The 128,017-nt window shown below is 34.4% G+C and overlaps 1 protein-coding gene across 3 annotated transcripts; it reads right to left on the minus strand.

Annotated features, from left to right (window-relative positions):
* Positions 1-25,148: 25,148 nt before the first annotated feature.
* On the minus strand, positions 25,149-117,026 carry TFEC (transcription factor EC). 3 transcript variants are annotated; one of them, XM_072401543.1, is made up of 8 exons: positions 116,868-117,023; positions 52,576-52,827; positions 49,588-49,683; positions 39,369-39,489; positions 36,721-36,777; positions 34,942-35,017; positions 31,298-31,445; positions 25,149-29,461 (listed from the first exon to the last, which is right to left on the minus strand). In XM_072401543.1, the coding sequence occupies exons 1-8, from the start codon at positions 116,991-116,993 to the stop codon at positions 29,105-29,107; spliced, it is 1,233 nt and encodes a 410-aa protein (XP_072257644.1). In that variant the 5' UTR covers positions 116,994-117,023; the 3' UTR covers positions 25,149-29,104. The 3 variants fall into 3 exon arrangements, with proteins under 3 accessions (XP_072257644.1, XP_072257645.1, XP_072257646.1); XM_072401544.1 differs by lacking the exon at positions 116,868-117,023 and adding an exon at positions 73,233-73,315; XM_072401545.1 differs by lacking the exon at positions 49,588-49,683 and having other exon boundaries at positions 116,868-117,026.
* Between the last annotated feature and the right edge of the window lie 10,991 nt (positions 117,027-128,017).

Raw genomic sequence — 128,017 nt, forward strand, 5'->3', positions numbered from 1 at the left:
ATGCGAACTACAGACAGATTCCAGAAGATGCAAAAAACTGAAAACAAATTGAAAAACTTATTTGTTACACACAATTAAAAAATGATGGAGTCATTCAGTATATACTAGTGTTATTCAAAGTAATGTAGAGGCAATCAGTATTTTATATATATATATACATAAACAATCACAGTCCAGTTAGTGAGAAAAAGGTAACATCAGTAACAAGCACCAACTAATGGGAACTTTGTCTTCTATTTACATTAGAAACTGACTCCCAGGTGGTTACTAACTACACAACTGGCAGCGTTCCCATTGGCTGGTGGCCATCAAGAGCAGATGAAACAAAGGTTTTAGTGACCTTTAAATAAATGGTAAGGTACATTTAAACAAACAGAAATAGATTGTTCAATTCTCCCTATGTTTAAATTCCAATAGTCAATGTTTCCGAAAACAAGAGTAATAATAATAAGTAATAGTGAGTAATAAGAAGTAGGCAGCTTTGAACAAGTAAACCACTGTAATTAATACATAAGCATTTGTTACAACACATTTGGGAACAGAATGTGTTGGGACAAGAGAACAATGACATTAAAAATGTCCACTTTTAGACGCTACAAATATATAAAACAGATTGCTATGTGGTGTGGAGTTGGTCTAATTTGTTTATATAAATGTACCTTTAAATTAGTCTCCTTCTTTGAACAGTTCAATTGTATTTAAACCCTTACAATGTGGTTTACAAAACCTACTGATTATACTGTTGTTCACCCTACATTTCTTGAAGAATGCTCACCCTATGTATTAGGACAAATTAATAGAAATTTACCCAAGAATAACCTAGTGGAAATGACATCCCCCGATATTTGGCAACGTTTGTTCTTTAACTGTTCTTCATTATAACTACCTACTCGAAAGTGAATGTTAATTTCTTGCGCATTTGTGTCATTTACCCCACTGGTTGAGCTGTCAAGCCATTGAATTCTAAAACCTATGTCATTGTAGAGCAAGTGGCAGAAAATTGCACTCGAGTTTTATGCTTTGCTGATACCAGGCAGAATGGTTCGAATTGGGTGTCCTTTTTGGATCTTTTCCCAAAGCTCCATTGGTGAGAATGGGTGCTGAAAAGAAGGGGGGGGATTTAAGTACCAACTATTTGGCAGTGGATGGGGGCACATGGGTAGTCACTCCCAATCTGGAAAATTTGTATTTGGGGTCCCACAGACCCCCTAACTAGTACACGCAAGTTACCACTATTGAAGGCAAAACGAAATAATAACATAGGAAAGATTCCATTATTAAATCATTTTAGCGATTTCCCTAAAATGTATCTTTCTGGCTCAGGCAATGACCAAAACTTACCTGCAGCATCCAAATAGAAGAGGGCATAGATGGTACATTAGCCCCACTCACTGGTTCCCAAAGAGCCTGTAAAAAAGCATTAGTTCTTTTGAAGAGGAATTTCTGTTTTTTGAGGGTAGATCTTCTCGAAACATAAGTTCAGTTGTAAAGTTGCACATAAATAATAAGTCACATCAGGCATAATCCAGCCCATGGGAAGTCATGAGGCTAACCCCCACTGGAGGAACTGAGTACATCTAACAGCTAACCAAAATCAAAGCATACAGAAGGAAACATATAATACGCTAAGTATGGCTTTTTATATCAAAACAGTGGTGCCTTTAAAAGTGACAACGATCTATAAACCTGCTGCCAAGTCCCTGCTGCCACTTCTCTGGTTACTGGGGAACATCTGTAAAGGATTCACTGGGTGAATTTCTCGGTAAACCCTTTAGATATAAAATGCATGGTGTTGATTTATTTTATACAACATAATCATGTTTCTGTGTATGCTGAGAAACTGGCTTTATTACTATTTGCTGTAGGTTTGGGGTGCATGAACTAAATATTCATGGTGGTAATGTATCTGGCAGTTATCTTTTTATTACAAGTAATTGACTAAAAAACCCATGGTATGATAGCAGTACAAAGAACAACCCACAACACATCTAACCCCACCTAGATGGCTGGTTATCTGTGATGGTGGAGTTTTTTCCTGTGTTTCTGTAGGAGAATCTCCACCAAACTCGATAGGGCCAAACTAAAGAATTAGAGGTACAAAGAATATAGCACTATTTTAAACAGAAGGAAAAGAAAGTATTCTTTAAACACAAGATGTGTGTTCTTACCTAAATCTTCCTCTCTCCAGTGTCACTGTCTGTTTTCCTCTGTCATTTGCAACCCCTATTTAATGTACAACGCTGCGTAATATGTTTGTGCTATATAAATCCGGTTTATTATTATTATTATTATTATTATTAATAATAATAATAATAATAATAAAAATATTAATGGGGTGATTAATGTTTCTTTTGCAAATCTGCAGTAACCCAACAAAAAACTCTCCTCTGTGCAGGCTTGCCTTTCGGCATGTAGTGCAAGGTGACTAGAGTCATATCTACCCCTTCTTATATTTTTCTGCAGATAACTTGCAATAGGTGGGGCTGCTTATTTGAGCATGCTACTTGCAGCAAACCAATGGTGAAATTGGTTTGAAAGGGGATGCAAAGTGACAAATTCTTAATTCTGAATTCTCATGAATCTTGCATTATTGAGAACAATTGTTTCACCGTATACATCACTTGAAATATCACATGGGTTATCATTCATAGTCATGTCAGTATGGGATGATCTGTGAAGGTACAAGAAGAACGATACTGTCATAGACAAAAATAGATAGTGATCCATTGTGCTATAGGCAAAAAGACATTAACCCTGAAAAGTCCAAGATGCTGATTTTAAATACACAAAGCATATCACCTTGGAGGTAGGGTGGTCTTTACACAAAGGTGTACCAGTTTGAGCTCAGATGGAAGCTGACCAGGAGTTAAAAGACATCAGGGCTGGGATGTTCTGTTTTATTTTTTAGTAAATACACTAGTACAAGTAGGTAGTATGAATCTCATCCACAGTTGTTCTTACAATAATTTGCTATGCATCAGGATGCTTTTTATTACCTATTACCTATTGAAGTAGTGTTTCATTGGTGTCTACTTCTTGCTTGCTTGTCAGTTAGATTGTCAGCTGTCAGGTCAATGGTTGTACAATTGTTCTCTTGTCTTCTGGGTAGTTGTTTGTAAGTTAGCCACATCTTCTAATCTTAGTTATCCCAAGCTACTTCTGGAATGTTTGATGTTCCTCTAAAAATCACAGTCACATAAATCATAAAAAACACCCAATACATAAAAAACATTATCACATTATAACACATTAGTCCAATATGTGCAACTATTCTTCTGTAACTACACATAACTTTCGCAGAGATTTAGTAGATCAGACAAATGTTTGACAAGAAATGTCCTTACTGTATACTAATTTACAGAATATACTAGAAATAATAATGTTTACAGGATCAGTATATGTGTATAAATGGTAAGCTTTAGCCTAACACAGTTGAAGATACTGTAAAGTACAGCACTGTACTCGAATGCCATTCCTTTCTACAGAATAAATTACTACTACTTTAATGCGGATGAAATTTCATTGAAATCCATAAACTGTGAAAAATCAATTTTGAAAGTAGTTTGTGAGGAGAAGGGATTACAATGTAGCTAAATGTATCACAGATTGTCCAGGAATCCAATCCCACTTATCTTATTAGTGTGACTACATTTTTGTAAGTTATTCATGCTTGCACCAAACCAACACTTTTTTCTATATGCAGCAAAGCAAAAATAAAATCTAAATATCATCAGAATTCATATTCATGTACATTTATCACACAGACAGGAACGGTACTCATTTTTTTTCTTTCCTTGTGTATCTTGGAGAGTGCTACACACCATGACTAACTGTATAGCCACATGATTTTAAGAATTTAACAACATCGATCTGAGAATAAATAAACAGCAACATTTGTCCTACACATTAAACAAGCAAGCCAAAGCAACAATCCCATGAATCAATTTGTCAGATCATAGCAGGGGTAACTTTGATAGAAATACCTAGCCGAATATCTATAAAGCTCAGTGAATGCCAATAAAATATGCATGATTCGGCTGACTTGCTCTGTTATCATTGTGTAGCGTAGGGGAATGCACTTTATAAATCTTATTTTAACTATAAAGTGTATTTATCAGACATTATTTAAACAAATGTTTAGAAAAGCCATTTTTAAACCAAGGCTATATTTTCAGTGTGTTTTATATTACCAATGAAAACTGCATTACAGCAGAACTAAAGACTTCCTAAACCTCTCTATTGGTATAATCATATTATTATTATTATAATTAATAAACATGATTTATATAGCACCAACATGTTACACAGCACTGTACATTAAATAGGGGTTGCAAATGACCGACAGTGACAGGACCCTGCCCTGAAGAGCTTACAATCTATGCTCCTATCTTTGTACTGAGCAAAAAAAAAACTCAAAGCTGAACTCCAGCCTTACCTTACAGACTTACAGCCTCTGTATGTGTACTGAAATCACTTTATTTTATTTTACAGTGTGCATTAGAATCTGCAGCAACTCCATTACAGCCCACCTTATTTCCAAGCTGATGGAATGTTAGCATCATCTCGCCCTTTTCTTCTCAGCTGAACTGTCCCTGGCCTTCCTCTTATGTGCTCTGAATTTTAGTTCTTTCAATCATTTCCAAATCACATTTGGGTGTTACTATAGCAAGGTAACAACCATCAGAGTGGTGTTTTTTCCACTTTGTTTCTAATTTTATGCCTGCAAAGCATAAAAAACACAAGCATTTTAAAGTCACACTACTTCAGGGCGAAAGAGTCAACAAACTGCCCCAGAGGCTTCATGTAGCTTCTATAAAAACGTGTGGAAATTGCTGCCACCACCTACCACCCATCCAATTGTTATAATGGAGTATTTATGGAGGACAAAGCAATATCTATATTACCGTGTGCCCTGAAAAACAACACACTTCACAACTGTCAAGTCACATGCTAGCATGTATTTAATGGGCAGTAAGTAAAAGAATACAAAAACATGTGAAGCGCATATTAATTGCATGGCTGGTGGGAAGCTAATAAATATTTTATTAATGGGGGGTGTCTTAAAGGAAAAGGAATACCAATATACTGTATACCCAAGGACACACCCTTAGTAATAACTTCCAATATAATAAGGCTACAAAACACACCGCTTTAGAAAGGTGGGGGACTTTATATGCAACTTTATATGCAACTCAAAAAGTAAAAGCCAAAACACAAAATGTTAAATTTACTACATAATCAAACATAAAGAAAAAACAATAATACAGAACACAATAAAACATGTACACCAGAATGAAAAATTAACATGATCTTTTACCAGATCTCCTGATTTATTATTCTATACTGTCTATTTTGTCACATGCAATATAGACAATGGGCCTGATTTATTAAAGCTCTCCAAGACTGAAGATGATAGGCTATTATAGGGGAAGCTCCAGTGATCCAACAAACCTGGAACAGATTTCCCTAAAAGCATTTGCTATTAGTAGCCAAATGCTTTTATTCCTGGACCAGATCCTTTCCAGGTTTGCTGAATCACCCAGGTTCTCCCATGATAATATATCTTCTCCAGTTATGGAGAGCTTTAATAAATCAGGTCCATAGTTTTGCTTTATTGATCGTATACGGTAGGTACAGTTGTATCAGTCCATATGGATGCCCATATAGAAAAGGCTAATATTGAATGCTTGTACCTACACTGGGTTCTTCCTATTTGGGAAGCATTGCATTTCTGTACACAATTAATGTGAATATGACCAGTAGTAAATAGACACATTAGTAAATGAAAGAGCCCAAGAGCAAATATTATAGTCAACCTAAAGACCATTATAGGTTAGTAGAGCAGGAAATTATTTTCTTTTATGTGTTCTAGTGATTTCAAACACCCATCCGGAAACTATTGCAACTAAATATACAGTTATTATTTTAATATTTATCTAAAAATGATTCACTTGAATAATTTTACAAGTGGAAGTATAAGCTCTGCTTGGCGTATATATTTCAATGTTTATTCAAGCAATTTCAAGATGATTTTCACCTGTGATGTAGACTTCTAAATGAACCAACCTATGTGTTTTGTTATCAGTCAGTCAGCCATGGATGGTGGATTGGTACTAGAAGACAAAGAGATACAGTATAGTACACTCAATGTGCAGAATTAGGAAGAGGAACACTGCCTGTAAATGCAATTAATAATTAAGATGGAGTATTGATGTATACTGACAGCTACGCACAGATTTATTTTTAAGACTCAATAATTTTATTAACATTTAATTCATTCTGTCATTAAAAATAATAATGACAAACAGACATACCAAAAAATAAAGGAATACGTATCATCCTGGCCGGCATAGTCATCCTAACACCAAACCAAACAGAAATCTTCTACTGAAACTACTAGGAAACAGACGCTTTTAGAACTGTTGATCTCTATGCCTTATAGTCTGCGATGGACATGATTTATTAAAGCATTCCAAGACTGAAGAAGATAAACTATTATGAGAGAACCTCTGTAATCCAGGAAACCTGGAATGGTTTCCTAAAAATATTTTGTTATCTAATTATTTAAATTATGTGTTTTTAATAATGAATCAAATCCAGGTTCTCCCATGAAAGCCTATCTTCTCCAGTCATGGAGAGCTTGGAGAACTAGACAGAGTAATAAAGATGAGGCAGTATGAGGAGTTGTAAGATAAGAAGTAAGATTTCTTTTTGCATGTATGCTTGTCTGTCATTGTTAGTTGTCAATCATTTTACCTACTTTTTAAGTCCTTTATAAACATAACATATATTATATTTTTATTGAAATCTTTATAGAATAATTGAAAAAAAAAATAAAAAATTAAGTTTTATTGTATATTTTATATTTAAATGATTTTACAGAGGAGTCACAGAACATTGAATCATATGTAAAAGTGTTGTGAATCTTATGTGCAAATATTTAAAAATAGACCCCTAATATCCAAAATAAATAATCATATTTTGTAGAAAACATTACATTTATCTTAAATGTTTGAGGTAGCAAAATTAAATTGACAGATATACCTTCAACCCCATTGTGTTTGATCCTTCTAGTAGGTGATCTAGAGCAGACTTTCATCACCTTTTTGGGCAACCCCTTGAAAAAAAGTTGTCATCCTCAGGGAATCCGTACTATAATTATATCCACATCGATATATGCATAGCTCACAGTATATTAGTGTACTAGTCAACAGAAAGAATGCCTCTTACATTGCTGGACAACAGGAAGAAGGTCACCCTTACAGCCAAAAAGATCATTGGTGTCACTGAAACTAACCTGAGAGGCACAAATTGCTCATTGCTCAAGGAAACTCTAGCAACCTCTGAAAGAACCCTAAACTACCATGGAACCCTGGTTGTGAAACACTGATCTGCAGTATCACATCAGGAGGTATATACCTAGATTGGATGTTTTTAGAAGAGTTGAATGTGATAGGTATACTGGTCTTGTAGCAGTTAACTTCAGTGTAAGAGATGTCTAGTTTTTATGCATTGTAACATCCTTCTAAAGGCTATTTGCAAAACAATGGGGCTCAAAGAGGACCTGTCGCCAGACCATTAATTTTTTTAAACGTTACATAAGTTTATATGAGCATCTAAAACAATTTATGCAAGTTATTTATCTGTAAAAGTCTCTTTTGTATAGATGCCACAAACCCTGAATTAGTATTATTTATACAAATAACATTTTTTGTTGAACAGTCTGTTTGCCCCTTTATAAAAGTTAAGTCACTTTATAGCGAGATTATAAAAAATGTCCATCAGCCAACTTCCTTTAATCTTTAAAACTTTATTACAAGTCTTGAATTATTTTAAAGAATCCGAGAAACTTCTTTCTGAAAATTAGTAGATCTAGCAAACCTGGAATGGATTTCTTCAAAGTCATATGCTATTTGTTAGCAAATGTTTTTAATCCTAGACCAGATCTATTACAGGTTTGTTGGATCTCCCAGTTTTACTGATGAAAAGTGTATCCTCCCCAGCCTTGGAGAGCTTTCATAAATAAAGGCTAATATCTCAACATTACACTGCTGAAAAAACAAACAGCCAAATATCCGCACTGTCACTGAAAGTCGTACTGTTCTGTAATACTGCACACAGATTTAAGGCATCCCAAGCATGTTAATTCATTTTACTGGTATTATGAATGGTATTTCTTTTAGGAAAACATTTGCAATGGTACATGTTTCACATTTTTTTCTGTATTAGCCATATTTTTTTCTTGTAATTTGTCTATTAGCCATGAAAAGTCCACACCCAGAGCATTGGTGGGAAGAAGAGTTGGCCTCCTGCCTGGATGAGCGAGGGATAAGATAAGTGAACTGCTTTTAATGCTCCCCTAGACAAAAGTGAGCATTTAATTCTTCCAATGTATTGGAAACTCCACTGCAAGGGTCACTTTGGATTTTTCCTGGAGTTCAGTTTTAAATATGGGCAACCATTATTCATTAATGACAAGATTCTCTGTATATTGCATAAATCAGCATGCATGATTTCACACTGATTTACTCATGGTCAATTGCAATTTTTTTAGCAGGTTTTAATTATGTACTTCAATTGTGCATATAAAGGGTATGTGTGCTTTAAGTGCACTTTCTCTAAGTGGGCTCCAATGCCCTCCCCTGCACCCCTGACAAGTGTTATACTCACCTATCCCTGCTCTGCTTTGATCTTTGTTGTGTGGCCTTTTTGGCATCACACATCTCTTTTTTCTCACTGTTCATAGGGGAACCCCAATATAGGCGCTTAGAAGCGGATACAGGGGCCAAATATTTGTATTTGAACTGTAAGTCAACTTACTCTTTAACAGTTTGGATGGCATCTGCTCTAAGTCAGAAGGCTGTCACATTATTTCCAGAGCTTGCAATTATGTCTCTCAGTGTCACAGTGTCACAGACTTTCCTCCTGAAGCATACTTGAGCCCTGCCAGAAATCTGTGTGGCTGCCATAGCACATCACTAGCACCTGAAATGTAAAACTATCCTAACTGCTATATGAGAAACAAAACTGAACATATAGTACTGTGTAAAAGTTTTAGGCACTTGTAAAAGAAGGCTGTAAAGGACGGATGTATTTATAAGTTTTAATACTCAACATCCGTCTACTTCTTAACAACATAAACAGAAACAAACACTAATCGTATCAAATATTTGCAGCGTGACCCAGGTTGTTTCAGACAGCTCATCTGGATTTAGATTCTCTTTAGTTTTGTTTTTTTCAGGTAAACTTAGATAGGCATAATGATGCTAGGATCAGGAATTTGGGAAAATATCATCTAGCCCAGGGCCCCTTAATACCCCTTATTAGTTTTTAATTACTTTAGCTGCATGTTTAGGTTATTGTTATTTTTCTCCTGCAGGTGAATAAAATTGGGCCTGGTTGTAATGCCTCCTAGATTTCCATTAGGAATAGAATTTTTCCTAAACCAGTACCTATCTCCATGTGCAGAAATGCAACCTCAAACCTGCAAGGAACCTTCACCATGCTTTACTGATGCAGACCAGGTACCACTCGCAGACCTCCAGTGAACACAACTTTACAGCAATATATTTCAATTACAGACAAATTAGTCCTCTTGCTATTTGTCTGTACACCACTTGTTTATCCACAGGTGAGCTGATTGACTTTGATTCGGTATCAGAGATGTGGATTTATAGTCAAAAGTCTTCTATCTATGGCCAGAATATAGATAGGTGTACCATGGTCTTACTGGTGTCTGCGGAGTCTACTCAAAAAGTTCTATTGAACATCTTCAGATTGCAAAGGAAACTCAGGAGGATTGAGATTTTCCAGGAAGAGCTTGAATAGTACACATTAAAGAGTTTGTCTTCTCTAATATCTTAAAGAGATGCAGTAAAACCACTCCTGGTATTGTTGTACTGTCTTGTATTAGTATAAAAAAATGTATTTCCCTTTTTATTTTTCCTTTCCTAACTTGTTAGTAGAACATAGATTTTCCTCACCCATATTCATTCTTCTTACACAGTTGGTTTTGTACCATTTCACAATTGTTTCTTGTTACACTCTTAATGGCTGTTTGGTATAAATATTTAATCATGTGCTAACCTGTATGCCTAGAGAGTGGGTTGCAGTGGATACACTAAATATAGATTTGAATTTTTACCATTTTTTGTTCATGCAATTTGTAGATAAAATACCAATTGTAATATGTTTGTGTCTAAGGCCCTGATTTATTAAAACTCTCCAAGGATAGAGAGGATACATTTTTATGAGTGAAGCTGAGTGATCCAGCAAACCTGGAATGGATCTGGTCCAGGATTCAAAACAATTGCTAGCAAATAGCTATAGCAGGTTTGCTGGATCACCCAGCTTTAGTGATGAAAGTGTCTGCTCCCCAGCCTTGGAGAGCTTTAATAAATCAGGCTCTAAGTGTCTAAAACTGCACAGTATTGTATATATACATATGTTTTAATCAGTGCTCCTGCTCACCTGTTTTCCAGCTGTCTGGGTTCTGTTTGCCAGTCCTGTGAATAACTTCAAATGGGGTGCTCCCATTCCCATCATGGCGTACTGTCAGCTGATCATAAAAATAGTGAAAGGCAAATGTGTGCTGCATAGCTGGAGCCACCGGAATATACTGGGATGTATTATTATAATGTGTAACTAGAATAATGACAGAAAAGGTATTTTCCTGGAAAAATGATGTCATGTGGTGGAAAGTAGAGAAAAGTGTGAGATTTCTCCAAGGTAATTGTGGATGTGGTGTAAAAAAGAGAAGAACTGGCATTGACACGGAAGACATCTAATTCCACAGAAGTGAGGAAAATATAAAATAACAGATGCACAGAAATAAAGGAAGCACACACTGTAAGCCATGCTAATGCCCATCATATATACACCTGTAGGAGGAAAGTTTATTTATAGCCAGCATTTCATGGACAATCAGCAAGTCGGTAACAGTCATTTTTTTCAAATGACTTTTGGCTATTTATCATGATTCTAATTTTATAATTAAAAACATAGTGCAAAAATGTAATCATGTTAATTAACAAATAATTGCATCTCATTTTCAGTGAATAGATGATAGTATTTGCACCTTTTGTGTTCATTTGGGTTAATTTTGAATTGTTTCAGTTTAAACGTTGATCCTAGGTGATCACAGACATACAGATAATAAGTAAAATCATAGAACTGTCTGTAAAAGGTTCTGTCTACATTTAATAAATATGTTTCTTTTAAATAGATGTGAGCAGGATAAATAATCATAAATGTATTTGTTTGAGGGACTAGTATAATGAGAAGACCGCAGTTTAGTCCATAATTCACTAATTGTGGTAGAGATCTTACTTTCGTTCTCATTTGTTACTTAACTAAAATGCATCTAGAGAACTGAAACTTCTAGGAGGGTTAGCAGTAGTAAAACTCCATGAAAATGAGTGGAAGAGCCAGATATTGTAACAGTATATTTCTCACCATTCTCTCATAAGCAAAACATTAAATTTGTGTGGGTTTACCCTTTTTGGATTCCTGCATATAATTAAAATTCTTTTTTTTGTCTATAATTGGAGCATTATATCAAATTTATTGTATAAGTAACGGATGGCCTTCCTTGATGCACCAAATTATTTATATGTATCTTGCACATGGATATTGTGAATTATGCCAAGGTGAATTTTTTTTTTAATACTGTGTGTAATTCTTAGTTTAAATGTATTACTATTAATTAATATGTAAAACTATTAATGTCTTACTATTATTATTAATATTATTATTAAATAATAAAAAAAATATGATGTATTACAAAATTAACATGTATTTTATATATCCAAATTATTTACAAAGAGGTGATGTTTTACAGCAGATCCAAAGATTTGTTCTTAATGCTACTAGTGAAACTTTTATTATTATTAATATTATTTTATAATCATTATAAATAATACTACTATTAATAATAATAAAAATAATAATAAGGATCACATGGGGCTGCCCAGTTTGCAGTTAAACATTTAAATATTGAGTCCACATTTAGTATATATAACTACTACAAAAAGGCCTTGCTTGCAAAGCAATCTACATTTAACTTTTCCTGAAATATATATATATATATATATATATATATATATATATATATATATATTTATTTATTTATTTTGATCTTACATTTATAAAAACATCCACTGTGTTTGTTTGTGCCTATTTATATTCATGCATAAACACAAATGTCACTGTGAACCAATATATTATCTTTATACGATTGTGAATAAAGTACTTGTTTATACTGCTTTTAAATATAATTTTTTTTCTTTTTTTTTTTTTATAATGGTCAATATGTAGGTCAGCATTTCAGAAATCCCCTTCGAGTTTTGTTGTCGTTTAGTATAACAAGCCTAAGTTCAAAGCACAGTTGCATTCCATGATACTTTATATCAATCAGGATTTGATGTTCACTTGTAGCATGTAGCTTTTGTATTATGTTATGTTCTTTAAATAAAGGGAACGCAATGCTTCTTTGTCTTGAAATATGTCATTATAAACAGAATTTCTGCCTAATGTTAGATGTTCCTTTAAAGTTGTAACACAGGAGTAACAACAAAATGACACATTTTACTTTCAAAAGACTAATGGAACATCACTAAAGAATACAACTGGTTATTCCCAAAAATGAATATAAAAGCTTTCTGGCTTGCAATGATAGGATCTAAGTACATATATTAGATCCAAGGTGTCCTTATTCTTCAATTTTAAGTATCATGCTGTTTTGTCTCTATCAAAAGTCACTTTTTACTAAAGCATATTGTTCTATCTGGTCAGATTCCTAACCTTTTGGAGACAAGGTGAAAGCTCAAACTTTTTGTAAAGTATACCTATTCTTTATTAAAATATCTAAGATGATTTATTCAGTCAGACCATCATCTACTCATCAGCAGGAGAACAAGGTAAGGAGGAATTATATCTTTTCTAGCATAACACTTAACGTGCAGCATTTTGATCTAAAAGGCAGAATTGTCCCTTTGAGTAAAATAAAAAAATAAAATAAAAAGGAAGATTCCCTGACTCTAACCCTGTGACAAGAGAGACCTCTAGTGGCCAAAGTTAGTATGTTTATAAACATTCTCCCTCTTGGCATTCTTTTTCCGCAAAGAAAATGAATGGAGATGTGCTTAAAGGGACTTCCAGCAAGAACAGAAAATGGGAATGGTGTAAGGACATAATGGTCTTAAATTAATAGATTTTATAAAAATTTGCCAGAACTCCAAATTCTTCCTATTGCTATCAGAGGAGACAAGAAAAAAGATAAAAATTGTGAGTAGCAGGTTTAACATCTAGTTGTGTTAATGATATAAAGTATTTCCCTTATACATGAGATATGAGAACTTAAAATATTAATTTAGCAACTTACCTGTGTATATTATTTTTTTCCTAAATAAACATTCATTTTTTAAAAACTGACACTTAAATGTATTTTAAGAAACTTAAAGTATAACACTGTTATGGCCTTCATTTATGTCAGTCTAGTTTTACTATGGCCTGCATGCATGTATTGACCTTTTATTTGTGCCTTCCAATGTTGCATTTATATAACATTTTTTTTAAAAGGCCTTTTTTCCTAATGGGTAACACAAATGTGCTTAGCTATTTAATAACATCTATGTGTACATGGGATTTAAATTGTTTTTTCATGCTAAATTGTATCTAAATTGTTAAAAAACACTCATGTTTTTTAAACGTTTATCTCATCACTTGAATATTTTGCAGTTGACATGTTTTTTCTAAAATTCACCTTTCTGCACGTGTTATTTATTGCTGCAACAGGAGTATTAATTCTGTTGTTAAAAAATGTTTATTGTGTGTGTTTCCAGTTTTCAGTTCTCTGTGTTCTGTCTCATTTTTTAAAATATAATATAGCAACAAATAATTAGCTGAATGTATTTATTTGTTTAGGTAATTAAAAACGTGTTTCAGAATTTTTGTTATATAAATTATCATTTTACTAGACCTGGAAAAATATAAATTTCATTCAAATGTATGAATTTCTAAATACATTCATTTAAGTCATAGAAACATATTTTTTTCATATGCATATTTTAGATTAAGTAAATAACAAACACAGGTGACCCAAAGCATTTAGGATTTGTTTATATGAATATGATGTTTGCAGATTCCAATCAATTTAATTTTAAATATACATTAGAATATCCTTAGTAGAATAATACTTTATAAGTGTAATATGTAGTTATTCAATGTCAGACTAGGACAGAAATCCATGTTTTGACACAGCACACTGGTTGTCACTTTATATTTTCTCCTGTTACTATTTTTACTCTTGATAGTAAAATCAGCACTCAAATTTCAACATAATTGAAGAAAAATTAAATGCCATTCACTCTCCATTTATATCACCGCAGTGCAATATCTGTCATTGCCACCAACATCTTTAAGAAGCACTGATGATTTTTAGAAAATGCAATTATAAATGTATTTAGGTATGTGCACTGCATGCTCATCTTGATATATTACTACACATGTATTTTTCTGATGAGTGCAGTCACCGTATAATCATAGAAAATATTTACAGAAATATGGTCTATTACTGAAAAGCAAAGAATTATTGACAACAACCAAATCCTGAACATTTAAACAAAGTTCATATTGTAGTGTTTTTTGTCTCTTTATTTCAAATCACAAAGATGGAAAATTCAGAGGAAGCATTAGATAAAAAAATCACAAGCTGAGGTTACCATTAGTGAAAAGACATGTCAGAATGATCAGTGGATCCACAGACATGGAGTGATGATGTTATATGCAGATTCCACTTTTCCTGTAAGTGGCCATACTTGCATTATCATTACCTGTATTGTTCATACCGATACTGTAAAGCCAAGAAGAATTTGAAGATCAACGTGTCCTTGAAAATATAATTGGTGAAATTGGAGTGAACCTGTCATCATTTTTTTTTTACAATATAACAAAGTTAAAGTCCTATTTTAGGGCTGATATCTCTAGACGCCATTTTTTTTCACTGGTGCACAGAACACGCTTCCCTGTATCTACATATAGAATTAGTTTACATTAACAAATGCAAACTGACTTCCAGTGAAAGTACATGGCCAGTGAGTGGACTTAGCTTAGAAGTCATGAAGGCCAACCTTGAATTTGATTTTGAGTTGAGTTTCTAGGAGTGGTTCTTGCATGAGAAAATGGAAGAAGCCATAAGGTGCCCACTGCTGGGCAGAATTTTTTCATGAAACAACTTTTTTTAAACTTAAAAACTATACAATATAGCTGAAAGTATATTTTCCAGATTGTAGATGGGCAATGGGTTTTCTTGTTACAAGGGTGGTGAGCCAGTATTTGTCGGTCACTGCCTTTTTCATTACTTTCTCTACTAAATAAAGCAGCATTTTTATAAAGCCAACCAACTGTCTGGTATAATCGATGGCCATATATTTCTACTGGTCAGTGACCTATCAAATAATAAAATGAGGATGAAGTTGATGGTCTTAGAACCTACACCTTCAAAACAAGTCAGCCATGACAGTTGGTTTATTCCATTTACAGAAAACCTTCAATCAAAACAAAATTAGAAAGAAATTTTACAATATCAGCATTTAGCAATAACCATTTGGTATTTCTACGTTTGTGACATTCAGTCCCTAAAATGAACTGTAAAAATCCAGGACATACTAAATCTTTAGTTTATTCTTAGATGCTTCCTCTTTTCTCTCTTCATTAACATGCTAATCATATTTTAAATAAAATATTAATTTCTTACATTCTTATTTTAGAACTAGTGACATGATCACCTTGTTGTTTTGCGATGCAGGAAGATCTTGGCTGGGGGTGGCAATTTATATGGTTTTGTATATAGCTTTCTGAAAACATCATAGCACCTTGTCCCATGTAGACCACTCTATATAATGGCCAATTGTGTTGCTAATTGAAAAATCCTGTTTGACAGCTCTGAATCACATATACATATTATCTACATATATCCTAATGTCAAAATTTCCTTCCTAATTGCATAATAATTCATGGGTATGCATTGGCTCCTGGGCAGCTGACAGCCTTCCAGTGCTACTTCCATGCTTATTCAAATTAAATGGGGGTTGCTGTGGTTTTATAGGGTGGTCTACCAGGTGGGATGCTGCTTCAAGCCATGCTGAGCAATTGGTAACTGCGCAGCCTACTATCCATATTTACAAGTATTGAAAGGATAGCATTTGATGCTTTTTATCCTTGGCTGAATAAGACATTTTGTCAGGAATAACTAAAAGTACAAATCTGTCTCCCTGCACTCCAAACTATCATATACAAACACGTTAACAATTCTTTTCAATTTAAAAAAAATGTGCATATTATTTGACTGCACAAATTTTTAGAACAGAACATTTGTATTGCTGCTGCCAATTACTTACTTTCCTCCCAGTGTATAGGAAATATTACAAGGTACCAATATTGTCTTCCCACCATTAGATGGCACCATTAATAACTGCTTATATTACTTATGTGTAGAAGCGGGCTTGGTGTGAACCAGTCAATTACTGCCACTTGATTAAAGTTATTGAATAGAAAATACATAAATGTCTAATTTGTATTGTTTTATTATCTATATAATAGGAGTGAATTATTCCATCCACATGATTTTGGTACTTGCTGGCACAATGGAGGTGACTGTGTCAAAACATTTTCCCAGACTCTATGCTTTTTTTTATAGATAGTTTTACTTCATTAATTGTTGGTATAGTTATTCATTAATTAAAGAATTTTTAAAACTTGATTAATACAAATTCTAAAATTGGTTAAAAATCTAGAAGTTATGTAGTATTTTTAGAAAAAAAGAAACCTCAGAATACCTGTCATAGTAAAATTACAATTTTCCTTTCAGCTGGAATGCATTGTGACTCACTTGCTTAGGATATTAAGGTTTAATAATGCATCTTAAACTTTTGTTCTAGTTTAAAGTCTTTAAATATGTCACTCTTATTTTATATTACAATTCATTTATAACTTGCATCTGTCATTTCCAAGGACATACGGAACAGATAGATTTATGAAAAGTTAGCCGGCATTCTATGAAGGAAAGAATTAGCATAACTTTGTGAAGCTTTCTGTATATTAAGAAGCTTCGATCACTAGTAAAAATCCGTTTCATGCACTAGTCAACCGTCATAGCTTAAATATTAAGCAAGCGAAATGACCTGTGGCCTAAAAGATCACTACCATATAACAAGTGTAATATCTATTAGCTGTCAGGGAGTGCCACGACCACAGCTCTCTCAAGGCACCCTTTTGTGGACATTATTAACATAACCCTTCCATTAAGCATCCTCACAGCAAATAACCTTGGGCTTATCAGGGTCAGACTAGAATTCCTTTGAGGAACATTAGGTGAATTTCTGCTTTTTGTCACCGTGAGATCGTCTATGAGAAACTGTCATAGTTTCTAAACTAAAACTGCTGCTGTAAATGAATTGCCATCAAATACATTTATTCTATGAATAGGGAATGTTCGAAACATATGTCTGTCTATAGCAAGGAAAATAATTGGTGATCTCTAAGGGAAGATGTCTAGAAGATAAGCCCTTCAATATTAATGCCGTTTGATTTTGAGGATGGAGAGAAGTAATATTTGTGTTGTAAAGAAAGCGTACAATAGACGGTATAGTATAAGCATTGCTACCCTTTATGTAATCAGCTGTAGAATAATAAAACACAGAGGAAACAATATTAGCACTGATTTCTATAAGACTGAAGTCTGTTGGCTGCAGCAATAAATTAAATTTAGCTGTCAGATAAAGAAAAGACATCCTTTGTAATTATAGATAACATACGTTTAGTTTCTGCACTTGAAGTTAAAAAAGGAATTACTGCTTCAATAATGGTGCTTTATCTAATAATTAACCATTTTATTAAAACAATGTGTTCATACTAGTCATTGGAAACGCAGCATCATGGCAAATTCATATACCACAGCACAGAGCGCAGCTTCAGTTTCTTCTGCAAGTATCATACTGTAAGAACTCAAGCACATAGGATATAATTTACTAAAGCATATGATGACTTATTGATTGCTTGCAGACAGCCAAATCATATTTACTGTGTCAGCTCATCCTCTGTATTTGTCTGGCATTTGCAACCCCTTTTTAATGTACAGCGCCGCATATTATGTTGGCGTTATATAAATCCTGTTAATAAATAATAATTTTAATAATACAGTAGTGGTTATTGACCTTTTAACATGGGGGAACCCCTTGAAAGTACTTTCAGGTCTTCAGGGAACCCCTACTAAAATTAATATATCCACAGTACATTGGTGTGGTGGCCAGTGAGAAGAATGTCTCCTACATGGCTGGCCAGTGGGAAGGCTGTCATCCTTACAGATAGCCAGAAATATCATTGATATCTGTTATACTGACTTGAGAGTCACAGATTTCTCATTGCTCAAGGAACCAATAGCAAACCTCTGGAAGAACCCTAGTGGGCAAGCCATGGACTACAGTGTACCTTTACTCATAAGGTTGTTTTTCTACATTTTTATGTATTTTTAATATGCTACTTGCTTGGTGGCATTGATTTAGTTCAACTATCTAATCATTATTTTTTGGTAACTTTTAGATGTTCCATTCGATTGGCCCTACTGGACAGTCACAGAAAAGGTTATATCTACAAATTGTGGATGTAATCCTTCACCTCTACCATGGCACCTAGAAAACAACTTTATTGGCTTTATTTAAAAATTAATAAATATGTTTTTGACTATTTGAGTGTTTCTATTTTATTCTGATCGGATGCATAGTATGTGAATGTAGTAAGGTATGTGTTTGTTTTAGGGAACATTATCAGAAGAGAAGGCACAAAATCTGGATTTTCAGCATCCATGACAAATTAGTGCGCTATATGCATTGAACATCACTGCTTGTTTGCTAGATACTGTATGTTCAGAGTTCATCATTTGCCTTCATATCTGCTGTATGTGCTAATGCAAGCCCACATTTCCTGAGCATCCTGTATTTTCTATGGCACAAAAGTGAACCTGTAACACTGCTGTGTGAGCACAGAAGGAGGAAAAGAATGTGTATGGCAGGCAAATACCATTTTTTAGGATTTATTCCTCCTATTGCTTTTCAGTACTAACTAATAACCTACCTACCTACGAACCTACCTGTGAAATGAAATGCTTTTTTCCTGCAGCTTTTATCTTTAATCTCTGCCTTTTTATAGACTACATAGTCTCGTCCCCCCTTCCACCTGTCTTAAATCAATGCTAATGATGCATTTCCAGAGGATGGATCTATTTCGGTATAGGACAACTAAAGGTACATATTCCTCTAAAGAAACCTTGAATGGGCCTTTACAATGCATACAGACAGACCAAAAGAAAGTTACTGTAGTTCCCCAACTATATATATAAAGGTTCCCCAAATATATATATAAAGGTAAAAAGGTCTATTCCAAAAATATATTGATAGGGAAGAGATAGGACTTCCCAGGAAAGGTGGGGGACTTTTCAATAGAATCCAGCATTATCTTATGTCACCCACCAGATGTGTTCAGCATAGATTAAACAAATGTAAGATTTGCAGAGACAGTTGCGTTTATTAAGGGCCTTACATACCAATATATAGAAAGCCATCTGCACTGAAAGTTTAGTTTTTCATATATGAAGTCTAAGACTTAGTATGCATGGCTGTTAACAATAGATGCAAAGCTTAAGTGAGCAGAGGTAATGTGCCTCAAATATAGGCATCATTTATCCTCCCCCCAAAGTTTTTATCTACAGGATTTGTGGAAGGTTATAGCATTTCAATTGTGCGAAACATAAAGAAGCTCAGTAATACTGCCGTCCCTTATGTATAATTTTCAGTAACAAATGGTGGCTAGGCCATTAAATGAATAAAATGCTGTTTAAAAGACAGTCACTGAAATATTAGGCTGCTGGATGGCATGCAAATATAACTTTAGCTGTAAGTGGATTTATGGTATTGCAGCCATGATTATAGAGAAAAGTAAGTATCCTATTTGGAGTCTAATACACTCATACAATTCAGTCGCCATAACTGATTTTCTAAATTCTGGATGAAGGCAAGGTAAATCAAAGAAGCGCACCTGTACAATTTGCACATCGATAGATTCCAAGCTGTTTTGGGCAGGGTCCCTCTCTTTCCCTTATGTCATTGTTTGTATCTATTTCTCCTATATCTATATCTATTTATTGCAACCCCTATTTATTCTTCAGCACTACGTAATATGTTGGCACTAAATAAATATAGTTTAAAAATATTAATCATATATGTTCAAGGATATAGAAATAAAAAATGAGCATTATATCCATGTTACTAAAAATTTGAACACAGATTCATTACACCTCACTTTACAACGTTACTGTGTATGTATGAACTCCAAAGTTCATAACTTTCATAACTAACTTTGATACTCAAAATATATTTTCTTGGTGAGTAATACAGAGTTGCATCAAACATTATACGTTCTGTTTATAATACAGCTCATGTTGATATTTTTTAGCTGCAGCTAAAAAAAGAAGAGAATGTCTGTTAGTTAAACTCAGTTTTTTGTATCTTTTTCAAACCAAAAAAATAATGTAACAATTTCATCTTGCTGTACAATGAACATGTTCTGTAGTAATGGCCCCACTATAGGTCGGACCTATTGTCAGTCATTTTCTCACAAGTTAATTGATTATTTAAAGCAAACACAGAGCTGATACATTACTAAATGTTTTGTAAGGGGAATATATAGTGAAAATTGAATGTGACATTGTTGTGACATTATAATGACTCTCATGTATTCTTGTGATGAAGTTTTGTATTGATCCTGGAATGTATTTATTTTGATTGATTTAAATTGGATCTGGGACACAGACTGCCTGCTTTGTGTTAGCCCTTTGCTTTCTAATCACAAATAGCTTTAAATAGGGTCTCCTACTATGACCAGTCAAGGTTTTAGTTTTTTCATTTATTTTTATGGGTAGGGGAAAGTGAAATAGTTCCTTTTAATGTGTTTTGGAGGGTGCAAGAAAAATCACTTTAAGTCTACGGGCATGAAAACAAAAGGTGTGCAGAGACCCAGGTCAACCAGGATTTAAAAAAAACTTGCAGTTTTCCCACTGCAAGGATTAAATGCACTTAAATATCTGTTGAGAAAATTCTTCTCTTTAGTAATATATCTTGCACTCCCAGTACCATGCATGCCCCTTTCTATCTGAGACTTTGAGTTGTGGGAAGGCCCTTGGTGTCTTCACTTACAATGAAGGGCTCCTGGTCCTATATTATTGGGAGGACATTAGTGCTGTAGGGGACCGGTCCACAGAGAAGGAGGTCCTTCAGGAGTGAATATAGTCCTTTGTACTATACAAATGATTTTGGCCTTTCAATGAGGGGGTATCCCCACTGTAGTATTTTTTCTGGAGTTAAGCTTCAACAAAAAAATAGCTGGGCTTTAACTACTCCAAATTTTACTTTTTCAGTGAACACTTGTATTTCATATATATGCTGAACTCCTTCATTACAAAAAATATATAGCAATTCATATAAAGTACAGATAAAATATTTATTCATACTGGGTCCTTGAATGATGAAATGTGAATATTTTAGCTCAATTTGTTTGGTTTTGTTTTTTATAATCATACACCAAATGTGATTAGAGTCCCTTTCTAGGATATAATTAATAATTTACTCTAGTATAAAAATATTGGATTAGACAATCAGAATATGTAATAAATTACAATGTTCTACATCCTTGGCTAATATAAAAAATATTGCACATCAATTCTAAGTTCACCCAAAATGCTCATAGTGTGCACTTAGATTTACCACACATTTACCATATTGGACATTCACCAATATCACTTCCTAAGCAATGTGGTAAATGTTGTAATTTTTCAAATAATAAAAGAGTTGAGATTATTTACACAATATGCAATCTGCATCCTCAGTAGGTAGATTCTGCATTTGGATTTGTCCTGGTAACCATTGTCACCAACAGCAAAAATATGATGATATAATATACAGGCATGAACAACAAAATATACAAAGACAATGGGCACTACAATTTATGTTTAAAGTCATTATGCACTGTTTATAAAAATATTAATAAAAAGCAATAATAACACATCATATACCCCTATTTAATGGGAACTTCGGGAACTTCGGGAAAGAAGATCTCATTACTAAAGCTCCAATAAGTAAATCAAACCCAATACCCAATTCAACCTACCACCATTTATCCATAGCCAAAATATCAGTGAATTTATTCTATAAACCAATGCATCCACCAGCATACACACCAAAGCTCTGTAAGCAATACGAAATAATGAAGAGTCATGTTCACATAAAAGTGGATGTCCTTGAAAGCTAGAATGTCTGTGTGATTGAATTGGATTTACCATATTAACTGTTTTTAAAGTACGCTATTATCCACTGCAATGTCTAGTAACATTTAACCTTGGCCTTCAAAAAAAAAAAATACTTTTTTTTGTCTGACAATGGATTATACATTCAGTGTTTAATGTTCATGTTACAGTCACATTTTGTTTCATAGGACAATACACTGCACACTGTGTAATATTAGAGGTAATTTAAGGGATCTATTGGCACCATAAATCAGGAAAGGTCTGCTGGAGCACTTTATGAATAGTAGTAAAACTCTGAACCTGAACTGCATCATTAGAATCAGGTGCCATGTATTGTTATTTATAATTGTGTCTGCAGAATGTCTATTAAATGTAACTGCTTACAGAGTATTTTATTTTCATGATAAAAGATCATCAGTTTACTCCTTGTAATATTATCAGATAGGTAGTATTTCAGATAACACAAATATGAAATCAGTTTTTTTGCAATGTGTTTATTAATGATCTGGGGGTTAGAAGGGTAGAAATGTTATTGGCATGTTTGGTAACAGTGTAACATTTTATAACATAAAGAAAAGTGGCAACTAGCAACAAAGGCAAAATAAATATAATATGGAAAAATGTGATATTATACCTCTAAGTAAGGCACACATTACCACTGTATCAAAAATAAAACACAGCTATGTGTATAAGACATTGAAAAAGAATACTTGTTAACAATACATTAACATCACTCAATGTCAAGCAGAAAATTCAGAATGTTTAGAAATAGAAATGTGTGATTAAAATACAAAAACGTCTCTATACAAACCATTTATGAGATCACAACTTGAAAATTAGATCCAGGCTTAGGCACCAAACTGAAGGCATTTTAAAGATAGGAAAGTGAATGAATAACAAAGTATCAGTACATATTTAGCATGGGAAATGGAAAAAGAGGCTACCTAATAATATGTTCAAAATATACCATGGCCATTATGGTGATATAGCAAATTAACATTTTATTTTAAAGACTTTAAATGTGACTAGGAATATCAATTGTGTATGAAAGTAAGGCTTAATCTTCTGTTACCCATGCTATCAAACACTGTTGCAATGCAGCTATCTGCTAAATCTGACACTTTTAGCTAGCACTGGCAATTCCCTGGGTTCCCACATTGAGGGATTCCTTCTGCCAACCTCCATGTCACTATTACAGCCGCCATAATGTCAACAGGAATAGTGGGTGTTTGTTTATAATATATATATATATATATATATATATATATATATATATATATATATATATTGTATACATAGCCATAGTAAAATTATATGCATATTTTGCAAGAATTAAATATTTTATGAAATCCATGCTCCTCTAACAAGTTTTAAGCCATATGACTTCAACAGTGTAAAAGCAGAATAATTTAGCGTGTTTAAACAGTTTGTAACAGCAATATTTGCCATTTGTTTCCTTTTCAATAAGTTTCTATTAGGAAAAAGCCATCATGAAAACATAAGATGGCAACATGACCTATTGTCCCAGGTAGACAACCATATTCGGATGTCACAGATTATCAGAAAAGGAGAATATGAATATGAGCATATGATAAACTTCAGAGTATTTAGTGACAGGTTCAATTTCAGAACCCCCAAAGAAGTCATGCTTTTATTTGTTGATGAATAAGGCAATGCTGAGGGTCAGAGGTAATAATTCCAAGCATGGGTTTTTCTGCTATTGGCCCACTTTCACACTATCTATAGCATCACCTCTGGACCAGGTACTATAAAATGTACTATCAAAGTAAAGAAACAGAGAAAAAAGGGGAAAGACATAATACAATTAAAGCAAATAATGTATGAAGTCCAAGTCAAAGTCAGCAAGTGTCTAGGCTGCTTCATTTTATGGGCCTGATTTATTAAAGCTCTCCAAAGCTGGATAAGATACACTTTTATCAGTGAAGCTGGGGGACCCAGCAAACCTGGAATCTATCTAATCCAGGATTCATACCATGTGCTAGCAAACAGCAAATGACTTTGAAGAGATCCATTCCAGATTTGCTGGATCACCCAGCTTCACTGATAAATGTGTATCTTATCCAGCCTTGGAGAGCTTTAAAAAATCAGGCCCTATATCTGAAATCCCCAGAGGGTCCCTAGAGCTATCCCGGTATTCGTCTAGGACGTCAGGCTAGACAGGTAGCTGACACTCTGCAGAGTCAGGTGACAAAAGGTTTGACTAAAAGCTGACACAAAGTCAGACTGGACAGGAAACTGATACTTTTTAGAGTGAAACGCCCATAAAGCATGACATCAGGCTAGATAGCTACAGCGGCTCTGAAGACAGGCTGAACCTCTACAGCAGACCCAGAGTTTAAGTCCATACAGCCTGCCAGCCAATCCTTGAGGCAGTGTGAAAGAAAGCATCTATTATAGGTATATAATATATATATGTACATAAAGTATAAAATAACCTGGTATATCATTCTCTTTCAGTGCATCTATAGGGTTATTAATGTGGTCCATTCATTCTTAGAGAGTATGTCTGTGTACTGGAAAAGAATACATAAAGAGATATTGCTCCCTTTACAATGACACATGAGGAGGAGAGGATCCTGCTCAGAAGAGCTTACAATCTAATAGGTGGGGGAAGCAGCACACATTAGGAAGGGGAATTTGTGATAGTGGGTAAGTAGTGAGGGTCTAGGAGACAGAAGAACACAAGTAGGTAAGTTTGAAAAGATGGGTTTTGAGTGCTCTTTTAAATGAGCAGAAGGTAGCTAATGCTCTAACAAAACAAAGCGCTAAAACAAAATGTTTCTTTACAATTTATTTTAATACAAGTGCCATGTCATCAGTTTGCAAAGATGGTATAAAGTACTATGTTTAAGATTTATAAAACTGTATAGATTAACATACAATATAAACTTGTAGAGTAAAAAGACTGTACAAATATCACATCAAATAACATTGCAATTTTTGCAATAAAGGTCCATGGTAAAAGTCCTCAATCTAAATTTCACAAAAGTTTCCACAATATGAGTGTTTACATGTCTTTTCTTTTTTTACAAAAGTTATTAATAATACTGTACAAAAATATAAAGAACTCCTTACGAACAAAGCACAAGGTCGTAATAAAAACAATACAACAATAAGGTGTATATGAAACTAAAAAATCTTGAAAATCAAAGAAATGTAAAATTACATTGCATAATAATTTATTTTACTGTAATAATACAATATTTATATTTATGGCATTGTTACTGTAATAATATTTTTAAGTCTATTTTTAAGTGAATTAGTTATTGTTTATTTTTTAAAGAATCCAAAATCTAGAACTACTTTTATATGACATTTAAAGTAGAAATAGGAAAAGAAAAATCTATATGCATGATTCATTATTTTGTGGGTAAGTACCACCTTGTACATTCTATAGGTTTAAAAAAAAGTCAAAGTATCCAGTCAATAAAAGTTAAACATGGCCAATTGGCACCAATGGCACCATAAGTAATATTACTGCTGAATTCACTCATGATACCCCCACTATTTTTCTATATAAATCAGTACCTTTTTTTTTTAGTCTATGTACTATATTGAAATCAGATGTAAACTAATTTTATGGTATGTAAATACATCAAAACACTTTTGTTCAGCATATAGTATTTATAATTAAAGTATTGCCCCATGCAAGTAAATAAATACTAAAACATATTTATTGCAGTGCTTAAAAGAAGAAACACTTATTTCCTGAAAACAGTCCAACACCATCGTTAAAAAACTGCAGACATGGAGTCTTATGACTACTAATTAAAATTATTGCTTAAATATATTTACTTCCTAAAAAGCGTTTTACTTACTAAATAGTTCTTGTATAAGATGCCTTGTAGCTCATCCACACAAATTAGGACACATAAAAGGAAACGTCTGCAAGGCTATTTTTTCCCTTGCGGCAAATAGCTATAAACTGCATAATAAATATGAACCAAATTCAAGGTTATGTTTGCAAAATTTCTATGTTAGCAAGCTCAAATAACACTTCCACCATGAAAGATTTTACCTAAAAAACTTATTACAAAATCTTTGATTAAATGTATTCTGCTCCAATGGATTTTTAGTTTCTTTGGATGCTGATGCTCATAAATACTACATAACATCAAGTTCAATGAGATTGCAAAGTCTGGCATCATATTCATTTCACAAGGTATTTCTAGTCTTTGGAGATTTATGTTAGGACTATGAAAGAGCCTTCTTGCTTCTCTAATAGGTATACCTAACTTGTTGAACTTCTGTATACTGTTTTTAGGAAAACATAATCAAAGCTTCAGCACTAACAAGGCCAACCTAATAAAAGCACTGACAAGCAGCCACCTTTTAATACTTATTAAGGTTTTTGTTTGTCAGTTTAGTTTAGTAACAGTATTTTGATTGGCTGCTGCATTTTACTTTTCATTTTAGGAAAGCTCCATTGTGTTAAAGTACACATTATTGTTTTCAATACTGGAAAACATGAAATAAGTTTGATATTTCCTAATTGGAAATAATGAGATAAGTGAAGTATGACTACAAACATGGACAATTCTTTTTTATGTTCTAAGTTTAGTGTTGAATGCAAATTTTATGATTATTAAACTGATGTCTTTGTTCTCTATGTTCTCCATATAATGCCATACTTTCTTCTTTTAATTTTACATGCTGACCTTGTGAAAAGGACTGATAAATTAGGCCTTCTCTGAATTCGATCATCTCAGAAAAGAATTGTAATTTAATTAATGATGAAACATTCAAATGAGCACTCATGATAACCTATGACAAAGTATTATAACTATACGAGTGTAGGTTGTTACTTAAACTTACAAGGCTGTAGCATATCCTTGCTTCTGGACAAAATTCTAACCTGTGGATACCTATTTATATTAATACTTTCGATGTGATAGATGACTGAATATAACTAATTGAACTTGACAAATTATTACTGAAGATTACATATTATGCAGTAATACTTCTGCTTCATTTAATTCTCTGAGCAGAAAAAAAGCAATCACTGAAAATGTGGGTTTATTGGCATGCATGTATTTCACTTATTATTTAATAGAGATTAAATTATTATCCACCTAATACTTAAACAGACCCCTGAAAATATTAGGCCTCAAGTCAAAATTTTAGGCCAACTGTCTTACCCTTACTTCTATCCCCTGCCCAAAAACATATTCATAAATATGATTTGCTGATTGTGTGTTGGTACACCTAGAACTAACAAGAAATGTAGAATAAACAGTTACCCACTTTGATTCTAAGCTTACAGACTTAAAGCATTTTTTTATACACAGAAATGTGTCCCTGAGAATCAGCAACAATATTTGTAGTTAGGCCCCCGGAGGTCACAGTCACAACCCAATTATTAATAAAATAGCACTTAGAGTGGTTGATTTACTAAATAATTATTTTACAATCCTTCAGAAGAAAATGTCCGTGTCAAACATTCAGTCATGCACATGGAAATTTTATTTTTTGAAATAGGAACTTCCCAATTTGTTAATTAAAGCAGATCTAAAGTTTGGCTTTGAAAAACAGGAATTAAGCAGGTTTTATTGCAGAAAGAGATAGGCTATGTCCTGTCTGCAATAAAACATACTTACCTGCCTGATTGCTGTCTTCATCTGTCAAATCATCTCAGCTGCCCCTGTGGCAGGACTAAATTACATCCTTCTGGCCCGGGCAAACAAAATGACCGAAATCCCGAATTTAGGAAAAGAAGAAGGCAGCACCCTTGCAGAAGAGAGGACAGGTTAGTGCAATTCTAAAATGTGATCAGGCAGGTAAGGGTATTTTATTTGCGGGGGGGGACGGAGCGGCAATGGGAATGGTAAAGTTTTATCTCTGTCTCTTTGCCACATTTGTATAGTATAACTAGAACATTGTCCAGAGGGGACAACGGTTTGGAGTAACTCTAATCTCTTCATTTTTTCCGCAATGTGGGATGCTGTTATATCTCTTTACTCTTTAATATGAGGTAAGGGAGCTGCAAGAGTAATACATATGTGGCTAGTATTTATCTTATTATTCACAAATTCATATCTCATATATCATATATCATTTGGTTTAAAAGCTATATTAAATCTATAAAATGTATATTTAAACCAATTCAAAAAAGGATACCCACTTAACTTGATTACTGTACCACACATATGATGTATTTAAATTCTCTTTTTCTGAACCAAACAATTACATGGCTGCTTAAGAAATCATGTGACTGCACAGAACATTTCAGCAGAAAACATTGTTCCTAAAAATCCATGTTAAATTCTTTTTACATTTTAAATGCCACAATAATTGCATTGCAATCTCTATGTAAAGGCAGAAAGTGTCTACTGTTTGCATGCTTGATCAGAGAAACTAATTTAATTTAGTAACAGGAAGACACATTTACCAGAGGAGCGAAAAAGGCGACATAATTACAAATGTAAAATTAAAAACTTCATTAAAATATACAAAGGGTAATTGAGATTTTATTCTACCACCGAGTGGTTTTAGACACAGGTAAACAGTGTGACCACTATTTACTAATTAGTGAAAATCACTGAGCTCCCCTCTAACTGAATGGGTATATAATATATTCTTCTAAACTTGCTAATACAAAGAAGTAGCTTTACAAACTGGAATGGTTTAGCATGTACGTAGAAAAGCACTGGTCATCATTGTCCATAGTCTTTATGTGAAGAAACAAATAACAGTCACGGCAGATTAATGTCTCTTAGGAACTATTTGTTCTACTCATAGCTCATCTCCATCATCTGTGCTGAAACTGCTCCTCCTGCTGCTTCCTTTAGAAAGGTCAGGTGATGTTGCAGACAGGAAGGGGTCTGTTCCAAATGGAGACATCTCTTCTAGCATCTGTTCCTTTAAAGCAGCACTAAACGATAAATCTGTAAAATGTGAGAGTGGATCTGAAAATCCCGTTGATCCATCACACAGGTCATTTGTTTTTCCAACAGACAAAGAAAGCTGGTGAGCATAATCTTCTGGCATATTTTCTCCATATGCTTGCTGCTTAATAACTTGTGAGGCTAATTCCACGGTGCACATCGTTGGCATTGGCAGACCATGCGCCCGGGCCTGTATTTCAAGTTCCTACAATGAAATAATGCAAATACAATAAATACATAATCCCTTTATTATAAATACTCAGAATAAGCTCCACTGCACTCAATTGTTTCTTGAATAGACATCCAACGACAATGGAAAGAAGCATTCAGTTACTGCATTGGCTTCAGTAGGATTTGGCCCAACCAGCAGAGCTGTGCTGCATCTGATCCTATGTATTGGGGTTCACTAAGGAAAATGAGTCTGTTCACTTACCAAAATGAATTCTCTTTTTGTAAAATGCTAGATTAGTGTATATGGGGACACAGAATTCACTTTAAATATGTTGGGCCTGTTTTATAAAAATTCTCCAAGACTGCAAAAGATAGACTATCAAGGGTGAACCTGAGTGATCCATCAAACCTAGAACAAAATTCCTAAAAAGTATTTCCTATTAGGTGGCAAATGCTTTAAATCCTGGACCAGATCCATTCAAGGTTTGTTGGATCACCTAGGCGCTCCCATGATAGTCTTGAAGAGCTTTAATGAGTTAGGCCCATTGTGACTTGAAGTAAAAAACGTATTTACAAAGTAAAGTGAGCAATAAGTATACAGTCTATGGTAAATCAATCACCGGTAGTTAATTTAACCTTGCTAGAAAGATCAAAATTTTTATTATGAACTGTGTGTCAGGGCCAAACATAAAATGCCGCTTATGGGTTCATTTGCATTGACTTGCATTAAGTATAAAAAAAGAAAAAGAAAAGAACATTTTTAGAACTTAAGAACTACTTTCAACAAAAATCAGTGGGAAAAAAGTATTCTAGTGGACCTGAGTAGTGTGACTTTTCCTTCTGTCATGGCCATGAGATACACTTTTTGGTTTTACACCAAGCATGCAGGAAACACCAAATAGGCGGGTTTGTAAAATATTGAATTCTTTTTGTTTCCCTTTTTCATTAACAGAAGAGACAGGTAACATCAATTCTTGGGGAAAAAAAACAGTGAGAGGTGTGCTCCCTAGAAGAATCTCTCACTTATAATCCCAGGATCTTCTGCATTTGCCATTGGTCATTGGAACTGAGTATGGGTATGGTGGCTAACAGCAGCATGCAGTTTCCATCCAAAGCACTTGGATGAATTTAGAGTTACTACTGTAAAATTATAGCAACATAACACTTGCATATATACTGATCTGGCTTAGGTATTCTGTAGATCTGATTTTCTGCTGCTTTCTAAATGCAGCCCAGCACATGTCAACAGATCATCCGGATACCAGCCCTAACATAATGAGGCAAAGACCTATTTTTCTTCTTACTTTGACACATAGACATAATTCATGGCATATTAACTCATGGGGGAAAAGCAGCTACAAAGAAACCACAGCCAATATTTGTGACTAGTCCTGTGTCCACTGCCTACTTTTTGGCACACCCTCCAAAACTCCTCTGTAAAGTATCCAACACAAATGTTTTAAAGTAACCGGCTGATCTGAGTTACCTTATCTCAAGAGCCCTGAGACCTCCTCCTCCATTATGTATAAGATTTATATTTGCTAAAACCCCACATGTTATTTGAAGTTATATAATATTTTAGTATTTAGGCTTACACATATTCCAAGCTGCATTGGGGCTTTAACCTCAGAACTATGTCACCAAGGTAAGTAAGAAAATACTAAGTACGGCAAGTTTTCATACCATAATCCTCCATACGTTAAATCATTTGAGAATATATTCATCTAAGTGAACTTTATAAAAGGTTAAGCACATTTTTGCAGCTACAAAATGGCTCCTGTGTGTGATGAGCATAATAAATAAATTATCGTCTGATAAAATTGATGGGGATGATTTCTAGAACTTTTTTTTTTTTTAATATTTAACCAACCTGAATACGAAGCAGCAGTCTCCTGTTGGCCTGTTCTAATTTTTTGTGTCTGTGTTCTAATTCTCTTCCTCTTTGTTGTTCTTTTTGTAGCCATTTGATGTATTCCACTGAAGCCTTTAAAATAGTTCCTTTGTTCCAGCGCATATCACTGCAAAATGGAGAAATAACCTTTTCAGAACTCTGCACATCAGCAGAATTCCTAAGAACTTACAAAATCTTTTACATTAACCTGAAATAATGATTTACATGACTATTATTCACTGTTAGATATTATTGCTTCTGAATGGAAATTTTAATAGAATAGTTAAGAAGTCCTTATATAGTAAAATTGATCCTAGAATGAAAATATGTGTCAAAAGAAACTAATAGAGAGACTTTTTTGTGAGAGAGCTAAATGTATTATCATGATTCCACCATTACAGTTTTTAAATTTTAAGTGAAAATTGCTTTTATTATTAACTCTCAGATTAAAATCTATGTTCAGTACTTATACATTAATGGAGAAGAAAATGTACATTGCCAAGGACTTCAGATTACATTTTAAAGATCATTTCAAGCATAATATTCTTTATATGTGGCTCTTTTCAGGAAGAGGAGAAGGTTCCTTTGTTCAGACTAAAATAAACTAAGTTATGAATAGCAATTGTTATTTAAATTGTTACAATATATGAAATTATAATCTTAAAATAGCATAAAAACTGTCTATTTTATTTTTCACCTGGGATTACCAAACCTATTTAGTTGCATTGAATTGTATCTGTAAAATTCAAGAAACATCTACAGCAGATAATTTTAACTCATATCTGTTTCAATAAAAGGAATGTAAAATCTGGTGCTTGGTGTGCAATTCTATTTCTGCTATTCTGTGGTATATACCTTATTTTCTTATTAGACAGAAAGCTTAATTATACAATAATTATATCTTTGCAGGATTTCTATGGTCAGACACATGATATTGGGGACTGAAACTGGATTTTGAATTCCGTTGAGTTTATTCCAATTTGCATATAACTGGTTAGCTGCAGCAGATGTTAGGGTCACTGGTCTTTCAGTCTGTCGCCCCTTCTCTTTTTTTCAAGATTTTACCTGAATTTTTATTTTTTAAAGATTCTACAAAAAAAATATTATTGCCAAAAATGTAATCTATTCCCCATTAACGTTACAATGGCACATTAGGGTTTTTTTTTTTATAAAGCAGTGAATCTGAAAATCACTGAAACATTCTCTGATGGAGAAATATTAAAAAAAATTGAAATACATGGCCCTGGAAAATTCTCCACCAGAGAATGTTTCAGTGAATATCAGATTCACTGCCTTATAAATGGAACCCTAGGTGTACATGTTGGTATATATCTCAACATAGCTATGAATGATTAGGTCGGCTCCATGTTAAATTGCTGGGCTGTATGCCCTTTGAAGGTCTTTGAATGGTCTCCAGTAGGGATAAGCTAGAATGCCTCTGACAATTTTCTTGATGTTCTGATGGGTTCGCGAAATTTCGGCGAATTATTAATCACTACTAGTATATTCTGAGATCAGTGTTTTCGGGGAAAAGGGACTTATTTGCCCCCTAGGAATTCTAAGATTACATATCTTTAACAGGTAAAATGAATGTATAAAGGTATGCATTTCTTGATTTAAAATAGGAAGTAAAAAATATTAAAAGAAAAATATTAAATGTTTAAAATTTTTATTTTAGTCAGATAAATACATTTTTTTTGGATAAAGTTAACATGCAATATGCCCTTTTTTCTCACTAGATGCAACAGTCAGAGGTTTCAGTGAGAGAAAGTTGTTTCTAGAAAGTTGCTGCTATTTCATGTAACAATATTTGGAAACTTGAGAAAATGGAACTGTTTTTAAAGAATAATTTTTTTGTTTATCTACTTTGGAACCCTCTTAGGTGTTCAAACTTTGTAAAATGAAATAGCTGATTAAGATGATGATTAAGAATATGAATATACACCACCTGAGTTACATTCATGGAGGAAAGAAATGTTTTATTAAACAAGACTGGGGAAGATAGACTACTATGGGTGAATCTGGTCCAGGAATTACATTTTTGCCAACTAACAGCAAATTATTTTTTATGAAATCCATTCCAGGTTTGCTGGATAACCCTTGTTTGCCCATAATAGTTTATCTTCTCCAACCTTTGAGAACATTAATAAATCCGGCCCCATGTAGTAATTTCAATAAAAGCTTAAAGAAAACTAAGAGCATTGAATCCATTATCCATTTGCACCCCATCTAAGCATTAGGAGTATTATGAGGATGGTGATAGCAGACTTGAACCATACTGTCCAAAATAACAGAATCTGTTCCAAAATACCAATTATATAAATTAAATTATATTCCAAAATAGCGCCCTTAAATTACCCAGTTTGACATAAAATCTACTGCTCAGCATACCCTATCATAATCAAAAGTTGTAGATTAGGCAAACGTCCTGGAGATGTGGATTTTAAAATGCATATGGTTTTTGACCAGTTTTAGATGTTGTAGTTATATAATTAATCAATGCAGAAGAGCAAAGAAAATGATATAGCATATGCAGGATTCAGCCAAGCCTCATGTACTAGTTATATAAGCCACAGTTGTGTGTAATACAATGTGCAGCCCAGTGTCCACTACAGTGCCTATAATAATTATTCACCCCTTGGAAGTTTTAAGGCCTTATTATAGATAATTGGATCCTTGTGGATTAAATTTTGATTTTAAACTTTAAAAAAGAACTCAACAAAGTTATTTAAATTAGTTACAAGAAAATAACACAAAAAGAACCGACTGCATAAAGATACAACTCCTTCAACATGACAGCCTTTAGTCATCCCTGGTGCAGCAAATTCTTTTTCCATGGTCACATAATTAGTTAAATGGACATCATCTGTGTGTAGTCAAGGCACTTCAAGTGGTTTTAGTGTCAATGCTTCAATATCAGGAATGGTGAGTCAATATTGTGGCATAACCTAAACCATGAACCCAAAAGAACACTCAGAGCAATCCTATAAAAAGTGACTTATAAATGTCCATATACACAAAGCAGTCACCTTCTCACATTGGGCCTGCTTTATTAAAGCTCTCCAAAGCTGGAGAGGATACACTTTTATCAGTGAAGCTATGTGATCCAACAAACCTGTAATGGATCTCGTCAAGGATTGAAAACATTTGCTTACAAATAGCAAATTACTTTTAAGAAATCCATTCTAGGTTTGCTGGATCACACAGGTTCGCTAATGAGGTGTATCCTCTCCAGCATTGGAGAGTTTTAATAAATCAGGCCCAAAGATCCAAGTCTGTAATTGCTGCCAAGGAGAGTTATCTTTTTTTATCTTTCCATTGTGATTAATCTAACTAACTTATGATTTTCTTGTTCAAATATTAGAATGAATTACAGTTTAATGTCTTTTTGAAAATCTACCAGCACACAGTGGTATAAATTAACATTTTTAGGAGGGAAGATCAAAGAGAAGCAGAAAAAGAGTGGAGGATCTATCTTTGCAACCCTAACAATTTGTTTATGCAAGATTTCTACTTTAACCTACTCTTTTATAACCACCATGCTTAAAAAAGGCATACATGGAAACATTTATCTTCTATTTTCTGCTGCTATAGTCACAATAAACAATTTTATATGAACTCACGGATCATTTGACTTTGGGATCAGTGTTCCAAGTTCTTTAATCCTGTAGTTAATATTATAGCGTCGCCGTCTTTCAACTGTTGAAACAATACATTTTAATAATGGTTTGTTAAATATTATGAGTACATTGGGTACAAATTATATATATATATATATATATATATATATATATATATATATATATAGATATATATATATATATACTTTAGATGTCTTAATGAATACAACCAAGACCTGTATTTAAAATAATACACTGATTAGCCAAAACATTTTAACCACCTGCCTAATATTGTGTTTGGTACCATTTTGCTACCTAACCAGATCTGCCCAATTGAGCTATAGACTCCAATAGACCTCCTAAGGTGCCCTGTGGTATCTGGCACCAAGATATTAGAAGCACATTCTTCAGGTCAGTTTGCTTTCACCAACTTGCCTTTTTCCATTGCTACATCCTGGTGCAATCTGTTCCCCAGGTAAATGACACACAGGCAGTTGGCCATCCACATGATCCAATGGAAACATAATTCACTGGACCATGCCATATTCTTGCTTTGTTCCATGGTCTAGTTCTGACACTCACATGCCTGTTGTAGGTACTTTCGGCAATGGACAGGGGTTAATAAAAGTACTTTTGCTGATCTGTAGCTATGCAGTCCAATACACATTAAGTTCAATGCACTATGTGTTCTATCACCTTTCACTGTACATTTTGTACACCATGTTATGCTATAGTAGTTGTTCTGAAAGACTGGAGCAGATAGGTGTCCAAGAAACTCCAGTTCATTGGGTATCCTTTCTAGGACCAATTTTGCTAATTACTAATATTAATATCATCAACCTGTTTTTATATAGCGCTAACGAATTACTCAGTCCTTTACTAAGTCCAAAGTCTTCACACTAGTTATCACTCAAAGTTGCTCACAATCGAATGACTCCACCACAGTCATATATTATTACAATCTGACGACAACTTTGAGGGTAAGGCAGTTACCCTAACTGCATGTTTTGAGATGTGGAAGAAAACCCACACAAACAAAAGGAGAACATACAAAGTCCTTGCAGACAGTGGCCTGGAGGAGTTGGAGGAAAGATTACCAACCACTGCATACTGGTTACATGCCATAAGCTGCTTTGGACATGCTCCGACCCAGTCATCTAGCCACTGCAATTTGGCACTTGTCCATTTTTGTTCTTTTTCCAACATTGATGTATGTATATGTACAAATAGAATATATTCACATGCCTGAAGACAAATATAGAATGTAGCATGTTTATATTGTAATACAAACAGTTGGTCTTTGCAGTAACGAGGCCAGCTATATTCTTACAACATAAACCACATATTAACCAAATTTCTTCCATATTACAAAATACCAGAATAACCCTACCTAATCTTTATATACACCCTCAGTTTTTTGACACAGATAAAGTGAACAGGCACAAATAATTTGCCATAGGGTTAATGGCTGATTTCTGTTTCTGACATTTCTCTGTGTCCACTACAAAAACTGAGCTTTCTACCTTTCTATCTCTGCCACTCATTTGTTGCAATCTAGCTGAAATTCTCCTGTCAGATGACATTAACTATTCCCTATGACATATTCTGTTGACCTTTTTTTAAAGCCCAAAGGCCAGATAAATGATGTGCTAGTTTCATGTCATAAACATATTTCTGTGTAACTGTAAGCAGTACCATTATTTATGCACAATCATATATTGAGATGAGCTATCTACAAGTCATGGTTACTACTGAATTATCTCTGCAGTTGGAGATACTTACTAAGATTGTGATTGTCTTTTTTCTGTCTCTCTTTGGCCATTGCTCTTGTATCTGTGTCTAAAAAAATGTCAGAATTAATACAAGAACTGTAAGCATGTGAAATAAAAAATATACTATATGAAGTGGCATACGGTATATAACATTACTTATATGGCATATATAACATTACAGATTTGGTCTTCCAAGTATATTTGATTTTCGTGATTCCGTAGTAGACAATCAAAACATATATTATAATAATATATTAGCTTATATGCAAGGTGCAACTCATAACATCTACACAACCTTGGTTAAATGACTAAAATTACTTTTTAGTTCTTGAATAGTTCTTGAAACTATTTGTTTTTTGGGTCATGCAACACTGCTGATATAGCAGGGCCAAGTCTTTGCCTGATTGCTTTCACAATGCATTACATACTATTCATACAGAAGCAATAAAGAACTGAGAGGCTTGGAGGAAAGATGGGGACCTTATTCTAGGAGGCCTCCTAAATTTTAATGCATGACTTTCATTCTTCTGCTTTTACTACAAAGTGAATTATCCCCTTGCAGGAGAATTCATTGAGGTTTGTATGGCAAGTGTGTGCATCCAATGGCACACATTTGCCATAAAGGAACTGCTTCAGGTTAATTTCGATAATATTGCCGATAAGTCATTGACATAGATTTGAGTTCTTTGTAGAGATAGACAAAAAGCTACCTTTAATGTTCTAATTTGGCGTGCATGTTATTGATGACTATTTAAAAGTTTTCACTTTTCAACCCGAGAACATTAGTATGCCATTAGAACTGAGTAAATCAAATGACGGATCAGTAGAAATAAGCGCTAAAACCATAAAAGGCAAGGATATGTACAAAAGTTAACAATGGTAGAATGTCATTTTTTGTTGCAACAACAAATTCAACTCAAAAAGATAACATTTCATTTGAAAAAGAATGCAACAATTATTGGACAAAACATTGTTTTTCCTGGCAGATAGTCAGACTTATATATTTTTTTTCTTACAAAAAGTGTATTTAACCACTGTGCAGTAGCCCTGGCTTCTTGCATTTCCCAGTTCAAGTCTTATCAGATTTCTTAAATATTTCTACTGAAAGAACCCGTGTTTCAATTCCATGACATTAATAAACAGTAAAGGGTTTTAGAACGCTGAGTACTAATTGAATGTAACTTTTCAAGCTGTTAATCTGTTAATATAGATACTTATTGAATGGATTTTTTGTAAGCTCTAAAAAGCCATTTGTTCTATCATGAAACGCATTTAATAGGAGATAATTAATTTATGCAGTTGATCTGAAGCCAACATTTGAAAGAATCTTGTGTTTCCCAAAATAATTTGATTTGAAAAATGCATGATGTTCATAATGAGCACAAGGGAGCTATTGTTCAGACATTTCTAAACTAAGAGCACAGTGTAAACATGCTTGTTGATCTTTGTTCTGTCCTTACTAAAATAGTTAGCTTCCAAAATGACATGGCCAGCTGTGATTCTAACATTATTACTATCATTCATGTGCAAAAGCTCTACTTTGATGGTATTGCATAGTGTATTTGTTTTATTGGGACCTCTGGAGAGCTTGTCATAGTATATTACATATGATTTTATAACCTATAAGTCCCCAGAATCATAATCTTATCCTCTGGCTTAATGTGTTCTGAATTAGAATTATTGGAAGTTTGAATAGTATTTAATTAGTAACTAAGAACTTAACAATCACTCTAGAAGATGAGGATGATATCTGAAGAACCTGCAGGTCCTAAAGTAGCAGAAGCTCCCCTTTTTGATGGGTTTTTATCATGAATATATAATATGTTCTAGACAATGGTTTGAATTATTAAAAAAATACCACTAATGAGTGGATTTCACCCATATGTGTTTCATATATTTGTTGGTGCAGGTATGATTATCAAAAGCCAGTTTATGAGTTAAAGAGATTACTAGTGGCCAATAATATTGTTTCATCCAGCAGCTAACATTTTATATATGTGAAAGGATAGGAGTTTTTTCTACAAATAATACATTTAAAACTGTACCAACCAAATCTTGAGCAACAATATAACTGTTCAATAAAATGGTTGGAATATCTAATGGTTTTTAAATGATATCCAAAATTTGAAGAGGGAAGGAATAGTTGCACTAACACACTGTGCATTATGGGGAAAGCACCTTCTGTTCATGCTTGTCTCAGGGTAGCCTAAACCCTCCTAAGATACATGACATATGTATTCCAGGAGGCTCTGGGTTCCTCATTCAGTCTTTATCGCAGCAGTAAAGAGGGAAGGGGTGGGGTTTTGGATTAACATACACTTTAATACTACTTAAAGCATCTACACGATGTTACCAAGTGAAGTGGTATATTTGATAAACCTTTTTAAATTAGTTACTGACATCATCACTGATAGGATACACACTAGTATTAACAATTCTATAGGTTTAATGCATGATATAAATATTAGAAGATGTAAATTAAACTATTCTTTAATAGAAATTTAATAGTAATGATGGTGGGCGCAAGGCAACCCCAGAAATGTGAAATCACTGTAATCATGTCAGGAACATTGACCCCTAATTGATTGGTTACTGCACTGTACACATAACTCTGAATTGTTAAATTATTCATCATCTGAAACTGTACAAATACTTTACCTGGAACTTCTCTCTTTACACCAACACTGCCTGTGCAAGATGTATTAGACAGCACCATACTGGATCCTGAAAGGCCTTGCTCAGTATTATAAACGTCCAAGATACTATTAGATAGGGAATGCTGAAAGAGAAAAATGTAATTGATGTGAGTGAAGGTTTCCATAGGAAAATAAACAAATACAATGATATCACCATTGTATGTCATTGTAAATCTTTACAGAGCTAAATGCTTAATAAGCAGACCACAATTATGAACATGTGGGAGAATTGTTGTCAAACAGAATAGGCTGCCAACATTTTTATTACATTCTTTTATACTAAGATAGGGAGAATTTTGTTTCCCTCATGATTATTATTATTATTATTATTATTATTAATAAACAGGATTTATATAGCGCCAACATATTACGCAGCGCTGTACATTAAATAGGGATATGATAGACACTAATTTTATTATTTATTCCCTCAGTCAGGTATACAATTTCTGTGTCTTTTTATCTCAGCTGAATGCAATAGCTCAATAATAATACAAAATATATCTACACACATATACACTGCATATATGGGGGGTAGGGTGTATGAAGGAAACTAATCAATATAACATTCAATTTTAAGCCGGTGTGTTTTTTATGAGTTCTAGATAGTAGAATATTGGCAAGAATACACCCAATAGGAGAGATTTCCCTGCACTTCCAATTCCTGTGACAGTAGGACCAAATATAAGTTAGGTGATTGTACAGGGGTTCAAATTTTTACTCACTCTACTAAAACTATGTTTTCCTAGTTTGTTTATGTCTCTGTTGAAGAGATATATCAGTACTTCCTGTAGTAAGGTGATATTTCCTCAAAAGGTACATAAATGATAATAAAATCTAAAGAAACTAAACCTTCCCCAGTCTGTATTAAACAACATAAAATAATTTAGCTAGAGTTCTGCTAAAATATATAAAGAGATATTGCACTGACTGTGGGTTTGTTAATTATAGATATATTGTTCACATAAAGGTCACAATTACAGGTGGTTCAAACTCACAACTCTAACTCCATAAACTCCTCATTGACCAATCCAACTCCCAGGTTGTTAACAGCTATTAAAATTATTCTGACTATGACTGAATTTTTTAGTTCTCAACACCTCTAGTAACAGTCCCTAAAACATTGTGGTCATTAATTTGGGTTCCTCAGTAATGAGAAAAGAAAGTACAATTCTAAGGTTTTGTGTATCAGGACATAAAAAAAACATATTAGTAGGTACAGACAAACCAAATTATCCCACTTCACCTCTTCAACCATGTCACATCCTGATAATATTCCATCAAACCCACAAATAGGATATTTAAGGCATCTGATTTGATTTAATAATTAAAAACGTCATATTTAATACATTTAAAAAGAATTGAAATTATTTCAGTGTAAATCAACGTTTCATGGATTTAAATCCGCTTCCTCAGGAACCATTGCTCGTCTGGTCAAATATTTACTATATCCTGAACAGGAAGTGAACAAAACTAACAGTAACATAGGCAGAAGTAAAAATACCTTATTAACAGTAAACTGGAACTATAGTGAAACTAAAGTTCCACATTTAAATTTGTATGAACTGTCAGGTCATTATGCAGAAAGGGACAAGGCTACGCCCCCTCTCCAATTATCCAACTTACCTGCCTGATTGCTTCGAGTTTTCTGGCAAAAAGCTCAGCTGTGCATTCACTTTCTCAGCTTTGGTTCCCAGGAAAACCCGCCAATCTCAGCTTTTTTTGCGTGTGCCAGGATGAATGAACGTCATCCTGCCATTGCCAATCAAGAAGGCTGAAGACTGTCCAGAAGAATAAGAAAAGAAGAAAGAGAGCAGCCCCAGCCTTTGAACATGGCCAGGTTGGATTCCGCTTTAAGTAGGAGAATACTGAAACCTCGATCAGCTCATGTCCAAGTTTCTAACCTTTCCACCTAAAAGATTTTAATTATAGATATGCTTTATGCAAAATCTTACTTTATATAACATTAACATATTTTTTTATTATATTATTTATTAGTATTTATAATTATTTTATTATATTTTTATTACACAGTATTTATTTAGCACCATTTGCAGTAATGCAGTGCTTTACAAAGTTCATAGTCATGTCACTAGCTATCCCTCAAAGGCGCTCACAATCTAATGTCCCTACCTCAAGCTGGGTACACGCGTGCAATAATTATCATTGGAAAGGATCTTTCACGATCCTTTCCAATGACTAAGGACTGCACGATGCATGAACGAGTGTTGTACATACAGCACCGATCTGCTCTATTGAGAGGGCAGGGGGAGAATGACCGAGCGGCACCCCGCTGCTTGCTCTCCCAGTTCGCTTCCATTACGATCGTTCGTCTATTGTCCGTGGATCCGCCAGGTCGGTCGTTCAGACGATGGAAGACGGGAGCTGCACACACGCCAGATTCTCACCTGATATCTGCCCCGAGCCGATTATCGGTTGAGAACCATTGCAAGTGTGTACGTAGCCTTAGTCATCTGTCATTATTACAGTCCAAGGCCAAGTATCAGTTTAATAAATAAATTAAATGTATGATAGACAGTTAAGATATGATAGACAGATAAATGTATGATATGACAGTCAGCAGCATGCTAGTAAAGTAATTTGTGACCCTGCCCTGACAGGCAGACCGTGGATGTCTTAGACATTACCCTACATTGTCAGTGAAGAAATCTGGCCTGATGTTCGGGTTCAACACATGCATGACAAAAGCACTGCATTTTCATAGGACTATGATTTTAGCAGACATTGCAGTGATATATGTGATCTGAAGTTTTAACTAGTCAGCAAAGAACTATGTAAATTATATATATATAATTATATACATATATATATATATATATATATATATATCACTGCAGTAGATAAAATAAGATTTTTATATATTAATATGTAATATTATTATTTCATTTGCAGGAAGAGACCGTCAAGCTTAGGTAAATATTGAGTAAATAAAAGCACATTTACAGTTAGTACAAAGCATCTCTTTTCCTCCATGTACTAGCCTGCAAGGCTGCTTTTCAGATACAATTTATTACAATTGCATCTTTTGATCTATACAAGTGCACAAACTATGTCATCTTTATGTATTATCTTTGTATTTTCTTGTGATAGTACACAGAGTAACTAGGTTATTTAGTAGTTTATTTCTAAAATAAAGACAAATGCATTTGTTTTCCTACCTGTAATTTGTTAAATCTATGATGTCTTTGGTGTCTTCAATGTGTTGAAAAGTGTTCTCTGCAGCTAGATGAACTTTGCTACCTCTTGTAACTTTAGATTCTTGTTTTTCAAACTTACTATGCTAGGCAAATTGTCATGTTAATATTTGTCCAGTTCCTCTGTTGTGTGCAAGCACCCTTCAAGGTGATTATATGGAGCACATATTTGTATGTTTACTCCAAATGCTAGGATTTGCCTAATGTCCATTTACAAAGGTGATTATTTACCTATATAATTTCTAATTCCTATTGTTTCCTAATATAATTTCCAATATACCATATATTAATTTTATGAATAGTAAAATGATATTTTATATAACAGTGGTGTATGTATTTAAACTGATCAATAAATAAAAAAGGTTTGAAATCATGGTACATTATGTGATGCCCAAGACTCCTAGTACATTCAGACAAAGCTGTTGTATTCAGTTTAACTATCATAGACTTTAGGTCAGTTTAAAATTATCTACAGATATGTTGATTGATTCAAGGAGTAGAATGATATCTCAGTGAACCAGTGTTCACTATAAATAAGTACTTGCATGGCAAAACAAAAAAATGTTCCTATGCATCCATCTTCACTGAGCAAAGTGAACTTTGTGTTTTGCAGTGTGTTGTGGTATTCAAAATTATTAGCAATACAACCCAACTCACCGCAGTACATTCATTGCTATGCTTTCACCATTAATGTGCATTAGCACAGCTGTGTGAAACATGTTTGGAGTGGCAGCTTCTTTGGGAAGCATAGAAACTGAGCAAAAAGTACAGCTGTGTTCAATCCCAGTGAAAATATAATACATACATGTGCATGGGTATAACAATGCATTCAAGTATGACTTCACAATTAGAGGACATAGATGACCATACTCACACATAGTCTTTGACTGAGGGAAAATCTGGCCATAAAGGTGGTATGTGGCAAGTACATTTTGTACACAAAACTAGTTGGTAATAATGGCAGAATCACCACGACGAAATTGTGATGGAAGTTCAAGGATAAGGGCACCCTTAACAGAGAACATAGTCAGTCTCATTGGCCATTAGGGATTTAGGAAGTACATATTGGCCCATGGAATTACCAGCCTGCTAACTGGACAATAAAGGGGCCCAGCCACACTAATGAGAGCTTCAGTCTGTATTTTCTTTTTTTTCAGCAAGTTCCCAGTGTTGGAGTGATAGCACTGTGTTGCCTGAGCTTCCTGTACTGCTGTTTATACCAAGTCTCAGTCTTGCTGTGCAGAACATTACAGGAAGCTAATAAAAAAAGTCAGACATTGATACTTCTATTACTTATATATATACGTAATATATACGTAATACAATTTTATTTATCTTAGCCTGAGTAAATATTGGTCTTTATTATATTTCTACCATGCAATCTATACTATAAATCATTATTAAGGTTCCCCTATCTATATTATTCTCTTTACTATGCCAAAAATACTTTTTTGTGCAAACAAGTTTTTGTTCATCCTTAAATGTTACAGATAGATATCCTAGTAAAGACTTTTGAAATGCCTAAAATAACTTTTGAGAAATGTTCAATTTACTTGGTATTACAATATATAAAAAATGTATTAAAATGAAATGCCAGGGTGGATCAATGTAGAAGGTATAGAATAACTTTTTTTTTACAGTGAGAGACTCTGGCTGCACCTGAGTGAACAGATATTTAGTTTTACTTCTGTATAAGAGGGGGAAAATTGTGCAATTTTTAGTACAGTATCTGAGTTTTACATAGGTAAAGGACCTGAAAGACAACTCCAACCACCATCAACATATTTCTCTAAAATTACGTACACTAATGTCATTCAAACCCCCTTTCCCTCACTTTTCCTATCTCTGTGCATATGTAAAAAAGACATAGTTGATCCCCATCCCCTGTGCTTTCAGCACCACTAAAATGTCTGTGTGCTAAAGATTGGTGGTGCTCATTTACCAAAACACCTTGTTGTTTTTACTCCCTTTCCCCTTCTTCGCCCATCACTGGTCATGAAAGGTCCTGTATGGTTGGTCACTGAGCAGGTGCATCAGTAAATGAGAGAGACTATAGGCCTGATTTATTAAAGCTCTCCAAGACTTGAGAAGATCTATCATGGGAGAGCCCAGGTAATCCCACAAACCTGGAATGGATCCATTCTAGGATTGAAAACATTTGCCAACTAATAGCAAATTGTTTTAAGATTCCAGGTTTGTTTGATCATCCAGGTTCTCCCATGATTGTCTATCATCTCCAATCTAGAGAAGATAGACTATCAGGCCCATCAGGCCTTTATACATATGAACAGTTGATGAAGGGTAAGAGAGATACAAGTGGAGGTCATTTTTAATTTTAGTACTCTGTAAAAAAATGTGTAAATAACGGCTTTAAAGTTATTTTAGGTGAAAAGGCCTTTAAAAACATTTAAACATAACAAAACTTATTGGTGGGCGGTGAGCTTCTGCTATATTAAGCAAATATGTACAATTACTTTCAGATTATGACACATACTTACCTGTGCGCAGTCTCCTTGGAAGGCTGACAGGTTCAGGACCCTCAGAAGGTGCCATCTTCTCCGCCTGCTCCAGAGCATGCACCAAGGTAATTGGTCACAGGCAGCTGGCTGCGTACAGCCGTGCCATACAGTGTACAGTGCCAACCTACCTACTCTACCTCCTGGTGAGTTTTTGGTATTTTGATTTTAGATCTGTTTTACCTGGGATTGAATTTTTGTGCATGGAGGAGTGCTACAATAGGGCAGCCAGCATGCAGCATTTCTTAAATGCACTAGAAGTGCTGCTACAGTACAGATATGTTATTAACAAATTAAATGTGTTTCTTTTTTCAAAGTTGCAAAAAAGTAACAAATGAATTCAAAACAGCTACGGTATGTATTAGTGGTACAAAAAAGTAGCAGTACAAAGATAGCTGCAAAGCAAAAAAGTTAATTAAAGTTGATTTGGTTAATTAGGGCTGGTTGGGCTAACAAAGGGTTAAATAGGAACATATGTCCTAAAGCATGTTAATTGCAACAAAAGCACATTTTCAAATTCATACATGCAAAAAACATAAAGCAATCACAGCACATTTCATGTAAACATAGCATGAGGACAGGCTGACCACAATCCCCTACATTGGGAAAGATAAGCTAAAATTTAAGCTGCTAACATTTCACCTTCCCTGGCTTCCTTCTCAAATGCTATAGAAATTACAAAATAAAACCTTTCTCTTTTCATTCCATGATTTTGAATCCATTGACATTGTCACTAAGTCTAGGTAATAAATGCATATTATGGCTGGTGGATAGGGCTGGCAGGGTGTTGTGCATAGCTTTCTGAGGACAAGGAGTAGTATGAATGCCCAAACGTGATGCTCAACCTTCGTGATTAAAAGGAAAGAAACAAGCTAGGGACAATTCAACTGTGGAGGAAAGGGGTAGATGATGTTGGATGTGTGCAGGGAAATCAAAGCAAGCAATTTCAGCAAGGCCTGTTCAATTGTGCAATACTAGATGTAAGGCTGGAAAGGCAAGAAAAAGATTTAGGCTACGTACGTGCAATTATTATCATAACAACTGATTGTCTGATGATCGCTAACAAAAAAAAAACGACTAGCCATTGAGAATGTCGCTGGAAACAAACAACCGCCCAGGCGGATCTGATTGGACGGCATTCGTTCGCTATCTAATGTGTGTACGTTTGTTCAGTGATCATGGATTGTTCTGCAGTACACTTTCTCCAGTACACATCACTTCCTGCATCATTCAAATAATCGTACCAAGTGTGTGTACACTATTAAATTCTGTAAGCAGAATTGGTGTTCCAACCAACTGTTTAATGTGAAATATCTTAAGCACAATTTTTTGCCATTAAATAATGACTCCTAGAAGAAATCTTTACACCGTTTGTAGCTATAAATTTATTTGTCATCCACCTAATCTAAAATACTGGCATATTCCTATTTTAGGAAATATATTCCTATACTAAATAAAAAGTTTTTAAAAACATATGTTCAGGGGGAATTTATGTTTGCACTTTACTTGTGCAGGATTAGCATCTTGTTTTGCAGATCTGCACAGTGATTTTCTTTATTGCTCTGCTATCTGTTCAGACTGATTAAACACAATGGGCACTCCAGGTCTAAATTACTTAAATCAGTGTGTTCTGGTGTCAGCTTTGTGTGGTTTCTGCACAAGCCCTGCACACTTTTGGCACAAAGAATTTCACAGAACAGGGTGATGACAGATAATATGAGTTAATTAATGGTAAATGTTAGTGTAGTAGTTATATTCTGTAGGGGGTTATGAGTTGAGGGCAGCTTTTAGAGTTAGGTTAATTGTTAATGTTAGAGTTTAGTAGTAATTAGGTTTTCAGAAATAGGTGTCACAGGTCAGTGTATCTCAACGTGTTTTAAAAAGTCATCTAAAATATTCACACAAGAGAGTTGCATAGGTTAGATAAATAAATATTGTGGAGTTGGTTAAAAATTAAGAGCTTAGTTTAAGGTTTAGGAGTTGAGGAGTTAGGTCTCAAGAGCTTTTTTTTTAGGCCAGGCTAGAAAGAGGCTAACACTAACTACAGTTACCTTCAATGGACCTCTAACAAAAAAAAAGAAACAAATGCACAATGATGCTGTAATTAAAGTCTTTTTCATTCCAGGATTCACCAACCTGATTTACAATCAGCGATCATGATGCACACAGATGATAATGTGGAAAAACACCATACACATTTCACAAGCCAAACACGAACATTTGTATGGTTGTAGGATTTTCAGAGCCTTTTATCTACAGCACTTGTGTTGAAATGGTTTTGTAAAAACAATTTATAAACAAACATATTGTATTTAATGTAACAAAAAGTATTGTTCCCCTAAAATATATCTCTTTTCCTCACTGAATAACAAGGAATATTTTATTTATTTTAATAAATTAGATGAATCTTTGCTGACTATGTATTCTTTAAAGTGACCTAACACCACATTCACTAAGCTAAGTGATTAAATATCCAAAAGTACAAATCACCTCCAAAAACCTAAGGCTTAGTCTACACCAGGGGTGTCAAACTCCAATACAAAGAGGGCCGAAATTAAAAACTCAGTTGGGGTCCAAACTTGAAATTTATTTAAATAAATAGGAAGTAATTCCTTCGAATTAAATATTATACATTTTTATATGGAAACAAAGAAGTATTGCTTAACATGCAATCTGGAACAAGAAAATACTTGGCATTGCAATGTAAGCACTAATTGGCCCCTAGCTACAGTTCTTGAATAGATTTGAATAAAGATGGCATGAATGTTATTAATCAATTGACACCAAGAAATGAAATGAATGTTACACATGTATAAATTATGCGCTCATATCTGATATCTTCAAAACTCTTGTTAGAAAAAAAAAAGAAAGTTATTTACAAAAGAGACAGAAAAGAGTGACATCTCTTTTTGATGGTTTCACACATTTTATTGTGTAATGAGTAATTTTATTTCTCCTGCTGTGAGCTAGGAATAGCAACAGGTCCCAGAAGAGAAGACAAGTGATGCTGGGACTTCAGTTCCCAGCATGACTTGCGTCTATGGAACATCCCAATGCGGAGCCGCATAAGCAGACAGCTGTTCCATAGATGAAGACGTGAGTGATGCCGGGACTGCAGTTTCTGGCATTACTTGCGTCTATAGAACTCTGTGGACGCAAGTGATGCCATGAGTTGTGGTAGCGCATCACTTGCTGCAGAAGGCATTGGCGGGCAGGCGGGCCAGATGCCATTCATTTTTCCAAATCCTCGGGGGGCCAAACAAAATGACCTCGCGGGCCAGAGTTTGACACCCCTGGTCTACAGGGGTTTTCCCCAGCGTTTAACCTGAGGCTTTAAAAGCCCATGTTTAAAATCCCCATGCATTTAAAATAGGTTAATCTACACTAGGATATTTCCTTGAGGCATGTTTATGAGCGTTTATTTATCTTTAACGTTGCTTTCAACGTTTAAAAAAATAAAACGAGGGGTAACGCTGAAAAATGCCCAAAAATGCAGGAAAACGCTGGTAAACACTTCTATTGATTTCAATGGGGCTTTTTCCTGCGTTTATAAGCACTTGAAACTTAAATGCATTAAAAACGCTGGAAAATGTGAAATACGCGGTTTAGGAATTTTCCAGCATTTTAAAGCTTGCCTAATAAAAGTGCATAAAAACACATAAAAATGCATATAAACGCAGTAGGAACGTTTACATGTGTTTTTAAAAATGTGTAGACCCAGCCATAAAGGATGAAGATGTGCTCCTATTTTTAAATACAACCCTCAATATTCTTTAGTAGATTAAATTAAGGCAAACCATTTAGGGGAAATAACCAATCATATTACAATCATGCATAATACATTTTAGAATGAAAACATAAATGAAATGATTTTAAGAAAAATGCTTAAGAGTAAAGAGAGAGATAGACAGACATATAAAGAAGAGGGGGAGAACACTGCCCCCAAACATTTGCTTTTGGAATCAAAGTAACATGAATTGCAAAAAAAGATTGTTCATGTATTCATGTATACTTATTGTGCAGTAAGATACCGTCCTAGTTTTCTTTTGGCTGGCTCACATTTTACTAGTTGCTAAGAAAGTCAGAAAACAATTGCACAATGGTTACAGGACTGAACGTTAAACACTACAATCCTGATATGTATATCTAATATATTCTATTAGTGTATATCTAAAAGAACAGAATAGGTTACCTAATACTACACCAAAGCTCCAATAACCAATATCATGTTTTCATTGGTTTCAAAATCCCAATAAATAATGCTTAGTTGCCTTGGATTACCGCACACCTTTATCTTTGCACTTTATTGTTAAATAAAGGTAAAACCCATTGCAAAGTACAAACATAGATCCCACACATTTTTCTTATCTTGGTGAGATATAAGAGTATGTGATATATTTGAGAAACACTACAGTTTATGCACAAATCTGGTGGTGTACATGCAATAGCTTACATTATTTGGCATTATCAATGTAGATTCTGTGCAGGTTACGCCATCATCATTGAAACTCGATTCCAGACTAATTATGTCATCAATAACTTCTTCCATCTGTTAAAAAGTAAATATGTTTTCACTTTGATTGTTTTGGATTTCAGACATATGCATAGCTAGCACTGTAAAAACTTCAGCATTACTTTTGGAGCAGGAATTTGACAAACAACACAGTAAAGTACAAATCGTTCTTTGTGTGGAAGCTTGCTGCAATCACAGTCTAGTGCTATTCACTTCTGCTTTCTGCTTGCTCTGACCACGGTTAGAAGGTTAGAGTAGGTCTCCTTCTCCAAGTCAAAGAGGACTATTAGCAGAATATGTGTAATGGTTTCATGTTATTGCATAATATCTGTATTAGTTTACAATCACAAAAAAAAATTTTGCCTTCACATACATTTTAGGATATGTACCCAAGTTCTGATATATATGTTTGTATAAACTCCTCAAGGAAATGTACTGTAGCTACATAAAACTCATACTATCACTAATCAATATTTCACTACATATTACTGATACATTAGTAAAAAAAAAGTCCCCATTACCAAAAACAGTGAATATATATGGATCTTTTCTACCACCCTTTTATTTGCCAACCTTGGTTCTAAAAGGCATATTCATGTTTGGTAGGTTTCCTATATCTGGCTTCATAGGCCAAGTCTGCCTCTTCCTGAGTTTACCGTATACTAAATCAAGAAACATATTTGTAAATAAAATCACATTATAAGATATTACAAATTTTACAACCTTTTCAAAATGACTGAACCATATCATTCCACGCATAATATAGTTCCTCCCACTCCTGAACAAAGCTTAGCTTGAGAAACGTGTTGCAGGGCTATTTAAAATCTAGGGTGGCACTGGTAAATAGGAGGCTGGATTAAAAAGATGCATGTGTGTGCACAGTTTTTTCTGATAAGTAGACTTGTTTTATTCTCTAAATAAAATAACTTTAAATGGAGCAGATTGTATTGGAAATAGCATTTCCTATTAGAGTTTCTAAATCCCCCTAGACATGCTCTGACATGTACAGCTAAATGAATGTATACTTATAATCAATTCAAGGTTTTCGGAGTAAATCCTGTTGAAAAATGTATTTGTTAGTCCCACTCAAGATATTAAGCACTGTAACCTGCACTACTGCTATAAGACATAAGAGGCTCTGAATTGACGGACCTCCTTGAAAGTGTTGTGCATAACCCAATGCTCAAATATTGACTACAAACATTTTAGAGTTTTTTTTAATGCTATAGATAGGTGTAAATGAACATAATATGAACAAAATATGTAAAAGCACAACTACTTGTTTCTTTTTTGTCTGTGGGGATACTGTTGGAAGAAAATGTTCCAACGATATTCTGGCCTTTAGTAGAAAATCCATTCCTGATCTGCGTATTTAAGCTCCTAAAAACATAGTAGCCATTACATACATTAGTTGATCTAAATATATTCCCACACTTTCCCACTTTGAGATTTTCATAATTTACTGCATTCCTACAGATGCTCCTATATTGAGATGAAATTAGCACAAATGGAAATATTTATTCCAAGTGGTCAATAATACCAAAGGTATTATGAAATTAGTATCTAGGACATCAGTAATCAAACTCCTAATATAATTAAATATTCTAATAGAATTATGTTCATGGGCCTGGGTCAGTTGCCCAGTTTCCCCATTGCTATAAGGAATCTAGTTACCAAAGTAAGTTTCTATTGGTTAGGCACCAGTAAGTGATTTTTAAATCTTTTCTTTCTTTTCTATCTATATTACCATGACCTACTAGAGTGATCTTTTTCGAAAATAACTTTTCCAGTAAAGGAAAAATTAAAACATTACTAGATCCCTACCAAGAACTTAGATGGGCAAGATATGACATTTTGTAAGCAACAATTTTTTTAGGGACTAAACAATAGCAAATATATGGACTCCTACACTAATTAGTCTAAAACCCCTAAAAAAATAATATTTCAACTTCTTACAATGCGGCATGTTAAAATACAGTGTCATTGACTTTACTTTGTACAAAAGATTATGGTTACATCTTACAAAAAAAGTAAAAGAAAAACCCCAAGAAGATCAATGTTTATGCTATTCCAAACCCTTATGATGACCATATATATTAGGCAATTTTTTATATATCTGGTTACATTTTTGTGGTTAAATGGAAAGCAGCAACATTTCCTGGAGTATGGCCAGTACACAACAAGATATGCTTTTATTTCTATCACCTAGACTTCTGCCACCACTCAATAGTGGAATAACAATATAAATTCACGTATCAAAGTAGATGTCTCCATATTCAAGGGAAACATGTAGGTCATGGTTTTCACATAAAACAGTTATTTTCTGTAAAATTTTGCCGTTGTTAGTTTGAAAAATACTGGTCCTGGCCTTAATGGACCAAAGTTGGACAGCGCAGAACTAAAGTATCATATATTACTTCAAAAGAGAGAGATTGTCAACTAAATTATTAGTGATAGTTGTTAATTTATCATGGGGTTCTGAGTTAATAAAAAGGAGGTTATTTTTCACTTTATGAATGGTTAACAAAACAAAAAAATAGTAAAAAAATAGTCTGCAGCTAGAACGTATATCATACAAAGGCCTTCTCTTGTCAATGTTAGTAAAGTCACGACAGAATCTAGCAGTATAGAAAGCCGGTGTAATAATGCTGTACCTGGCCAGTGGAGAGAAGAGTTCACCTGTGTTCTATGGGATTATTGGACAAGGAAAAGCTTTAGAGCATTACCTGAATTAGGTGTTAGGAGAACACAAAGTTATGTTGTTATGCAAACTTTAGATTATCACATTGTAAGTTATTTCTCTAAAAAGTGATTTAATGTGGTGTATTCAATAAACACTTTTCCAGACTAGAAACAATTCCATTCTACTGAGACCCCAAATAAAATGAGAATAATGTAGCACTACAAAGAGTCTGTTAAATATAATACCTCGTTTTCGTGACAGGAATCCAAAGTCAATAGTTTCGACACAGTCGTATTTGCTGTGCAACTTTCAGCTGTAGGAGATATATGTCCATTCCTTACAGGTGGTGTAACTCCTACTGGTTGGACACTGTGTGAATGTGAATATGATAGAGCCTGAGCTGAGAATTTGGTCCCAAGTGTTAGGTACTGTTTTACTTGCTGCCTTTGTGTTTGCTGTAGATGGTATTTTGCTGGATTTTCCAGGTGTGTTTGAACCTGCAATCAAAATAGGTAACTTTACCTAAGGTCATACATAATATATTATTCAGCGTTACTGTATATTTTTATTTTTTATATAAGACAAAAATATAGCTACATATTGAAAATGAGAATAAAAGTGAAACACCAATTTACCTTATTTACTGAGCCATTTATTAAGTGGACATACATTTCTTTAATATTTGTTATTCTTTTAGTATTTCAACTTACAATATAATACCTGTCAATATATAGGTTATTAGCAAGGGATGCCTATAATTCTTATCACCTCTGAAAATATACCAGCATACTATATACTGAATTTTATTAGGGAGAGTAAATATTTGAGCAATATGACAAAGTAATTTACAAAAAGTGCAATATATAACTTAAAAGTGCATTGCTTGCATTATAAATAACATATAAAATACCAACATGCTAATATACACTGGGAATTATATATTAAAGGAAATATTCTAACAAAATAAAATATAGCCCTGTTTTTGTAATACCCACATATAAGACACAAGTCTGTCCAGCTTACTACTAAAACTGTATCCACGGTACCCTGATGATCCTGACAGGTTTGAAAGCGGCTGATACTTTTCAAAAGTCATGTAAAATATAAATACAGTTTAAGCAAAAACACATTAAAAATTAAAAGAGAAATAAACGAATTAAAAAACAATACCAGTAATGCTATATACATGACAGTCAATGATGTAGAAAAGTTGTACTTTTGTATATGTGCACTTCCTATATTAAATGATACATTTTACACTAATATAAAAATAACAGACATAAGCATTTCTTACCTCATAGTAGGAACAGTCAGTTAAATGAGGCATTTTGACAGAAAGTTTCTCCGTTCAGTCTAAGCAATGGAAGCACCAACTACACAGTCCTCTGGAGGTTGCAGTTCAATGGGGACAATGTTTGAACTCAGTAGGACTTTATAATCTTACTAAGCATGATAAAGGATCTAATTGGCTAAGAAGAGGCCATCCTTTGATTGCAAAGATTGACAGTTACTTCAAATAGCTCTGCTTCTGTAGATGTCACATTCCTTTAATTTAACCACGACAGGGATACTATATACAACATAAACTGTATTGTCAATTGAGTCTTGCATCTTTAGTCCAGTGGGCTTACTGATGCTTAATTGCTGAGTTGTAGCAACAAATTCTCCTTAAGTGTCCCAAGTGTAAGTATTTTTAATACGTTTTTAATGATCATAAGTAGCAATGCTTGATTTACAACACATATTTATTTCTCTGCTACCCAATTACACAAAGTATTTAGAATTCCCCTAACATACATTTACATGCATAAATAATCCTCATGGAGCACTCTGCATAGAAATGAAGCTCGTTTTGTCATCGCTTTGTAATAGTTACTCATTTATTCACTTACTAAGTGCTTGGCATTATTTTCACTGTTATTTTAATTCTTCTCTACATCATGAAATTATAAAGATCTTTTAAACATATTAAATGTTTTTAGACTTACATGACTCTAATCCTAAAATAAACGTTCATCTAACTTTAATTAGCACTGCCCATAATTTGTTTCTAAAGTAGGATACAATTAAATAACAAAGACAGCGTCAGCCAAAAAAACATATTCTGTTGCACACTAGAAATTGCTAGTAACACCTAGTAAATTATAACAATACTTAAATATTTAAATATAAAAAAATGTACATATACAGTATAAAGTGGTGAATTCTATTCAATGTAGATGATTTAATCACTGTAATTAAAATTATTTGCACCAGGAAGTTAAACCTGCAGTGAATATTTGGTACATGTCTTTTCAAATATATCCTCTAGCTTTTAAAGTTAAATTGGATACAAATAGGACTTAGTAAATGAGATGTAGGGATAGCACAAATGCAGTGAGATGACATTCAGTATGTGATTTTTTTAAGTACCCTTAAAAATACAGAAACATTCTCTAAACTTGATAAGAAAACAATACAGGTAATACAGCTCGCATAAAGTTTTCCACTTTAACAGAAAACCCTATCTCCACCTTAAATAAAGCCATACTTGACCATCCTAAATTGAGTCTGATGGAGGTTGAAATATCTACCTCCTATCGTCATAGCAGTCATACATAATCAAATTGCTGTATAGTTTTCCTTAACTTGTGCATTTTTTTCAACGCATAGGTAGGAGATATTTTATTTTCTATTAATCTAATTTTTATCTTTATCCTTGTATATTCACTGAGTATGGTTTACTAAGGTGTAAGCTAAAATAAGGTTCAGTTTACAATTAGTCTTATTGGCACATTTGCACATTAGTCTTATTGGCATTCACTTGTTAAAGGGTATGTGAATCCAAAAGCTATGTTCAGTGCAGCTCCTGGTGGCTGTCACCTTTAAGATTCAGCATTTGCATATCATATAGCGGGCAACAGCAGGTGGTACTGAACCGCTTACTTCTGCCCCCATTATTCTCAATGGACTGTAGCATGTAACCCAAGGAAGCAATACAGGTACACGAGAACACAGTAACTACACTGCAACCTCACTGCCTGTCAGAACATACCCAAACAATAAACTTCATTTATTTGGTATCTTATGGTCTGGTAAACATACCATTAAATGGTTTGCAAAACAAGTAGAAAAACATGTTGATAGTGCCAGAAAACTTTCCAGCGGAATAATTCCTATGCTCCCTGCCTGCGCGGAATTCTTTTGGTGAACATTATTCCCATTTATCTCTGAGGACTATGAATCTCTACCTTTTTAAAGTTATGGACAAATGGAGGGTTCGGTAGCCTTGTCCTGTTTCTGCTGTCCTCATACAATAAATGATTGTTGTTTATCTATAATCCTAGGACAGAATGTTTCTTACTGGTAGGATAAAATAAAGGAACATAAGGAATGTAATACAGGGACCACATCTAAAGCCTGATAAACTGCCTTATATTTAAATTTAAGGTTTAGATATGCTATGTTACTAACAAAAACAATTGTTCTATACATTTGTCAGGCTGAATATATATTCCATATAGGGTTAACTTCATTTTTAAACATGTAGAGTATAAGTGGTATTTAGCTTCTACAAATAAACACCTTCCTCCATCAATATCCTGTATTTGTTATACCAGCCCTGAATACTGCTGAGGTAGAGAGACTGAGCAAGCATATGGCTCATTTGTTCCTGTCTGGTTTCTCATTTCCTCTCAATAAGAACTTCAGCAATTACACAGACACCTGTAACTTGTACTGCAAAGTCTACACTTTTTTTCCAGTCAGCAAAATGATTTAGTGCTTATTTTATTGCAAGACTTCCTTTTTCAGGACACGGAATCTGTTCAATTGTTGTTGACTTGTCTAAAGTTTCAAATTGTCTTGATTAGATTGCTAATAATGATAGGCATTTAAAATAATATTATCATTAATATTCTGACTTTTTCTACTTTTTAAGAAGCATACTTTCCGAAAACTAAAACCAAAAAAAGAATGTAATTAAAGGGGTTAATAATTATCTGATTAGATGTGTTCTTTGTCATTGCAAATTCTAGTGTAAGTGTTATAACAAGGAGTTACTATATGATAACATTGAGAAAGCTGAGTCTGCAAGATAACTGTGGTTCATATAATGAGCACTGTCCTGCTTAGTCAGATTCTCAGACATCTGCAATATCTGCTCCTGACACTTCAGGTTATGTCTACTTAAACTCCAACGATTGTCATTGAGTGAGCTTTAGTGTCCTGTATGATACTGACTACACCATCAGATTTCTACATATTAAATGCACACATATCAGGAACTTTTCTTTGTGGTAATGGCTTTAAATTGTAGGTCCTTGATTTTTTATAGTATGATAAAATGTGATAAAATATTGTTTTACAATTTTGCATTCTGCCTACTGTATTTGTAGTGTATGTAGAACCAGTATTTATTGTTGTATGTTTAGCATTTGTGGACATATTGCTATCTACTGTATACAGTTATTTTTATTTTTACTTTTTGATGTACCTGTGGTAAAGAAATGCTTCCAATACTCAGCACTTCTTGTTGCAGGCTGACAATGTGAACAGCTGTTACTAAATCAGCAGCATTGTTAGATTTAAGGTATATACATAATAAACCTGATTTATTAAAGCTCTCCAAGGCTGGAGAGGATACACTTTCATCAGTGAAGATGGTTAATCCAGCAAACCTGGAATGGATCCGGTCCAGGATTTAAAACATTTGCTAGCAAATGACTTTGAAGAAATCCATTCCAGGTTCGCTGGATAACCCAGCTTTACTGAGTAAATGGTATCCTTTCCAGCCTTGGAGAGCTTTAATAAATCAGGTCAAATGTGAGAGATTAGCTAAAACTTACTTGCTGCAAAGTTTTTCTCTCACTTTTATTGGCAAAAACATCCACAAAAATAATAAAAATCCAGTGTTTTCCCTTGCAGGGGATCATCGGTATTCAAATTACAAAAAATGGAAAATTTAGCCTCCTGGCTCAGGTCTGCCCAACATAAACTGCAGAAGACCTACTCCCAGCTCACAGGCTTCACACAGCCTTTCTACATGAGCCACACCTGGCCTAAGGCTGCAACCCTCCCTGTCTGAAAGGCAGGTGCCTTTTTATCAATGGCCAAGTGCTTCCTAGCTACCCCCAATTTCTGGCCTGAAAGCACGATGGAGTGCTTGGCCCACCCATTATATCCAGGACACTCTGGGCCTGGATCTCAAACAAAAAGCTGCAAATATACAGCACAATACTTATTTACAGCCTTGTCCAGGCCCTTTAAACCCCCTCCAAGGTGTTACTGAGGTGTATGATGCAAAATATCTACTTATGGCATCACATTTTTTATTCTACTACAATACACCCAAATAATAGTTGGGGGAAAATCTGACATGTGCAAAGTGGTCCCCTGATGATGCTTATCAATCTGCCATAGCAAATTGATAAACAACCAATCAGAAATTTCCATGTGCATTTCTATGGAGGAGAGCACAGCTGGGTGCCGCTCAATCAAGCCCCCCCCCCCACCACCACCACCACAGTTTTCCATAGAACAGAATGGCACTCTGTGTACCGTGCTCATTCATTCATCTGTTACTGGAAATGATCTTTCCATTGGAAGTCTGTACAGAGCCTAAAATGTAAGCTTCTTCACTTGTCCATTGGGCTGTCTATCAGGTCTACCAGCATGGTAGCCAAATAGATAAAGTATGGCATAGTGGAGGCTGACAACTATAATGCTAAATGAGAGGCTTTGGCTTAGCATTGTGAGCCTGCAACCACAAGTGCTGGTATTGGTACAATATCCAGCTAAGAAACTTTACAAAAAGAACCCCACAAAAATGATTTTCCTAAGAGTACTATATACAGACATATACTGACATATTGATTTGAGGTTACATACTCTGTAAGCCAATATAGATAATATCGTAAACTTTATTTTAAAATATCAGTGTAGGAAAATGTGTGAAAAGTGCTTATTATAATTAGAAAAAAGTAATAATAATTGTAAATACGTTTTCATAAGTAGCCCCCTACTTTTATCTCTATTAGGTGCTATTGCAGATGATGTCAAATCATATTGAGGTGTTTTTTCAGTATGGACATAAAAGTTTATTATGTCATTTGTAAAAGTGAAATCAATTTGTCTATAAAGATATGGACCATCACTAAGAAAATAAAATGCCACACAGTCAATTGCCCTTGTACAGCACCAGTAATCTAACCAGACATTTTCATCTTAAACAAAACAAATCACAGACAAGGAAATACAATGGAATTTCAAGGCAGACTAAATGAATAATTAAATCCAGGATGACATACATATTCCTTGTCACTACATACGTTTAAAAAAATGGTCTAAAGATTCACATTTCTTAAATTCTTTAAGTGTAGTAAGCCAATTAGCTGTCTCTGGCTATCCACTGAAGAATTAGCATTACATTTGTGAATTAGCCCAAATCCTTGTCACCAGCAGTTCACATCTAAAAGGAATGTCTTTTATCTACCAGGTAGATCAGTTGTTAAGACAATGTCCTACTCTAAGCTAGAACAGAATACTAAGCTGACTTCATTTCTGGTTTCAGTAGCATTTATAAGAATACATTTTTCTCATTCTAATAAATTCACACGTCAGAAATTAATTTTGGGGTAACTAAAAAAGAACATGAAAAATAAACAAATCATTCTTTATTTTTTATTATTATAATTTGATGTACTGTACCTGTTATGCTATAAGAAAAAACATCCAATTTTTTATATATACTCTAAATTAAGCTGATACATATACGGAGATGCTGAGACCGTTAGAGATTGCTTTAGCTTAACACCATGTTGCCACTCAGTAATTCTTATCCTTCCTTCCAAGCAAAGTTCCTCTAAAATCCATACCACCAAGAAGATTGGGATTGGCAACATATGAAGATAAAACAAAGTTATCCATAATCAATGTTGGTTCTAAACTTGCCACTACCAGAGCCAATAATACTATAGTGGCTACTTGTTTTCCAAATACATAGTCAAGGATAAGTTTCAGCTGTGAGAGTTTAGAAAGTGTTGTAGGATTTAGAGTCTGCCTATTTTACTCCAGATTGTCTGATAACAACATCCATCATTATGGGAAACATATGTAGACAAAGGGTATTCTGTAGTGTACTGTAACTATGGATTTCTTTAAACTTTCCTGTAGTAGAAGCCAAGGGCACGATTTTTCATGTTCACTTAATCTAAGTCATGATTTTTGCTGCTATTATTGTTTTTAAGCCAATAATTTACTATCATCTATATGCAGGTTGTGCAGAAATCAGCGTGTTTCTGGCTGAAACTCCTAAACATGAACATTGAGCTACCTAGGTGAAATGTGCTTTTTGCTCTTTTTGTGTATTTGTTTGTTTTTTGCTCTTAGTCCATTGGATCACCAGAATGACATTTTCAATTCCCCTATGCCCTTTTCCACAATGGTGAAATACCAAAATCTACCGATTTTTGTAAATATTTAATGAAAATGAAAACTCTCCAGTTTCTCCAGTAAAAGAAAGCATTACTACTGAGTAGCTATTATTTTAGATTCTTAATAAACAAGTAATATGTGGAACTGTATTAATGTTTTGGAATAAAACCACTATCAAGCTATGCTCTGATATGCTTTCCCTTAGGAGACATTTTGGAGTCTTTGAGCAGGAGATGATGCTTTTTTCACAATAAACACAATAAATGGCAATGTAGCAAAATCATTTACTACGGCTGGACACATATTTTTCCCATCTAGTCAGTCATCTTGTATCTGTTTACTGATGATTGTACTGGTTTACTACCGTTACACAAAAAGAAAATATCAGTAAAACAATTATGGACTGCAGATTTGTTGTGCATCAAAGTAATACAGCCTACTAATATTATATAAATGAATTGCTACTGACACCTAATAAATCAGTCTGTCCACATGCTTTTGGTTTTAACTCAAAATGATTATCTGTGCATAGAAATTTAGTTCTGCAATCTTAATGATGTATAATTCGATTGTTCTTATGAGCTTGGTTATACAAGCTGGATCTGTAAACAAAACGTTTTGCCACTGATATATCTGCATTGAATGCTAAGTCTGTATGTTTTACATGATCTATTGAGATATAATTTAACCCCATGACATTAAACCCTTTAAAAAGTTCAGCCGTTTTCATGGATTGACTATAGAAGCAGCTGTTCTGTGTTCTTCTCAACAAAGGTCAACCTTTAAATATCTTGCATATTTGCTGCTGCCTAATCTATTTCTGTATATGAATGACCTAAAATAACTCCAGCAACTGTAAATGAGTGTGACATAATATCTTGCAATATCACTCATGCCCGTCAGGCATATTAAAACATAATATTCATGTATTTTTAGATTTTCCCACCAGCAGAATAGTGTGTATTTTTACATTTTATATTTATATATTAACTTTCTTATTTTGTATTCATGTCAGATCTATTCACACTGTTCTGCATCCAATTTTTTCAAGAATGAATAAGATAAAAGAAATCTAATTTTGGTTCAAAGTCTAATATTTCTGACTAGGAAGTATTAGTAGAACTTGTACTGGATGGATACAGAGATGTACAGGGGCTGATTTCATAAGCATGGAGGTTTCCTTGTAGAAAACTCTGGTGTGGCCTCACTGCTATGCCAGAAATAATAGGTAGGCACACATACATACTCAAGGACAACCACCTCCAAGAAAAGGTCAAATTTAAATATATAATAATGTACCTGGTTTCAGCATTGTGATGGCACACAAGCATGCAATGAGTTTCTTCTCCAGGATAAGTAGCAATGTATCTATGCACATTCCATCTGGTCTGTCATTTTTGGTTTGCTTAAAGAAATTACTATGCATTTTGAATGTGTTGAATAATGGTTACACTGCATTACATATCCATTATATGGCCGCATGTGGAAATTGTGTATATTTTGCATCAGTGTTTAGATCCTAGATTGTATACTTTTTCTTCTATGTCCATTTTGACATTTAAAGCTGCCTAAATGTCAGATTTCTGGTACAGGAAGTATTTTACTAAGTTTCATTTTTCTCACTTTAAAATGTTTTGCTTTTCTGATTTATTTTTTGTGTTTGTATAAAATATATGTATTACTTTTAAATATATAGTTATTAGTGGCAGAAAACAATAGTTTCTGTGCCAGAATAGCTAAGAATCTAAACTTTGTGTTATTATAACACAAGCAATCTTACTTTTAGGGTCTGTAAGGAGCTATTCAAGCTGTCATAATTTTATGATTGTGGTTTGCATCTCAAAGCAAGCACACAAAATACTACAATATTTGGAAAGTGTTAAGGTGCCCATAAACTCCCATCAAACATCACCAATAACCACCTTAGTGTTCTATTTCTGTCCGTATTTTCATGCAAAAAGTGTTTTGGCATTTATTTGCATGGAAATTTATTTTACAGTGTAGGTCTATAATTCTTAGGCATAACTCACTGAAATATGTCCAATATTTAATAAATGTAATAAATGTAATATTAAACTTTAAATAAAAAAAAAGGAAACCTTTAAAATAACTGTACAGTAGCATGTATAATATATTACATATTATATAAAGATTTCTTTAAACAGCTACTTTGTATTGAACCCAATACAAAATCATTTGAATTTCCCGCCACTTCTCCCGCCCACACCGGCACATGCACCAACGTCATCGGGAAACCCAGGAGAACATCTTTGCTGTCACTGGCTGAAGATTGAAGGAAGAAGACGTGTCCCGAGGACCTGCAGAGACCAGCAGGACGCAGGGGGACACCAATGGAACAAAGTAAGTAGGGTTTTTTTATGTTTTAAGCAACCCTGAGTGTGACTCGGGAGTACCGCTTTTAGCAAAATCCACCCTGAGTCACATTATTCCACTACGGGATTACCACTACTTCGGTTAAAGTGAATGGGACATTTATATTCATTGTTAGATGTTGTGGGGCCTTTTTTGGCATTTATGGGCATTTTCTTCTATTTTACCTCTTCTCTGCCACATACCTTTGTTTAAAATGCTTTTATAAAGCTATGTTCAGGCTGCCTCAGAGTGTGTGGTGTGGATATCTCTTCCTCAAGCCATTAAACCCCTGACTCAGGTCGCATTGTATCTGTGGTAGCCCTATATAGAATAAAAAAGGGTGGCCATGCGCAGTGATTTACTGTACCTTGTGTCAAATTTGCAGACACCAGTTCTTTAAGAACCAGTGCTGTGATGCAAGGGACCAAGCAGCTGGCAAGGCCACTGGGAGTCGCATGGGATTGCTTCATCCAAACCTAACCTAGCCCTGTCCCGAACCTAGCCTAACCTATAATGTATATTGTCAAACCAAATAAAAACTGATACAGAAAAAATATAAGCACACAAAAACAATCTAATTCTTTTATTAGCTACCATATCTTAGAAAACCAGTGACTTTATTAAGTACATTGTTTCTGAATTAAAACATTCCATTGCCAGCATTACAGTTTTCCCTCTGTGTTTTGACATGCTTTGTTATAATGGTGATTTCAAGGTTTTTTGTGTTTTAACTGGGTTCAGAAACGTGATGACACACAAGCATGCAAAGAGTTTCCTCTTCAGGATAAATAACAATGTATCTATGCACATTCCATCGGGTCTGTCATTTCTGGCTGGCTTTAACAATTTACCATGCATGTTTGAATGTGTTGTACTAAATAATGGCGCAGTTACACTTTATTATGTATCCATTATATGACAGGATGTACAAATTTATAGTTTGCATCAGTGTTTAGACCTCAAATAAAAACCTTTTCCTCTGTGTATATTTTCAAACATTTAAAGCTGCCTAATAGTACCATACTGGTACAGGAAGAATTTTACGTAGTTTATTTTGCATGTTTTTTAATTTTTTGCTTTTTTGATAAATTGTTTTTGTATTTGTATAATATTTATGTATTACTTTGAGCCTTATAGTTAATACAGACATCAATGGTTTTTGCCCCAGCATAGCTGAGAATCTAAAATCCCTGTTATAGTAGCACAAACAATCTCACATTTAGGGTCTGTAAGGAGCTAAGTAAACTGTCATAAACTTGTGATTGTGCTTTGTAATCCAAAGCAAACACACAAACACTACAACCCCATTAAGACTGCAAATTCTTTCATACAAATAAATTTAATGGTGGGACAGAAGTATTAAATGGCCTCTAAATGGGTCTAGGTGAAAAATTAAGGACACTTAAGGCCGGTGAACAGGGTGGAGACATTAAAAAACATTTACTTTACAAGACGCTGGCTTCTATGATAGAGAATAGGGTCTTACCTACCACAAAGTCACACTATTAGAATTTTAGACTTTTCACAACACTAGACTTTTCCCTGTGTGTACAGAAACATATTGGTAGTTTAGGAGAAGCAGTGATACTGAATAAGAATGCAAATATAATTGTATAGAAGTCATTGTGTACAGTTAAGGCAGGTTCACACACATTATGCGATTTTGTGTGGCTTCCCACTGCTGGGACTTTGCCAGCCATTTGAGGACTGGCATGGCTTGCACTGGCTCAAAAAAAAAAAAAAACAGAATCTGCACATGTGACAACTGACGGCAGTGAGCTGTACTAGTATCACTCACTGACGCTCCTATTCATTCCCTATGGGGATACTGCAGGGAGATGCTACATGTAGTTTCTTCCCAAGCAGCAGCGGTTCTTGGTGTGAGGAAGCAGTAAACGCGATGCAACTTCACTGTTAGTGTGAATTAGCCCCTAAGCATTACACCCCAGCTTTCAAAGGGCAACAACTTTACATCAGCAAGGTCTGGTAAAAAATGCAACTGATTTAAGTTTATTTAAAATACACTGCCTGGCGACAGAAAGGACCCACACACTAATACAGTATTTTTTTTCAACCAGGGTTCCTACAAAGGTTGCTCTTGAGTAATGAGCAATTTTAGGTCAGTTATTTGATACCAGTGATCTTTTTGGCTATCTATAAGTGTGCATTCATCACACTGGTCAGCAATGTAAATGGCATTCTTCCAAGTGAGCACCACAAATAAGGTACTGTGTGGTGTAAATAGAGTATTCATAGCAAGGGATCCCTGAAGGTGATTTAAGGTGATTTCTAGGGGTTTCCCCATGTTAAAAAGGTCAAGAAACACTGCTTGAATATTTCTAATTGTGTTGGACAATCTTTAGGTTAGATTTTGCTTTGAGCTTTGATTTGTCAAGATCTTGTATTGATCATAGGAGAGTCGAGTAAAGTCTTTTTCAGCACTTTTCAAAGATTTTCAATTGGCCATTGCTGGCCTTCTTCTAAAACATCTAGTTGCCTGACTTTTTTTTAATTTTAAAAGCTTTTAGTTAACTGGACGCAGAACAATAATGAAAACGTAATCACAAAATTTTAATCTCTATATTTGTTCGATTTAGTGAGTCATAAACTTTTAAAACCAAAACTTTGACATGACAGAGAAGCAACTAACATTTTCCGTAACAGAGGTCATTAACTGCACCTTAAATATCTCTGTCATGACGGGTTTGTTTCAAGTATAGGCATCCACAAAAATAGAAGAAGCTGTGGGGAATTCCATTTTATTTCAAGGATGTTCCTGAACATTTGATATAAATTCTTGTTGTTCATCAAGGCTAATTTCAGAAATTTTTGTATAATAATTTGTGTTGTATTGTGCTGAAGACCCTCCTGAAGGTTACCATGCTTTGAGAATTTCTTTTTTTAAGCACTTAAGTTGGAAATCATTTCTTAGTTGGTCAGGAAAAAATTTAAAAAATGTTTACTATGCTGGCTGGCCTTACAAAGATTTTAGATCAATGGGCGCCTAATACAGCATTGAATTCCATGCCAGTAATATAACAAATTGTATTTGTTATATAATATACAGTGCGGTGGACTATGGGTTAAGGCATTAGTTAAAATTCTAACAAAAATCTCAACTATGCACATTTTCTAAGATTTTTGTAACTATAGCTAGTATACATAGTCGACAATCATACCTCTGTTTGCATATACTGGGGAATATGCAAATCTCAGAATGTAACATAATAACATTAAAATGTACAATATGTGAAATAAAAATAAATAATAACAATAAATAAAGCAATCCTAACGAATTGTCTCTCAATTCCTCGTGTACCAAATTTTATACATACATAGGTAAAGAGAATAAACCTGCATTCACAGCCCCAACAAATCATATCTGTGCATTTAGCTCATGAATGATAACATAGAAAAAAGACTAGAGCTGTGCCCTTGTTTACATTTTTTGAAACATATCAAAGTTAAAACACTACAGTAAACATTTATGGGCCCACCCATTAAAGGCTTATTTTATCCTGTGCCCTTCAGTCCATAAAGTATAGACTTACCAGTTTGAATTCTAACAATAATCATAATATATAGGGCCAATCTTCAAAACAGAAATGTAATGCTTACAAAACCCTAAAAAAGATCTTCAACAAAATGTAACTACTGCCTGAACATATATTGTTTTTTTAACATGTCCATCAACATGACTGTTGTAAAATATTTTGTCCCAAACACAATAAAAAAATATATTTTCCAAAGTAAATATCCAGTATACATGTATCCTGAGCAAAGCTTTGGCCATGTAAGCACACACATTCCATATATATATATATATATATATATATATATTTATAAAACTTAGGAGAATATGGTGAAATCACAAGATTCTTTACATTTTTCAGATTCCAAAACTGTTTATCAGCTGACAGTAGATATTTGTCTAAATCCAATACACTAATACAGCCATTAAATGGTACACTTAAAATTGGATGCCATCCATTAAATAAAAACATCATCTTGGTGTGCTATATTTAGAGCTTATGTAAGTTTTATTTTCCATATGTGAAAACAGCTCATATTTTTGTCTGGCACCATGTGCCTTATTATGCAAGCTCTGAACACTTGTAGGCAGACATCTAGAAAATAGCGGTGGTGGCTATGTTTGTATGCTTTACTACATCCACAGAGATTACAGTGCTAACTGCAGATAATACTTTTTAAAGCATATACAGAAAAGGCTTTTTTTTTGTTAAAAGGTTTAGGACATATTATCAAAATTTGCTCCATGTAAGCACCTATGCCAATTTTATATTGGTTTTCCCATTATACCTACTGGACAGCTTGGACTGTTACAGGAAGTGAAATGATTAACAGATAATAAAACTATGTTATTAAGGGAATGGCTAGGAAAAGTGAAAAAGAACAGGTATATTACAGTAATATGTGTTATCTTTCCACACACTCCCCCATTCTCTGTCCTTAAGAAGCCAGGGATAAAGATTGTTTAGCCACCAATGATCTATAACAGAGAGAAATTATGAGCCACCAACACAGAGGTGGTATACCTCTTTTATTGTGTTGTTTGGATTTTTTTTTTTTTGTAATGACAGTTTAGCTTTAACCAAAATGATGCGATCCCTCCCTAATAAACAAATGTTAAACCTATTAAATAAAGTCATATCTTTGCATATGTTACTCTCTGCCTCCGTCTTAATCTTGGATCTCAGACATACTAACTACTCCTCTGAGTGTTTTATTAACTTGCCTTGAAGCAAGAACTGTAAAAAAGTCAGTTCTTTGTTGATTTGTGAAGCAATGTATTCAGAGTTTTCATGTATCCAGATCTTAAGTAAAAAGGTCATTTGCTGAAAGCACAATACAAATTTCCCAACTGGGCAGGCATGGTCTTGCCAGCTTTTCTGTATGGGATTTAAATTCTATGTTCACTGTATATGTACTTTTACCTGTGTGTAACCAAATATTATATTCATTTAGTATTTTAAAGAAATAGTATTACTATATGTTTAAAAAACCCACAATATTACAGTGATAAATACCATGGCTGATTTACTAAAGGACTAAATCCCATTCACTTTGCAAAGTGATTTTTTTTACTAACTTTAGAAAATGTAGTGAAAATTTACTAAAAGATTACCAATCACGTGCAAGGGAAAACAAAACAGTTTATTTTTGTTTACTCTATAAATGATTGGAAGATTTACGTCAACACAATTTCGACTCTTTCACTAAGCTGAGTGAAAAATTGCCTTTCCAAAGTGATCATTTTACTACTCAAATAAATCTGCCACACAATATACAAACCACCAAATGTGGTAGCATATAACACAATTCCACATCTTACAGCAGATTGAAACGATCAGATTTTGATTCTAGACAAAAAGTTTATTTGGCTTCTTCTTTCCGAATGACAAATTCTGAAACATGGAGTTTCACTTCACTAGAGTTTGCAGTGATTGCTTCAGAGTACACTTTATGTTCACAAAACCCCAGAGGGATAAGCAGTTTTAGTTCTTTTTTTGTGAATGATATCTGTCTCCTGAAAAAAAGTCAAGCTGACCTAAAAACAATGTTAAAGTGTTATTTAGGGAAACATATTTTAAAATTTAGATAGTGTGCTTGGAGGATAGAACACCTGCCAAGCTTTTAGTGCCATCCATATTCTTGTTAGGGAGAATCAATCTCTCCAATGTCCTTGAGCACCAATGTAAAAGGAAACTAAAGACAAATCCAAATTTTTGAGTTGTGCCCAGAAAAGGAATAGAGAGGAAATATTCCAGCCTTAACAATTGCTCATGTAAAAAAACCGTCTATGACTAGTGTTGGTTGAATAGCTGAGTGTTCGATTCGGCAGCTATTCGATCGAATAGCGTGGTATTTTTTGGGTGATTGAAATTTTTTGATAAATTAGGTTTTTTTGATAAATTACATTGTTGTGGTCTATTATTTCATTATTATTTTTTAATTATTATTTATAACTATTTAGATTTAATTCTAAGAATTACAGACCCACAATAGAAATAAAAATTTCTTTGCAAAAAAAATAGGGCACTTTTTGCATCAAAAAACTTACAGAATTAGAACGCTAGGGGGGGTTTAAGTCTATGGGGGGGATTTAGTTTTTTTTTGGGACTGTGTAGAACTGCAAGAGCAATCAGGGGAGAGGACTCTTGCAGCCCTAGCGTAACTGTAGTATGTGTTCTTGGATAGAGCTTCTCTATCCAAAAACACATACGGAACAGCAGTTCATCTGCAGTCACAGCTGATTGGAAGCACTCGCGTGCCTCCTCCAATCAGCTGTGACCGCAAAGTTCCCACGGTCACTGGGCTGTACTTATCAGATAAGTACAGCCCGGTGACCGTGGGAACTGAACTGCAGATGAACTCTCAATGTAGAAACTCCATTGAGAGTTCATCTGCAGTCACAGCTGATAGGAAGCATTTGCGTGCCTCCAATCAGCCGTGACCGCAAGTTCCCACTGTCCCTGGGGTGTACTTATCAGTGTTTACACTTATCAATGATAAGTACAGCCCGGTGACCATGGGAACTGAACACAGATGAACTCTCAACAGAGAAACTCCATTGAGAGTTTATCTGGAGTTTGCCTTTTTTTTTAAACATCTTTTTAAACATGAACTCGCAAAGTCGAATTTCGTGTTTTTTGGGTCGGGTCTGCCCGAATTTGAACCACCGTTTTCAGGTCGAATATAGGGACAACCAAAATTTGAACACCGACACTATCTATGGAAAGGAAATTATTCTGATAAAATCTTCTACAGAACAGAAAGGGAATGTCATTTCTAATTCTAATAAATTAATTCTAGTTAAAAAAATAGACGTTTTACCCTCCCCCTATTCAAAATGAAAAAAAAAGGTTTTTGCAGACCTATCACTAGAGATGATGAAGGCTGCCATTGCTGAACCTATTGTAAAGAATAATATTGCCTGGACATAAAGTTTTTGTTTTCAGTAATAATTGTTATGATTTCAGTAGTTGTAATCACAGACATGAAACCAGAACTACCAGAAGAGATATCTATGTGAAAATTATCTGTACTAAACTTGAGCCAGTGTAATAAAGTGTACTAAACTTGGGTCAGTGATTCAGAGAAGATGAAAGGCAAAGGATCAAAACACCAACCAGGAAAGATGTATATTGTAGAACCAGGTCAGATTTGGCAGTTTCAGTATAGGACAGCTTTAAAACATTTCTTTAGTCAAATCTTTTTCTTTTTGTTTTGGATGAAGTGATAAGGGGCAAGAACCGTTGTTTGGGTTTTATTGCTACCTTTATCCCCACTAGAGAGATTCAGTCTTTCAGTTATTGTTACCAGGAAATAAAATGGTGGGAATTCCAAAATTTCTACTTGTCACAAGAAAAAACAACAATCAAGACACTTCTAATGGCAATTATCCAAGAGGTTAGTTCCTCAATTTAAAGATCTAGAGACAAGGCACAAGATCTATCAAAGGAAAAGCTTGCACAATTGTACGAAATGGGCCTGATTTATCAAAGCTGCTCCAGGACTGGAGAGGATAGACTATCATTAGATAACCTGGGTTATCTACCATTTCTACTCTTCTGTAGTAGGCCAAACCCATTTCAGGTTTGCTGGATCACCAAGGTTCTCCCATGTTAGTATACCTTTGCCAGTCTTGGAGAGCTTTAAAAAAACAGGCCCAATGTGTTTGGTTGTGCCACACAACATACTTTTCCTTGATTAGATTCCAGGTATGCTGCTCCAGCATTTATACTCTATAATACCTTTTTGCCTATTTTAAAGTTATTATAAAGCTTTATTTTACTTACCTCAGTTGTCTACCGAGTGGCTTATCGTACAACTTTCCCCCAACTTCTGATCTTCCTTTAGCCGTGCTAGTGGGACCACATGTCCCATGACCCCTTGGCAGTTTCTTACCATCCGTGTTCATCATAACCACCACTTATCTTCAATCCACATACATATGCACACAGCATGTACTTTTTTCAATGCACCTCTCATTTAGTGTCCCCTCATAGCCTCTCCTGATCATATATTGCACATGCATGTGTTCATATAGAGTATGTTTTATCATTTTTCACCTTGCCTTTCAGGCCATGGGCCTGATTTATTAAAGCTCCCAAAATGGAAAAGATACCCTTTCAAAGGTGAACCTTGGTGATTCAACAAACCTATAAATATTAAATCAGGCCCCATGCCTCACATCTATCTGTGAGTATCATGCATGCATGGGTGGCTATGGTGGACTCAGTGGGACCTTTTATGGCAGTGTAGCAAAACTAAAAGCATAAGGAGAAGGAAAATTATTTTAGGAATGGAATGCCAAGAAAATGCCAAGAAGTTACACAAACAAAGCATCTATCAAAAAGATTAGGTTTTGAGATCAGAAACACCATATATTTTATTCTCATTAGGCAAATAAGAACCCACTTAGGCCCCAGGGCAGGCAAGCTTCCTAGCATTAAACAATCAAAACAAAAGTGTATAACATCTATATTAGTATGAAACAGAGATTGAAAGAAATAAATTACAAACCACTAAAACACCAATGAGGTATTGCTCTTAGGAAGAGTATGATGGTATAATACAATAAAACGAGATGGTGTACAGATATGCAAATGTTCTACTGTGACATTAAAACATACAAATGTGATGTTTTTCAAGTTGTGCTTGTAGGCTAGAAGAGTTTTACATTTAAAATAATGAAAGAAAATAACAGTTGGTTTTAAAAGAAAATATGAAGTAAGAAGAGAAGAAAAACCACCACACTTTTATGTATAGGCAAATATATATTTTTACCTCTACTGAACTATCATAGCTTTTTGAGGGTATTGCAAATCTGCAAGGATTTTTAAAACTTGATTTTAGGAATTGGTTTACTGTGAAATAACCCTGTAGTTGTGTCTTTACATGCAAGTTCACCGTTTTTGTATATTTTAACCAGGAACCTTATTGTGTAATTTTCTTTTGTGGTCTGCAGTAACCTTGCATGAAAGCCTTATACTAGTATTTAAAAAAAAATCATCATAGAACAGAAAACAGTGTTTGTTTGCCTTTGCTGCCAAGAAACTTGACATGCACTCAATTGTTACCATTTTAAAATGTGGCTTGAAATATTTAGACATTGAAAGAATACCTATATTATTAATCTAGAGAATTTGCAACAAAACACCCTCCTACAAATGAAAAGTCTTCTGTTTGTAAACATCCCATGTCTTTTCAGTATGAAAATTACCAGGTTGTTGTTCTGTTTCCTTCAAGGGTAGAACAAACTAACTCAATAAAATCAAAATATATTTTCTGACAGTTTTAATGTGAGCAGACTAAAAGGTATTTTGTAAATCATTATCTAATTAGCAAAATCTTACCAAGGAATCAGTTGCATTTTGGCTGCTACTACTGTCAGATGGAACATGACCAATGTAAACTGACAAGCCTGAACTTGTCAATTCTTTGTTTTATTGTTGCATTCTGCTCCCTTGTAGCAATCTCCATTTGCTTTCAAAATATACATCCCAACAAAACATCATGTTAGAGTGTGGTTATGCTTTGTGTTTCTGATAATAAAGCAGCATTCAATATGCCAGCCAGATATATTAAAATTGACAAAAACTGTATTTATGTTGTGTTTTCCAGAACAGTTATTTTATTTGCTGGGGAAATAATAGGATTAGATGATCGTTTTATATCATTTTGCAAACTCAGAAACATAGTTTATACACCACCAGGCCTATCAGTCGAAGCAGTTCCTCTAAGTTAGCCATGCAGGTGGCACAGAGAGGGTAAATACCTTGGCATCATGCTTAAATAGTGATTAAACACATATGGTAGGGCTGTGAACATGAGTATATACTTGCTCTTAGAAGACTTGGAAATTAATGGAGAAACAAACAGCCTGTGGTGGAGTAACACAACGTGTGGTTGACCTTGCGAAGGCATTTTTGTTACCCCTAATCCATTGATACAGCACCTTCACTAGTACCTAGAGGATGATGTTCTGTGGGTGGGATAATGCTGCCAGCCAATCAAAGGTCAGAGCCAGACACTAAACAATTCATTATTCTGCCCGAAAATAAAGATACTGTATCTGTGCCTGGTATATTGAAAGTTTCACTGACTGATTTATTGCTGACTGGTGCATACTATTAGTAATAATTAGTAATTTAGATGTATCAAATAGTAGTGCAGCAGAGAATACAAAAATAATTCACAAGATCTACCATTAATCTGCCTAAGGTCATAGGGACATTTTTGTCCCTTTGAGTGCAGGTTGGATAGGGGTCGTAGTGGTGAAGATGGCTCAGATAAGAGAGACAAGTGGCAAGATAAGTACAGCAGTTCAGAGGAGATGCAGTGGTCCACATGACTTTGAAGAGAGGGCATTAACTTAGTGAGCTGGTACAGGGGTAAAAAGTGGCAAAAGAGAAGGCTTAGATATGGAGAGTGGCATAGAAGGTGATTAATTAATTAAGAAGGACTGTTGTGCTGATTATTATATATATTGCATTTACATTCATTTAATGATACAATTATCAAGTAATTATTAATATAACATGCACAATTTTAGTGTCTTTGCATTTAAATCTTTAACTTTGAGAGCAGAAAATTGTTCCAACATGAAACAGCTATTTGCATGTTGAAGTCTTAATGTATTAATATCAGGTTACTTTTAATGTTCTGTGTGGCACAAAGGCAAGTTTTATGTCACCCTAAAGCATAAATACTTTATATAAAAAATAAAAAATCTTTTCTAGGGCAGATTATATTACTGTAAATTAAGTAACTCAAAGTGGTCATGTATTTAAGGGCTCATTCTTTTGGGAGCCTATGTTTGCTTCAAACACATAACTAGGCAAAAAAACATACTAAAGGTGGAGAACAAATTACTAAAAAACTGAGATAACTAAAAAATTAGAGTAACAGGATGAGTCCCTTAACATTGTATGTGTATCTTTTGTTCTCTGATGTTACAGGCATTCAAGATGTAAGAAGAAACAGAATTATCTAGGCTACCAAGATGTTTCAGTATTTTTAGGTTTACAGGGAATTACCTAACACAAGGTAAAAAAAAACAGTGCTAGAATAGGAGGGTTTAGGTACTTACAGGGAATGACTGGATCTCCACCACAGTTACCATCTTTACCAAAGTTATGCAGCGTGTTGCTGCTGTAGGATCAGCGTTACAGACATTGTGAGTATTAATACATAGGAGACTCAGAGTGGGAGAAAAAAGGAGAAGTCACTGCTATGTGCATTTCCTAAAATGTGTCTGTTACGTGGAAGACATGACTGTGCACTTTAAAAGAGAAAAATAAAGGGATTTAATTAAGGTATTTTTGTATTGTATTTTTAGCTGTTTCAAGTCAAAATATACAGAATTATTTATAGGGGGATTTACATTTGCTAGAATGCTAACAACTTGAAGCCTCTTGTAACTCTTTAATGACGAAGACAAACTCTGCATTTGTTTATTTCTGCAGATCAAAGCACAACTTGCTCCAGAACTTAACGAATGTCTAGGCTCCAAAATGATTTTTATTTTTTGTTTTGTTTGTGATTAGCTCACAGTGAGGATTTTATACAGTAACTGACACACTGCCTAATAATATGCTGAGACAAACATCTGTCCTAACTGGATTTATTAAAATAATGTACCTGTTATGAATTACATACAAATTCAACTTAAGAACAAACCTACAGTCCCTATCTTGTATGTAACCCGGGGACTATTTGTATGCATTTTATTTTTTCTATGTACATAGGGGTTATGAGACCAACATCTGTTCTAATGGCATTTATTAAAATAATGTACCTGCTCCGAATACAAATTCAACTTAAGAACAAACCTACAGTCCCTATTTCGTATATAACTCGGGATTATCTGTAAATGCTTATTTACCAAATGTGCATAGGAACCAAGCTGAACATATCTTATCTTTTTCTAATGAAACAGTATTCCTCCTAAAAAAGCAGATGGTTCAATGCAGTTTCATTGGAACATTAAGCTCTTTCACCATTATAGAACTCAGCAAAACAGCCGTATCTGAAAAGAGAAGGTAGGACAACTATAAAGCTACCAACACATGTCAGATGAATGTTGTCTGGATGAATATGAAATGTGTACAGAGGTCCCCCAATGATACTCATCATTCTACTGTGCATTCCTGTGGGGAAGAGCACAGGTGGGTGCCATTTGTTTGTCCTCCCCCTCCCTTCTCCATAGAACAGAACAGGCTGTGTGTACAATGCACCTTTGTCACCTGTCACTTGAAACAATCAAGAAAAATAATTTTTTTATCTAACTTCTGTGTAGGGCTTAGGCTACGTACACACTTGCAATGGTTCTCGTCCGATAATAGGCCCAGGGCTGATAATGGAACAGAATCTGGTGTGTGTACAGCGCCACTGTCCATTGTCTGAACGACCATCCTGGCGAATCCACAGACAAAGGACGATGAACGATTGTAATGGAAGTGAAGGGGTTGAGCGCTGTTGTTCTCCCCCTCCCCTATTCATAGTATTTGTTCATGCATCGTGCAGTAGTTTGTCATTGGAAAGGATCATGAAAGATCCTTTCCAACGACAATTATTGCACGTGTGTATGCAGCCTTAAGAATGGTGGTTATTAGCACAGCACAAAGAGGCTGATAAACTGAACAAATATTCAAACTCATGAAAAGCAAACTCTTGTTTATTTAATTTGCAGACAACTAGATAACAAAGTTTATAATTTACACCATTTTTATTAAGGGATTCTCAACTTCTTTAAAATATGAGCCCAAGTAATTCTCAGCCTTCATATCCATTTCCATTACTCCAATTAGGCTTTATTCAATGACACTAGATACAAATTTAGTTTTAGTCTATACTGCACCAAGAACACTATAGTAGTTAGGAAACTCAGCCTAAGCAATTCTTATTTATTAAGAATTAATATATTGTTCTGCTTTGTCACTATCTCCTAACCCACTATTATAACATCTTTTCTCCTTGTATAAGATTTATGTTGTAAGGTTTGTTTTAATTACACAAGGATATGATCTATTGTTTGTATGTGTTCAGGAAATTGGAGCGAATAAGTAAGTAACAGGCACAGCAGTGTCACGATTTAATATAAAATGTTGGCAGGGATATCTTTGTGTTAAACTGATGTTGGTTCCCTTTATAACTAAACTGCAGTCAACCTTAAATATTGCAATACTGTTTCAAAATCTGAAAAGGAAAACAAAGCAGAGGATGTATCTGTGTTGGAGTTAACCTGCATTGCACAATTGTTAACATTTAAGCAGGAGCTTAATCACTGCAAAAGGGTCAGTCCTTGGGTCACTGGACTTTGCCTTTGAGGTGAACAAAAACTAAATTTGTTTGATTTTTGTAACCACAAAACCTGCAGTCAACCAAAAATCAAATGTACTGAAAATATGCTCATTGATTTGAAGAAAATTTATCACTTACAAATGAATACTTACAAATGAATACTTAGATATGTAAGAATTATATTAGATAAAGTAACATTTTTGCAAAGTCTGTAAATGTCAGCAATAATGTCATAAAAAATTCACTCTGCACATTGCCTCATTGAATAATTCTCTGCTGCTTCCAGTCTAAAAGTAATGTAGAGAACTGAATGCACTTTTTATAGCAGATTTAGCTGAAATTATGGTTATGTGACTTCTGCTTTGTTCTGTTTATCAAAGATCTTAGAATAGGTCAATGCCTGGCATGGGCACAGGTCCTATAACAAGTTTTTAAAACTTAAAGTAAGAAGGGTATGAGAGAGGATAGGCTTATTTCACTTAAGACATTTTTAGCATTTTTATAAACAACTATAACCCAATATGTATGTAATTGTTGATTATATATAAGTGTGTTTATCCTACATTATACCAGATGAACACCATTACCCCAGAATGTATATAGTTGACCAACAAACATTCAAATTTTTGTTAACATTTAAGCAGGAGCTTAATCACTGCAAAAGGGTCAGTCCTTGGGTCACTGGACTTTGCCTTTGAGGTGAACAAAAACTAAATTTGTTAGATTTTTGTAACCACAAAACCTGCAGTCAACCAAAAATCAAATGTATTGAAAATATGCTCATTGATTTGAAGAAAATTTATCACTTACAAATGAATACTTAGATATGTAAGAATTATATTAGATAAAGTAACATTTTTGCAAAGTCTGTAAATGTCAGCAATATTGTCATAACAAATTCACTCTGCACATTGCCTCATTGAATAATTCTCAGCTGCTTCCAGTCTAAAAGTAATGTAGAGAACTGAATGCACTTTATAGCAGATTTAGCTGAAATAATGGTATTGTTATGTGACTTCTGCTTTGTTCTGTTTATCAAAGATCTTAGAATAGGTCCATGCCTGGCATGGGCACAGGTCCTATAATAAGTTTTTAAAACTTAATGTAAGAAGGGTATGAGAGAGGATAGGCTTATTTCACGTAAGACATTTTTAGCATTTTTATAAACAACTATAGCCCAATATGTATGTAATTGTTGATTATATATAATATAAGTGTGTTTATCTTACATTATACCAGATGAACACCATTACCCCAGAATGTATATAGTTGACCAACAAACATTCAAATTTAAAGATTTTGGATATCAGTAAAAAAAAAATATTGATATATATATATATACATATATATAATTAGTTTCTGGTCCCTAGCAGGTTTTAAAATTAGGCAACTAGAACCTCAAATGAACAATGCAAGATGTATTACACCGTGTCATTATTAATAATAATATTATTAATAACCAAAGATAAAGAAGAAGTCAAAATGCATTGTGTGAAATAATAAGTACACCCATACCACTTCCATGGGAATTAGGAGGGTAAGTAGCAGCCAGTTGCTTGAATAACTGATCATCAGCAAGTGTGACCTCTATAAAAACAGATGTTTTTAGACGAAGTTCACTGGCCTGGTGTGTGTTAACATGATGCCAAGAAGGAAAGGATTCAGCAATGATCTAAGAGAAACAATTGTTGCTGCCATCAATCTGGGAGCTCTCCCAAACAAGTTGAAGACATCAATCATCTTTCATCATCTTTGACTACAACATCGTCTTTCAATGCTATACAATGAATATTAGCAATGTGTTATTGGCTATTTTTTAACATGCCTGTTTACATGGGACACGTTTGTGTTACTGCCCCTTAATATACTTTAATAGTACATATATATATATATATATATATATATATACTATAATAGTACAATAGTTTGTACTATTTCTTGATGAAAATGGTGACTGGGCTTTGAAGGACCCTCTCATACATTACATCATTACATTACATATATTTATACATTTATAGAGAGTGTATGAAAGGCACAGTATTCGGAAACAAATTGTTGTTAGCTTTGATTCTATTACCACAAAACAAGTTGTACTATTTATTTGACAGGTGGGGAGTCTAAAGAATAAATAAGACACTTGTGATGGTTACCAATGTAATAATATTTTTTCTATTTAGTCACTTTATACTGGCACATTTTAGTTTTTATTTTTTTCCTCATTTTCTTCCTTTTGTTATGTAAATATATGGTTGAAAGCATTTTGTAAAATCTGTTTGTTGTAAAAAAAATACTTGTGGATTCTGCCAGAAATGTATTGAGCTGATAAATTCCTGTGCTTTCTGCTTGTGCTCCAATTATATTAGTTATGTTGTTCCACAGCTGTTTCTATGGAATTCTAAACACTGTTTCCTGGGTCATTGAAGAGAGATAGAAGTGGAGTTGTCTTAACATACTTTCAGTCCTCGGGTGACACCGTTTCTCCTCTAAATATACAGTACACTGAAAGAGCATTGTCAGGCTAGGATAGGAAATGGGGTTCTGGCAAAACAACCATAATAAAGTAAATATGAGATTCAGGGGATTTTTAGGAGACAGAGATGGAATAGTTTGTTAAAGTAATATGTTCATCCCTGACAGGGAAAAATTATTTTTCAGCCAACCCTGGAAATGAATATAACATCAAATAAATATAGTCCAAAGACAGGTTTTTTTTGGCAAAACAATTATTTTGTATTAAACATGATTCTCAAATAGTACAGAGACTAACATATTCATTTACATCAACAGTGCAATTTAGAAGGTACTGCCTCATCAGGTTAGGTACCCAGATTCATTTCCATCAACAGTGCTTCAACAGTTACAAACTCCACTGTTGATGTAAATGAATATGTTAGATTCTGTACTATTTGAGAATCACGATAATACAAAATAATTGTTTTGCCAAAAAAACCCTGTCTTTGAACTATATTAACTTTGACATAATAAAGTAAAAACAATGGAAAAAGCCTGAAAAAAACCAATGTAGCCAACACATTTAAGCAACAGTGTGCTACAATAAATTATTTTCTTTTCTTCAGTTTAGATATTTCCAGTTATCTATTGATGCATACATTCCAGATTTCTGGGTAAAAGCACTAGAACTCAAGTTTAATGAAAAAAGGAAACAACTGCATTGTTCAATATAATTACATTTTAAAAATACTTTTCCTTTTTTTTATTAATACAAAGGTGTATAAATAGCAATTATTGTGTATGTTTGTGCAAGTCAGAAAACCAATAAATTATTAAACAATAAATTGAATTTTTTTCATGGATTGTACAGATAACTTTATGGTCATTCAAAGTGGATATCCAGTTCATTTTAAAGAATACATTTTGAAGACAACATATCAGTACTATTTTATATAATGTTATAGGAAATGTTGAATGTTCTTGCATTATGTTTGCATACTTGTCTATATGGCTTGTTTCTATCCTTTCATTTGGTTTTCCTGTGTTTCCTTAAAAGTTATAAATTATCTCATTTGAAATTTTTTAATAAAACAATAAAATACAGACAATGTCAAATAATGAATACTATAATGGGATAATAAAATGTAAAAAAAAACTATTGAATGTTGAACAGTTATTCCTAATAGGCAGTAATGTGAACGGGGGTAAGGAAACACAAAACAGGAAACACAGTAATAGGGGAAACATCTGCTATTGATTCATAAAAACTCACTGACCACTTCTCCAATCTGTAAGATATGAACGGCCTTAAAATTACTTATTGTTAATTAATACAATTTAGGATTTACCATGTTTTTACATACTTTGGTTCAAAAAATTTCTAATTAATTACCATCAAAACAAAATCATATTTATAAATGGCACATAATACTTTATAATAAACAGAGCGTATATTGGTGATTAGTAATCAAGGTTTTACTTAACCTTTTAATTATTTATATCAAATATTTCAATGTATGCTCAGCTAAAATGTTTATCATGATTTTTGAATATTGGTAGATAGATGGACGTCAGATGATTGTCGCTGGAAGTATCGCTGGAAGTGATCATTTCCAATGACAAATGAACAAGCTCTGTATACACAGTGCTGTTTTGTTCCATTGAGAGGGGAGGGGGGAGGATGAGCAACCAGAACCCCATTGTATTCTCCTCCATAGGAGTGCAAAGGAGTTGTTCGGAATGGTTGTTCAACAATCAAAGAAAGTAAGTGGATGATTGAACTGGGCAGCACGGTGGCTCAGAGGTTAGCACTCTGCCCTTTGCAGCACTGGGTCCCAGGTTCAAATTTCGGTCAGGTTTGCCATGTGTTTGCATGGGTTTCCTCCCGCATTCCAATAACATGCAGTTAGATTAGTTGGTTTCCCCCCAAAATTCATCTTAGACTGTGGTAATGACATATGACTATGGTAGGGACATTAGATTGTAAACCCCTTTGAGGGACAGTTAGTGACATGTCTGTGAACTTTGTAAAGTGCTATGTTGGCGCAATATAAATACTGGATAATAATATTAACATTTAAAACCAATATAGTTAATATGCTGTATGTTAAAACAGAAGAAAATATAATCAAACATCTGCTTTAAAAATTGAAAGTTGTGAAAGTATTTTCACAAGTAGGTAAATATTGCTAAAAGAATGTACATTAAAACATGACATATGAGGAAATAGCTGGGTGAATATACCACTATATCGATAAGTATAGGTAAAGTCTTGATTAACCAGAATGAAACATCAAGAAATGATGAAGAAACAATTAGGTAAAATAGGACAGAAGAAAGAGGAACACAAAGGAAAGGTTAATCCTTACTTTGAGAAGGGATCATTCTCAAGAAAGGTTGACTCAATTGCCAAAATGGAAGGCTTGAGTAGATATTTGTCACTATTCCAAGACATTTTTTCAATGTGTTGCCAATTTTGTATTTTAGAACAAATACTGCAGAAAGAGGTAATACCGTTTTTCAATGTAAAGTTCAAAAATAGTTCACTAAAGATGACACATTTGTACTTGTCTTAGCCGTCCCTGAATTTTGTCAGTGTGATGTAATACCTTTTCTACAGAAAACTTCTGTTCCAGCAATACCAACTTGCAGCATCCAAGAGAACATCTTAGCAATGATCTAAAATTTGCTCTGGGAGGCAGATTCCTCATTCTACTCTCCTTAAGACTGCATCCTCTCACAGTAACAGCTTCTTTATTATAAAAAGACCTTACTGGAAAAACAGATGTATATTTAGAAAAGGTGACCCTTTAAATGAATAAATGTTCTTTTTCTGCAGGGACTAATAGTAAAGAAAAACTTCAGGTATGATTAGGCATCTGGTGGAATAATGTTAGATTGTAAGCTCTTCGGGGCAGGGTCCTCTCCTCCTCCTGTAATACTCTCTGTATCTGTCTGTAATATGCAACCCCTTTTTAATGTATAGCACTGCATAATATGTTGGTGCTTTATAAATACTGTTTAATAATATTAATAACAATGTTGGTTTCCAAACTTAGCACAGCACTTATTACCTACATCAGGGATGGACAAACTTTTTTAATCAGGGGCCACAATCTGAAAAAAAAATTTGCCAGAGGGGTCGATGGTAGAATGAGCAGAGTTATGCCATCATGATGCCCCTAAACTTGACGTCATGATGCCATAATCCGGCCCACTCTCCCATCTCAAATCTGAGCCTGTGATGGGAGAGTGGGTGGGGTTGTGTGCAATGACACAGCCTGCCCACTATCCCATTGCAGGCTCGGATCCGGGGACGTGATCCGCGACTCTGGCCAGTGCGCCCCCCCTGGCGGGGTGCTTCTCCTGACCCTGCTCGGGGTGGCACCAGCCAGAGCCGCGGAACACCCAGAGGCCTGGAGAAACATCCCTATTGGGCCATAGTTTGCCTATGCCTGATCTACATGGTGATAAATATTTTAGGAGGTCTCTGTGGTGTAATACAATAACAATATAAGAATTTGAATGGTTGCCAATGTAAATGTTTAAATTCTCATCATAGGTACTACTTCTAGGACTTTCAGGGGTGTCCATCCAGTTTGTTTTTCAAGTTGCTTTTCATGAATTGATTTCAATATCCTCATTTATGCATATTTCAGGAAGTGTTCAAAAGAAAAGGAATTAAAACATGGTAAATGTTTAACATTAAAACCTTTACTGCAGGGTCATACTTACAGTTCTTCTTAATTCTAGTGAATTTAGAAAAGCAAAAAGGTCAATCTTGGTCAAACTAAAAAAAGCCACAGGGCTTTGAACCCCAAAGCAGCTCTGACTAAATTACTCAACTCCTCTATGGTGTCTCTATGTCATCCACAGTATTTCCTTTTTGTCAGTGGCTTGTAGACATTTGTAAAAAGTAAGCGTAGAAAAAAGGAAAAATACATGGGGGCTCCATTAGGTCAATGATCTGACCAAACTTACGAAAGATGTGTCATGGAAGAATCATGCAGGCTATCATTTCTGACTTTATTTAAAATCTCTTAACTGTCATGGTGGTTTTCTTGTTTCAGTGCTTTAAGTCACTGACTTAAAACAGGAATGCCAGTAAGGATTTCTGACTTTTTATGACTTTCCTAGTCTGTTTATTTTGTCCAGATCCATATCTCAAAAGATACTAAAGCCAGTGCATACATTCTAAGCAGAGAGGCTCAGCAAACATTGTTTTTGGTGGTTATTGATGGCAGTCCTTGTGTTTCTCCCATAAAGGGTATAATTGAAAGTAGGACCCAGCACGTTTAAAAACATCATTATATATTTATTAAAAATTGATTTAATGTAAAACTAGTGTAAATATCTAAATTTGACTAGCTGAGATTAGCCAGTGTAATCCCCTGTGCAGAAAAACTCAGATTCAGATAGGGGGGACAGCACAAGGAGACAGGCATGCATACAACTATACCAAACTTGGAACATGCTGAAATGACAAAAGAGGAAAGTAAACAGAGGACTAAGCCAATCAGTCTGCTATTGCTTCTTCATTGTCCAATTAGCAGGTGGGGGTTGGGAGTTGACCTGTCTGTATTGTTTGACTTCAACAAAAAAAAATCTGGTTGTGCTGTCTAACTGGGTGTGCATAAATAGAAATGATTTTGAAGATCAAACAACTTCCATATATGTATTTAAATTTTTAGCTTTGTTTTTGCTTTTTATTTCCTGTAATTTTTCAACTTCTACAGGCCTAGCTGTTTATCACAAATAGTAGTAAAAAAAAGTTGTGGAAAACCATTTTTGAACTTTTATTTATTAGTTATGAGCTTAAACCCAAAACCTGTTAATGTGTTGCTGTGACAGCTGTAAAATGTTCTAGTTATTTTGTTATTTTGTATTGTCTTGTATTCATCAAAAGCTACTACACCATATAACGCTTCATCGTCCATTGGTACTGTTGTCCAAGGGTGGCTACATTCCTCTCCCACAGATGCAATAAAACCTTAGATTGTAAGCTCTTTTGGGCAGGGTCCTTTCCTCCTCCTGTATCAGTTTTGTATCTGTCTCTCATTTGCAACCCCTATTTATTGTTCAGAGCTGTGTAATATATTGGAGCTATATAAATACAGTTTATTACCAATAATAATTCAGCAAAGTAGGATAGGGAATGGACAAATTACCAGGGGAAAATAAAAAGGATAAAAAATGCAGCTACCACATCTAAGGATCAATAAGCTGCAATATATACATTTTTTGTTCTCAGGTTTAGGTAATAATACTTTGGATCTGCAGGAACTAACAGTCTTAGGATTTAGAAAATCTAAGGTGAAGTGGCACCACAAAAACTTATGGTTATCATAACGCTGTACATACAAATAGCATAGAAGCCATTTATTACAATGGTTGTTCTAAGAAAAGAATTGTAATTGATTTGCATAGGCCAGCTCAAGACCCTAAGCAGTGGGGACATGGAAAACAGCTGTACTTTTCCTAATAACACAGCACACTGGGCATTCTGTAAAGGGCATATAGTTTCCAAATTGATAGACTGGCTTTAGCTCTCTACTGAACTGTTTATCAATTCAAAAACTGATAAAAGGATACATTTATCACTATCTGCAAATGTTCAACTTCCCATATAAAGCTGCAGAGTTCCCATGATATTTATCCTATTGTTAGAAAAATTTAATTTCATCTACTGGTCCAAGGAAATGTGAATCAAGCATGAAATTATATTTTAGTGATGAATGTAGCAATTGTTCAAAGACCTTTTCTAAACTTCAGTAGAAGCCCATAACCAAGCACACTGGGACTTGATTTAATATACGCCCACTGACCTAAATAACAAATTTTGTTAACTACACTAGGCTTGGCTGTACTACAGACTATTGAATTAGCTCTGTACAAAAGTTAAGAACATAGATATAAAGCAATTTTCTTTGGTGCTGCCCCATAGATGTCAGAAAAAAGTACTTTCTCATGCAACAAATCTCATAGACAGCTTTAGTTCCCAAAACCAATGGAAAACAATATTAATGTATTATTTTCCACAAATGTGTCATGGATTAAAAAAAAAAAAAACCTTAAAGAACAAGTCTAAAAAACACTCAGATTAAATTAACTAATTTCCTAGGCTGTATGGGAAGCATTGTCATTTAAAAACAGTCTGAAAATCTGCTCAGTTCACCTTTAAAATGTTTGCATAAAATCTACTTTTCTCTGTGTGTTCATTTTGGAAAAGCAGCATTTTTAAACAAAAGTGCTGTAAAATATCCCTCACTGAGAACTATAGAGGCTGGTGGATCAATTAATGTGCAGTATCTCAGACAATTAGTAAATTAGGAAGCTAGACCCTTAACATGAATGGCAGAATGAATCCTCAGAGTCACCCAGCAGGCGATCAGTGTTTAATGAGTGAGTGATTTTCATGTCTGACCAGAGTGTACCTTTAACACAACCTTATCTTTACACACTGTGAACCTAACAAGTTTTAAAGGACAATGGTTGACTTTCATATTAAACTTAAATATTTTTATAATAATGTTTTATTCGAAAAGATCAATACAACTGTGACAGGGATTCTAACATTTTGTTTTTATTTCTGGCCTTTTTGAAAGAATTTGCTTTCATTTTCAACACGGCAGTTACTCCGTGGCAGCCCCTGATCAGCGGCACCCAACCCTGTGCAAACTGTCAATTATCTCAATATTGTTGTCTCAATATTGTTAGTTATCACAGCAGAATGGGATAAAATGTAAAAGGTTAGCTATATTATGTCAAAATTAGAAAGAGGAACATAGATGAAGGCGTTAGATGTGGCCTTGAATGGAGAGTGTTAGGTTATCAGTATTTATTGCGGACTGCAAACTTTAATCATTGGCACACATTTATTCTGGCCTAACAGGTAACCAAGTTTTGAGGTTTCTGAGAGGGTACACCAGGCAAGGATATATTATCATTGTGCACCAATATACTCTAGTCCTGGTTGGATCACCCACTAGTAGAAAGTAACAGTTATGTTGTAATCCCTGCACCCTTCCAGATATATATCCAACATTGGTGCACACATTTGGTGCACACCTTCAATAATTCCGTTTACCGGCATCTACCCAATCTCCAAACACAGGGCCTTCTTTTTGCGGAGCATATGGAATGATGTGAATGAAATGACCCAAACTTGCCCATCCTTACCCCTGACTGGAGGATTAGTTAAACCTATTAACAAAGAAAAACCTGTAGATTGTTACTAAGCACTCCAAGGGGAAAATAATAACATTCCTTATAGAAAACTATAGTGAGAACTACTAGTTCAACAGCAATAATTAGAGTTCAACATGTTAAGGAAAAGTCTCGAAGGGTTGCCATTGTTGTTGTCACTCTTCTGCACACACTTATGTTCTTACTAAGGGCTCCAGGTAGCTGACTTTGGAAAGAAGGCCCACCTTCATGTCATGTATGTGTTCAATACCATTGCCTAACCTCCCAAAACATTGACACTGTCCAATGAGAGTAACCTTCATCAGGTAGTAACATCAGGCACTACTAGTGTCATGGGAAAAGTGTACTGTGACAATACATATATTTAGTTATGTAGTATCAATCATTACTGTATTGCAGTGTTTCTCAACCAGTGTTCAAGTATATTTTTGGGAGATCATAAAACTTATTCTTTGTTCCAATCCATTGATAAGTTATATTTGTCAGTCTAACGCATCTATTCTCAACCACGGTTTAGTGGAACTCCAGGGCTGTTGCTGTTGAACTGACTGACCACCTGTCTAATGCCTGCATGGTCCAGGGCCAAACACCACACGACAATGCCAGTACCATGATGTCAATGGTCTTTTTAGCTGTCTGTAATGGCAGCATTCTGACCACTATTTTTTTAGTTATTTTTCCTAATACCCACCAGTGTAAGAGGCATTCATTGCACACAACCCACAACAAATAATAACAGGGGTTTCCGGGTGGGGGGAGGGACAGATAAAGGAATAACTAAAACTAAATTGGTATGCAAAAAGTATGGTATGTCATTTAATTAGAAATTCATAATGTATGATATAAGAAATACATACAAAGGAAACAAGTAAATTATTTTTGAAAAAAATGGAGTACAATATGGCTTCCCACTGTTCTTTACATGAAAGACATATGTGCTACCTGTTATATCACCATTGCTACAACACTGCAGGCAAGATGTATATAACATCCCATCTTATAATTCCCACTTATTTGCCAATTAAAACTGTCCTGGAAGGATTTTTCACCTTCTTATATTCACTATAACTAGTCCCTTACTTCTGTGAGATGAGACTAGTCAGTTAGCACTTAGTCTATGCCTACATTAACCGGTTGCATGAGAGGACTGAATCACTGGCTAACCAATACAAAATGTCCACTGCTTTAGTAAATCAGCCTCAATTTATATATAATTGCAGGCACTTTTCATTATGCTGCATGTATAGAATAAAAATTAGGAAGGCTAATTTCAATTATCCAGTCATGTAAAGATGAAATATGCAATACGAAATATTATTTTTTAACATTTTTGGATAATAAAGTGAATCCTCACATAATTGATTTGGAAGGCATTTGTACTGACACATGATACATTATGGTGGTATTTCTCTATATGCCTGGTGTTATTAGCAATATGGAGTTGCTGTAAAGACTTTCTTCATGTTTTGCATTATGGCCCAGATATGTTTGTTATGGCAAATTCCTATTTTCTATCTAAATTCAGTCTTTAGAACAAATGGATTTTCTGCTGTATTTAAAAAAAAAAATAAGTAAAAAAAGTGTTCAATCTTTGTAACCTGACAAACAAGGTTTGCTGGATCACCCAGGTTCACCTGGGGTGATAGTGTATCCTCCGTAGTTTTGGAAAGTTTTATTAATCAGGTCCCTTTACTTTCTTATACAGAGCCCTTTACTTTCTTATACAGGTAACAATGTCATTTGTTTACTACTGGACATTATAACACACCTGAAAATCATTGGAGTATCCTAAAAGATTATTATTGAGTCCCAAGGTATAATATTTAGAAAATAAATTTTTAAAATTGTTTGCAGATTAAATGTAATTATACAATCATGGGCAAGGAAAATGTCTTTCCATATATACTATTTTATATATATTTAATATCACTTAACACTAATCCATTTTCTAAAATGGATATATAAATTCATATGAAGTTATCAAAAATAAAATCTAAAACTTAAATGTTTGCCATTTTATTTTATTTTTTTTGTTGATCCTGGTCCTTTATAATTGGAATTCAGATTTACTTCTAAATTGCATACCTTTAGTTAAGTATATGTTTAAGATGTATTCCTTCATATACAAATCTGTAAGTCAAAAGAAAGAAAAGCTCACTGGGCTTTTAAACTACTTGCTTTTGCAAGCAGAAATAATTTAATTTAAAAGCTAACAGCATGCTAGCAATTAGTACTGCCTTTTAGTCATTATTTAATAAGTCGTAATTTGCAAATTTAAATTCATTTTCCTAAAATGAAAAAGCATAACTATGCTATACTTTTACTTCATAGAAAAGATGGACTAATCATTTATACAGCATCTTCAAAGTAACCGACAAAAGACATTTCAGTGGGCATTAAATCCTGCAGACTAAATAGCCTACAGATATGTAATTAGAGCTGAAACAGAATCTACAGTTACCATGAATTAAAAAGGGTCAACTGTGACGTTTCATAAAAGATGGCTTAAGCCATAATTGTTCAAGAAGGTCAAATAGTTTTTCATCATTTTTTGAAGTTGTTTTTTACACAGTATGAGACAAAAAATGATTACACAATTAAGAAGGATGCAGTAAAAGCTATTGGGTCAAAAAAAGTAGCATGCCTGCCAACAATATGTACATTGTGAATAACTAAAAAGAAGAAAGTCCCAAAAACAACACAATATGGGGTTATTTAGGTTAATGGAAGCTTTTGTGCAATAATGCTAGCCAAGCTGTCACACTTTTCTGAAAGGCCCCGGATGAATTATGTTTTACTTGCACGTGTATATATCAATAGAGACATTCATGATACCCTAATCCTCTAAAAACTTTTCTGCTGTTTCGGTGCATCCATTAGCATTACCTTAGTAGGCATCAGGATTGCTTACTAAGGTATGAAGGGTGCATAGACCGAACTGAAGAGCAGATATTAGATACCTGAAATCACCTTCATCATCCTGCCACTGTGATAGGTGTACTCCGGCACATGCCCTTTGTGGCAACCGTTGCTGAGCATGCAATATGATTTTTTAATTCTGGGAGCTTACTTTAAATTAATTATCAGATAAAATGTTGAAATTTTTTCTCCAGGTTTTCAGCTTACCTACATATAACACCCAATAAATGAAAGGGCAATTATTTTTTACTGTAGAGATCACTGATTGATGTATAACAATTACCGTAAATTGGCAATAACGCTCATCAACACCTGAAATATTTGTCAATTACTTTCATATTTAGTGATATCAGTGGCATGTGGGTATATGGTATTGTTTCTCTAAGAAAAGCACATATAAATTGCAGTTCTAAAAACAAACCCAAAAACATAAAGCAATTTTTTCCAGGTATGGTAATGTTTAGGTATTTAGAAACAGAAGTGTGTATTGCTTATAATTTGTTAGTAATTTACCTGGAGATATGCTGTCACTAGTATGCAAGACTCACATCAAGCATGTGCAATTTATACATCTTGGCCTATATTGTGAGAACCTCAATGCCACAGTGAGTGTGCATATTATATAATAGATCAGGCCCAGTGTGTAACAACAAAACTATGAACATGTAAATCATCTCACTCCCCAGCTTCCCTTAAACAATTTGGTCTGGGCTGGCTGTTATGAATTATATGGAAGGAAAGGAAAGGTAGTGGTGCTGGATCGCTTAGAGTGACAAATGTTCTTAGCAAGTCTTAAGTAAAGGGCAAGCAGATGTCCTAGGGGTTGTTAAAAGTTGGGTTTATGGCTAGGGACTGCTTATTTGAGAACAGTGCACTGTTTTTTAATATGGGTTAGAATGGCTGCCTCTGTTAGAAGCCCCTGTGACCAAGTGACAGTGCTGAAATACAGATGGGATTCTGAGACAGACCATTGTCACCTTATAACATGACGTGTCTAAACAATGGCTTTAGTGGCATATTCACTAGGTCTTTTTTCAATAAAAAGTGAAAAGTGAAAAAAATGAAAATGTTCTCAAATCTGGGCTTATTCTCTAATTAAGGCTTATATGAGATTTTAGTGATTGTAATTTTATTTTATCCTTCCCCTATTTGTTTTTATGGTGGTAAAGCAATGCAAAACTCAGTCTCCACTTAGTATAGTTAATAGTTTTAAAACAATGTATCACACATTATTCAAGTCACAAATACTAACATTTCCATTTTTAAACATCAGACACTAAAATAAAACCAATTTCAGTGTCTGATCCCCTTAGATATGTGAAAATGTATTCACATGTATGTGCATTTTGAAAAAAACATATGCCACTGCCAAGCAGAAAAAACCATTACATTATATGGAGGCATGAATGATGTGATAACCAAAAACCAAGATTATGTAGTGTTTTAAATGTATTTAGATTTTTTGTTTTTAAAGTACATATTTAATTTTTTAATTTATTTATTCACTAAGCAGCATTGCCTGGTTGTACATAATATTTTATTTTCATCCAGCTAATTCTAATATTACACAATTATTAATAATGATTATGAACTCCTTTGTGACTTTAAGACTTCAAAAGTAAGTATTTACTGTTCAAAAGGATACAAGTTCATGGCACAAGCTTAACTTTCTATTTTAAACTCCTATTCTTTGATTTGACTTTGCTAAATATATAACAATCAAAGCCCAAAAATACGTCCATTCGTATTTGAAGAAAATAATGTTACTACAGTAAAAATCACAATGGTATAGGGAAACTATTTTAACACTGCAATTAAATTTTCCATGGTTGTAAACAGTGAAGGCTGTAAAAGTAATAAAAAAATGAGTGAGTGATTTTCATGTCTGACCAGAGTGTACCTTTAACACAACCTTATCTTTACACACTGTGAACCTAACAAGTTTTAAAGGACAATGGTTGACTTTCATATTAAACTTAAATATTTTTATAATAATGTTTTATTCGAAAAGATCAATACAACTGTGACAGGGTTTCTAACATTTTGTTTTTATTTCTGGCCTTTTTGAAAGAATTTGCTTTCATTTTCAACACGGCAGTTACTCCGTGGCAACCCCTGATCAGCGGCACCCAACCCTGTGCAAACTGTCAATTATCTCAATATTGTTGTCTCAATATTGTTAGTTATCACAGCAGAATGGGATAAAATGTAAAAGGTTAGCTATATTATGTCAAAATTAGAAAGAGGAACATAGATGAAGGCGTTAGATGTGGCCTTGAATGGAGAGTGTTAGGTTATCAGTATTTATTGCGAACTTTAATTATTGGCACACATTTATTCTGGCCTAACAGGTAACCAAGTTTTGAGGTTTCTGAGAGGGTACACCAGGCAAGGATATATTATCATTGTGCACCAATATACTCTAGTCCTGGTTGGATCACCCACTAGTAGAAAGTAACAGTTATGTTGTAATCCCTGCACCCTTCCAGATATATATCCAACATTGGTGCACACATTTGGTGCACACCTTCAATAATTCCGTTTACCGGCATCTACCCAATCTCCAAACACAGGGCCTTCTTTTTGCGGAGCATATGGAATGATGTGAATGAAATGACCCAAACTTGCCCATCCTTACCCCTGACTGGAGGATTAGTTAAACCTATTAACAAAGAAAAACCTGTAGATTGTTACTAAGCACTCCAAGGGGAAAATAATAACATTCCTTATAGAAAACTATAGTGAGAACTACTAGTTCAACAGCAATAATTAGAGTTCAACATGTTAAGGAAAAGTCTCGAAGGGTTGCCATTGTTGTTGTCACTCTTCTGCACACACTTATGTTCTTACTAAGGGCTCCAGGTAGCTGACTTTGGAAAGAAGGCCCACCTTCATGTCATGTATGTGTTCAATACCATTGCCTAACCTCCCAAAACATTGACACTGTCCAATGAGAGTAACCTTCATCAGGTAGTAACATCAGGCACTACTAGTGTCATGGGAAAAGTGTACTGTGACAATACATATATTTAGTTATGTAGTATCAATCATTACTGTATTGCAGTGTTTCTCAACCAGTGTTCAAGTATATTTTTGGGAGATCATAAAACTTATTCTTTGTTCCAATCCATTGATAAGTTATATTTGTCAGTCTAACGCATCTATTCTCAACCACGGTTTAGTGGAACTCCAGGGCTGTTGCTGTTGAACTGACTGACCACCTGTCTAATGCCTGCATGGTGCGGGGCCAAACACCACACGACAATGCCAGTACCATGATGTCAATGGTCTTTTTAGCTGTCTGTAATGGCAGCATTCTGACCACTATTTTTTTAGTTATTTTTCCTAATACCCACCAGTGTAAGAGGCATTCATTGCACACAACCCACAACAAATAATAACAGGGGTTTCCGGGTGGGGGGAGGGACAGATAAAGGAATAACTAAAACTAAATTGGTATGCAAAAAGTATGGTATGTCATTTAATTAGAAATTCATAATGTATGATATAAGAAATACATACAAAGGAAACAAGTAAATTATTTTTGAAAAAAATGGAGTACAATATGGCTTCCCACTGTTCTTTACATGAAAGACATATGTGCTACCTGTTATATCACCATTGCTACAACACTGCAGGCAAGATGTATATAACATCCCATCTTATAATTCCCACTTATTTGCCAATTAAAACTGTCCTGGAAGGATTTTTCACCTTCTTATATTCACTATAACTAGTCCCTTACTTCTGTGAGATGAGACTAGTCAGTTAGCACTTAGTCTATGCCTACATTAACCGGTTGCATGAGAGGACTGAATCACTGGATAACCAATACAAAATGTCCACTCCTTTAGTAAATCAGCCTCAATTTATATATAATTGCAGGCACTTTTCATTATGCTGCATGTATAGAATAAAAATTAGGAGGGCTAATTTCAATTATCCAGTCATGTAAAGATGAAATATGCAATATGAAATATTATTTTTTAACATTTTTGGATAATAAAGTGAATCCTCACATAATTGATTTGGAAGGCATTTGTACTGACACATGGTACATTATGGTGGTATTTCTCTATATGCCTGGTGTTATTAGCAATATGGAGTTGCTGTAAAGACTTTCTTCATGTTTTGCATTATGGCCCAGATATGTTTGTTATGGCAAATTCCTATTTTCTATCTAAATTCAGTCTTTAGAACAAATGGATTTTCTGCTGTATTTAAAAAAAAAAATAAGTAAAAAAAGTGTTCAATCTTTGTAACCTGACAAACAAGGTTTGCTGGATCACCCAGGTTCACCTGGGGTGATAGTGTATCCTCCGTAGTTTTGGAAAGTTTTATTAATCAGGTCCCTTTACTTTCTTATACAGAGCCCTTTACTTTCTTATACAGGTAACAATGTCATTTGTTTACTACTGGACATTATAACACACCTGAAAATCATTGGAGTATCCTAAAAGATTATTATTGAGTCCCAAGGTATAATATTTAGAAAATAAATTTTTAAAATTGTTTGCAGATTAAATGTAATTATACAATCATGGGCAAGGAAAATGTCTTTCCATATATACTATTTTATATATATTTAATATCACTTAACACTAATCCATTTTCTAAAATGGATATATAAATTCATATGAAGTTATCAAAAATAAAATCTAAAACTTAAATGTTTGCCATTTTATTTTATTTTTTTTGTTGATCCTGGTCCTTTATAATTGGAATTCAGATTTACTTCTAAATTGCATACCTTTAGTTAAGTATATGTTTAAGATGTATTCCTTCATATACAAATCTGTAAGTCAAAAGAAAGAAAAGCTCACTGGGCTTTTAAACTACTTGCTTTTGCAAGCAGAAATAATTTAATTTAAAAGCTAACAGCATGCTAGCAATTAGTACTGCCTTTTAGTCATTATTTAATAAGTCGTAATTTGCAAATTTAAATTCATTTTCCTAAAATGAAAAAGCATAACTATGCTATACTTTTACTTCATAGAAAAGATGGACTAATCATTTATACAGCATCTTCAAAGTAACCGACAAAAGACATTTCAGTGGGCATTAAATCCTGCAGACTAAATAGCCTACAGATATGTAATTAGAGCTGAAACAGAATCTACAGTTACCATGAATTAAAAAGGGTCAACTGTGACGTTTCATAAAAGATGGCTTAAGCCATAATTGTTCAAGAAGGTCAAATAGTTTTTCATCATTTTTTGAAGTTGTTTTTTACACAGTATGAGACAAAAAATGATTACACAATTAAGAAGGATGCAGTAAAAGCTATTGGGTCAAAAAAAGTAGCATGCCTGCCAACAATATGTACATTGTGAATAACTAAAAAGAAGAAAGTCCCAAAAACAACACAATATGGGGTTATTTAGGTTAATGGAAGCTTTTGTGCAATAATGCTAGCCAAGCTGTCACACTTTTCTGAAAGGCCCCTGATGAATTATGTTTTACTTGCACGTGTATATATCAATAGAGACATTCATGATACCCTAATCCTCTAAAAACTTTTCTGCTGTTTCGGTGCATCCATTAGCATTACCTTAGTAGGCATCAGGATTGCTTACTAAGGTATGAAGGGTGCATAGACCGAACTGAAGAGCAGATATTAGATACCTGAAATCACCTTCATCATCCTGCCACTGTGATAGGTGTACTCCGGCACATGCCCTTTGTGGCAACCGTTGCTGAGCATGCAATATGATTTTTTAATTCTGGGAGCTTACTTTAAATTAATTATCAGATAAAATGTTGAAATTTTTTCTCCAGGTTTTCAGCTTACCTACATATAACACCCAATAAATGAAAGGGCAATTATTTTTTACTGTAGAGATCACTGATTGATGTATAACAATTACCGTAAATTGGCAATAACGCTCATCAACACCTGAAATATTTGTCAATTACTTTCATATTTAGTGATATCAGTGGCATGTGGGTATATGGTATTGTTTCTCTAAGAAAAGCACATATAAATTGCAGTTCTAAAAACAAACCCAAAAACATAAAGCAATTTTTTCCAGGTATGGTAATGTTTAGGTATTTAGAAACAGAAGTGTGTATTGCTTATAATTTGTTAGTAATTTACCTGGAGATATGCTGTCACTAGTATGCAAGACTCACATCAAGCATGTGCAATTTATACATCTTGGCCTATATTGTGAGAACATCAATGCCACAGTGAGTGTGCATATTATATAATAGATCAGGCCCAGTGTGTAACAACAAAACTATGAACATGTAAATCATCTCACTCCCCAGCTTCCCTTAAACAATTTGGTCTGGGCTGGCTGTTATGAATTATATGGAAGGAAAGGAAAGGTAGTGGTGCTGGATCGCTTAGAGTGACAAATGTTCTTAGCAAGTCTTAAGTAAAGGGCAAGCAGATGTCCTAGGGGTTGTTAAAAGTTGGGTTTATGGCTAGGGACTGCTTATTTGAGAACAGTGCACTGTTTTTTAATATGGGTTAGAATGGCTGCCTCTGTTAGAAGCCCCTGTGACCAAGTGACAGTGCTGAAATACAGATGGGATTCTGAGACAGACCATTGTCACCTTATAACATGAGGTGTCTAAACAATGGCTTTAGTGGCATATTCACTAGGTCTTTTTTCAATAAAAAGTGAAAAGTGAAAAAAATGAAAATGTTCTCAAATCTGGGCTTATTCTCTAATTAAGGCTTATATGAGATTTTAGTGATTGTAATTTTATTTTATCCTTCCCCTATTTGTTTTTATGGTGGTAAAGCAATGCAAAACTCAGTCTCCACTTAGTATAGTTAATAGTTTTAAAACAATGTATCACACATTATTCAAGTCACAAATACTAACATTTCCATTTTTAAACATCAGACACTAAAATAAAACCAATTTCAGTGTCTGATCCCCTTAGATATGTGAAAATGTATTCACATGTATGTGCATTTTGAAAAAAACATATGCCACTGCCAAGCAGAAAAAACCATTACATTATATGGAGGCATGAATGATGTGATAACCAAAAACCAAGATTATGTAGTGTTTTAAATGTATTTAGATTTTTTGTTTTTAAAGTACATATTTAGGCAGCATTGCCTAGTTGTACATATTATTTTATTTTCATCCAGCTAATTCTAATATTACACAATTATTAATAATGATTATGAACTCCTTTGTGACTTTAAGAATTCAAAAGTAAGTATTTACTGTTCAAAAGGATACAAGTTCATGGCACAAGCTTAACTTTCTATTTTAAACTCCTATTCTTTGATTTGACTTTGCTAAATATATAACAATCAAAGCCCAAAAATACGTCCATTCGTATTTGAAGAAAATAATGTTACTACAGTAAAAATCACAATGGTATAGGGAAACTATTTTAACACTGCAATTAAATTTTCCATGGTTGTAAACAGTGAAGGCTGTAAAAGTAATAAAAAAAGTGAAGAAGTAAAATAAGATGACTGTTAGCTATATGAAAAGTACATTTTATGTCTTGTGAATCAGTCTTCTTGTTGGCTTGTAAGAAGTCAATAAACCCAACTAACCTTTGTTAGTGGCTGAATAGAGCTTATTGTAATAGTTATGTAACTTTTAATACAGTAAAATGTATTTTTATAATTAGGGGCAGTCAGACAATGCCTTGTAGTGCATGTTGAAGTAAAAATAGATTTTGAGGTCTACGTTTGTAAAAGCGGATATGGATATAGACAAACTTGACTTCTCTTTATATGAAAATAAGTGCTTTACAAGTATGGTAATGCAAGTTAAAACCTATTTTAAGCATATAAATATCTTGTAAAAATAAAGGTTTGAACCATATAAACCATATGAATCTACTTTTGTATTATACTATTATTATATTTAAAAAACTTGTAATTACATTCAATCATAGGTAAATTGTTTGAGTATTAAAAACCCCTTTTCTGCCATACCAGTAGCAAACGTCCTGTGAAATTGTAAGATAGAGTTACAAAGACTACATAAAGAATTTTGAATTGGCCTGCCGTATTTATATGGTGTGCCAATCCCTGCACCTTTTCCCCACAGTATCATTTTGGTAATTTTCTTAAAAGTAGTAAATAATATGGATCCACTAATTTTTATTATAATTTGACTATAATGGTCATTGCCAGGAATAATGAGCCTAGTCTCCTAGTCACAATTTGTATTATAGGACCTAGTTTTTTTGTGTCCAGTCAGCTACAATTTATCATTTATAGAGACTTTTTTTAATTGAATAACTTAAATTTAAATATACAAACCAATTAAAAAAGACCACATGGTTAATTAAGAATTATCACTTATTAGGATTTTGATAAAGGCTTGCAGATTCAGTAAGGGGGCAGCTCTGTACTGACCTAATAACTGGTACTAATATCCTTTGCAAAGGAAAAAGTCACTTTAATAAGTGAACAGCCAATATTCTTTTGAGAAATCACCCCCATGTTCACTTTGCATTTTTATTTATATGACATTACCATACTTTCCATTCCATTTTTACAAGTGAAGACATGTGTCCATGCCCAAAGAGTTCAAGAACCAGTTGCTAATTGCTATGTTACATTTATGGACGTTTCATCAAGACTGGCAAAAGAATAACCTTTTACAGCACTTGCCCTAATTTTTGACTGAATTCCACGTTTTTTTGTTTTGACATTGAAAGTTGTACTGACCAATTAAAAAGCAGTGACAGGGAGAAAAAAATAAAAATTGTATATTAAATGTGTCAGCAAAATATATCACATACCATGATCAAGGTATTCAGCTAAATTCCATCAAACAGACTGATTGTTCTATATGTATAACATGATCACATTCTTTTTAACAAACATGTTAGTGGGCACCGAACCAAATGTTTTTTCTGGGTTGGGCTAAAACCCCCGTCAGGGATATATATTGCTGTCTGACCCCGATGGGAAGTGTTTTCTTTGCTTCCTGAATTGAGAAAATGAGGGGAAATTTCTTCAAACTGAACAAACGTTTTAACCTAGATAGTTGTCCTAGCAAAACATGTCCCTTCTGGAGGGTAATCCCTCACCTATTGTTCCGACGACAAAATGAAATGTAGGATTCTCATTTTGTTTTCTGTATTAATGAAAATGTTCACTGGACAAATTAAATTTTCACACTGGGTCTATCCAATACGTTTTAAAAAGTATTTCCATCACATATGCTTTAAGTCTTCTATTAATACCAACAAAATGTTGTTTTTTTGTGAATTATTTCAAATGAATAAATTATTATTATTATATTTTTTTTCTTGGATAAAGCTGGTCTAACACATGCAGATCAGACTACCTTAGGCCTCAGGCCTAGGTTACTGTCCCAGTAAGACTCCAGCCTTACCTTCAGTCTTCCAAATTTGTACAATATCCTCTCCTGTACTAAAATTAATTAATTTGATTTTTACAAACTGCGAGCCTCTCACTCTGTCCAGCAATTCCCACTTCTCTGGACTGCCTCAAATGAAGACATTTTTAGATTTACATTACTTATCCTGAAAGCCAGACCACTGCTTGGATCAAAATTAAGAGCTTATAAGAGAAGTACTGGGAAAGGGAGCTGTATTGCTTTGTGGGAGATATGCACAATGACATGACATCACTTAGACCAAAATAAATATATAAATGTAATGAAAATTTTTTCCGCTTAAAAATTTCAGAAAGATTTCATCAAAGGGGTAGAATCAGGGCAGGTAAAGTATAATCAGATAAGTTTATTTAGTTTAAGAAATGTGGCAGTATACATATATGGCTAAATCTGAACAACCTGACTGTCCAGAATTCATACTAAAAATTTCTACTATATGGTTATGGTGCATCTTTCTCTTCTCCAGATACTGACAGGTATAGTCTGAAATGACAATCTGTCAGGTCTGCAATGTGCTTTGATTGGGACTGTTTTGTCTTGGAGTGGGATTGAATTGGTTTATTTAATCTGGTAACATATAATGTGTTTAAATAAAACAGCAAAGATTTACAGTAGCCCATACACATTCTGCACATGGATGCCCCAGTGATCATCTTGTCAGTAGATAAGATTTCTATTCCACTACATTTGGCACAATCATCTACAAAAGTGTGACCTCCCATGCCTATTATGCTGCTTTTTTGGTTCAGAAACTGATTCTGTGAGATAATAAGGGCATTATCTGTGAGATAATGCCCTTATTTTCCTAATTTTCCTAATTTTCAGCAAATTTAGCCCAAAAAAATATAGCCAGGACTAATTTAAGAGATGAGCAGAGTGATTTTATAAAACTGATTTTACTGTAATTGACCGGAACCAGCAGCCTAACTTTTTGTTTGTAGCGATCAGTTTTGTAGTGATCGGGCTGGTTGAAACACTACATTTTTTAGAAGCAATTGTTTTTTTAAACAGGCCCTGATTTCTAATATACTGTGTTGTATATTGGTGGGATTGTCAGGGTAGGAATACAACTAGCTTTAATAAATAAGCATATGGTCTGAAGTATCTACAGACGGCTGCATGTGTGATTTCCATGTTATCAAGAACAATACATGACCATAAATGAGCCCTGGAACAAGAAGAATTACTGACGATGTCACTTTCCTTATTTAAATTAGAATCATCTTCACACTATGTAGAAGAGTTTCTCATATCCAATCATGAGTACAATAAATACTATAATGCACCAGATCTCACCATAATCATGAACAATAATGTATACAAAAAGATAGTTTGAATTTTGTGATATTTTTTTAAAACACTTCATTACCTGTATAATTGAAAACAAGTCCTACTTTAATCTTCCCTCTCTACCAATTACCCAACCAATAGCTAAATCCTAGAGGTTCTGTAACTAATACTAACTTTTACATGGTAATGGAGACAAAGGGGGTCTAATTTTTAACACTCTCCAAGACTGGTCAGGATAGGCTATCATTGGAGAACCTGGAATGGATTTCTTAAAAATCATTAGGTATTAGTTGGCAAATATGTTCAATCCTGGACCAGATCCAATCCAGGTTTGCTGGATCACCTAGGGTCTCCCATGATAGTCTATCTTCTCTAGTCTTGGAGAGCTTTAATAAAGCAAGCCCAGACTTGTTTGTTCTTGAGATCAGTTTAAACTGCTTATTAGATCATTTAGAATTTATTTACAAGTGTATTTGACATGGGTTTGACCTTCTTCTCACATTTTTTATTGGACCAAAACACTAAACAAACAAAAGTGAAGATTTATTATTTTTAAGTTTAAGCTACAAAACTTTTGCTAAGGTAGAAGTGCAGTTACACATAAGTGTGTCTACAGGCTCACTCGCTATATATCTGTAGTATGAGATCTAAGGTACTGCTGTCTCTGACTGCTAAGCATGCATTACTTTCTGCCTTATTTATTTACTAGATCTGTGCTTCCTACACCTCTTTTGGTGCTTCTTGAATCTTACACCAGTAATAGAAATACAGCAAATCCACAGAGAGGAACCGTGCAGAACAAGACATGATAATTCTGTAAGATCAACTGCAGGGAAACCACAGACAGTATTGTCTGTGGTCAGGTTTACCTCTAAGAAAATAAAATCTTTGAGATAAATTTAGCACTAGCCAAATGTAGATGTTTTTGGGCATTAAAACATTTGGTTTGTGGACCAGAATAGGTCAGCTCACTAGTCGATTCTGCAGGAAAGTAGCCAATGTAACAATCAATTAGTAGAAGGAACCATGGAGAAATCCAGTTTAGCCATCAATATTCTTTTAAGTGGTTGCTTTAAGGCTTTGGTCTGGTGCCTCACTGTGGTACGACAGGAAAAAACTATTATTTAAAAAAAACAGTTGTGGTGACAACTTTTGTTAGTGCTTCTGATGTGGGTTTATCAGAAAAGTACAGTCATTTGAAAAAGAAAGAACATCCTCTTTCAGTTCCAAGATTTTACAAAAAAATTGTATAAAATGTTATAAAAAAATACCTGTTACTCTATTTTCTCCTACCCTACCTTGTTTGTGAGGCCTTGATTTATTCTTTTATTCTTTTCCCTCTTCCCTTCTCTTTCTACACTATTACTTTTCTCTTCTGCTGTTGGTACTCATTGTTGGGGTTCTGTCTCCTATTCAGGTGCATGGTATTGTTCAGGATGCCACTTTGCTTTGGCTATGCCCCTATAAAACATGCACTTCAGCTCGTGATACATACAAGGGCACTTTCAATTCTTCTTTTTTTAATATTTATAAATTCGCTAGCCTGGATTGAAATTTTCCAATAAGTCTCAGTAGTTCCAGAAAGTGCAAATGTAAATTGTATGTAACATTATGTAACACTATGTAACATTTAAATCTATTCTCTATGTGTATTAATGTTGTACATTGCAGTCGTCATTCTTTTGTTTTTGTTTTTTTTTTAACTTTCCTAAAAAAAAACCTGATTGGAACCATAAAAATAAATAAAAGCAAATTACCTGGTCTTTAGCAGGCTCTAAAATTATTTAAATCTAACCTCAGGTGTAAAATAACATACATTCAATGCCACTTTGCAACCCTAAGCCATGCTGTCATGATCTATTAAAAAAGAAGAGACTTGCTAAACTGAAACCTGCAATGTCTGAGATGCAGATCTTGGGTTTTTATTGGAGATGGTCACACTTGCTGATGATCAATCAAGTGTATTTGCTTAGCAGCACATGTCTGCTACTTACCCTGCTAATTCATTTGGAAGTGGTAAAGGTGTACTTACTGCTGACACAATAGGCCTGATTTATTAAAGCTCTCCAAGGAGAGGATGAGCTTTCATCGGTGAAGCTGGGTGATCCAGCCAACCTGGAATGGATCTGGTCCTGGATTCAAATCATTTGCTAGCGAATAGCAAATTACTTCGAAGAAATCCATTCTAAGTTTTCTGGATCACCCAGCTTCACTGATGAAAGTGTATCCTCTACAGCCTTGGAAGCCCAGTGTGTTTTATGTTATGTGTTACTGTTATTATGAGATTGCTTTTACCTAATTTCAACACATAACAACAAAGGACCAGAAGATTTTTTATTATGTCCTAATGATACACACAAAACCTTAAGCTTGAAAGAGGGTGTACTTTCTTTTTCACATGCCTCTACATAGTTAGGTGCCCATTTTTTTAAGTAGACACCAAAGTATTTAATACAGTGTGAAAATACAAAACATGTTTTACATAAATGTAATAAATCCCAAAAAAAATTTTTTTATTTTCTTTTAAAGGAATAGAGGGGTTTAACTAAGTAATGACTAATTTAAAAAATTGAACAACCACTCATACTCATGCTGAATGAAGAGATTGTTTCAAACAACCTCCAGAGGTGACAGCAAAGATAGATGCAAACACAGAGCCAGGCCATATTTGAGGAAACTGAAATGATCCTTAGTATAGGTAATGCATGAGCATTTTTCACTGCAGAGCTTAAAGTTTAGTGATTTTAGAGTACATTTAAAACCAATCTGAAGTCAAATTAAAACAAGACAATTGCTAAAAATAATCAGTATAAAGAAGCAAAGTGTCATGGGCCAAATGTGCTTGCACACTGCACTACAGTTCATTTTCTTACAACTATAGATTCAGCTGAAGGGTAGGATAATCAGGTGTGACACCCAAAAAGAAGAAATTACAAATAATAAAAACAAATAATTCCAGACTACACTTCCCACTGTTCTTGTATTTCAGTACAAACCATGTGGGTACATGAAGGGGCAGGACCCTGTAATACTTATATTCTTCACTTATCAACATGATTGCGCCAAGAATTTGCCTTGCTAAATTTGGTTTAATTTACCTTCATAATAAAATGGCTTTATATAGTGGAATAAATTAATTTAAACTTAAATATATATATGAAATTATTGAATTAAAGTAGTGTTAAACAAAAGCTTTAGCTAAAAGCAAATCATTATTTTTTTTTTCTCGGACAGCATTATGGCAGCCTATTCAAATTAATTCTTTTCATTTATGGGTACAGCTGGAACTATTGTGTTTATTGTTATCATTGTTATTATAATAATAACTGATACCTATTTATAACATAAATTTAGACATTTGTTAAATCTCACAAGCAGCAGACACTAGTATTTTAGGGCCCCCACCAAATTGTTCTCAGTCAGTCTAGGCAAGTTTATACTTATATACTTAATTATTTTCTTAATCATCAATTTTAACAAGATGTAAATACTATGATATCTTTGTTTTTACAGTGCCTATATAAAAAAAGGAGCTACAATAAAAAAATATTCTTTACTTACAGAATGCAGTTGACCTTAAAAAAACATATTTTTATTATTTTTTATTCCTAAACACTGAAATGATTTTTAAACAACAAGAACTCTTTAATCACTAGTAGTTCATGTTCCCAAATAGCTAGCTTCACGTGCGCAACAAACTAGATTTGTTAGTTGGATATTGCAGCACAATAGATCTTCAGTATTCTTGCACAGCTCTTCTTTTTATATTCACTTAGCTAATTATACACAAAGAATACGGAAATTAGCTTGAGAAGTTCATATTTAGATGGAAATGTTCATGCACACTATAAAAAACATTAATTTAATTTTTATATGACATGACTATCCAGTTAGTTCGGAAAAGAAAAATTATTGGGTGAAATAAAGGTGTGTTATAATGAAAAACTTTAAAACTTTTAAATTAAATATATATAAGTGTATATACTATTACATCTTGTTTGCAGATTTTATTGTGATCTATACCATGCAAGCTTTATTTTTTTTTGGCTAAATTAATTTAGGTCATAGTTCAGTGTGGTTAAGATAACCTTTATTAATTATTTATTTGTTTAAAGTTTCAGCAATATCAATGTAAAGAACACATTAGGCTCGATTTATAAATCAATTACTACCATTGATACACAAGGACCTGGAAGATTCGCAGGGGGGAATGTTTGAGAGAAACATTGTCTGCTTCGTGTTTTATAAATAGAATCTATTGTGTATATATATATAAAAATTCCCATGGAAAAATATGATGGAATTTGCCAGTTTTTTATGTAAATTAATCAATATATAGTAAATAGTATATTATAGTATAGCATTCTATTAAATGTGTTCAGTTTTGAACTCTATACATTCATCTATGTGCAGTTATCTAAGCAATAACATAACATTTTTAAGTATTACTAGCAATTTGAAACTTCTCAATAAAAAGCGTTGAAAAAAGAAGACAAAACCAAACAAAAGGTAAAAAAGCAAATTGTTGCATGCCATAAAACATGTACATTGTCTATTTTTTATCATTTTAAAACAAATAGCTTCCTATCTATAATTCGTGTTTATAATTAGTGTTCTATTCTTTGATTTTATTCTTATGAATATTATTTTACTAACTGTGTTAGACATATAAATTGTGTAAAAAAGATAGTAAGCCTAGGTATGTGCATACTTGGAGCAGCCAGCTTAATCAAGTGTTCATAATAAGGCTTCCATTCCATTCCTACATCCCAGTAAAAAAAGAAACGTTGAAGGGGTTAACAAATGTCTACCTTCCATTTTTAACATGGACATTCCAAACAGACACCATCATGTTTAATTACGCTCCTCCCAAGTTATATGAAGATTTTTGGCAATATGTTATGCCAAAACCATACAGAAGTACCGTAAAGTGCATGTATACAATTTTTAGATAGTAGGCAATAAATGATAAGACATACCTGTCCATACCAGCTGTATTCCAACATTGTGATGATGAGGTCCTTTGACAACCTAAAATGGTTCAGGTATGGTTTTAAACGTGTGCTCCTTACAGTTTGGTAAATACTTTCTCTTTTGTGGGAGTGTGATTTGGTTTCAAACTCTTTTCTTAGCCACCAGTCCAGTTACAATCATAGCTTTGTTGAAGTGTTGTGCTCTTACAGCTTAAACCTGTTGATAATGAACCTGAACCTATTATTTTGAGTCAATGAATTGAAAGAAATAGGGCAAAGAATGAAAGCCACAGGGCCAATTACCAACATTCTTTGATGTATTACTTGCTAGCACCCACCCAAATCACTTTGTGTCTTTGTCTTGATCCCCTCTGTTATTCATTAATTATTCTAGAAGGGTTAGAGTTCAGATAGCTAATTGCACAGACAGTCTTACTTGGTGGGGATTCTCCCTACACTGACACTTTACCCAACTGTGCCCAGCCACCTTGCATTAGGCCAATTAATACAATTCTTGGCATATTTGTACAGTATCCAAAACTCAGGTTAAAGCCTTGTCTGTAATGTTTTCAAAAGGACATCTAAAGATGTGAGTCAGATCGGAGAACCATCTCAGAAATAGTTCATGTTCATGATATTCTTTTACACAGATGCCCCATGCAGTTGGCCTTTCTAGCTTAACCCGATTATTTCTTTATGTATAAAAGAACTAGAACTCTGATACAGACTAGCAAATAATGAAAAAACTGAAACACGCAATTTGAATTTCTGTATGCTTTCTATACATTTATTAAGTATTGCATAAAATTACCAAGATTTGAGCAGCAAGAATAATAACAAAACAAAAGGATTGTTTGAAATGCAGTCCTTTGATGTCTCCATGCCCCTTCTTTATAGACATTGTAACCTTTACATTGCATTACAAATTTCAGTGCTCTAATAATTTTAGTACTTTTCTTACAATAAAAAACATTGAAAAATGTTCCTCTGAATCATCTTTATTAATAGAGATATTACCAAATGACATGCAATGTAGATTTTACTTGCCATGTTTTCATCAATTCCAATCTACAATATTGATATATAAGGTGCAAAGTTACATTTCCCCATGGTAATGACATCTCAATTGTATAGGATTCCCAATATTCTGATATTAGACAGTATGGTTCTGATTTATTAACGCTCACCAAGGCTGGAGAAGATATACTTTCGTCAATGAACCTGGCTGATCCAGCAAACCTGGGATGGATCTGGTCCAGGATTGAAAACATTTGCTAACAAAAAGCACATGACTTTGAAGAAATCCATTCCAGGTTTGCTAAATCACCCAGACTCACTTATGAAAGTGTATCTTTTCCAGCCCTGTCTGATATCAGAATATTAGGATGGACAATGTTTTTAGAATGTATGTACTAAAATGGTACGTTGTACCTATTCTAAATCATCAACCAAGTTTTGATGATCACCAGGCTCTCTGATCCCCTGATTACCCAGAAGAAATACACCTAAACTGGTTGGATCAAATGTAACATTTCTGATATTTCCAATATTCAAACAGGATACCTAACTATTTCATACACTGTTGTGTAATTTATTATATACATAAAAAGTATTCACTTTCCTATGTTTCATGCCAGGAAGAGGCCATAAACCTCCAATCATGCTACAGAAATGTATGACTGCATTTTATGATTACTTCCTAAATGCTGTCCTATTTTATGCTTTATTCCTTTCTTTAAATCACTTGTATGCAAAGCTAAATGGGGTCTGCCCGAGTATCTAATTTCGTGTGTTAGCTTCACAAAAAGTAAACTTATGCATGACCATAAAAAGTTCCTGGACATGATGGTAAACAGGTTTGGCAACATAGCTCCTTAAAGTTCTTCTCTGAGGATAGACATTATAACAGTAGGAATGGGCAATGATAACATTATACTAAGGGCATGGGCCTCCAAAAGTGGACTTAGTCTGCAAAGGGTGATGTAGAAGCTTAACCCTTGAACAGGGTCCACAATTTAGTTGTTTTGGACACCTTTCTTAGCAAGTACACACAACAAGATTCTCTATAGACCAAGCACAATATTGTAATATATTTCAATGTACTAGCCCCTATACGTGGTTGATGTTTTTTTTACTTATTAGATTTTTTTCTTCATTTTCACATGGTGATCCTGCAGGTAACACACTTCTTGTCCTGGGCTGACAATGTTCACATACAGTAATGTATCTGTGGGAGGTATATGTTGTCAGCCTAGGAACGACTATCAAACACCCCCCTCTTTTCAGTGGAGGTTGTCTGAAGTCCACCTAAAGAACCGGGATCAATGTTAACTAATAGGAGTGCACAGAGGCAGACTGCTCATGAAGTTGTCCACTTACATAATAATGTCTATAACAATTTTTTTTTTTAATATATTTAAAAGATCATAATCGTAAAGACAATTATACTAATTAGTCTATGTACACAGTAACATGCACCTACACTTTCAGTAAGTCAGAAGAGTAGAAAAACTATTATTGCTTCAGTGGGAACCATGCATGAACTTCCCTTAATCCAAAATGTTTCATTTCCTTATGCTTTGATACTAATGTAGGCTTAATTTTCACATAACTGGAAAAGGCTGCAGGCTTCACTCAATTAGCAATAATAGGATTAAAACATTGCTCTGGGACAGAATATTTAGACAGAACAGTACATTTAAAAAAAAAAAATATGCATTTCTGAAAATATGATAGACAATAAGAGTTTTTGACTTCAATAAAACCAAAATTTTTTTTATCTTTTTTTTTCTTATGTTTTTGCAATCCATATATCAATAGAATTCATAGAGTTGTAAAGTATAGTGCATATGTTGTATTTAATTTGTTTTATCAGTGTCCGGGAGACCCCACTACATGATAAATTTAAATCCACAAAAGCACTTAGATACCAACAGCTTGCTGAGGCTGGATTCACATCACAATAATTGAATTTGTGTTTGTATTGATCATTAGCATGACGATCAGGTTTTTTTTTCAAGTTGTTTTTTTTTTACATCAATGCCAAATACATTGTTTTTTCTTAATGTGTTGTTTGTGTGTGTTTTTTTTTTTTACATTTTAAAGTGTCTAGAAACCATTGCATGCATATTTAAAGCCAAAAATATTTTTGGGATATAAAGATTTTTTTTCTGATTTTTTTCCTCCTGTATTGTATTAGGGAGATGTCCCCCTTGTTCCTGTCACCTAAACAGATGTCCTTCTTGGAACACTGGAAGATTTCACCTATACCCCAATTCCAGTCATCACTGTAAAATACTAGATTTCTCAACACTTTCTGCTCTACTTCTGTAACCTTTCTGTTTCCACACTTTCTAATGCCATCCTAAAAAAGGTTTTACCTAAAGTGTACTTAAACTCAAAAAACACCAGGAGGTAGTACTAACTGACAAAAGAGACATGCAATGTTTTTTTTGTCCTTAAAAAATTACTCTAGGCTCCTGGTGGCTTTATGTTTAAGCTCCACACCGTATGTCATTGCCGCAAACAGAGCCAGCCACCAAGGAAAAGGTATCTCCTGTGAGTTACATCATCCAATGGCTGTCTTCATTGAAGTCCTCCAAGGAGCTAACAATGTACATGCGCCTTCCAAGGATGCAGTTATGACAAGTTTTTTAAAAATAAAGTATTATGATTTGGTTTACTTTCCTTTTTTATAAAGAAAGGGAATTGTTTCCTTTCCTGTCCCCTGTCTCTGCTGATTATGGAATGCCTTTGCACGTATTATGGTAAAACGAGTAGTTTAGATACACCTCAACTTCTATGATTTTTTTCAATAATTATTTTTTTCTGTTTACATCTGCATTAAAAAAGAAATATTTATTTGCAGTTTTTCCTATGACCATACTCTTCTTTTTATTGCCAGATTTACTTGCTTTCTTATATAAATATTTGTGAATTTGATTTCTATGTTGATGTTTAAGTATTACTCAAGACCATTTGACGGTAGGTAAAAATGACATTTTCAGATGCTAAAATGAAGGCGATATAAGATCATTATAGAAAATGCTTTGTATAAATCATTTTATATATTAAAACACCTGTTTTGAACATTAGAGCAAGGCTTAATTATTTCTATAGCTTTCTAACCACCTCATCAGCACTCATCAGTATAAATACCAAAGTCCAATGCACATTTATTTAGTGAGCCAAACCAAAATCAAATGCTTGGTTATTATCTGTCAGGTCAACAGAAGAAAAATGTTAAGACCTTCAGATTATCTGGGGTATTTTGTAAGTTTTGGGGTAAATGACAGTCTTTGTGAAGATTAAGTCATTTAGCTCATAGTAAAATCCATTCCTGCATTAATCCTTGTCCCAGCCATCTTAGTACCACAAAATGCCACACAACCTTTCAGACAATTGCTCACTTATGACCTGATCCTTGACCTCCAGGACCAACTTCTCCCTGGGAAAGAGCTAATTCTTCTCTTTGGATAAATATTTGTCAAATTTAGTCTACATTTTCTAGAGACATCAGTCAGCCACATAGGTAATACAATCCACATCAATTTTTATCTATATATACATATACACATCTCTTTTTTAAGATTTCATAATACAATGTTTGGAATAAATATAATTTTAAATGTGTGCGTTTTGCTTTTACCATATATGTAAATCAAGATTCAGAATTGAATTTGTTTTTTTTTTATATAACATAAACAAGGTTTAATACCACTCTAAAACAAAGGGTTTAAACCACTGATCACTAGAAATGGTTTGCTTGGCCAATTTTAGAAATCTTGAAAAGTATAGGTAAAGTGAAGTGAACCCATTTTCCTCTTCTGTTCAATTTTAATTGTGCTGGAAAAACAGGTGAATTTTTATGCTAAATAAGAAAAAATTGTGTTTGTTTACCTGCAACTCATTTCTGTAATATCACTTAACAGTCACAAATAGTAATTTTCTCATTATGGCACAAACATTCGCCTGTTTTTTCAATTATTTTCAATTCAGGAGTAGCAGCTCCAGCACTAAATTGTATACCCATTTGAGAACTGGACGGATGGGTACAAGCTCGTAGTTAAGCAGATATTTAAAGGATGAGGTTCAGATGTTTGGGAGGTGTTGAAAATTGTGAATCTGTTTGCGTACAGCTTAACCTGTGTTTACATATGTTGTACACAGCAAAGATACATCATCTGGAGCAATCATAGAAAATACCCATACTGGGGACACTTTATCACACTGAACCCACAATTTGAAGTTCTCAGGACTGTGCTAGAATCAAAGGTATCTGCAGCTTCCGTCCGAAATCAAGTTTTTTTTTTGGATGTTGCCTTCCTCTTTATCTTCACCACTGTTCACCTCATTACTCTTCACTGATTACCACGTCCTGAACAACATCATAATCATTGACTGACCCTACCCATAGTATTTCAAAAGTTTGACGCCAAGTTCTTGCCTACCAGCTACTTTCTGAAACCTGTTTTTTTTGGAATTTCACTACCACCAACACAACCACCAGCACTTCTACCACCACCACAAAGAACCGCATTAAGGCCAAGACAGTGAATAACTAGTGTGCAGGGTCCAGTGAGTTTCAGTGATCTTCATATGTCCAATGATCCAACTATCTTCCATGATAACACTGCTCAGAAATGCTTTCAAATATCTCAGGTCTGAATTTAGCATTTAAGATGATATAAGTCTGTGGTCCGTGTATTTAAATACACTAGGTCCGGTTTTGCCACTAGGCTTAGTTTGCTAAAATGCTCTTAAACTAAACTGGTCCTCTCCTTACAGATGTCAACCAAGTAACAAAAGTAGTAATGGTTTCCATTTATTCTGTTCTCTTGGGTGAACCCTAGCATGGAATTACATTGTTCATTGCATCCATTTTAGCTGGGAGTGAAGCTGAATGTACAATGGGTAGGATGTAACTAGTTCTGCCCTATCCCATTGAACATTTAATTTTCTTATACTGCTTGGCTACCCTAGCATGCATACAATGGCCATTTCACTTGTAGCTGAGTGTACTATACTATATTACAATTTTACTAGAAGCCTTTTAAAATAAATCTGTTATGGGAGATTGGAATACAGGGCTTTTGTGAGGTTTAAATAAAATGTATTTCTTTTTAAATACCACATTGTATGTTTATATTTCATGGTAATCAATTATCTAAATAACACCAGTTAATATACCAGGTAATATACTTTATTCAAACCTTCATAAGTTATATATAGTAAAATATGGGTAACAGAAAAAGACTTTTTATTCTCACCAGTCCCACTGTCAAAGCTGTCAATGTTAACAGGATCCCACAGTATTAATAAAAATCTGCCACGTGAAGAATCTTTGGCATACGACTGTGTCCTATAGTGACAGCAATCGGCATATAGAGCTTACAGGTGGACATAGGCATTCAAAAGACAACTGTAAGTGTGAGAAAAACATTTTTCAGTAAGTGGCATTGCTTGTATAGAAATTATCTGTAGCACAGTCAGCATAGAAGGCTGAGTTATGGAGGATTTTTATTCTTTACATAATTTAGTTTGTGGCCGTGTCTCTTTGAAATCACAAGTAGACAGACACTTATTTAGTCTACCTCCAATACCTCCAATATTTATTACCACCTGGAGAGTGAATAGTCAACACCTATATTATCTGGATACTATACTTGGATTTAAATGAACACCAAAATGAAGAATTTAAAATTCTCACAAGGATAAAAAAAAAATGAAGATTAGTAGACGCAGCGAGAGGTTGTATATCAGCAATGTGGTGACCAATAGGAAACAGAACACCTGGAATGGATCTGGTCCAGGATTCAAAACATCTCTGTCCGGATTTATATGTCTAAAAGGTAAATTGTTTCTCATAAAAATGTGTTTTACAGTATATTATAAATTTATGAGTATATTAAAGTTTGAAACAAAAAATCATGTCGAAATAATAAAAATAAAAATATTTTTTTTAAATAATTTTTTTTTAAATATATTTTTAAAACTTAAAAAAAATAAATAAATAATATACTCATACTAATATAATATACTGTAAAATATATGTTAATTAAAGACAATGTACTGCTAGATATAAAAAACCACTGTATTGCATTCAATACAGTCATTTCGTATTGAATGCAATACAAAATAATTTTAAATTCCCGTCAACTCCCCAGTGACTCATCAGATGCGGAAGATGCCGGCCGGAGGATACGAGAGGACGGAGATCGCGAAGAAGGATGCTGGCCAGGTAAGGTTCTATATACTACTGTTTTTCATTGTTTTAGCTACTTTAGGTTACCACTTTAAACATCTTTTTTTTTACCCTGAGCAAAACTTGGGGTTACCGCTGGGGAGGTTAAGAAATCCATTCCAGGTTTCCTGGATCACCCAGCTTAACTGATGAGAGTGTATCCTCTCCAGCTTTGGAGAGCTTTATTAAATCAGGCCCAGTGTTTCCACATAACCCACAACAGGCATGTACACCAGCACTGTATTAAAGTAAACAGCACATTGGTATACAAACTAAAAATAAAGTCAAGACACATGAGGTAGCACTTTGGTGGGAGGATTTGGCTGGAGTCATATCCATATGACCATTGAAGATGGGTGCATTCAGTATATTCTCTGACAATACACAACAGACACTAATAGTAAAATATAATTTACTAGGTAACATTTTAGAGGCTGCACCCTGTTGCTTTATTTATCTGTATTGTATTGCAGCTTGTGTTTGATGTTGTTATGTAACTAGAAATACTGCAGTGAGCCATAGAACTAGAATTAGTGGATAGACCCATCTGAAATAATTGAAAAACCTTTTGAAAGACCTGTCACATTTCTGCTGAAATATATCAATAATGATTATGAGCTTTCACACATAAACACAGCTTTCTACTTCATTGAACAAGAAAACTTGCTGGCACGGTTGTCCAAAAATAGCATGAATACATAAGATAAAAGTCAAGTAAACTAGAGATTACATGTAACTGTCAGTCCTTTAACCTGAAAGGCCAAATGAAATCATTAACCACAGCTTGACATACAGCCTGCTCATATTCTCATTTTTTCTCCTATTGTGTGCTATTTGTGCATTGAACTTCACACGGCTGCATGATTACAACATTCTATACAATTAGCTGGTTTATAGCACTTTGGAAATTGTAACATCACACACATTAAAACAAAAAAAGAAGAAAAAAGCTAAAGAAACATCAACACAAGTCAACAAAATAATCACCAGTGCCCTCTAGTGTATTTTATACAATATTACAGGTGACAAGTTTGTTCCCATTTATATTCTATGCTGACACAATGGTCTTGATTTAACAAAGCTCTTCAAGGCTGGAGAAGATACACTTTCATCAGTGAACCTGGGTGATCCAGCAAACCTTGAATAGATCTGGTTTAGGATTGCAAACATTTGCTAACAAATAACAAGTTACTTTTAAGAAATCCATTCCAGGTTTGCTGGATCACCCAGGTTCACTGATGAAAGTGTATCTTTTCCAGCCTTGGAGAGCTTTAATAAATTAGGTCCAATCACAGGGGCATGATATATCCTAATATTTTTTATAAGTCAAATGTCAAAATATTTTTGTAAATGTCAAAATGTTTAACTTATTTCTACCCTTTCAATATTTTAATTAATATATAAGCCCTAATTGGTATTATTTATATAAAGTTGCAATTTATATTATTTCCATTGGTATATTAATACTGTTGATTCTGTGGAGCCAAATGGTTGACAATGACATGTAGTATACCATATTTTGATATAGTATTAAATCTAAAGTACACTATATGACATTTAAATGCCTCTATATAATACCAAAGTTTTCTGCCATCCCTGCTCTATTGATTTAACTAATTACTTTTCTAAATGATCATAACCAAATAAAAATATTAGAAATGACGCAGTGCGTTATTTTAACAACAATATTAACATGCCACAGGTATCATAAAATATTATTTACCTTCCTTGCTGTTCCAATGATCTCCATTTTGTAACCATGCCCAGTGGTTTTAGCAGGTTGTAACAAAAAATCCCTACCAGATTCTTTTCTTACTGTGCATGGGCACCAAAACTCATTTCATTATTGTCATATTTATAGTTGCTTCTATCTATCTACAACTCACCTTCACAAATGAAAAGACCACTTTTTGTATACATAGTAATACGACTTAGGCATACCTGATATTATAGTATACATATGCAATATCACTAAATTCCTTTCTAAGTGTTAACATGTTAACCCAGTGTTTTTCTACCTTTTTAACATGGAGGAATTCTTGCAACAATTTTCAGTTGTCCAGGGAACCCCTGCAACAATTACTATATCCACATCTCTTAGTATCCTAAAGTGATGATTAGGGGGAAGAATTCCCACATATTTGGCCTTTAGGAAGAATGTCACCCTTACAGATAAGCAAAAAAATGACTGGAATCTGTTAAACTGACCTGAGAGTCACAAACTGCTCAAACATTTCCTAAGGAACAACTAGCAAACTCTGGAGGGTTAAACGGAGCCTGGGTTGAGAAACACAGTATTAACCAGTAATTTCAAAAATAATTTCCAAACAAATCTGTACCAAGTTCCTGTTTGGGAACATCTTTTATGGTATGGTAAGTTCCTTCTGGAGACTACATGCAGACCTACAGACCAGAGTTTGGACTAAGTCATCACCCTTCAGGTCCAAGTCGAGTCCTAAGTCAATGACACCAAGTCTCAAGTCACCAAGAATTCTTCCAAGTCGAATCCCAAAGTCAAGTCACTCCATTTATCCCCATTTGTCCCCATAAAGAAACAGAGCTCCGATCCTGTTCTTGAGCACGGGATTGCATTCTAAGTCCACAGCTTTCTCTGCTGACAGCTGAAGGGGGAAGGGAGGAAGGCAGTGAGGTTTCTGTAACATTCTAAATTTTCTCCTCTGACAGCTGAAGGAGTGGGGGGGGGGGGGGGGGCTGTGTAACAGAAGCCTCACTGCCTTCCTTCCTTCCTTCCTTCTTCAGCTGTCAGCAGAGAAAGCAAGTCACGGGTCGATTTTCAAATAGCTGGGGAAATCCCCAAGTCGAGTTGCAAGTCGTTTGACTCGAGTCCAAGTGGCGCGACTCGAGTTCCAACCTCTGCTCCAGAGACACGTTAGGCAGGCATTTTACATATTGGCACCACTAAGAAATCAAGCCAGAGCAATTATGCATGGCCAACACTGGAGTACAAACATGTAGACAACATATGACTGAAGGAAATCAGCAACAATGATCTACAAAAAAGTGGATGCAAAATGTCAATTTTTCATGAATACATTCACAAATACCAATTCTTTTTGAAACAGGATTTTTCAAAAATCACTGGGTTACCTATGTATAGTAGTATACAGGGAAACCAAGATCTGTGCACAGAATACTATTGTCATAACCATATTAAACTGGTATTACAACACTTGGATATGAGAATAAAAAATACAGGAGCACCTTAATTCCAAAAACATGCAATGGCTTTTCCCTAAACCTGACCTTAGACTGTGTTAATAACAAGAGTATGGTAGAGACATTAGATTGTGAGCCCCTTTAAGGGACAGCTAGGGACATGACTATGGACTTTGAAAAGTGCTGCGTAATATGTCAGCGCTGTATAAATACTGTGTAATAATAATTTTTCACCTAGTGGGATCTAAAAAAATTAGAAATGTACCAACAATTTCAATGAAAGCCAATTATTTGCTCTGATGTACAGTACCTAGCACATGACTATCGCTTATCACTTGCCTAAAAATAAAGGGATAATAATGAATATACTAGTTTCTCGAAAATAAATATATTTCAATATGGAAACAAATGTTTATTTGGCTTTTAGCTATTGTGTATATTTATTCTACACAACAAGAAATAAAAAATAGTAATACTCAAAACTTCTCTTTGGTAACGTAGTTGTGAGGAATTCATTCCTTACCCCCTTATGATTTTCATATAAACAAAAGTCGTGTTTTTGTAAACCCTACTTTAAAAAAATGTACTGCGATCTATTAAAATTCCAAAAATGAGTGCTAAGCCATTGCCCCCAGGGACTAGAACTAGACAACCCTGCTATATATAAATAGAAATGGAAACATAGTTGCATATCTAAAAAACACCTAATGTTTTTTTTTTATTAATAAAATATTTAATAAATATTTTGCTCAGTTTTCAGAAACAAGTTAATGGTATAGGTATGCAGAGACATCTATTGGCCCAGTAGAATTGTCAGGATGCACACATCTTTTATATATATATTTTTCCTTTGGCTATGGCAGCCCACCTTCTTAAGCAAGAACAACTTCCAAAATTATCAAAACTAGGTCATGTAGGTGAAACAGCCTGTTCTGTGATCCTTTAAATACAAAAGGGAACAATAAGTATAAAGCCTACAAAATGGTGCAGACATTGAAAGGATGTGGACAATCGGAAAAATGCTTTCACAAAAATGTAATACAAAGACACAAAATGATTAAAGTTCAAGACAGCATTGTTGAGTTTGAAGATCTATGTTAGCCCCAATACAATGTGTTCATTAAAGACTGTTCTTTAGAAGTACAGCATTTATAAGTGTGTGTTGCAGTTTGAGTCCTTGTTTTCCTATTTTCGTTTACGTCTTGTTATCAAAATTAAATTGGCACAGGACCCCAGCACTTAAGGTCAATACTGAATTCAGTAGAATAAAATATATATGACTGCATGAGTTGAGCTTTATGAGTTCTGTTTATCCTGTCCCAAATGTAATTTAGCAACAAGTCTTGACAGTTAGGGATCTATTTGTAGTTTTCATCAAAGATTCGCCTAACTTTTACCTAAAATTAACAATTGTTCACTTTTGATTTATTGGCCCTGATTTATCAAAGCTCTCCAAGGCTGGAGAGGATTCCTGTCATCAGTAAAGCTGGGTGATCCAACAAACCTGGAATGCATCTGGTCCTGGATTCAAAACATTTGCTAACAAATAGCAAATAATTTTGAAGAAATCCATTCCAGGTTTGCTGAATCACCTAGCTTCACTGATGAAAATGTATCTGTTCCAGCCTTGGATTTATTAAATTAGAGAATGGAATTAGAGAATGTTTGAATTAACTTAAATTAATTATTCAAACATTTTTTTCATCCAATGTGCAACATGTGTACATTTTGGTAAAAGTTTGGTAACCTTGTGTGAACATATTTATAACTAGATATCTTAGTGTTACTGATTGTAAATACTGGACCAGATCCATTCCAGGTTTGCTGGATCACCCAGCTTCACCCATAAAAGTCTATCTTCTCCAGCCTTAGAGAGATTTATTAAATCAGACCCAACTTTGCATAGGTTTTATTTAGGTGATGAAGTTTTTTTTCAAAAGCTGAAAACACACTAGTTCATTGACCTATGGCATTAGACCAGCATTTACATTTTTAAGCCAGATCAAATCCTGTTTGTTTTTAATTTTGTCCTTCTTACTCTGTTGTGCTGGGAAGTTATTCAAAAGTGCCTTTTAATGCACAATAGTATTATACTGTACATGACTAATAAAACATTAAGATTATACTTCAAATAAAAATATTATTTAGCAGCTAAAAGGGTTACACTAAGATTTTGGAAGGAAAACTAGCAAGAAAATAACCATTAGGGATATTGTAATAAAATAACACATACGAATAGTAGAAAATAGGAATAGGAATATAAATAAATGGAAGACCCTGGGTAATCCAGCAAACCTGGAATGTATCTGGCCTTTGATTGAAAACATTTGCAAACTAAAAGCAAATTATATTTATTCCAGGTTGGCTGGATCACCCAGGTTCATCTATGATAGTCTAACTTCTCCAGTCTTGGAAAGCTTTAATGAATCAGGTCGTATGAGTCATATCAACAGTTGAAGAGTAAAAATCAGGAGTTCAATGGACATAGAAAGAAGCTGAGCAAAAGTTTGTGGATCATGGAAATGCAGATCGCTAATTGTCTGCCATCATCTCCAAACAAATTATTTTCTTTACTCCTAATTTATTTTATATTTAGCAGAATACCATACTGGGACAAAGCTAAAAAAGTTCAATGGGTTTTATTTTTTAATCTTTACTTTGGACACTTCTTCACTAAATTGTATATGTTCACTTTAGACATAGGATAAAAGTAAAATATAGTAATATACAACATGACTAGTAGAAGACATGTACAGAACTACAAATATATGCAATACCAACAATAATAAATATATAAATAACTCTACCTGCAACCACGGACACATGACTTGGTGATTTTCTAAATACCCTTCAGAATAACTTTGCCACATGGAGGCTTGTGGAGAATACATGTGCCATTGGCTTTCACCGCTTTCATGCTGATATTCTGTCATTTGCTGTTGTTTTAATAGTTTTCCGATGAATTGTTGTGCTTCAGTGCCCATTTTATCTCTGTTTGTTTTTCATCTTTTGTTACTGTGCTAAAGCCTAGTGTCTGTAAAAACAAACACAGAACAAAAAAAATCTCATTAGGAAATACAACATAAAATATTCATGGCACATTGGATGGAGAATAAAGAAGAAAAAGTGTATCAGTATCATTTATGGCTATTGAAAAATATATATAAGAAGATAAACTAACACAGCACAAAATCACAGGAGACGAAACAGTTGGCATTCAGTTAACAATCATGTTTTTAGGGGTGGAGGTTTAGCTTACTTTGTTATCATAAGGTAAGACATTTACTAGTCTGCTGGTATTAAGTACAAAGACAAGAAAAATGTGGACAGTTTTGATCCTCAAAAGGTGACTGCTGGGTCTGTGTTTTCTGTTCACCCACTCTTCCTCTCAGTGTGCATGTACGATACATTAAAATATGTCAAAAAGAAAGACAATTGCTGTCAAATATGTTTCAGTTGAAAGTCAAAATTTCCAGCTGCTTTGGCGCCAAAGTGAATGCAATCTCACTAACAAAGTGTACCATGTTTCTGTATGGATAAAAGTTCAGATCCTCATTAAAGTAGAAACAAACACTCAAAATAGGAACAACTGACAGCTAGAAAAATGCACTCTATTCAGCTTCCGACCCTCACAAGTGGCATAACAGGAATCGGATACATAGTAAGCAGGATCTCCAACACTAATGAACAAAAAACATAATGATTTGAAATGCATGCATCTAAAATTCACTCATTTTTCAATTGAAAGAACCTTGAGAAAATAATAGACCCAATCATACAAATAAATCAAACAATTGATGTTCTCTAACCAAAACTCAACTGCATATTAGAAGATGTTCTATACATTTATTGTTGTGAAAAGATAAAAATAAATAAATAAAAAAGAAACTAGATTCAAGGGAAGAAAGGCTGACAGCGTTCTTTGTTATACAGTCTGCTTTTCAACTGTTTGTTTCTGAATTAGATTTCTAGTGTCGTGTAATGAACAGTGAACGGCGTATTTGTATGACTTTAAAAAGACAACATCCGTAATAAAAAATATAATTGTACATTGCTCTGCTGCTACTGTAGACAAAACAATATTAAAAGAAAAAATATTATATAATGCAGCCAGCATTTGCCAATCAAAGGAAAACTTTTCTATAACAAAAAAAATACTGTACAGGAATCATTTGCCAACATTTGAAAAGATATGATGTACATGATATACCTCTTGCATAAAAAGAAGCAAAAACCTCTTCCAAAAATGTGTCATTCCTTGTCTAAATCATTGGGCCTGGTATATTAAAGTTATCCAAGTCTGGAGAGGATACACTTTCATCAGTGAAGCTGGGTGGTCCTGCAAACCTGGAATGGATTTCCTAAAAGTCATTCACTATTTGTTATCAAATCCTTTCAATCCTGGACCAGATCCATTCCAGGTTTGCTGGATTACCCAGCTTCACTGATGACAGAGAATCCTCTCCAGCCTTGGAGAGCTTTAATAAATTAGTCATCTGCCTATCTCCTCCTCCAAAAATCTGTCATTCTTCCTCTCAACCTTCTTCTCTTTGTCACCTTCCTAACTCCTCCTTTATATCACCCACATGGCTCCTCACACTTCTCACACATAATTATCTCTTCTCTTTATCAAACATTCTACCAGTTCTCTTGTCCTCCGCAAGGTTTCTCCTGACACATGTATTATTCTCACACATTATCTAATTTATGCTATAATAATCTATCATGTATGTTATAATAATAATAATAATAATAATAATAATAATAAATATTTTTAATACATATTGTTTCTAATGTCTATGTTTTACTTTATACCAGTGCTGACTCTTTAGCGTTGTTATGCAAACAAGCACATTTGAATACTCATTAGAAAAAAGAGGAATGTTTTAGAGATTTCTAAATCTCCTTTGTTGTTACTCTTTATTTCTTTTTGACATCATTTTGCACTAAATACCCAATATGCTGCCATGGCTCCTAAAACACAAAGTAGAGAGTACTGGCATAGTGGCTGAGCTAATAAAGGAGTAAGGATGAACAATGTAGGTACTTAGCAAACTTGCTTTGAAGTAAATTTCATACAAGTAAAGGGAAATTTTACGTTTTCCAGATCTGAACATAAAAGCTTGTGATTGTGTGGTGGTGATATTTTTTTTTTTGCCAAAAGGCAAAAATGTATGGTGACATGACCAAATAAATTCAGCCAAATTCTTATCTGTCAAAGCAAACTCTATATATAATAGTTAGAAATCTTGCTCAGGTTTCATCTGTCAAGAAGTGTTGCATATGAGAAACTCTGCCAAATGGGAGCTAAAATATTTGACTGTAAATCAAAGGCATATTTCTTTGGCTTTACAGATACTTCTTGAGTACTGTGAGGTGGATGCAGCAGGTTCTGGGCGATCCTTGCGGCAACTGATAAAACATGGAGATGTTTATATGACAAAGAGACAAAGGAGCAATAGAACAAGAAGAAACCTATAATGGTTCTCCTCATCCAAAACCATTTTTGGATCAAAATGACCTCTTAGAAGATAATGTCATCTGTTCTGCTAGTTGGCAAATGCTAGTTGGCAAATAAAAAAGTCTGCGAGATTACAGTATGTTACTATCCATTTCTTTAGGACAAAATAAACAAGTGCTGGTCTCTAAGCCATGCAGAATCTGTGAAAATATCACCCCTGCATAGACATGGCTTGTGGCAGACTAAATATATTATATATTATTATAGATGTAATATATATATATATTATTATAAACTCTCCATTTATTGGACTGATCTATTTTTTTCAGGCTGAGCTAAGAAGCTCAGTTCTGAGGAAACAAAAATGTTCATGCAATAATGTTGTCTTGTTTATTGCTGATGATGGTTTGAGGCCTAAACTTTATACTTCCTTTATTATGATTAGTAAATGTAGCAGCATAGTAGGAGTTATGGTAACCCAAGGAGAAATATCTTCAATGAAGTCTTCCATGTAAAACCTAAAATTAGATTTTAATATAAAAAGTCAAAGACTTATCAGCATTCCTTTGTAATGCCTGAACTGGGAATATGCCATGTTCTTAAAATAAGTTAAGATTCATATTGAACATTTTTAGTACCAAATTGTGAACTCAATAAAAGTATGGCCTTTGTGACAACATGCTTTGTTCTCAGGGCTGAACAGTATGCAGAAATCGTACATTTGACCTTTGCCACCTGAGGTTCTGAATTATTTCTGTCAAATAGAGAGGACTTATGTTTTTCTTAAGATATAGTGGACATGAAGACATTCTTGTTATCTCCATGTCAAGTTACTCATATAGTTACATTAACCATCATATCTTTCATGAATTATAATCCAACAAAACATTTTAAGACCTCTTACTCATAATGAGCTCTTTCCTTTAATAAAAGTCAGCCATATCAATGGAAATGGCTTGGGTTTATTTTCTAACGATCAAATGCTGTCATTATAAAGAATTTTATTTTACAAAGAAAAGTCATAAATGAACTCTTTCTTTTTTTCTCTCTTTATAAGTTATACTTTGAAAGAAAAATAATAAAAAAAACCTATAAGGGCGCTGATACTGGGACTTCTCTTGACATTTGCCTCTGGGAGTTTTCAAGTATTATTGTACAGACAGAAGGTCCTTGAGAGCATGACACCATTAACAGCTGAAATCACAGAGAGGTACATATATGCAAAACCATTCTTTCCTGCATTAAAGTAGCACGGTGATCATAACAATGTTGTCTCAAATAGTGACATATAGCACTGACAAAATCTAGTCATTATATTTTTTACCTAACAATAGTTTTAAATGTTATAGTCTACAAAAAGTATGCAAATTTATGTTTTAAATGGCTTATTTGAAGAACATTGTTATTAACTAGCAAAGAATATTAATTTATATAGTCATGTAAAAATGTGGATGTTTTAAGTTTTTCACATATTTTAACAAGCAAACATTCTGGAGTATATGGGCAAATATACTTAAAGGCAACTAGAGGAATGTACTTTAATGTGATTGAAAAGTATTAGGAAAACGTGATGTACAAAGCTTTAATTCTTTGTAAACAAATATGTCTTACTTTCTGTTTAACGTTGTGCTAATAAATGTTTGTGTACACATCAGCTTTCAGACAGTTACTTAGGCCATGTGTGGGTGTATTACTTTTAGCAGGTAATTGTAGCAGCCACATTTTCATAACTATACTGCTAGATTTTAAACACTTCCCACACATAAAGGTGACATTGTACTCAAATAAAAATACAAGTAACATTTGTGATTTAACACACATTTCTGTAAAGTATAGTATATAAAATATAGTTGATAATATCATTTTTAAAGATGTCCCCAGTTGATCTTTTATTATTATGTGCAAAACCCAAAAACATAGGATTGTAAGAAAAAATGCTGGGGTCACAAAGACATATGGGGCATGCCCCAAGTGAAAACATTTTTTAAAAATGGGATTTTCATTAATTTACTGTACACATTTCTACACAGAAAACCTATTTAATTGTATAGTGCTGGCTGCAACTTAAGGAGACATATGTAACAAGTTAATACACATATCATTCCAAAGCATTGTTGGAGTGCCTTAAAGCTGTAGGTGGGATCACCTGATATCATACCATGCTTTTGTCTATGTATTACATCTGGTTGCCCAGGAAAAGCAGGGTAGATAGTGTGTGCCCCCTCCTATCTATTCCACACCTATAGGAGCCTGGATGGCCAGGTAAAGAGGGCAGGGATCGCATGCTCCCCATTCTGGACATACCAGGTATGCTCCCTTAGTGATGGCTGAAACTCTCAGTGAATTTTGCAAATATTTTTTTTACAGTGCTAATGGTTTTACTTTGGGGATATTATCATTCCAGCTATTTCTAAGGAGCCATTTCTTAGTGGTTTTGATTTTTGGTTTCAACATATCAATATCAGGTTCAAAGATCCATTTTGATTCACTTTTAACTTTGAAACACATGGTCAAACCTCCTAGCCACCACACTTTAATTAGATTTAAAATTTACAGTTGACTCGTTGACTGCTAGATCATGTATCAGCAAAGCTACATTAAACTATTACATTTTCATCACCATGTTTGGTTGGTTTTGGAAATACTTTAGATGTGGCCTAATGGATATATTTCTAATTCATTAATCCACAGTTCCAGTGGCCTAGTCTTAGCCTTGATCTCTAGCAAAGGTTTTTCCCTGGTGCAATCTCTGAGCGTAGATGCATGCACTTTACTGTTGCAACAGTTACCTACACATCAAGCAATTAAATTTTTAGGTTCTAGAACATTAAACATGAAATCTTTAGTTCTTGGGTTGAATTTCTAGGTTAGCCAATCCTAGATAAACTCTTAATAATTGAAAATTATACCACTGCCTAGTTTTTTTCCTTACAGAGGACTAATTGATTTCAAATAGTTTGTTAATTTTACAATCCCTTGACAAACTCATAGGCATCCACCGCCTTCTTTCTGGAGATCTTAGAGAGATCTTACAGATTTGGTACCCTAATAAGAAAGAGATCACCAGACCTTCAACATAATTTTTTAATTTCATGATTTTCATGAACATACTGCCTAAGGAGGTTCTTAATATTGGCATCCAATCTGGAACACCTCATTTTAATTTAATAAATTTAAAGTGGTGGTAAATGTAATGCTGAACTTTTTTCACATTACTTATCTTCATTTAGTTGATTTAGATTAACAGAAGAAATACACCATGTCTGGTATAAATCATTGAAATATATCACCTTTATCTCTAATTGTTGATTGAAAGAAGATCAATAAATGTTATGTTGCTCCTGCTGTATTGGTTGGGCTTCTTGCTTAGGTTTTGTTTAGATGATGCTCTTTATGTATTCTCATGAGGTTTGCGGCACATAGATGTTTTATTTAAATATCTAATGATCTGGTTTTCATTGCTTTGATGAATTTTAGGTCAGGGTTCTTCTTCCATAGCGTATGTGAAGTTTTCTCTTTTGCTTTCTAGGAGCGAAGTATTGGAGACAATCATAACTGGCTCTTCCTAATAAGTTTTTTTGCATCTCCACGTCAAAAAACATGATGTCTTTATCATTAAATATAGGTTATTCCTTCTGCAACACAAATTTGTTCTACATTGTATGGTCCAGGAATCTTAAAAAAAATGTTTCTACAGAACTGCTTGGCTCTATTTAAAAAGCAGCAAATCTGACATTTCCTTAAAACAGGGGTGCTAAACTTAAATGCAGTGGGCAAAAATGAAAAATTTGGACAAAGTTGCGGGCCAACCTTGATATTTATTTAAAAAATATCTATATTTGAGGAGGGTCGCTAATGAATGTCAACAGAGGAGGAGCTGCTTGTGGGTCCTGATTGATGCGCCAGCAGAGCATTCTGGGATTTATAGCATTAACGGTGCAAGCACTGTCTACCGGCAGGCCAGCTCTAGTAGACATTTGGTATTTTTTGGTTTGGTATAAGTTTTTAAAGTTATTTTGAAAAAATAATAAAAAAAAACTAAAAGGGCGCTGATACTGGGACTTCTCTTGACATTTGGCTCTATTAGTTTTCAAGTATTATTGTACAGACAGAAGGTCCTTGAGAGCATGACACCATTAACAGCTGAAATCACAGAGAGGTACATATATGCAAAACCATCCTTTCTTGTATTAAAGTAGCACAGTGATCATAAAAATGTTGTCTCAAACAGTGACATATAGCACTGACAAAATCTAGTCAGTGGGGCCACTTGTGGGTCCTGATTGATGCGCCAGCAGAGCATTCTGGGATTTGTAGTATTAGCGGTGCAAGCACTGTCTACGGGCAGGCCAGCTCTAGTAGACATTTGGTATTTTCTCGTGGGCCAAATATAAATAGAGTGCAGGCTAGATTTGGCCCGTGGGCCTGAGTTTGACACTCCTGCGGTAAAACATTCTCTGGTGAAAAATCAATTTATGCCATTGAAACATATAAACCTGAAAGATTCTCCACCAGGGAATGTTTGAGGGAATGTCAGATTCACTGCTTTATAAATAGAGCCCAAAATGTTTTGCTTCTAGTGTACTCTGCCATTATCTCTGTGAAGTATTGTAGGCCTAATTTGCTGCATCACTGGGCAGGATATTTTAATGTGAATCTGGAACTTTAACTTTGTTAAATACCTAAATAAATACTTGAAGCATTAGAAAATAGTTTGAAGTATCACCAGTAAATGTCATGAAATACCTTTTGTATTCTAAATTCAGAGTCTTTATAGGTCTGCATAGATCTGAGTGAAATAAGTTCAGGAGTTGTTGAGCTTGGCTGTTTCTCATTTTGGGAAAAGATTTTTCATTTGGCACAAAGGAAACAAACATTGTTTGAAGGCATAGGTCAATGTTATGCCACTGGCATGCTGATCTTTGGAAAGCTTCATATAGTTTCAAGATTCCTGTGTCAGAGATGACAACACTAGGTTTAGTTACAGTTCAAATGTCTTTTCTATTTGACAGCATCATGTACCTGGTCCTTTTTGATGCCAGGCGCTTGTACATAGAACATATTTCAGCATTCATCACTCCTTTCAAGTACTTTTAATTTAATGACAATGAAATATGAAACAAGTCTCTTCCTTCATGTTTTATAAGGTAAATATAATGTTTATAAATTTTTTTGTCAACAAAAATGACAAATAAGTATATTTTTAGAGATGAGGATTTACCCACCACCTTCTGTACTTTAATATCAGACCCATAAAAACGAATGTGCTGCTCCTGCCATAGCCTCCAACTTAGGTACTAACTACACTTTAGGGCCACAAAGAAGCCTGGGGAGCAAATTCATGTGACCCAATCAGTCTCTGCACAAATAGCAGGTTAAAAGGTTGGGTATTTTTTGCGCCTTTGTTTTATTGAGTTATGAGTGTGCTATTTTTTATTGCTTTCTCATTCTTTTGTGATCCACCTTTTTTTGCCTCTCCAGATCCCATTATTGTTATACACATTTTTTGTTGTTGGCTTTGTTTTACCTTTGTATTTTTATGTTGTTTTAATTGTTATAATTGTTTGTTGAAAAACTATAAAAACTAAAAAAATAAATAAATACAATGCCATGCTAACCCAATTAAAAAAAAAAAAATTACACAGCCAGCAAGCAATGAAGAGAGATAGAGATGAGTCTCCTACCAATCATATAGTTCCTATAAATCCAACTGGGTCTACAATTTTTCACCATATTTTCACCATCTGTGCAATGCTGTACTTGCTCTTCCTGGGTGTGCTTGGCCAAGGCAGGGACAACCTTAGGGCAGGTTCACACCTACCTCGGGATCGAGCCTTCCCCACGGCTGGCAACATGCCAGCTACTTGAACACTTGTATGGCAACATTGGTTCCTAAAATAATAGCATCTGTAGATTTGACAGCTAGTGGCAGTGACAGGTGCCAGTACCACTCACTGCTGCCCCTATTCATTCCCTATAGGGCTGCTGCAGGGACCGTGTAGCACCTCCCAAGAGGCAGCTGTTCCTAGGGTAAGGAAGCTGTATATGCACTGCAACTTCACTGCAAGTGTGGACCTAGCCTTACAAAGAAACAAATAAATAAATAAAAGTATTTTTAAAAATGGAGGTAATACAATTAATAAAAATATGACAGGGTGAATGACAAGTGTATGTATGGGTGGAGGATGTGAAGCTGTAAGGGGAAGAAGAAAGGCATTTTTTTATATGGAGAAAGGTAGGCAGTCTATGGTCATAGGACACTTGAATTTCTTCCCTCTATTGCCTGCACTTACTGTTGCATTGCCCCAATCATTGTTCCTTTTGTTTTATCTTTATTCAGTAAAGGACAGGTGGTCCATGGCTTTTGAATTCTATGTTTAATGTTTGCCACTGCCAGCTTGCCCCCCTGCCCATAGAAACTGCCCTTTTTTCCAAACTTCCCTCCTCTGAACATTGTCAACTTTCTACAGCTATAACTTTAGCTCCCTGTCACAGATGGGATGGTTGGTAGAAATCTGATGTTGATGCTAAATTTCTAGCAGTTGAGCTATGGCCAAGTATGACTGTTCCCTTTCCATGTTCCCTTGACCCTCTTTATCTTGACACAGAATATTACAATTTTTTAATACCCTGTGTGAAGATGTCAATAGAGAAAGCAGCCCGTTGTTTACAATTCTTGGGATAAAACATCTCCTACTTATGTGCAAATCTTGTAATAAAACATCAGGGCTATCACATCCTAATTAAAAACCGCCATTCCAGACTGACTACTGGGCAAAATAATGGTGGATGGGCATCTGCACCAAAGCTCAATCTATAAATCTGTAAGAGGGGGTCAATACAAGAGTGGTAATGATGCCAAGTTGCTATTAAGATTATGGGAAAGAAGGGTATTTAGAAACCTTGTTTTTCAATTCTCTGTGTGCCCACACTGCAGAGCTCTGTGGTTAGAGAATAACTCTACCTGCGGGCTAGTGTTGTCAGATAGATTAGCAGGATTGGTCTTTCTAGGCCCCTGCAAGATTCTACAGCCCAATATAAAGAGCATTAGGGAACGATATATTGGCAACAGTTGCCGGCAAGTGGCTGCTCCGTGCCTTGTAGAAGGATAAAATTGAAGGTGTTTTAGTCATTTTACTAGTTTCTGCATCATTTGCCACCAGCAGAGTGAAAAGAGCCCCATCTCCCCAGGGGGTAATATTGGCCTTCACCTCTGGGGAAGTTCTGTCTGCAGATTAGTAGGGGAGTCCAATCCTCTGCATGCTGCCCAGAAGAGAAGGAGAAGGAAATGGATGAAGCTCACAATGGTAGCTGATGTCTGCTGCCATCTGGAGCTTCACTGTACAACCACTGCACAATATGTGGATCTTTTGTCTCTGAGATAATACACTCCCAAAATTAGAAAATTAGCATTCCACCTTAACCGTTTTTTCTTGAGGAGTGTAGTGTAGAGAAGAATGAGTACCAGAAATGTATTAATCATAAATATTGAAGAATGCAAACATGTTGTAGAGAGAAGAATTCAAAAGCAGCAATGACAGCAGCAAAGCTGCCCCACCCCCAGGTAGAGGGTAGGTTATGTGCTCCTCATTTAGTAAATACAATATATACAAGAGGGGGGAATATGACTTTGTTTTAGTTGGCCCATGCTGGGTCATTACCAAATTTCAACATGCTAAGGTTGTAGGGGATGCACCCCATTGAAAAAAATAAGAAATGTAATAATACTTTGACAGTCTATGAATTGGTAGAATTAAAACAGTTGCCAAATAGATTTTTTTAAAGGTATCACCCAAATGAGGAATCAATTTCCCACTTCACACTAATATACTGTGAGTGGAGCTAGGTACACAGATGTTTTTGACTTTTTTGGTTAAGGTATACTGATACCTATATATGATACTTTTTTGGTTAGGTTTCCAGATAAGTTTGTATTTTTAGGGTGAAATGAACAACAGTAACGGAAACAAACCAATCACCCAAATTCAGAAAGGAATTGTACAAGGAGGGCCTGATTTATAAAAGCTCTCCAAGGCTGGAGCGGATACACTTTTGTAAAAATTTCCTATTCACAGATCACTGAAAGTCCCATCTACGCGTAGATCCACTATACAGAACAGAAAGATGAATATACAGTATTCTTTCAGCACCTGGGCACTGAAGCAATAACATGACTTGTAGATGAAGTGATCAGCAACATTTCAGAGCGGGCTTGTCTGTCTTCAGCAAACCATTCCTCCCAATTCCATACAGATCTCCTCTCAAACCTACCCAGTGCCAACACAAATCTGCAGCCAGTATTTTATATCTACTAGCAGCAGCATAGTTATGCATACAGTACTAATGACTGCACTGAAATAGCAGTGTCTTGACTTTTATAGGACTTGGGTGGGGTACACGCCATGTGTTCCAGTCTACCAGCACCAAATGTGGTACTCTGCTTCCCTCCATCTGCCCATTCGTACATTAGGCATTATGGTTTAGCCCACCTAGTAA

Source organism: Pyxicephalus adspersus, chromosome 2, assembly GCF_032062135.1.
Source record: "Pyxicephalus adspersus chromosome 2, UCB_Pads_2.0, whole genome shotgun sequence".
NCBI classification, from domain to species: Eukaryota; Metazoa; Chordata; class Amphibia; order Anura; family Pyxicephalidae; genus Pyxicephalus; species Pyxicephalus adspersus.

Excerpts from the sequence above, each read along its gene's own strand:
- TFEC (XM_072401543.1), bottom strand. The coding sequence starts at position 116,993 with ATGACAGAATATCAGCATGAAAGCGGTGAAAGCCAATGGCACATGTAT. Across the intron at positions 36,778-39,368 it reads TGTAAAGAGAGAAGTTCCAG|ACACAGATACAAGAGCAATG; the intron begins GTAAAGTATTTG and ends ACATTTTTTTAG. Across the intron at positions 35,018-36,720 it reads AAAAGACAATCACAATCTTA|TTGAAAGACGGCGACGCTAT; the intron begins GTAAGTATCTCC and ends TTGTTTCAACAG.